The 125,260-nt window shown below is 43.3% G+C and overlaps 1 protein-coding gene, 2 long non-coding RNA genes and 1 other non-coding gene across 14 annotated transcripts; 1 reads left to right on the top strand and 3 right to left on the bottom strand.

Annotated features, from left to right (window-relative positions):
* Positions 1 to 24,067: 24,067 nt before the first annotated feature.
* NOL10 (nucleolar protein 10) lies at positions 24,068 to 107,544 on the top strand. Its single transcript, XM_038560769.1, has 21 exons — positions 24,068 to 24,237; positions 27,045 to 27,090; positions 29,251 to 29,349; positions 31,928 to 32,005; positions 33,185 to 33,222; positions 34,302 to 34,438; positions 35,554 to 35,619; positions 37,432 to 37,492; positions 39,859 to 39,944; positions 42,453 to 42,531; positions 44,116 to 44,265; positions 47,151 to 47,217; positions 54,175 to 54,227; positions 81,971 to 82,097; positions 84,291 to 84,370; positions 84,556 to 84,654; positions 86,347 to 86,436; positions 93,612 to 93,785; positions 94,043 to 94,290; positions 103,316 to 103,418; positions 106,743 to 107,544. The coding sequence occupies exons 1-21, from the start codon at positions 24,172 to 24,174 to the stop codon at positions 106,860 to 106,862; spliced, it is 2,067 nt and encodes a 688-aa protein (XP_038416697.1). The 5' UTR covers positions 24,068 to 24,171; the 3' UTR covers positions 106,863 to 107,544.
* LOC119864040 lies at positions 27,850 to 27,996 on the bottom strand. The gene has a single exon (XR_005372836.1). It is a non-coding gene; the product is annotated as a U12 minor spliceosomal RNA (small nuclear RNA).
* Positions 62,322 to 95,664, bottom strand: LOC102154232. 10 transcript variants are annotated; one of them, XR_005372081.1, is made up of 11 exons: positions 95,479 to 95,664; positions 94,737 to 94,835; positions 82,716 to 82,840; positions 81,952 to 82,084; positions 80,253 to 80,323; positions 76,506 to 76,671; positions 75,718 to 76,066; positions 67,880 to 68,016; positions 66,458 to 66,579; positions 63,885 to 63,971; positions 62,322 to 63,400 (listed from the first exon to the last, which is right to left on the bottom strand). It is a non-coding gene; the product is annotated as an uncharacterized LOC102154232 (long non-coding RNA). The 10 variants fall into 10 exon arrangements; XR_005372072.1 differs by lacking the exon at positions 66,458 to 66,579; XR_005372074.1 differs by lacking the exon at positions 66,458 to 66,579 and having other exon boundaries at positions 76,516 to 76,671; positions 95,479 to 95,663.
* An 8,725-nt stretch (positions 107,545 to 116,269) lies between the features above and the next one.
* On the bottom strand, positions 116,270 to 118,848 carry LOC111090487. 2 transcript variants are annotated; one of them, XR_005371796.1, is made up of 2 exons: positions 118,539 to 118,848; positions 116,270 to 118,056 (listed from the first exon to the last, which is right to left on the bottom strand). It is a non-coding gene; the product is annotated as an uncharacterized LOC111090487 (long non-coding RNA). The 2 variants fall into 2 exon arrangements; XR_005371795.1 differs by lacking the exon at positions 118,539 to 118,848 and adding an exon at positions 118,208 to 118,468.
* Positions 118,849 to 125,260: the final 6,412 nt, after the last annotated feature.

The following is a 125,260-nucleotide window of genomic DNA, read 5'->3' as shown; positions in this document are numbered from 1 at the left end:
TTGACTTTTTTCAACTCACTTTTTTCTGCTTATAAACATCACTTTCTGCTGCTTATAGAGAATTTGGAAAACATGGAAAGTATAAACAAGAAAGTTTAAAAAATCACCTGTATTTCCACGGTCTGAAAATAGCCCCTCTTAACATTTTTCTTAGCTACCTTTTAATGCATATTCATATATATAGACTAAGACTTTTGGCCATGATTGAGATTAGATATTATACATAAGGTTTGACATCCTTCTGTGGATTGTTTTTTAAAGATCAAAAAATTATCAAGCCAATCTTATCAATGAAGAATAATCCAATGGCATCAACAATTTACCACAGATCGGGACTTGAATCAGATCTATTTGATTTCAAAGGCAAATGAAGAGATCTTGTTGGACAACTTACATCTTAAATAAAAGGATTTTAAAAAAACAGAGAGAGAAGAAGAGAGAGAGATGAAAACAGCACTGTCTTGCCCCAGGGGTCTTTTGATTTGCAGCTTTCAAAGGCAACATCTGTACTCATCAGTTCTGAACGGACTTGTTTTATTTTGTCACGTTTCCCTATAGTCAATCAATCTTTAACACAGAGAAATTGGGAGAAATTCACCAAAAGTTGTGGAACCTGGTCCCTTGGTATATCTAAAGAATATAAAACAGCATTCCCACCCCATAAGGAAAGTGATTCCTTTCCATGTATCAGCCTGAAGCAGCCCTTATGAACCCATGTGCAGTTCCTCCAACTGTCCCCACACTCCCAACTTCTCTGAAATCTACAGCTAAATAACTCCAAGCTTATGTGCCTTGACCACTGCTTTGAAAACACCCGCAGGTTAGGGAAAGTGCCTCATAGACACAACCCTGTAAGAACCCAGGTTGTAAAGAATATTATCTCTTCCTGGGAATAAAGGCCAGGAAGGAAATGCTATCAGCTTGGAATTATCCTGAGATTATTATGAATTTAGCTTTGGCTACATAGTCCAGGAATATTTCCACAGTTGGCACTGGTTATGTATTGAGCCAGCTGAAGTCTGTGCAAGATGAAACAGTCCCATCAAGTTTGGGAACCAGAAGGACCAGGCTGGCCTAGTTGGTCTGTTGTTCCCTGGCCTCTCCCAGATGCTGCCCTTTGGATCTCTTTGTTACTTTGTGGAGAGAGCCGTCATAGGATGCTCCTTACGATGAGCACGGACACGTAATTCCACCTGCAGGTGGCTTAGGTGGATTTTTCTAGGCTTTCCTGATAAGAACCCAGGGAAGTTATTCTATAAGGACAGCTCTCTGGTGGAGATAAATGTTAAGTGGAGCTGTCTGCTGAGTCAGGATGGTGTTGGAGAAACAGATTAGGCTTTGGAATCGGGCAATTGGATGAGCTACTTAGCCTTGCTGAGCTGTGGGTTTCCCATCTGAAAACAGGGGCACAATTATGCCCACGTTTCAGGCTTGTCCTGCGGGTGAGAGAGAATAGCATTGGAGGCACCAAAGACGTGGTGTGCTCTGTGAACGCTCCCTTCACTTCCTGATCCCTCTCTTTCCTTAGATATCCAGTTGGGTTTTGTATCTTAAATATGGGCCATGCCAGGCATCTTTCTCCATGAGCCTAAAGTACTTTGACTTACGTTTTCCCATTCAGCCAATACCCTTGTGATTTAAGGACAGTCATGATGGCTTTCGCTCTTTGGTTGGACAAAGCGAGGCCATGAATTCTCATGATTTATTTGCCCAACCTGGACAGGGTTATGGAGAATACTGCTCTTCTTCTGCTCATTTAACAGCTTGTTACTATTCTTTCCAGTGTCTGCAAGGCAGTGGGGAGGATGCAAAAGCGAATCAGAGTTTTCAGCCTAGCGATGGAGAGAAGCAAGTGCGGTAAACAGAATCTTAAGAAGTCCTAACTCACAAAGGTATGAATACAACCCCCCGAGCAGGATGTGATACATGCATAGAAATGAGATGTAAGCGCTCAAGAATGCCATGATCCTTGTTTCACAGATGAAGAAACAGGCCAAGGAGATTAAGTGATCTGATCGGGAGCACAGTTACTGGTAGACCTGGAACTTGAACTTCATTCTTCCACCCCTGAGAGCATATTGCTCAACCAGATCTAAGCTCCCTCCACTGCCCTGTCCAAAGATGAGTTACTAGCACTCCGTCCATGATTACCTTCCTGACTCTTCCACTCTTAGCTGAGTGAACTTGCACAAGTTACTTGATTTGGGTGAGCTGGGACACAGAGATAGTAGACGTACCTGTCTTCTAAGGTTTTTCTGGGGATTCCATGATATGGCCCATGGACCGGCCCATATCAAGTCCTTGGTGAAGGCGTGCTAGGAGCATTAGCCACCTCAAACACTCTGCTCCTTTTCCTTCGTCTTTCCTTTCCTTATCCCTCACAGGGTTCTTTTGGAAGACACTGATTCTGCCCTGTTGTAAACTTGTGGCTCATTTGTCACTCATGCATTCAGTCACTTCAAACGTGTCTTTGATGTTGTTCGCCTTAGAGGAAGTAGAGCACAGCTAGTGCTCTGCTTGGGGAAGAAGGCAAAGCAAAGAGTCTCTCAGGGGTTTGGGTTCTAGCTTTGGAATTAAGAGGATCTGACCTCACATCCCATTTCTGGTGCTTATTAACTGTGCCCTTGCCACATACCCAACCTCCTTGCACTCCACTTTCCTCACCTGTAAAATGGGGACTTCAAGGTCTAGCTAGAGAGTTATGATAAAAACGGAAAGAAACGGAATGTGTGCAAATGTCCAAGTGTGCCTAACCCCACTGTGCTCCTCTCTTTAGATCAGAGGCTTATGCTTCACTCACTGTCACGTTCTTGGTGCTGAGTAGATGCTCAGGGAATATTTTTTGGGTCACCTAAAGCAAAGAGCTTAAATGCCCGCCACTGCTTGGAGAATCAGGGCAAGCCTGGTGAGAATTTTCTTGCTCTTCTTAAATCGATTCTGTTTTAGAACTTGTAAATGGTTTGACAGGGTCATGAAGATAGAACACTGTGTGTGAGTAGTGGCTCGGAGTGTTCAACAGGAGTGGCTTTCACAGTCATTTGAATTATATTTACAAGACTGAAAATTGGAGGTGGCGTAGATGCCCAACCAAGAGGGTTTGAGCAAATCAATAATGGCATAACCATGGTGCCATTGAAAATGTTTTAGAGGAATAGTAAGTGTCGTCATTAAGATTCCAATGGCAGCCCGGGTGGCTCAGCAGTTTAGTGCCACCTTCAGCCCAGGGTGTGATCCTGGAGACCTGGGATCGAGTCCCGCGTTGGCTCCCTGTATGGAGCCTGTTTCTCCCTCTGCCTGTGTCTCTGCCTCTCTCTGTCTCTTTCTGTGTCTCTCATGAATAAATAAATAATTTTTAAAAGATTCCAACTTTGTAAGAAATGATAATGTAAATATAAGAAATGCAATACATGCATCTATATTCATCTTAAAAGGAAATAAATTAAGATGTTAGAAGAAGTTATTGCTGGAAAGTGGGATCATAGGTGTTTTTTCTCCTTTGACCTTTGTATTTTCAACTTTTTTATAATAAACAAGTCTTTTTGGGGGTGCCTGGGTGGCTCAGTCGGTGAGGCGACTGCCTTTGGCTCAGGCCATGATCTCAGGGTCCTGAGATTGAGCCCATGTTGGGCTCCCTGCACAGTGGAGATTCTGCTTCTCCCTCTGCCTCTGCTGCTCCACCTGCTTGTGCTCTCTCATGCTCTCCCTCTCAAACAAATAAATAAAATCTTTAAAAGACAATAAGCAAGTCATTTTAAAAAAGATTTTATTCGTCTATCTGTTTATTTAGAGAGAGTGCATGTGCAGCAGAGGCAGGGCAGAGGGAGAGGGAAAATCTTCAGCAGACTCTCCACTGAGCACAGAGCCCAACTCAGAGCTCAATCTCATGAACCTGAATCATGACCTGAGGCAAAACCAAGAGTCAGATGCTTAACTGACTGAGCCACCCAGGCGCCCCTGTAGTAAACAAGTCATTTTTAAACTCAAGAAAAATAAGGAATCATAGTAAAATTAACAGCCATCCAGACCACCAGACACCAATCACTAAGGTGCAATAATGTCTACACGCTCCACCTCCTGTTCCAAGCTCTGAAATCTACCATCTTCCATCATTCCTGCCCTGCCCAACTCTTAAGCTCAAAGAAGCCAAGGAGAGACTGCCTTCTTTTTCTCTTTCTTTTTCCTTATCCTCATATTAGTTTGTACCTCTGAATACTCCCATCCTCTGTCCCTAAAAAGGCAGAGCATGATCAACACTTCCTTCCAAGAGGCCAAGTATTTAAGGCCATTAGAGAACTTTTCATCAGCTACATAGTCTTGCTTTTTATTATTGTATCATGATTAGTTATTTGTTTCTTTATAGCTAAATTTTAAGTGTCCTGAATTACCTTTCTCTGATGACTCATTTCATTTTTTTTGTCTTTTACTTCTCTGAGGAACTTAGAACACACCTAGCAAACATTCAAAGGTTGTTAAGTAAATATTTGTTACCACCAAAAAAAAAAAAAAGGCTCTCCTAGCTTTATTACAATCTTTTAAAAACATGAGGTAGAAAGTTTCCACGTGTTCTGTTCTTCAACCTTTCCTCTAAGGAGCTTCCTAAGAGCCAGTCCCAAGCGTGCCCTACAGATTCCAGAGTACAACTTGAACTTGCCCACTCTTCTTCATTTCTCTGTTCTGGGCCATCATCACCTCTGCTCCCGTCTCCTGCAGTGATTGAATCATGCTCCTCTCCCAAATTCATGTTCACCCAGAACCTCAGAGTGGATCTGATTTGGAAAACAGGTCTTTGCAGATGTAACTAGTTAAGAATATCAAAATGAAATCATATTGGATTTAGGGTCAGCTCTAAATCCAGTGACCAGGATCCTACAAAAAGAGGAAATAGATACACGTGGGGAAGAAGACCAGGTAAAGACAGAGGCAGAGGTTGGAGGGATACCAGCCAAGGAAGACTGAGGGTGCTGGGGCCACCAGAAGGCAGGCGGAAGCAAGGAAACCTCCCTCCCCCCCTGAGACTCCAGAGGGAGCATGGTACTGCTAACACCTTGATTTAGAGCTTCTAGTTTTCAGAACTTGAGAGAACAGATCTCTCTTGTTTTAAGCCACCTAGTTTGTGTCACTTTGCTAAGGTAGCCCTGGGAAACTAATACATCTCCCTACAGCCCAGAGTTGTGGTTTATTTTTTTTTAAAGATTTTATTCATTTATTCATGAGAGACAGAGAGAGACAGAGACAGAGGGAGAAGCAGGCTCCACGCAGGGAGCTCAACGCGGGATCTGATCCAGGGTCTCCAGGATCACGCCCTGGGCTGGAGGCGGCGCCAAACCACTAAGCCACCAGGGCTGCCCCAGAGTTGTGGTTTATAACACATATCAGATCACATCATGCCTCTGCTCAAAATCCTCCAATCATTTCCCATTGCTCTTAAAATAAACTCCAAAGCCCCATTTCTCACATAGAGGAAAGAAGTTACAAATACGGAAAAGGGGGGAAACTGGAACAAACCTTGTGTAGCTGGATGGGGATTAGAGGTGTGAGTAAAGAATTTCTAGATTTTCAGGTGGATGTGTGGATGCTGCACGGATAGTTGGATGGACAGATAGATATTTTCCTAGCTCTGTTCATTGAGAGAGCCTAGATGCAATGATTTATCAGTTATCAGCACCGAAAACATTGGTAGTTTACATCTTGATTTCTAAATACCATAGTCCCCTGAAAGGAAGCAGGGAACCAGGGAGAAATGTGTAGTTCCAGAGCTGGAATAGAGGACAGTAAAGGGACATAATGTCTTCAACTTACTCTCAAACTGTCCCAAATAATAATAACATATATTACATAGAGAGATATGTGTATCTCTCTCTTTTTACACACAGTCTCATCATATACCTACCATATACCATAGATATATCTATGGGTATCCCTTGTGCTATTTTTTTTAAAGTATTTATTTATTCATGAGAGACACAGAGAGAGAGGCAGAGACACAGACAGAGGGAGAAGCAGGCTCCCTGCGGGGAGCCCGATGTGAGACTCGTTCCCAGTACCCCGGGATCACGCCCTGAGTTGAAGGCAGATGCTCAACCACTGAGCCACCCATGCGTCCCCCTTGTGCTGTTCTTGTTACTTTTCTGTCATTTTGAAATTATGTTAAAATAAAAAGAAAATCTCCCTTTGCAGGCCTGCGGGAAGTGGAAGGGAAGAGAGGGGTCCCGTTCCCCCACCTCCGCTCACAGCCTGGCCCCTCTGTGGGCCTCGAGGCCACTAGGCCTCTATACTTCCATTCCGCCACCACAGGAAGCCAGCCCCCCGGCCAGGTCACCATTCCCATCTCACTCCTACTTCTGTCCCTCTTCCTATTCCTCCTCAAGCCCTCAGCCCCTGTACCTGTGCCCTCTGTAAGTCACACCCCCATCAGCAAACCCATGCTGTTCCACCTTCCTTGAGCCTCCCTCACCATCTTGTGCTGACCTCAACCTGGCTCCCCCTGAGGCCATGATTTTCTTCAGATCTCTCTCAAGCAGCAGCTGCTTTTCACTCTCGTACCTCCTAGCATTGGGTCTCCAGTGGGAAGCACCCTCCTTGCTCCTTCCTGCCACTTCCAGGTTCTTCTTCCTCCACCCCCACCCCCAACACCTCTCCCCAGCTTTGAATCTGCTGCTTGGCTCGTCCACTGGAACTTCTCTGCCTCCAATGGAAAGGAAACATTTTCTAACTGTGCTCCCTTCCCTGCATGGTAGCCACTAGCCTTGTGTCTATTGGGCACTTGAGATGTGGCTAATGACCCTAAGGAATGGAGTTTTAGATTTTATTTAATTTGTATTAATTTAGGGGCACCTGGGTGACTCAGTGGTTGAGAATCAGCTTTGGCTCCGGTCATGATCCCCGGTCTTGGGATCGAGTCCCTCATTGGGCTCCCCACAGGGAGCCTATTTCTCCCTCTGCCTGTGTCTCTGCCTCTCTCTGTGTGTCTCTCATGAATAAATAAATAAATTTTAAAAAAAATTTTGTATTAATTTAGATGTGAGAAGTCACACATGGAGGGTGGCTACCATATTAGACATACCACCCACTTCCACTCAGGATGGTGCTCTATACACCCCCAAGGCACTCCATCTTCTTCCTCAAAGAGTTTAGTTCCTCACACATTCTTTCTCTTAATGCTTGGTGGTGGCACCACATATGGAACTGATCCTGGCCACATTCTGGCTCATTTCTCTGAACTCTTCTCCTTCAGTGATGGTGACCATCTGTCTTTTACTCCCATGGTCTTAGCCTTTGTCATTACTGCCTGGAACCCTTTGCTGGTCTCCATACCATGCGTCTCACTCTCCAACCACTGTCAAATCCACTAAGAATGGTACTGATGTTCCCCTATTGCCCAAAGAGGAAGTGATTTTCTCTGCCTCGCTTTTTATTAGAGCATTTGCCAGAGAAAGGTATGTTTGTAAACCGTAAGTCTATCCTTTTACATGTATATCAATCTTTTTTAAAGCTACAGAAGCCTCTGGCCAACAAGACAACCCAGGGAGGTTTTGCTTAAGGCCCCTCTTTGAAATGTAGACATCAAGGACCTAAGCTTCCTGTTACCACTTGTTATAGAAATATGAGAAATTTTCTTTTTTGCCTTTGGATAAAGGCAGTTGGCCAACACAGACAGCTACTCAATTACCAGGTGGATTATGTGCCCCCAACCCAACACCACCACCTTATTTTCCTAGTACCCTATGGTCCTTGTCCATCCCACTGAGACCAAAATCCATGGGTCCTGCCATTGGCTGTCACCCTGCCATGCCCTCACATCCCTCTTTAAACCTCACTGTCTGTATTATATTTACTCCCTTGCCTACCCTCTCAGCATTCTTGACACTTACTTGCTTTGTTTTACTTGATGGCCAAAAAATCCAACCTTGGGAAAATCCACCTCTTCGCCCACACTGTGCTGCATCACGCAGCAGTCACGGCTGGAAGAAAACACAGGGCTTGAAGGAAACATAGAATATGTCCCTTGATTGGTCTTGAAGGAAACATAGAATATGTCCTGCCAAGATATGCCATTGGTCTTAAATGTCAAGTGAAACTGTAGAGGAGGAAAAATTCTCCTCCACCCTATTTGGATCTCTGGCTGGACCTAAGGATTAAACTGGAACAAAACAGATTAATGGGGAAAAGCATGGCAATTTTATTAGATTTTTACAGGTACGTGGAAACCCTCATAAGACAATGAAGCCCAGAAGACCAGACCAGAGCAGGAAGCTTTTATTCTCTTAGGTAGAAGATTAATCAATTTATGAATTGATCAGACAAAGGAGTTTAGACTAGATGTAGTAGGAAGTGAAGAAGTAACTAGGAAGATAAAGGGTAGTTTAAGTAGGTTGCTTGTGCACATTTCTTGGCTCCACATTCCCCTACAGTCTCCCTTGACCTTTACCACCAGGATCCTAGATCGTGTTCTTGGTACAATCCAGTAATATACTACATTTCCCTGATCCATTTTGTCCCCGCTCTTCTATTTCAAACTCTCCTCTCTCCTTGTATGTTCAATTTCTCTTCACCCATTCCCACCCCCAGCAGGGAACTTTGCTAATTCCCTGAAAAAGGAAAACAATCTCCCCCACAAGCTCCCACCACGTCTACACCAATTAAGTCAAAATGGATCACAAACTTAAAATGAATGAGCTGAAGCTATAAATCCTTAGAAGAAAACAGAGCAATCTTTGTAATCTTGGGTTTAAGAAAAAAAATTTCTTAGATATGACACCAAGATCGCAAGTAATGAAAGAAAAAGAAATTGAATAAATAAAAACAAAAATAAAAAATAAATAACTTCTGTGCTTCAAAAGGACATCATTAGAAAATGGAAAGGCAACTCACAGAATGACAAAAAATATTTGCAAATTATATATCTGATAGGGAACTTGTATCTAGAATGTATAAAGAACTCTTACGAACTCAATAATAAAAAGACAATTCAATTGAAATGGGCAATGGATTTTTAAAAAAAGATCTTATTTATTTATTCATGAGAGACACAGAGAGAGAGGTGGAGACATAGGCAGAGGGAGAAGCAGGCTCCCTGTGGGGACCCTGATGTGGGACTCCATCCCGGGACACTGGGATCACGACAAAAAAGAAATCACTATGAGATACCACTTCATACACACAAGTTGGCTATTATTGAAAGAAAGAAAGAAAGAAAAAGAAAACAATGGAGCATCTGAGTGACTTAGTCGGTTAAGCATCTACTTCTTGATTTCAGCTCAGGTCATGATCTCAGGATCTGAAGATGGAGCCCTGTGTAGGGCCCTGCGGTGAGTGTGGATCCTGCTTGGGATTTTCTGTCTCTCTCTCCCTTTGCCTCTCTCCCCATCAAAATAAACAAACAAACAAATAAATAAAATTTTAAAGAAAGAAAAAAAACAAGTGTTGACAAGGGTGTAGATGGATTGGAACACTCAAACGCTGGGGGTGGAAATATAAATGCTGCAACCACTTTGGAAAACAGTTTGGCAATTCCTTAAATGCTACCCCAGATGGCTCAGCAATACCAGTCCTAGGTACATACTAAAGAAATGAAAACACTGTCCACACAAAAAACTTGGACATGTGTGTTAATAACAGTATTATTCGTAATAGCCAAAAAGTAGAAACAACCCAACTGTCCATCAGCCGGTGAAGAGACAAATAACCTGTGTTACGTCCATACAATAGAATATTACTCGGCAGTGACAAGGGATGGGGTGTAGACACAGGCTTCGCTGTGGATGAACCTTGAAAACATGATGCTAGGTCACAAAAGACCATGTATTATATGATTTCCTTTATATAAAATGTCTAGAATGGGCCAGTCCATTGAGGCAGAAGGTAGATGAGTAGTTGCCTAGAGCTGAGGGGTGGGAAGGGTTGGGAAAAAATGGAATATGACTATTAATGGATATAGAGTTTCCTTGTGGGGTCATGAACAGGTAAACTAATTGCAGTGATGATAGCACAACTCTATGAATATACTGAAAATTATATGGTATGTGAATTATATTTCAATAAAGCTACTTTAAAAAAGGAAAGCAGCTGCAAATACCACGTACAAAAAAAAAAGGCAGCCTAAAAGCAAACAGGTCTGCTCAAGCACGACCGGCCTGTGAAACCCTTCCAGGTCCTTGATTGGATTTCTGTACCAACTGGCATCTCCTATCCCTCTCTTCATGGCTTGCAGGGCATCAGGCTGTGGTCGTGGGTCACTCATCAGGCCCATGGCTGGGCCGTGAGCCAGTAGAGGCCAGGAAAGACACCTCACTCTTCTCTGCGTCGTCAACACCCAGCACGGCGCCTGGCACAGAGTAGGTTGCCGGGAAATGTTTAATAAGTGGATACTCATAATTCTCTTGAAAAAAGATTACATTTAATGAGTATACCACTCAGATATTTAATTATTTCATAAGCATATATTCATTGCCATGAATAATATATCCTTGATTCATACACTGCTGATAAACATTGCCAGAACTATGAACCTAAGACCCACGCTGCGCCCAATAACTTCAGAGGTCAGGAATGTCAGTCTCTGAATGCTCGAGCTCTGTCTTGATCTCAACACTGCACTGCCAACGTTTTTGGGGAGCAAGCCACTGTGTAGGTGGTTGGAGGGACAAGCCTTGCCCCAAACCCCGCTGCAGTCAGCTTTGGGGACAATCCAGGTCCTCTTGATCCGAATCATGTCTGTGCCCCTGGTCTGGACACAGTGTTCCACATGGAGTGGGGCCCCAGGAAGGCTTGTGCTCTGGTTATCCCACATGGCTTATTGAAGAGATTTATGCTTAGCCAGAGGCCGGTGGAGGTGGGGTGTGGATTTTACAGGCAGATGAGCAGATGACAACAGTAGAGGAGGTAGCCCATCCCTTCATCCTTGTCCCTTCACCCCAGCACCTTGGGAGGACATTGTGGGAGGTTCCCTAGGGTGCAGATGAGACTGCTACCCAACACTTAAAGAGGTTGTAAAGATCTGTTTTAGAACTACTACACGCACCTGTGAACATTTGTGCTGAAATGCACGACCTCCTCTCCCCCGTGGATTTACCTGGCAGGAGTGGCACACTGACACCGAGATGAAATAACATAGAACGAGCTAAATAACATGCCATCTTTTTAAAGCACATCATTGTTTTCAAGGCCTGTTCATTTGAAAAAACCAGCAGCACAATCATAGGTAATTTTGAACCAGGATGTTACAGAGGAGCAATGGTTCTCCACCAGCATGGAAGAGCAGCACAAAACTCCCACAAGTCTCTGCTTTATGGAAGTCTGCTGAACCTGTGGACAAAGTGAAGCAGTTCACACACACCAACTTATAAAGCAGGGATTTTGAGGTGTTGGTAAGGCCAAGAGTGAAATCTCTAGGCAGAGTCCAGGCTGGGTATGAGCCTGAGCCCCGTATCCATGGGTTTGGAGAGGCCCTTGGGAACCCTCATTTCTTGGGCGAGCGCGTCCTGGCCTGCCAACCTCCTGGTCATCCCCACTTCTCCCCACCCTGCTCTCCTCTCTCTGTTCTTCCCGGAGTACTCAGGATCCTCCTTCTGGTCCTAAAGGCTCAGGGATCCTGGGAGCCAACATCCCCAGCAAGCAGACAATCTGCATGTCAGCCTTCCTCTGCCTCCCACCACGACCCTCCCCTGAGGACACCTGTGGGGAGACCCCCAGATGCCTCCGAGATAGTGACTGTGCAGAAGCCCCTCCCTGCTGAGGCTCCTGACCCCCAGCTGCCCACCGCCCTCTGCCCCTCCTAGGAAGGGACAAGAGAAAGCAGAGACGTGTGTCCGTGATGATACGTCCTTAGACATGACGACACCCATCAGGGAAAGACCGGTATCTGCCTGCTTCACTGCAGGGTGAAGCTAATCAGCAGTATTTCCTGAATGAATGAATGAATGAATGAATGAATGAATGAAATGTGATGAGTGAGTGAAATGTCATCATCTGGTCACTCCCCCTTCCTCAGTGAAATTTCTCTGCAGCCCAGGATGCATGGCTCGAGTGTCCCCATGGACACCCCCCCCCACCTCTGAGCACCTGGAGCTCTTCCCCTCCAAGGACCTTCCCTTTCTGTCCCTCAGCTCCCACTCCTGTGGCCACGCCCTGCACCTTGCCCCCCACCCCGGAAGCTCCTCCACATCTGAATGCTTAGATACTGCCAGCCCCTCAGCACAGCCGGCTGTCCTCCTTGTCCCCTGCCCGACTCCCACTGCATGGCCCACAGCGCACGCTCACACACGTACTCACATGCACACACACATGCATGCACATGCTCACAGTGCTCATGTGCTTGCACACACGCACATGCACACGCAGGCACTCACACCTGCTCTTGTGCATGCGCACACGTAAGCACGCCTGTCACCGGCCCTTGGAGGACCGACTGCCTGAACTTCCATCTCACCTGCACCCTTGTTCTCTCGTCCCCGGCTCTTGCCGCGGATCGCGGATCGCCCCACCTTGCTCAGCAAACCCCAGGCCCCTCCACTCTGTAAGGTTGCCACCATCCCCACGCGGCAGCTGAGCAGGGCTGGAGGGAGCCCCACTGAAGTCTGACCCCCACTGCTCTTGGCACTTGACACCCCCCATCCCCCAGCGGTCCCTTTCTTTGGGTCACTCGCTTGTTCACTCATTCCACAGCTATGCCCTGAGCACCTCCCACGGGTCAGGATAGTCATCAACAGGACAGGCAGGGTCCCCGCTCTCAGGGACCTTACCCACCATGGGGAGACAGTAAAGGGATCATAACCGTCAAAGGGATTTAGCGAGCTTCCCATTGCCCTTCTGCTGGGGTCCCTCCCCTGGGCTTTGCAGCCTTCATTCTGTAGATGACTTTGCCTCTTACTTCAAGGAAAGTGACCCCCTCAGGTGTCATATGCCTTCCAGTCTATGAATGTTTCACCCTCTGCACCCCCTGCTGCCACTGCCACCTTTTTTAAAAATTGTCTCAGAGGATGTGACAGGTCCCTGCTCACCCGGAGCCCCGTCTCTCCCATCAGTTGTTCCCTTTTATCTTCACATGGTCACCCTACAGATCCTTCCCTCAGCTTGCAAACAAGCTCAATCACCTCCTGTCCTGAAACCGTCCTCCTTGGTCCCCGAATCCCCTGTGGCCACCACCCAACCTCTCTTCTCTTCCTGTCAGGAAGCTTTACTTCCTCAGGCCTGGCTTTTGCTTCCTTACCACCCTGCACACGTACTGTTGCCTGCAAGGGAAAGTGTGTGTAGGGGAGCAGAGCCCTCCTGGTCCGCTGCAGTAAACTCTACCCTTACCATTTCCTTGGCAACCATCCCACATGATGCTTCTGAGAGTTTGTGTTCTTGGGTGGAGCAATGGTTCATTCATTCTTTTTTTTTTTTAAGATTTTATTTATTTATTCATGAGACTCACACACACACACACACACACACACACACACACACACAGAGAGAGAGGCAGAGACATAGGCAGAGGGAGAAGCAGGCTCCATGCAGGAAGCCCAATATGGGACTCGATCCTGGTACTCTGGGATCATGCCCTGAGCTACAGGCAGACACTCAACCGCTGAGCCACCCCCGGCGTCCCTGGTTCATTCATTCTTAATTGACAGTGTTCATTGTTGGTCATTGCACTTTGTATTTTGGTGAACTTCTGTTTCAAGTTTGGGGTTACTAGGAAGAAAGCATTTGTGAACATTCTGGTAAGTGTCTTTTGGTGCACATGTTGTTCGCATTGCATTTGAAGACGTGTCTGGGAGTGAAATCAGTGGGTCTTGGTTTACATAGGTTCAACTTATGTAGATAATTCTAAATGGTTTTCTGAAGTGAAAATTTAATTTTAATGATATCTCATTGTGGTTTTAACTAGCATTTCTCTGATGACTAAATATGTAGAAGACACATGCATGTGCTTTTTGGTCATTACTCTATTAATACATTTTTATTAGATTTTTTTTCATTATTGAGTTGTAGGAGCTCTTTATATATGCTAGATACCAGTCCTTTTTGGCATATATGTTATGATTGTTTTCTCCCAGCTTGTATTTTGCTTATTCATTTTAACCATGTCTCTTGATGGTCAGAAATTTCTAATTTTTGATGACGTCTAACTCGTCAATTTTTCTTTTATGATTACAGATTCTTTTTGTGACTGAAGCAGCTCTGCCTATCCCAAGTCACAAGATACTCTCCTGTGTTTCCTTTTAAAATCTTAATGGTTCAACTTTGATGTTGAGATTTATGATCACTTTTGAATTCTTTTTTTTTTTTGGTATGGTACGAAGTAGGACTCAAGGTAAGCTTTTCCCCACCTGGAGATCCAGTTACCCCAGCACCATTTGTTGCAAAAAATTTCCTCTCCTCATTGGACTGCTTTGGTGCCACTGTTGAAAAATCAGATGATTACATAAACTAGGGTTTATTAGTGGGCTTTTTATTCTCGTCTGTGATCTGTTTGCTGATTCTTATTCTAGAAGCTCAACTATCTTGATTACCGTAGTTTTACAGTATATCTTAAAATCAGGTAGTGTAAGTTTTCTAACTCTTTTTTTCCCCAAAAGTGTTTTGAAAGAAAACTTTGTATTTCTACACATTTTAGGATCAGCTTGTCAATTTCTACCAAAAGAAAAGAAAAGCCCCCTGGGCTTTTGATGAGGAATGCATTGAATCCATAGATTAATGTGATGAGAGTGGACATTTTAACAATAAATCTCATCTTGAATTATTTATGTATCTCTCCCACCCCTCCCCAACCTGCTCTTATACTGTGTGATATCATGCCTGCCCCTGAAACTGGGAGGTGCCCTGAATTTGGCCCTCTCTCTTAGCCTCAGCAATAATCACTGAGGCCTGCTTATTTTTCTCCCTAAATATATGCTGGATCCATTCTTACCTTTCCCCACTACTGTGAGAATGTAGTAGAACATGCAGAATGCAGGCTTTCCCCCTTACTCAGCTAGAGAATTGCAATCACTGCTTACCTAGCTGCACTCTGCAAAGCCAGCTTGCACAGCAGCCTCAGAGAGAATCCTTTGCAGATCTGACCATGCCACTCTGGCTCAAAGCTCATTAGCTCCAGAATGTGGTCCCAACCACCTTAACTTGAAATGCACCATGTGCACGATCTGGCTCTTTGCCACCTTGTCAGCAGCATTTCCTGATATCCCCTGTGCCTTCCTCTATCTGAGAGCCTCCCCATGCCCACCAAATGAGTTAGGAGGCCTTCCTTGATATGCTCATTATGCCCTGTACACAGGATAAGGTATCTAATGTAGGGGGCCCTTGTTCAAAACTTATTAAGGATTTCAAGATGGTGACAGCAGAGTGTTAAGCCAAGAATAAGGCTTTTCTGAGTGCAGGGCCCTGTGTGACTGCACGGGTCCTTTGCACATCTCACACTTGTAACTGTTTCTGTTTCTATAGCGCAGGAAGCCGTAGAGCTTTAGAGGGCCCAGGCAAATCATCCAGAAAATGAGTTGCTTTTTCCTAAAATCAATGGCTTTTGTCCTTTGGTATAATCTCATCATTTTAAATGGTCTCAGAAGACAGAACATTGTATTGTAGTATTGTAGTCCAGTTACTTAGTCTTGGAAAGTAAGTCAACAAACAGCTATGCGTAAGGCCCGCTGAGATCAGAACATTGTGAGCTCTGACGAAATGAATTTGCCTGTGCCCACAGTGTCAGCCAGCAACTCCGTCATAAGGAGAGGTCATGATAAGCTTTCAGGCACAGAAGTCACCTGTTTGTATTCTGTATGCTATACTCACCCTGTGCTCATTTTCAGTAAGCATCTGTTCTTATTTAAAGGAGCTCATACGTTAAATACTCCAAATATCCCCTTCCAAATAAGCTGGAAATGCATGAACATTCATATTTGGTATTCTTTTTTTAAAAAAGTTTTTTTTATTTATTCATGAGAGACACAGAGAGAGAGGCAGAGACACAGGCAGAGGGAGAAGCAGGCTCCCTTCGGGGACCCCGATGCAGGATTCGATCCCAGGACCCTGGGATCACGACCTGAGCTGAAGGCAGACGCTCAACCACTGAGCCACCCAGGCACCCCCCATATTTGGTATTCTTTATACAAAATGTAAGTGATTGAGGAGGAAATGTGTAGCGAAGTAGCATCTCACTGTCTGAGGGTGGGTGTGGGGTGATGATTGTGGTCTGGTTTGGGGCACAGGTCCCAGTGAGGGTATTTTTGATCAAGTGCAAGAAGTCTTCCTGTTTTACTGCTCAGCTTCCCTGGTTGGATTTCTCCCTCTCCAGGGTTCATTAGCAGTTTGGGCTATATCCTGTGCAGGCTTTTATTCCTAACGTGCACAAGGCCCGGCAGCAGGTCCAATAAATGTTTGGCTGATGAATGTATGAGAAGGGGGAGGGAGAAAGGAAAGAAAACAGAAGGAGACTTCAGGGCAGGATTCTATTATCTTATGGAAATAAGATAACTCCCTCCCTCTACCCCCCCCACCACATAAAGCTGACAAGCAAACAAAACGACCCGACTTAATCTGAAGTCCAGTTTAACTTTATCCTTAATGTAGGTACAGGTTCACTGAAGACCGTTAAATGCCCATGTTAATAATACTAATGAAGACAATAATAAATTTATATCAATAACGTTTATGAAATGTTATTTTCTTAATAACATGCATAGGGCTTTAACCATTTTTAATTTGGTTATTCGTTTATTTATGCACTCAACAGACAATGAGCACCTATTACGTGTCAAAACTAGGGAATACGTTTCTGTGGTCAAATGTTCTATAGTTTATTTTACCATTGGACATTTGTGGATTTAAACATAATAAAAAAAAAACTAGAACCCCAGGTAACTCAGTCAGCTAAGCCTCCGACTATTGGTTTCAGCTCAGGTTATGATCTCATGGGTTGTGGAATTGAGCCCTGTGTTGGGCTCCACACTCAGTGGGGAATCTGCTTGGGATTCTCTCTTCCTCTCCCTCTGCCCCTCTCCCTGCTTTCTCTCTCTCTCTCTCTCTCTCTCTCTCTCTCTCTCTCTCTCTCCTGTATGCCAGGACTCCTTTGCATGGAAGAAGTGACTGTCTTCTCCCTCAGCAGGAAAGACAACTTGCCCTGGATGCTGGCATTGGTGGCAGTGGCGATGACTATCCAGGTGTGGTCAGCAGTAATCTAAAATGACCCATTGACCTTCACTTTTCCATGATTCCTTCCCCTGTGCATGTGATAGGATATTGTTATGTAGCAAAAGAGATTTTTGCAGGTGTAATTAAGGTTACTAATCAGTTGATCTTGCAGTAGGACCTCACTAACTCACACAAGCCCTTTAGAAGAATTTTCTCTGTTGGGCACAGAGGAAGACATCAGAGGGACCACACTGAGTGGCCTGAAAGAATGCAAGCATCCAGATTGTGAGGTGCCTCTGGGGGTCATGGAGGAGGGATCTGAGATCAGCCTCTGGGAGCCAAGAGTGGCCCCCAGATGACAGCCAGCAAGAAAAACAAGGGATCTCAACTGCAAGGGAACGAATTCGGCTGACAAGAATGATCTTGGAAGCTGATTTTTCCCCAGAGCCTCCTGACCAGAACTCAGCCTGGCTGCCACCTTTGTTTCTGCCTTGTGGTGCCTTGAACCAGGAAACGCAGCCATTCCATGCCAGATCTGACCTATACATAGCTGTTTAGTCGATATGTTGTTTTAAGCCACTCAGTTTGTGGTAGTTTCTTAGAGAGCAAGAGAAAACTAATGGCATTTTTAAGATATGGAAAATTGTTCCATGGTTTATGGGCAAACCTAAGTGATGATGCCGAGAAGCAGGGAGACGGGCAGACGTGGAATCCTGGGCGGGGAAGGGCTCAGCTAGGAGGGGGAGGGCGAGGTCCACAGTCACTCAGGCAGGGTGCATCCCATCTCTCTTATGCAACCTGGGACAAGTTTGTTTTTCTTTTAAAACTTTCAAACCTACAGAAAAGTTGAGAAAGCGGTATTTTCAACATCTCACATACTCCTTTACATAAATTGAACAATTATTAACATCTTTTGTAATATGAGACAATTAATACTGCCTCCTCCATAGGTTTTGGTGAAGATTAAGAGAGGAGACTTGTATAAAGCATTAAATTAGAAAGCTTACTGTCCTCGCAGTGAAGTTGGTGATTTTATTCTTATTAATTCTTGCAACATACACTTAGCAGCATCTACATGGGGTGAGACACTTTCAATTCATCACAGATCTCATGCTGAAATTGCAGTTTAGGAATCTATGGAGATATGGTTAAGTAGATAAAAAATTACAAATTCTTCAACCTTAAGTAATGATCATTCAGGTAAGGGGAAAAGAAATCTCACTCTCAATATTGGCTTGGCTTATTTAAAAAAACATATTTATTTTGAAATAATTTTAGATGTATGGAAAGGTTGTAAATACACCACAGAGAGTTCCCATATGCACTTCTTTTAGGTGCCCTACTCTTACTGTCTTACACAACCATGGCATGTTTATCAAAACTAAGAAGTTAATACTGGTGCAATACTATTTTTTTAAAAAAATGTTTATTTATTTACTCATGAGAGACACAGAGAGAGGCAGAGACACAGGCAGGGGGAGAAGGCAGGCTCCCTGCGTGGAGCCTGATGCAGGACTCGATCTCAGGTTCCCGGGATCATGACCTTAGCCGAAGGCAGACGCTCAACCACTGAGCCACCCAGGTGCCCCTGATGCAATACTATTAACTAAACTACAGATTTTATTCAAATTTTCCTAATTCTTCCATTAATGTGCTCCTTCTGTTCCAGGGTCCAATGCAGAACACTGCATTGCAATTAGGACTTTTTTTTTTAATGTTTGACTTGAAGATGTGTAAATATAAAGCCAGCTATAAGTTTATTGTGGTTTTAGCTCTTGCATTACTATACAACAGAATAAACCTATACGTTATTTTCAAGCAAAATGTTAAAAGTTCAAACCATTTGCCACTTTGTTAAAGGAATATATAGCATTGCATGAATTTTTTTTTCATTGCATGAATTCTTTTGCATTCCCTGCCCCTACCTGACCAAGTTGATTTGATTCTTCCCATCATTGTTCTCTATTTGACGAACTGTAAAACCTTCTTTCACACAGCAGGCCATGACATCACTGGACTTTTACTTGGCTCAAACTTGTCCCTATCATATTACTTCATACCATCCTCCTCTCCTAATCACTGAGCCAAGACAATGAAAGTAGTGACACGTGGCATCAGTGAACTGTAAACGAAATGCAAACCTGGCACTGACACTGAACTTCTTTCAGAAGATGGCCAACCAGATAATCAGATACGCTTAAATCAATTATTAAAAAGACTATCATTGAAATTTTTTTTAAATCCTAAAGTTTTTTCTTTTAAAAGAAGGGGCTGGATGAGAGAGGATGAAGCTTTGAACTCTTATGGCACGATGGCAACAGAGAAGAATGAATCTGACATCTGAAAAGTAGAATCAAAAGGATTTGGAGACCAATTGGCAATGGAGGTAGAGAATTAAAGAGGAATCTTGGAGATTGCTTGAAAGTTTCTGAAATGGCAACTAATAAAACAGAACATTTAAGTTAGGCTTCATGGCTCCAAATATGGAGCCTACATTTAGCTCTTTTTCTCTTAAATAGTTTTAAATATTTTGGTTTCCAGGACTAGATAATAGCAAGTAATGCATAGTTTTCACCATGTCAGGTGCTGTTTTTTCACCATGTCAGGTGCTGTTTGGAGTGCTCCAACTGTACTGTATTTTATTGAATCTCAAAGCCCAAGGGGGCGCCTGGCTGGATCAGTTGGTAGATCTCAGGGTTGTGAGTTCGAGGCCCACATAGGGCATGGAATCTATGAAAGAAAAGAAAAAAAAGAAAAGAAAAGGAAAGAAAAGAAAAGAAAAGAAAAGAAAAGAAAGAAAGAAAGAAAGAAAAAGAAGAAAGATGGATGCCTGGGTGGCTCAGCGGTTGGGCGTCTGCCTTTGGCTCAGGGTGTGATCCAGGAGTACCTAGATTGAGGCCCGTATCAGGCTCCCTGTATGGAGTCTGTTTCTCCCTCTGCCTATGTCTCTGCCTCTCTTTGTGTCTCTCATGAATAAATAAATAAAATCTTAAAAAAAGAAGAAATAAAGAAATAAAAGCCCATTAACTGTAAGACACACCATTAGCTAAAGTACCACTACAGGAAAAAACACCGTCAACTAAACATGCATGACACAGAAGACAGACCTTCACTTCAGGAATGTTAAGAATATATATCCTGGACTCCATGATTTATGGCATCTGCTCATTTAAAAAAAAAAATTACATGGGGGTCCCTGGGTGGCTCAGCAGTTTGTGCCTGCCTTCGGCCCAGGGCGTGATCCTGGAGACCCGGGATCAAGTCCCACATCGGGCTCCCTGTGTGGAGCCGCTTCTCTCTCTCTCTCTCTCTCTCTCATGAATAAATAAATTCTAAAAAAAATTACAACAGCCCTCTGAAGTAGGTCCTAATATTATCTTTATTTTTCAAATGCGGAAACAGAGGCAGGGAGAGATTAGGTTCGCTCACTGTAGCTCTAGGCTCTCTCTGGGTAGCCAGTGGGAGAATCAGGATCTGGCTCCAATCTGGCTCTACAGTCTATGCTCTTAGCTCCAAGCACAGGCATCTAGTAAGCATTACATTCACAGTTCATTATATCCTCAGAAGCGTTTGTGTTATAGATGATACTAGAAACACTGGAGAAACACCTGCTTTGCAGTTCTGTCCTCAGTGGAAAGCAACCTAGAGTGCAGTCATAGTCAGTAAGCCCCTCAGGCTAGTGACGGTGGGGAGGGAGCTGTGTTGGCTTTGAGGAACCAAGAACACCTTGTTTTATCTTGCAGGAAACACTGTGTTCCCTCCTGTGTGGTTTCTGACTCTGACATTTCTTGTTGGAGACACAAGAAATAGAAATGGACGTATCTGAAACAGTAATCATCTGGCATAGAGATACACTGTTTTTAATAAGGCCGCAATGTACAGATGAAAGAATTAGGACTTTGGGTCAGGATGAGCAGTGATAAATTAGTTGATTCATTTCAATGAAGAGATATCTACTGAAAGTGTGCTACACACTAGGCACTGGGTTGGCCCAGGGAACCCAGAGATGAATTAAGGCCCAGTGCTGCCACCGAGTCTAGATGGATGGGGTGGTCAGACACGTACAATACAACCCTCAAAGATAATTGCTGTGGATTTACACAAAATCATTCAAACTAACCCAAGAAGAGGGAGTGTGAGGGTACAATGGAAGCATGCTGGGTCACATGTGAGCTGTTGAAGCTGGTATGGTATTATACTTTCAAATATATTAACATTTTCCTATGGTAATAAAAATGAGAGAGGGAGAAGATAAAAGAATGAAGGACATGTTCTAAAGGAGACTGTCCCAAGTTTAATAAAGGAAGATGCTTTATGGGCTCTTGAAAAATGCCATTTTAGTTAGCCTCGAGAAGTCATGGTGATTTAAGGAAACCAGAGCACTTGAAGGAAATCTCCAAGCCTAGGCTTTGAGGACAGCATTACATCCAGGTTCATTATTATTGTCCTTACAGGGTGTGTTAAATTACCGTGTTTATTGCTAACAAAAATCTACCAAAAAGATATAGTTGCCATAAAGGTACTTATACAGTACAGTGAGCATAAGAGAAAGAACAAGATATTCAAGAGGTGAGTTTTGAGGAGGCGGTGGAAACTGGATATAAGGTGAAAAAGAGAGCATTCCAGAATTCAGATTAGCATGAACGAAGATTCAGAAACAGAATGAAACCAGTGCTAATGAATGAGGAGGCAAATTTAGGCATCCATGGGAAATAGGACCCTATAAAGCAAAGCGAAATGGCCTATGGCCCTTAATTACCAAAATTAGTAGGATAGGAGTGCCTGGGTGGCTCAGTCAATTAAGTGTCTGACTTTGGCTCAGTTTGTGATGTCAGGGTCCTGGGATCCAGCCCCGCCTCAGGCTCCCTGCTCCGCAGGCAGTCTGCTTGTCCCTCTGCCACTCCTCTTGCTCATGCTGTCTCTCTCAAATAAATAAAATCTTTTTAAAAATTAGGGGACGCCTGGGTGGCTCAGCGGTTGAGCGCCTGCCTTCGGCCCAGGGCGTGATCCCAGAGTCTTGGGATCGAGTCCTACATCAGGCTCCTTGCATGGAGCCTGCTTCTCCCTCCTCCTGTGTCTCTGCCTCTCTCTCTGTGTCTCTTGTGGATTAAATAAATGTTTTAAAAAAATTAGTAGGACAGGTCTACATATCTTCTAACGCATAGTACTTCATAAGTGACAGATACTATCATGTTTTACAATCAATGGACTTTTACAAGACATTCGTGGAAATAATAAAATATCCTTTTCGTATAAAATTATTCTAGATTTCTTGGAAATCATCTTGCATATTTTGGAAAATAAGCGTCTTCTATTTTTATGACTTGCTTGCAAGGCTTATTACTGCTATGGAGCCGATGACCTAACTGTAGCACGATGCCTCCCCACCGGGGATGACAGTCCTGCGCATTTCCTCCAAATAAACGCTCAAGCAGAAGGTAGAACCTGGACTGGAACTTTGAGGATAGTTACAACAAAACCAAAATTGCTAAGCCCAGAAGCCTTCCCCCTGGGGTAAACTAATACAGCCTGTGCTCGAAATGACCCACCTCGGTTACATGCAAGGGACGCAGTACTGTTAGATTTCACAAGGCCCCGTGTGACTGCTTGGAACTACACTTTCCCATTAACTTTGCATCTAAGCTGAAAATGCTCCAGTCCCCGGATCTGGGCAACAGTTTCGGAGGCCTTCTCCCTCACCAAACAACCAACAGAGTTCGTCAACTTTCTGAAAACGCTGTAGCGAGGGGCTGTATTTGTCCTTCCGGTCACACACCCCTCTCCAAAGACATCAGTTTCAAAAGCACTTCATCCTTGATCTTCACCCCTTGCTTTTACAATTTTCCTTAGTATGCTTTTTTTTTCTTTCCCTTCTTAGTGGATGAATGTCAAACAAATCTAGATGCAAGTAACATTTTTACTACACCGGCTTTTTAAAAAATAGATTTACAAAATATTTATTTATTCATGAGAGAGAGGGAGAGAGAGAGAGAGAGAGAGAGAGAGAGAGAGAGAGGCAGAGACACAGGCAGAGGGAGAAGCAGGCTCCCTGCAGGGAGCCCGACGTGGGACTCGATCTTGGGACTCCAGGGTCAGGCCCTGGGCTGAAGGTGATGCTAAACTGCGGAGCCACCGGGCTGCCCTTTTTAAAATATTTCATTTCTTTATTTATGAGAGACACAGAGAGAGGCAGAGACACAGGCAGAGGGGAGCCTGTCGGGGGGACTCGATCCCAGGACTGTGCGATCAGGACCCGCGCCGAAGGCAGGCGCTCAACCTTTGGCCTTTGGCTCCGGTCGGGATCCTAGGGTCCCGCGGGGCCGGGACTTGATCCCAGGATCACAACCGGAGCCAAAGGCAGAGGCTCACCCACTGAGCCACCCAGGTGCCCCTACACCTGCTTTATTCATTGTTTTAAAGATTGTATTTATTAGAGACACACACACTCACACAGAGGCAGAGACACAGGCAGAGGGAGAAGCAGGCTCCATGCACCGGGAGCCCGACGTGGGACTCGATTCCGGGTCTCCAGGATCACGCCCTGGGCCGAAGGCGGCGCTAAACCGCTGAGCCACCCAGGGATCCCCCGACACCAGCTGTAAAGCGCACTCAGATGCGATGTATTATAGCTAAACGGGGGGAAGAAAAGAAAACGAGTCCACCGGTTCGCGGCCGCCTTCTCCCGCTGGGGTCCCTTGACCCAGCCTCCAAGACCTCCGGTCGCCCGGCAGCACCGCGACACTCGGCCAGGACGGCGGCTCCAGGGGCTTCCTAACGGCCAGGGGTGTGGAGGGGCGAGAGAGCGACCCTCCTGCCCCGCGCCGGGGTCGCCCCGCCAGAGCCCCACTCGTTGTCCACCCAGCCGCTCCGCTCCCCGCCGCCCGCCACTTCCTTCTTCCGGAGACTGGCGCTGTTCCGGCGCGGGGACTGCGTCATCAGCCGGCGCCTGCGCCTGCGCCTGCGCCGCCCAGGCGCGCGGGGCCCACGCTCAGAGCCGGATGCTCGCGTGCGGCGCGGGGCCCCGGGCGCTGGGAGGAACGCGGGGCGCCGCGGCTCTGCCCCACCATGCAGGTGTCCAGCCTCAACGAGGTGAAGGTTTACAGCCTCAGCTGCGGCAAGTCGCTGCCCGAGGTGAGGCGCTTCGGGGTCCCCCTCCTGGCGACGCGGCCGCCCCTGGCCTCGCCCCTGGCCTCGGCCCTGGCCTCGGCCCTGGCCTCTGTCAGGCTCCCCCCGGGCCGGCCCCTGACTCGGGGGTGGGGGCGGTCGGTGCGGGGAGACGGGGACCTTGCTGTGCCGAGGGTGGGTGATGGGCGCCGGACAGCTTCGCTGCACCTTCTGTCGGGTTCTCTGGAACAGAGGACGCGTCCCTTTGGGCTTCGAGGGATGCTCCCAGTCTCGGCCGCACGGAGGACGGAACAGATCGGTTACAGAATTTAGGGTGTAGAGGGCAGTATCTCTGAGCCTTGCTGACCTTAGCTTGATGTCATCGAGTCTTGGGACCTTAGGACCTCGGAATTGGAAGGAGCTGGGAAAACAGTGATTCCTTTACAGTCTTATATTTAAAATGTGCAACAGATCCAGTGATGGGAAGGGTGACTACTTATCCAAGCTCACACACCTGTGCCCTGAGGCTTGGTGTTTTTTTGTTTTGTTTTGTTTTGTTTACTTCTTTTTTTATTTTTTTTTTTAAATTTTTTTTTAATTTTTATTTATTTATGATAGTCACAGAGAGAGAGAGAGAGAGAGAGGCAGAGACAGAAGCAGGCTCCATGCACCGGGAGCCCGATGTGGGATTCGATCCCGGGTCTCCAGGATCGCGACCTGGGCCAAAGGCAGGCGCCAAACCGCTGCGCCACCCAGGGATCCCTTGTTTTGTTTACTTCTTAAAAGTTTCAGTCAAGGGATCCCTGGGTGGCGCAGCGGTTTGGCGCCTGCCTTTGGCCCAGGGCGCGATCCTGGAGACCCTGGATCGAATCCCACGTCAGGCTCCCGGTGCATGGAGCCTGCTTCTCCCTCTGCCTGTGTCTCTGCCTCTCTCTCTCTCTCTCTCTCTCTCTCTCTGTGACTATCATAAATAAATAAAAAAAAATTAAAAAAAAAAAAGTTTCAGTCAAGCCTCTGTCCAACTGCTTCCAGCTAGAGGAAACTTGTAGCAGAGGCTGATTTCCGTTTTTAGATCACTGATTAGATACTGGTTTTATTTACTTATCTATCTATTTGTTTAAAGATTTTATTTATTCATGAGAGACACACAGAGAGAGGCAGAGACACAGGCAGAGGGAGAAGCAGGCTCCCTGCAGGGAGCCCAACGTCGGACTGGGTCCTGGGACTCCAGGATCACGCCCTGGGCTGAAGGCGGCGCTAAACCGCTGAGCCACCCAGGGATCCCCTAGATAGTGGTTTTAAAACTTGTCGTTTAACAGCATGCTGGTGTGGGTTTGACTCTTGCCCTTAGAAATCAGAATACAGGGCAGCCCAGGTGGCTGAGTGGTTTAGCACTGCCTTCAGCCCAGGGTGTGATCTTGGGGTCCCGGGATCAAGTCCCACATCAGGCTCCCTGCATGGAGCCTGCTTCTCCCTCTGCCTGTGTCTCTGCCTCTCTCTTTCTCTGTGTGTGTCTCTCATGAATAAATAAATTAAACCTTTAAAAACAAACAAAAAAAAGAAGTCAGAATACATGTAGCTCTTTGCGGGGTCTGCCCCTGAAAGACCTGAAGTCAGGGATTCGATTTGTCCTCTCTTTTCAGAACTCAGGCTAGGTAATTCCTCATCTTCCAGTTTTATTCTTCACACACAGTATGATCTTTTCTCGTTTTGTTCATTCCCCACATTTGTTGAGAGGTCACTGCACGCGGGCAGCCCTGTTGTGAGTGTTGGGATGCACGGAGAACACATCAGATCAAAGTTCCCTGTTGGGATAAAGGATGAGTGAACAAACGAGGAGTCAACTGCAGATAATGATTAAGTGTTTTGAGGGACGTGTGAGTAGAGGAAAGCGTCGTGGCGAATGTGGTCAGAGAAAGTATTTTGGGTAAAGCCTTTGTGGAAGGCCTCTCCACCAGAAGTATAGGAGCAGAAGCTTGGATAAGGAAAAGGAGCCAGTCGTGTGAAGCTGGGGAAAGAGTTTTCAGTGCTGGGAGAACAGAAAGTCTAAGTGTTTCCAGATTGGAATGCTCTTGGCATGTTGGAGAAACAGAAGAAGCACAGGTGTAGGTGTGGCTGTGTTTGGCCAGTGGGGAGAGCAGAGGTGGATAAGGCTGGAGAGGTGGGCCCTGAAGGTGGAGGTAGGGAGTTGGGGTGTTGTCCTTAGTGCTGCTGGAAGCCATCGTTGGGCTTTAGTATGGGCTGCTGTGTACAAATGACTGTCACTGGGAGAAGCTGAGTGGGGATGAGGTTGATGGGCCACCTGAGAGACTTGGGCTTTGGAATTACACTGCCTGCTGCGCTGAGCTCCATTAATTTCAGAATGAAATGTGCCATCAATGAATTTGACTTAAAAATGTCATTTCTTCATTATCAGGTATCAGCTGTTTGGTTAGTTGATGATCTACTTTTCTTCTTTGTAAAAAAAAAAAAAAAAAAAAGTGTCCGTAAGAAACTTTCTCCTTTTAATGTTTTACTGATTAATATTTCACGTGAATAAAGTTATCCCATATGTTAGTTGTAATCCCTAATATTTGAGGCTTATTGCCTTCCGGATGAATTCATTTTCTGTGGTGTCAAACATAGTAGTTCTAGAATTTATTATCAAATGTGTCTAAATATGTAGTAGAAAAAAAATCCAGAGGATATAGTAACAAGGTTGGGAGCAGAGAATATTTTCACTTCCTATGTGAATATATTCCTGTAATGTTTTGATTTTTTTTTAATATGAGCATTTTTGTAAGCAGAAAAGCAAAGTAGTTATGTTTTGAAACTGTCTCTTCATTTTCTTTAAGTGGCTTTCTGACAGGAAGAAGAGAGCACTACAGAAGAAGGATGTCGGTAAGTATTATTTTTTCCCACTTTGGCTATATTCATGATCCATGTTATAATGCTTTCACACATTTGTTGTTACATTTAAGTGGAGGTTCGCAAAAATATGGCTCAAAATACGCTTTTTTGCCCTTTTCCATCTAGAAAACCTTATGCTGTAATTGATATGTTCCGGTGGGTGTGGGGTTTAATTCTACCTATGTATAACCAAATAAGTTAGCCTGTTACTATTTCATGGATAATAGCAGAGGATGCAAGACTCCTGGGTCAGAGATGAGGACTCTGTTACTCAGTGTGGCATGGCAGGTAGCAGACATGTCAGCATATTGCTGTCAGTTCTCTTTGCCCTGAGTCCCCCAGGGGCACTTAGATAGCCCGCAGCTGCTGGCCACACAGGGGGCTTGTGTTGAAGCTGAGGGACTCTGAGCTTGGGGAGTCCACTGCTTTTATAGCAATTAAGAAGCAAGCCTGCTTTGTCCAGAGGAGACGTGTTACCTGTCCAGGTTCTTAGCTGTATAGTTAACCCAGAGAACTGGCTCAGGTGAAGGCATGGCTGGGGCATTGTGGCCTTATCATACCTAGCAAGATGTATAGGAATGTAAGAGGCCCAAGGAGGACAGTCTGTCCTAGCAGTGCCATAATTGCCTTGTTCTGCATTGTATCAATTTTCTTTATTAAAAGATCATTGCAGAAGATTTTGATTCTTTAATTGATGGTGGTTGGGAAGAATATAAGATCAGTTGTTTGTTTGTTTGTTTTAAAGGGGGACTGGCAGATTGTGACTCCCAGGCATCCCACAAAGTAGGCCGGTCACCTTAGGGGCAACCTTTACCCACTTAAAAATTCATCTCACATTAACAGTGAGGATTCATGTGTCACACTGAATTATTTTCCTTACTCATAACTTTGAGGCATTGAGGCATTGATCGAGTTTTTTTTTTTTTTTTAACAAATTTTCACTAAATTTTCTCCATCACAACTTGTCATATAAGAAAGATGATTTACTTTCCATATATATTGTTTAAATTTGTCTCTAAAAATCAAAGACTAAGATGTTGAAGGGGTTTCTTCTGGGTGTGAGATAAATACCCCAAGGCAAGCATCTTGGAAGAGATAGCTTTGTATAGCTGGGACTGAAGTTAGATGAGAAAACTTTGAGTCAAAGGAAAATGAGAATGCTGCCCTAGTAATGTTCACTGATTTGGATTTCTTCTGATTCCCCCATCTACTCCAGCACCCAAGTGTGTAGGAAAACAGATTTAGATGACTTAGAGGAAAAAACTGTTCATGGACTCTTTCAGCCCATCTCAAAACTATTGTGTATCTTCCATATCGAGTGGGCCATTCCTACTCAGCTGGTTTGAATCTTATATTTGGGTTTAGTTTAATAAACAAGGCAGTAATGTGCCATAGAGTCATAAACAGTCCTTGCAGTAGACCCATTGTTACTATAGCAACCCGCAAGAATCCACACATTTTTATAGAAAAGGGAACCAGGTGTGAGAATCCATGTTTGTGTTTTGATCCAGAGAGATTGCTCTAAATCTTTACCCTGGGTCCTCTCAGCTCAGCTGTGTGCCAGTTTCTTGGTAGCAGTTTCTTACATTAACTTAAGATTTGAAAGGTTTAAACTTATTATTATTTAGAAGGAAAAAAAGATTTTTGTCTTACCTATGACTGAGTAATAATAGTGGTATGATGTTTGTTGTTTCCCCTTTATCCAGATTTTGAAACTGGATGATTGTTTCACACCATTATGGATATTTTTCTTTTCAAGTAGTGATGATACTTCTTCTGTTTAAAAAGTAAAAATAAGAGGTGCCTGGGGGGCTGAGTGGGTTACCCATCTGCTTTCAGCTCAGGTCATTATCTCAGGTCCTTGGAATGTTGGGCTCCCTGCTCAGCGGGGAGCCTGTTTCTCCTTCTGCCCCTCCCCCCTGCTCATGCAGGCTTAGTACACTAAGTACTAAGCTTAGAAAACTAATGTATGAGCTAAGAAAAAACCTCCCCATGTGATAGGTGGGTCTGTACTGATGTGCTTTCCCAAGGCTCGGAAGTACGGGGACGTTGATGACCTGTTCATAGTGATTGTTCTAAGTGTTTAGTCTTTTTATGAAATAAAATAAGCACTTGGTAGTTAAACCCATTACTTACTTCCTCTCTTTGTAGATGTCCGCAGGAGAATTGAACTTATTCAGGATTTTGAAATGCCTACTGTTTGCACCACTATCAAAGTGTCAAAAGATGGACAGTATATCTTAGCAACTGGTAAGTATCATTACATACATGATTTACATACATTTTATAGTAGGAAATGCTAGGGTGGGAAAGGGCACTTTTTTATTTAACATTTTATTATAAACCATTTCAAACATACAGAAATACTGAAAAAATTGTATAGTAAACATCTCTTTACCCATCACCTAGGTTCTCATTAGTGTTTTGCATGACCATATCTCTCCATCTCTGTGCATCCATCCATTCATTCTGTTTCTTAATGCATTTCAGAGCAGGTTGCAGATATGAGTGTCCTTTTCTGCCACATTTTTTGAGGAGTTTTGACAGAGGCATACACCTGTGTAAGCCAAATCCCAGTCAAGATCCAGAACATTCCTTTTACCCAGAAATGTCTTTCATGCCCCTCATCATCTTCCTCCCACCCATGCAGAGGCAATGCTCTGTGGTTTGTGTGTTGTTGTGTTGTTGTTTTGGTACTGGTGACAAGTGCAGCCTGTTTTGGAACCTTACATAAATGGAGTCATACATTGTGGATTATTTTTATGTGGGACTTATTTTCTTAGGACTTTAAGATTCATACGTGTTATGTGTGTCAGTAGTTTTTTCTTATTACCAAATAGTATTTCCTTATAAAAATAGAGTTTATTTATCTATTCTCCATTTAATGGACACCTGGACTGTTCTAATTTTTTGGCTGTTATTGATAAAGCCCTGTGAACAACCCTATACAGGCTTGTTTTGAGAACATTGCTGGGTCATAAGGTCTTTTTAGTTTTAGAGGGAGCTGCCAGACTTTTTCCAAAGTGGTCAGATCATTTTACATTCCTACCAACAATGATTGAGAGTTTCAGGAAGGGTTACTTTTAACATAACTTACTGTATAATGGACTAATATTTTTTATGCCACTAAGCGTTTATATTAGTAATATTCATCAGTTTCAAGTGATATGAGTGTCACTCGTATAAAATACAGGGAACTTTTAATGTGTTATAATTTAGAAGAGTATTACCCAGGGTGTGGTTTGGCTGTGCTTTTGGTACAATATCCTGTGTATTGGCCATACACTTTTTTTTACTTCGCTGGCTTAACATGCATCTGTATCCCTTTTCTAAACACTTTCTTATTTGACAGAACTTTTATACATCAACATGCCAGTCTCTCTTACTCTGTAATGGTTGTCTCAGTACTAATACTATGCACATTTCTTAGCCTCCAGTTCATATGTAAGAACTATGTATGCCATATGTAGTTTTATATACATAAACTTATGGAATATATTATATATAGTAATGGTGTTTTTGTGTGTGTATGTGTGTGTGTGTGTGTGTATATATATATATATATATATATTTTTTTTTTTTTTTTTTTTTTTTTTTTTTTTTTTTACACTTTTTAAAAATGAGCCGAAGGCAGATGCTTAACCACTGAGTCACCCAGGCGACCCTATTATACTATTTTTAAGTGAGGTCTTAGGAACTCAAAGATTACCTTATTTCCTTTTTAAAAAATATTGGCTTTAAAAATCAGTCTTTTTCTTTTCTTAATAATGCAAACATGATAAACTTACAAAAAATGAAGACATTACAGAAATATAAAAGATAAAATGTGAAAGGCCCTAAAATTGGGCTTCACAGAAATGAACAATCACTGTGCAGAGTACTTACATCATCAGTGTTGAGTCTTATAAACATGGGGTCATAGGCACCACTCTGCAGCACTCACCTGGTCCCTCTGTCCTCTCCCTTTACTTGGTAGTGTGTTTTGGCAGCTTTCCTTGTCAGTACAGGTCTTCATCCTCCACTTTATGAGGTGTATGATGATTTGCCATCATTTATTTAATGATTTTTCTATCAGTGGACATTTTACTTCCTTTCAGCTTTGGGCCATTTGTAAACAGTGCTGCAGTGAACCCTCTTCATGTCTTGCTATATGTTTCTCTAGGACAAATTTGTATAAGTTGAAATAAGGATTCCAGGTATATAAACATCACATATTGTACAGATTTTGCCAGGTTGTCCTTCAAAGTTATAACAATTTATACTAATCACCAAGTGTGTGAGAGTACTTCTTTTTTTAACACCCTCATCTACACAGATGTTAACTGTCTTTTAATCTTTACCATTCTGATAAACAATAACTATTTCATTGTTTTAATCTACTTTGTTAGATTGTTTGTGAAGTTTATTAGTTTTTTGTATTTCATTTTCTGTGACTTGCTTGTTTGTATTCTCTGCTGATTTTTTTGTTTTTGAAAGATTTATTTATTTATTTATGATAGACATAGAGAGAAAGAGAGGCAGAGATACAGGAGGAGGGAGAAGCAGGCTCCATACCGGGAGCCCGACGCGGGACTCGATCCCAGGACTCCAGGATCACACCCTGGGCCAAAGGCAGGCGCCAAACCGCTGAGCCACCCAGGGATCCCCCTCTGCTGATTTTCTTCTTGGGTTGTTGAAGAGGGCTGCTTTTAGATTCTTTTTCTTTCATGAGATTATAATGAATCCTATTCATCTCAGAACAGAAGGTATACTTAATACACCTGCAAGGTATTGACAATGAAAAGCATGTCCTTTAGGTTTTACATCACATTAATTTTTTTTTTTATAGGAACATATAAACCTCGGGTTCGATGTTATGACACCTATCAGTTATCCTTGAAGTTTGAAAGGTGTTTAGATTCAGAAGGTAAGTAAGAGATAAAATTTGAGTTCACGAAAATAACTTTTTTATATGTGGCTACTCTTCTGCTTTTTAAAAATGGAGACGGGCCATGTATAAGTTTTCTTTGCTGTGTAATGGATTGGCATGAATGTGGCAGCTTAAAACATCCATTTATTAGCTGATTGCTCTGTAGGTGAAGTTTATCTAGGCTCTGCTGTGTCCTGTTTTCAGGGCTGACCCAAGCTGTCAGCCAGGCACATCTGGCTCTTACTCAGGAACTTTGGGTGAGAATCTGCTTCAAAGCTTCCCGGGTGTTGGCAGAATGCGGTTTGTTATGCATGTGGGGCTGGGGTTCCCGTTTCCTGCTGGCTGTCAGCCTGGGGCCACTCTCAGCTCCTGGAGGCTGCCTGCATTCCTTGTCACCTGGTCTTCTCCACCTTTAAACCAGCACCTACTTGTTGGGTCCTTCTCCTGGTTTGATTCTCTTACTTCCCCTTCTGCCATCAACAGGAGAAAACTGATTTTAAAGAGCTCTTGTGATTATAAATCTCCCCATTCACCATCCAATGCAATATAGTCATGGGTGGCCCACCACACTCATAGGCTTCACCCTCTCTGCAGGGAAGGTGACTGTACCAGAAGGGCAGGGAAAGTGGACGGATTTCTGTCAGGTGCCTGGTTTTGAGGCATTTGAGAGAAAAGCAGTTAATGGACTAAGTCTTCTCCAACTGGTTTTACTCTTTCCTTTTTCAAAACAAGATGAACTTCCGCATGCTACTAATAGCAACTGTTTTCACTCTTCATTTATGTTTAGCAGATATACAACAAAAGGGTAAAAAGCTGCTGTTCTCTTTTTTAAGTAAATCATTAAAGAATTTTTGAATGTTCTTTAATGTCTATTTGTATTTTGAACTCAGAAAAACTGGGAAAGTCTAGAAGTCATTATGTTTTGTGAGTTTAATTCGCTTCAGTTCTGCAGAAAATCTGATCTATCTGTATTGAGAAATTAAAAAGCTTTTAATTTTCCACTTGTTTTAGGGCCAATATAATATGGCAACTTTATTATTTTATGAAAGGACAAAAAGGGGGAGAACCCAGTATTTGCATATAATTTTTGTGTTGAATTAGAATCTGCATCAAGTTTGCATTTGTATGAAAGTGGATTGATAATTGTAATTTTTCTTACTCTTTCCTTTTTTTCAGTTGTCACCTTTGAAACTTTGTCTGATGACTACTCAAAGGTATGCTTGATAGTGCTGGTCAGAACTGATCATGATAGATATTTCTATGATGTTCCCATTGTTACGTTAGGAATGGCTCTGTAGTAAAATAAAACCTATAATTTCTATTAATATATTTTTAGTTTGACCACAGGTGTGATACATAAAGTATCTTTTAAGACAACAGTGATGGCCTTTGGCCAGTCTAATTAAGTTTTCTATATAACATATGGAACTTTGTCTACATCGTCAAGAATTGGTAGCAGCCATCTCTTTTTAGGCCATGTTAGATTGTAGATTTGTGATTTTTAAGTATTTCCTTTAAACTAGTATTATTTACCAAGTTGCTTTCATATGTGAGAAGTAAGATAGTATTGTATGACTAATTTTTTTTACCCTGCAAACAGATGGTCATGGAACAGTTCGAAACACAGTTAAATTCATCTATTTTTTCTTGTCTGTTTTTGGTGCCATTAGTCCATCTTTCAACTTATGTCATTTTCAGTAGTTATAAAATTGTCAGAGTACCGTATTCAATTTAAGGTACGTTAAAAAATAAAAAAAAAAATTTTAGTCATGTCAGATATCACTGTGAAGGAAAATGGAATTTCTGAGCTGACCTGGCTTTATGTATTGTCTTCAGTTCTGGAAACTGTGGAATGTAGTCTATTCTTTTGCCTAATAGTGGTCATTAATTGTGTTTTTGGGAACATATAATTCCCTGAGTGGCAATTGTGAGATTATTAAAATGTGTTAAGTAAAATAGGGAATTACTTGAGGTTGCTGAGCAGTGTTCCACGTTGTAAAGTGCTGGAGCCAGGTAAATGAAGGGCGTTTGTTTTAAGTCTCTGTCAGAGGCAAGAAAAACTATCTTGGGTTCAGGAAAGCAATAAGAAAGCATGGGAGAAAAAAAAAAGAAAGCATGGGAGAGGTTTGATTCTTAGTCATGATAGAGAGTTAGTTGTGTGTGCACACGTACGTGTTACAGAGAGGGAGGGTGGGAGGGATCAGAGTTCTCTAGCTCCATCGGTTCTAGTGGTGATGAAGTAAATGCTTTACCTAGAAACCTCAGCAAACTCATGTTCTTGTTTCATTTTCAGATTGTTTTCTTACATAATGATAGATACATCGAATTTCATTCACAATCAGGTTTTTACTACAAAACCAGAATACCAAAGTTCGGGAGAGATTTCTCCTACCACTATCCATCCTGTGACTTGTACTTTGTTGGCGCAAGGTATTGGGTCGGATTCTTTGTTTTCTCCACCCCACCCCCCACCCCCCAGCTTCTGTTGTTGAAATCAAGAAGAGGGATTCAAAGAGGAATAAGAGGGATCCCTGGGTGGCACAGCGGTTTGGCGCCTGCCTTTGGCCCAGGGCCCGATCCTGGAGACCCGGGATCGAATCCCACATCGGGCTCCCGGTGCATGGAGCCTGCTTCTCCCTCTGCCTGTGTCTCTGCCTCTCTCTCTCTCTGTGACTATCATAAATAAATAAATAAATAAAATTAAAAAAAAAACAAACAAAAAAACAAAGAGGAATAAGACATGATCCCTGCCTTTCAGTTGCTTGAAGGATGTAGTTCCAGAGTAACTGCTCATTTGGGAATTACATCAGTGGCTTTCATTAGCATGGTGCTCTGAACCTAGCGCCATGTGGGCACCTCATAGGGTCATATTGGTGGTGAAGGTGATTTCCTAGTCCCATTGCGCAATGTTTTAAAATCTCATTTTTTAAAGCTACCTTCTATATGATGATAAAAATAATACATATCCATTTTAGAAATTGGGAAAATATAAAAAAGTATTAAAAAAATCACCCATCATCATGCCTTCTAGAGGAAATCCTTTTAAGTATTTAGTTGTATTTCCTTAAAGTCTTTTCTGCTATATACATACGGATCCATTTTGGATCTTGTATTTTCTGTGTTATTTGTAAATAACATTCCACCTGATAAATTCTTTTTTTTTTTAACCCTTTGATTTTTTTGTTGGAGTTCAATTTGCCATCATTTAGCATAACACCCAGTGCTCATTCCGCCAAGTGCCCCCTCGGTGCCCATCACCCAGTCACCCCAACCCCCGCCCACCTCCCTTTCCACTACCCCTTGTTTGTTTCCCAGAGTTACCACCTGATAAATTCATAATATTTTATTTTGTACATGAACAAACTCACAAAAAAAGGTGATTATTTTTTAGGTTTAAAATACATTTTGGTTTAAGTTTTACATGGGGAAGTAATGCCCTGTAAGCAAAAGATATATGTACATACTTCTAAAATTTATATTTACTTGAAGTGAAGTTCATTGCAATTTACCAGATTTCTAACTTAATTCAATTCATTACTTTGCAGCTCTGAAGTTTATAGATTAAACTTAGAACAAGGACGGTACTTGAATCCTCTACAGACCGATGCCGCGTGAGTGTTCTGTTGTCGGAATACTGCTGTATTTCTCTTGGCCAGGAGATGGAGCCAGATGCTCAAGTTATCAGATGGCATGTTGCATTTAAAGGAGCATGGGGCAACTTAGTTATTTAAAAAAGTATCATTGAGTTTTTTCTTAAATATAAAATTCACTGAAAGACCTGGTGATTTCTTTAAAATTTTAATTTTTTAATATACTCGAAAATTTTATAACTCTACAAAGTTCAGTTTATTATTTTTTGGAGTGTTCTTTAACTTTTCATTTATGATTTTGTTCTGTGATATCTCTTATGGAGAAATTTTGGATTATTTGCAATATGACTTTTTAAATTTTATTTTTTATGTTTTTGCTGGCAGACATTTAAGGTTTTTTTTTTCAAGTTTTCCTTCCCCCCCCCCCCCTCACATTATAGTCTGTATTTTTATTTTATTCAGAGAGAAATCCTTTAGGGATTAATTTATCATAATAATAATACTGAGTAATAATGACAATGGTAACAGTGAAAGCGCTTACTCTGTGCCAGATATTCAGTATTTTATACATATTAGCTCATTTTAAACTTAGAACAATTTTACTATCATCATTTCCATTTTAAAGATAGGACAGCTGAGGCACAGAGAGCGTGAGTCCATAGTCACACAGCTAGTACGGATTGGAAGCTAGGTTACTTTTCATCTAAGTCTATAAAGCACTTTTTGGATTTTCCTTATTTTTTTTTAATATTTTAATTTATTTATTCATGAGAGACATAGAGGCAGAGACACAGGCAGAGGGAGAAGCAGGCTTCATGCAGGGAGCCTGACATGGGACTCGATCCCAGAATCCCGGGGATTATGCCCTGAGCCAAAGGCAGACACTTAACTGCTGAGCCACCCAGGTGTCCCTGGATTTTCCTTATTGCTTTGAGAGGGTTTTTAAAGGTTGGAAGAACGTGTAGTGATAAAGACCAGATAAACTCTTCAGTATTTCTTTTCATATGGCTTGAAATGCTCTTATTTTCTTTTAAAAAAAACTAGAGTAACTTCATGATGCATTGTTGAATAATAAATGCTTTATGGCTGGATACTTTCCTGTTGGTAATAGCTATTATTTATTGAGTATCTTGTGAGTTCGGATGCCGTGCTGAACATTTTATCATTTTTTCATTTAGTGAAGTATCCATTTTACAGAAAATGAGGCTTAGGGATCCCTGGGTGGCTCAGCGGTTTGGCACCTGCCTTTGGCCCAGGGCATGATCCTGGAGTCCTGGGATCAAGTCCCACGTCAGGCTCCCGGCATGAAGCCTGCTTCTCCCTCCTCCTGTGTCTCTGCCTCTCTCTCTCCCTCTCTATGTCTATCATAAATAAATAAATAAATAAATAAATAAATAAATAATCTTGAGAAATGGGTAAAATGTTATAAAAATAAAAAAAGAAAGAAAGAAAGAAAATGAGGCTTGGATTAGTACACCCAACTCAAGCTAGTCCGGTCTCAGGACTCACTATCTTAGTGATAGCCTGTGTTCTTTCTGCCGTGGGGAGAAGGTATACTGAGAAAATAGAATGAACCTTTATTGTCAAGGTGGTAGGATAGTATTTTAGAAGGAATCCCTTCATTGTCTCATCCCCTGGCAGATTGAGGGTTGAGTGTCATTCTGGGGAATTCTTTCCTTTCTGGGATTTTTTTGTACGCAGATGAATAAGGAAGAACCTACCTGTCTTCTTTTTCCACAGGATTGAGTTGGCTATTTAGAAAGTTCATGGAGTATCTCTCCCACCTAAAATAAATATAATAATACTTTCTCCCTTCCTGCTTTACTGATTCAGGGAGAATAACGTGTGTGACATCAACTCAGTGCATGGCTTGTTTGCCACAGGAACGATAGAGGTAAGCAGACATGGTGTTTATTTTTTTAACTTGTTTTGCATTTGATACTGAGTGGAGTGTTACTTGAAGATGGAGTGGCTTGTTCTAAGAGCAGAGTGCTAATGGAGCAGCAGGCTACTGGTTTACTTTTTGCAGGGACATTGGTAACGCTGCACACCCAGACAGGGCCCTTCTGTTGCTGCAGATTGGCCCTGGTGTGTCTGCTCTGGCACACTTTGACATGGATCATCTCTGACATTGATCATCAGGAGCTAGATGAGCATTGCCAGCCTCAGGGGAGCAGTGGTAGCATGACAGCCAGTCCTGTTCCTAGCAGGAGGCAATATGTCATGCAGTCCCAGCTCTGATACTTCCTGGCTTTACAACTGAATTACTTTCCCTGAGGCTGTTTCCTCATCAGTGACATGGAGATAATGATAGCTTGCTTGCCAGCTTTATAGAGGCGCTGGTGAGAGCCACTCCGAACACCCTGTGTGGAAACATTGTCGGCTATAAAGGCATACAAGATCATGATCTGTACATCCTGGAGAGTAGGATTCAGTAAATACACAACACTTCCCTTTTAAACTGTAGTACTTTGGAGTCTATGTTCTTCGTACTTGTTGAGAATATTCCTAGATTTGCAGTTTTTTGTTTCTTTTTTAAAGATTTTATTTATTTATTCATGATAGAGAGAGAGAGAGAGAGAGGCAGAGACAGAGGCAGAGGCAGAGGGAGAAGCAGGCTCCATGTCGGGAGCCTGACACGGGACTTGATCCCAGGACTCCAGGATCATGCCCTGGCCCAAAGGCAGGTGCTAAACTGCTAAGCTACCCAGGGATCTCCAGATTTGCAGTTTTTAATTAAAATAAGTACTCATAGTTTTAAAAAAAAAGTGAGAAATGTATTATTGAAAAAGTGTTCTCTTGTGCCTTCCAGTCATCAAATCCTACAGCCTGGAGTTAATTCTTTAATGTTTTTTCCCTAGGTATATGCAAATATGCATATGTTAGTCATATATTTTTTTAAAGCTTTTTACAAAAGTAAAATTATATTTCTTGACTTGCTTTTAACATGATAGTATATAATATACATCTTTATACATCTCTACTTATAATGCTAAATTAATTTTTAAATTTTATTTTATTTTTTAAAGATTTTATTTATTTATTCCTGAGAGAGACAGAGAGAGAGAGAGGGAGACAGAAACAGGCTCCATGCAGGGAGCCCGATGTGGGACTTGATCCTGAGATTCCAGGAGCATGTCCTGGGCCAAAGGCAGGTGCTAAACCGCTGAGCCACCCAGGCATCCCAAAATTAAATTTTTTAAACTGATGGATAGGATTCCATTGTTTAAAGGTACTATAGTTGATTAAACCAATCTCAGATGGATGAAATTTAGGGCTCTACTCAAATTATTTTTATGCATTTTTCTTTTAGTGATTGCATAGTATTCTTTTTTTTTTTTTTTTTAAAGGTTTTATTTATTTAAGAGAGAATGAGCAGGGAGGAGGGACAGAGGGGGAGAGAGAGAGAAAGGGGGGGCAGACTCCCTGCTCAGCAGGGAGCTGATAAGGGTCTCGATCCCAGGACCCTGGGATCATGACCTGACGCCACCCAGGCGCCTCAGCATAGTGTTCTTCTTAAATGGATTGTGCCAGTCACTCTCTTGCTCTATTGCTTGCAGTTCTTTTTTTGTTATTGTTTTTTCATTTTTTGTTTTATTTTTCCCTAGCTATGTATTTTTTTAAAATTCTGAAAAGTTGGAAACTGCACTTTCAAAAAAAAAAAAAAGAAAACCGCACTTTCTGAGAAATTGAAAACACAGTTCACTCATTACATACATTTTGCACATTTGCTTTCTTTTCCATAAAAATATGAGTGTATATATAAAATGTTTTTTGCACCATTTGAAAGCAAATTGCAGACATTGTGACATTTTAGCCCTAAATACTTCTGAATGTTTTTCTTAAAAGCAAGGACTTTCTTGTATAAAATCATAGTACTGTTATCCCTAAGAAATTTAGCATTGATACAATAAAATTATGTATTAAATACTTAACATTGATACAGTAAATATTTAAATAGTTTCAGTTCTACCACAATGTCTTTCACAGCTCCTGCTCCACTCTACCACCCAAACCAAGGTCCAGTCAGGGATCAGACATTGCATTTCAGACTTTTCTTAACCAATTTTTTTTTCCTTTTAAAAACAAATTCAGCTCATTGTAAAATATTTGACAGTACCAAAAAGGGTGGAAGAAAAAATTAAATTCTTAGCCCCATGAGATAATCAGTGTTAGTAAAGCCCTTTTCAGTATTTGTCTAAGAATTTTCTGGCAGCAGCTATTTTGTAAAATTACCACGTTTTGTTTTTTTTTTTTTAGGGTCGAGTAGAGTGCTGGGACCCAAGAACTCGCGGTAGAGTGGGCCTGCTAGACTGTGCATTAAGTAGTGTCACAGCAGATTCAGAGTAAGTGGAAATGAACGTGGTTTAAGTACCCATCTGCTTATGATTTAAACACGGGTATCAATATTGCATTAAAATTAATTGCTGAAGGTATCTGAGGTAGTAGTTTTGTGAGTGTTTTATGTAAAAACCCTTTTCTGGAAAAGTTCAATAAGAGGGAAAGCCGGACAGAATTCCTTTCTAAGGTGCTACATAGAATGTCTTTTTTGTTAGTTGCTGTTGAATTTTATTTAAATAGGTACACTGCAGGAATGTGTAGTTCCAATTCTGTAGGATCTAGTGATAGAACCATGTGTTCACCACTGCAGTTAATAAGCAACAAGGTGTACTTTAAATTCTAAGGTAGAGGAAGGCAAGTGTTTCAGATATCTTCTTGTTCTTGTTTGCCAATTCCTACTCTAAAACAATCAGAAAAGTAACACACACTTGGGGGATGAAAACTTCTATCTGCCTGAATTTTAGTAAGATGTATAGGCCTCTGTTTTCCCTCCACTCACCAGAGTGGTTACTGTTGCACTGTTTGGTACATATGTTTTCAAACATTTTTCTGTGCTCATATTAATACATATGCAATCTTACACTTTCTTGGTCAGATTCACGATTTGGGATTATTTGTTGTAATCATTTCAGAAACATCTTTTCTCTGGGATCTTGATATTTGTAGTATTGAGACTTTACTCATCATTTCGGTTGGCCAGACATATACCTGTAGTTGTGTTGTGTGGGAGGTAGAGTGTTTGATGGGGGGGCTGCAGAGAGAATGTGAACCCTCTAAATTATTTCTGATATTTGTGTGATTTGCATTTTTCTGGGAGAGAAAAGAATTTATGTAGTTCTTTCTTTTGAAAAATTAGCCTATTTAAAGCATCCTTGACTTAGAGAAAAGGTATAAATTGCTTACTTGGAAAGACATCTTTTTCTAATGTATACATTTTCCCCTATATGATAAGTAAAGATTTAATCTTTTTCATCTTTTAATTATGACATTTAAAGGGAGTGTAGGTAGTGGGGGGTGGGGTAACTGGGTGACAGGCATTACGGAGGGCACATGATGTAATGAGCGCTGGGTGTTATATACAACTGATGAATCACTGACTACCTCTGAAACTGGTAATACACTGTATGTTAACTAATTGAATGTAAATTAAATAAAAAAAATAAAGGGAGTGTAGGGAATTTTTTTCCTTATTAATGAGTAATACTAAAGTAATACTAATGAACAATTTCATTAATCATGGTATGGAGTATAGATAGTAGACAATCTTAAAGTGGAAAATTTACTTATTCTACATTCGTTTGTTTTTAGAATTAGACATTTCTATTGTGAAATACCATATACATACACAATCTCAAAACATTAATGTACAGATTACCAAATTATTTTAAAGCTCTATGTTTGTCAATAGAAGAAACCAATAGAGAAATGATTCTCATAGAAGCCTGAGAAAACAGGCCAGCAGCAGTTCTATGTATTGTGTCTTAACACTTATTTTTACTGTAATTTTTATGACTGTAATAGAAGTAACATTATAGAAAATTTAAGGAAGGGATGTGAAAAGATAATCTTTAATGTGGTCTTTAGAAATATGGGAGTATTTATTGTTTTTTTTTTCTTTACATAAAATATTGATTTACAAACACTTCCTATGACCACTTTTGTTCTTGTGAGTTGAGTGTTTTTAGCTATGATGACAGTTATTTTGTTTGCTTGTTTATTATTTTTCAAAGATATTTATTTAAGAGAGAACATGAGCAAGGATAGAGGGGCAGAGAGGGAGGGAGAAGCAGGCTCTCTGCTGATCAGGGAGCCCAACGCAGTACTCAGTCCCAGGACTCTGGCATCATGACTTGAGCTAAAGGTAGATGCTTAACTGACTGAGCCACCTAGGTGCCCCCAAAGAAGAGATGTTTATGTAAATACCTTATCCTGGCTTAATCAAAGGGAAGATATTGTCATACTGATCTTTTTCAGGTTTTATAAATTTTTATTTTTGCTTGTAGATACTTTGACAGTATTTTTTACAGTTTTGAAGAAGTTAATCTACAGATATTTAAAAGCAGATTACATTTACATATAAAGCTTATTTTTTATTTTGATTAAGAAAGTCTGGATATAAGTACCTTTTTATTATTATTATTTTTATTTTAAAGATTTATTTTACAGAGAGGGAGAGAGAGAGAGAATGTGTGTGGGGGGAGAGGCAGAGGAGTAGAATCTTTTTTTTTTTTAAGATTTTATTTACTCGTGAGACAGAGAGAGGCAGAGACATAGGCAGAGGGAGAAGTAGGTTCCTCGTGGGGAGCCTGATGTGGGACTCGATCCCCAGGTCTGGAATCATGCCCTGAGCCAAAGGCAGATGCTCAACCGCTGAGCCACCCAGGCGTCCCTGTAAGTACCTTTTAAATATTATGCTAGAAATAGGATTTTCTCCATTAGAATTAAAGATTAATGCATTTGTTATTTGAAAGGTTTGGCCATAATACATGGAACACAAATATTTTGCCTTTCAGAATAAACAGTTTACCAACAATCTCTGCTTTGAAATTTAATGGTGCCTTGACCATGGCAGTTGGAACATCCACAGGGCAGGTGAGTATGTTTAAGATGGAAACTTCATACTTAAGTTAGTATCTCAGAGGCATGTATATATTGTGGGAAACATCCACTTTATTTGTTCTGTTTGGCAACAGAAAATGAAGCATTATTGTTTTGACCAGAGTGGAGGGGGTACTCTGGAATGCTATACTCTTTTAGCACCTTGAGAAAAAAAAAATTTTTTTTTAAAGATTTTATTTATTTATTCACGAGAGACACACAGAGAGAAGCAGAGACATAGGCAGAGGGAGAAGCAGGCTCCCTGTGGGGAGTCCCATGCGAGACTCAATCCCAGGACCCTGGGATCACGACCTGAGCTAAAGGCAGACGCTCAACTGCTGAGCCACCCAGGCATCCCCACCTTGAGAAATTTTGATTGTGGCCTTCATGGTTGACCTGAGAGGTTTTTTTTTTTTTTTTTAATAAGATTTTATTTATTTATTCATGAGAGACACAGAGAGAGAGGCAGAGACACAGGCAGAGGGAGAAGCAGGCTCCATGCAGGGAGCCTGATGTGGGATGTGATCCTGGGACTCCAAGATCACACTCTGGGCTGAAGGCGGTGCTAAACTGCTGAGCCACCTGGGCTGCCCAATCTGAGAGGTTCTTAAGCTGGAGCTACAATGGAGCTATTTATTATGCCTCAGGCATTCTCTTTTTTTTTTTTTTTTTTTTTTTTTTTTTTTCTCAGGCATTCTCTTAAATGTGATTTAGAATAATATTTTCCAGAGTGTGTGGGTCAGCAAAGCTTGGAATTTCAGCAGATTCCTACTCTTGCAGGATCACAGTGCATTTGCGTACATATTGAAGCTCTGAAAAATTCATCTAGACAAGAAATGTGCTTAACAAGTATTTCCAAAATTTATGTATCCCAGGAAGCTTTTTTTCACCAAGCACCATTGACCCCATGCCATGCAGTAATGTACGTTCGCAGTGCTCGTCTGACAAGTATGGGTTGAGTAGCCACTGTGACCTATTCTTTCTTCCCTTCTTTCCTTCAAGGCAGAGCCCACACACTTGCAGGTTTGCTCTTCTCTGAAACAGATTCAAGACCCTATTTCCAGTGGAGATACTGCCTGTGTTGTCATGGTCTGCAGAACTCGGGCCCCCCCCCCCCCCCCCCCCCGCAACAGTCATAGCTTTGCCATCACTGTCCGCTCAGATCTGCTGTGATTATGTTCAGCCCGCCTTTTTTTCTTATTTCTGTCAGCAACTCTGACAGTGCGTGGTACATGTAGGTCCTCGGTATATATATTTGTTTTAGTTCACAAATGACACAGACTCTTACAAATTTTTCTTTCTGTTCCTTTCTTAGTATAGCCCAGTTATTCTCAATCTTAGTGTGCCCAAAAATTATTCTCTGGTGAAATTCATAAAACTGTGTTACTCTAAGGGTGATTTAATAGATTTTTCTAGAATGTTTTTGTTGTCAGATTTTAGAATCATTGTGCCCTGAGTAAGGTGTTCATTATACTCGTAAAAAGGCAGTAAAACAAATGGCATCCATTATCCTAAGTTTTCAAAGTTGTTTTTAACATACAATTTGTTTAAACAAATCATTTGTTTTCTTTCTCTTAGGTTTTATTATATGACCTTCGATCGGATAAGCCACTGTTGGTTAAGGATCACCAGTATGGGCTGCCCATTAAGTCAGTTCATTTCCAGGATTCATTAGATTTGATTTTGTCTGCAGACTCGCGCATCATCAAAATGTGGAATAAGAACTCAGTATGTACTTACTAGATTATTTTCCTAATATTTCTTTTCTTTCTGTTGTCTTTTTGAGTTATGTGGGCTTTTGAGAAAGAGATGCTAAGTACCCATCTGAGAGTTTAGTTGGGAGTCAGTTACTTTAGCAGAGATAATATTCATACATAAATAAAGTAGTGAAGACTGCTTTCTTACTGCTGAGAAGTTGTCCTGGTTTGCTAGAACTGGCATGCCTTTCTGCATGTTCAGTTAGGTAGAGAGTAAATCCCTTTTTAAAAACATCGCTCCATGAGAACCTCCTAGATCCTGAGGCTCTTTCACAGCTTGGGAAAGTTTTTATGAGCTACTAATTATCTTTCCATGTCAACGTTATTATGTATCTCAATTTCATACCTTTTAAAACCTATCTCAAATAATTGCCTTCTGGAAATGACCCCTTTTCAATAATTTCTTAAAGTGTTTTTCTTAAAAACATTATTAAGAATATTTGATGTGGGGACACCTGAGTGGCTCAGTTAACAGCTCTGATTCTTGATTTCGGCTCAAGACACAATCTCAAGAGTTGTAAGATTGAGCCCTGCAGTGGGCACTGTGCTTGGTGGGGAGTCTGCTTGAGATTGTCTCTCTCCTTCTGCCTCTCCCTGCTTGTGTGTTCTCTCCTTCTTTAAAAAAAAAAAAAAGAGTATTTGATGTTCTTTCTTCTCACTTCCAAGTGTCATTTAAAATGTAAAAGTAACAAGCCTACATTTCTGGTTTTCACCTGCCTTATGCTTTTCATTTTTTGTTTTAAAACTTTAAATATTTTGAGAGTTGGGACACCTGGGTGGCTCAGAAGTTGGGTGTCTGCCTTCGCCTCAGGGCCTGATCCAGGGTCTGGGGATCAGGTCCCATGTCAGGCTCCCTGCGGGGAGCCTGCTTCTCCCTCTACCTATGTCTCTGCCTCTCTCTGTGTCTCTCATGAGTAAATAAATAAAATCTTTAAAATTTTTTTTGAAAGTAGAGGAAGATTGGTTTGTTAATAAAATGGGAAAAAATTCAGTATAGCAATTTTTTTTTTAAAGATTTTATTTGTTTAGAGGGAGAAAGAGCACAAGTGGGGTGAGGGGCAGAGGGAGAGAGAAGCTCAAGCAGACTCCCCGCTGAGTGCAGAGCCAACACAGGGCTCAATCCCAGGACCCTGAGATCGTGACCGAAAGCAAAATCAAGAGTTGGATGCTCAACCGACTAAGCCACTCAGACATCTCAATATAGCAATGGCTTTTAAGAGTTCTTTGTATTTGGGGGTCCCTGGGTGGCTCAGCGGTTTAGCGCCTGCCTTTGGCCCAGGGCGTTATCTTGGAGTCCCGGAATTGAGTCCGACATTGGGCTCCCTGCATGGAGCCTGCTTCTCCCTCTGCCTGTGTCTCTGTCTCTCTGTCTCTCTCTCTCTCTCTCTCTCTGTGTGTGTGTGTCTCTTATGAATAAATAAAATCTTTAAAAAAAAAAGAATTTTTTGTATTTAATTAATTACAAACTTCAGTGTCTTTAGTAAAAAGTGTTACTTTTTTTTTTTTTTTTAATTCATTTTTGAGGTGAAGGGGGTGGAAAGTCCAGCAGCCTCAGCAGTAGTTGCCAGAGTTGCACATGTCCAGGACAGAAGTGCTACTGCCATCCCATCGTACTTCAGCTACGTCCCCAGCTCCTGGGACCATAACTTTTGTTTTTAATTTTCTTTTGGTTAACTCCCGGAGTATTGGCCTTTGTCATCATGTCTTGAATTAGAATTTGGCTGCAGCTTCTCACTGCGTGTGCAGTGGGTATCTTCCCCATGCTATAACTAAACCCCCACTCCTTCTCATGGGAGCCTCTGATGATACATTAATAAATGCAAGAGCTAGCAGACATTTTCAACATCAGTTCTTGAAATTATTCCACCGCGGTTGCTGCAATGCATTTTCTTTTGGTGTTGTTATGACTAAATACGCCCTCTTGACCAACACCCAGATTGCTTGGTTTTGCTTCACTCGTTTTCCTTATTTACCTTTCTCATCACCTTTTTCCCTTTCCCATCTTCTTATCTTTTGCCTCTTGTTTCTTTTACTGTCCTCCTCTTAATTTTTTAAAATATAACACCTTTCTCCCTCTGCCCCCATATTGAATATAAAAGTCTGTTAGCCTTTCCTGCATAACTAACACATTACATGTTTATAGGATCACATTTTGTAGGTTATTTTCTGCCCATGTCTTACTCGATCCTCCTCAGAGCTTTGTGATCCAGGTGTTGCAGATATGCTCTCCTCTGACCCTGCTGACCATCTCCCATTCTTTGCTTTCTCTGAGTACAAGCTTAACTGAGGCCTGTCTTCCAGATGAGAAGTATATCTCTAAGTTGATGCACAACCATAGCTTAAACTTTATGTAACCGCTGCTGGTGTATGGACCTTATCTGTGAAACTGTATTTCCTTGGATAAATCACCTTCCCCCCAGGCCTCAACTTCTCCATCTCTAAAGTGAACGCATTTCATAAGTTGATAAAATGAATGCCCTACTATTTTTGAGACTTAAATTCTGTGCTTTCAACTAGGTAATGTTATTTCTTTACATAGTAGTTTGTGGTTAGGTTAGATCTCTGGTTTATTTTTTTACTCAACATTGCTAAAAGTTGTCTTCCGGGATCCCTGGGTGGCGCAGTGGTTTGGCGCCTGCCTTTGGCCCAGGGCGCGATCCTGGAGACCCGAGATCGAATCCCACATCGGGCTCCCGGTGTATGGAGCCTGCTTCTCTCTCTGCCTGTGTCTCTGCCTCTCTCTCTCTCTCTCTGTGTGACTATCATAAATAAAGAAAAAAAAATAATTAAAAAAAAAAGTTGAAAAGTTGTCTTCCTTTAACTGTTTTAATAATTCCTTTTTGCTTATTCTTCTAGGGAAAAATATTTACTTCCTTGGAGCCAGAACATGACATTAATGATGTCTGCCTCTACCCCAACTCAGGTATGCAGTAGCCATTCAGTGGGATAAATCTAGGCTGTATGTTATAGGGTTTTAAATTGATTTCATTTCTTCAGACAGGGTTTGGCTTGGTTAGGACAATTCTTGGATATTATATTTACTGGAAGAATCAAGAGCAGGAAGTGGTGTGAATGATTCAGAGAATGGCACTTGGTGACTCAGTCCTTAGCTGGCCTAGCTATTAGTAGAAACTAACAATATATAGGCAGGTGGCAGGTGAGATGCTATTTTAGTGTGCTCTTCACTCTTTTATGTGATTAGTAATGGTGTGTGGAAATTGAGGTCAGGGATTTGGAGAAGGCTGGGATTGCCTGATAATCCACAGGGCTTCCGCAGTTGTGGGTTTTGATGTCTTCTGTGTTGTATGCTGTTCAGCACGCATCATGGATTTCAAGACTTATGATACCTTCAAGACAAATCATTGAAGAATTTTGGGTTACAAAAGTAAAGAACAGTCCCCACTCTCAAGCAGTGTTGTATTCTAAGGACAGGTGTTCACAGATCATTTTGATGGAGGGATACAAAGCAAAGTAGGAAAAATTCTGTGATGTACAAACAGCATTTTGATAGCATGTTAGAGTGAGGGGTTTCAGCCATAGCAACTGGGGAGATTGCAGAGGAGATGTTGGTTTGCATATATTTGGTAGGTGGGGTGGGGAGATGGGACGTTCCACGTGAGGGAGCAGTGTAGGAAGGGCAAGAAGGAGAGGGTACAGCAGGTACTATAGGGTATCATTCGTGGGGCTTAGTTGGGAAAGGGGTGGAGCCTTTATGCGGGAGCCCTGGTGGCTCTCCCAGGAATGAAGGTGGCAGAGGTCCAGGAGTGATGTGCTGAATGGTTTGGGCTCAGTCTGTAGTCAGGACCTGTTCAGACCATGGTTTCAGAAGATGGTTCTGTCCATCGTGTAAAGGATAGATTGGTGTGGAACTAAAAAGAGTAGGAGGGGATATTCTGAGCTAAGGAGAACACAAGAGACCAAGCCAGTTTAGACAGATTGTTTTCTTTTTTAAACATTCAAATATCAAGAGGCGGTAGGTTAGTGACAGTGTCTGGCAGAGGGTCTCACACCTGCTGCTTGTCAGTATCATATTGGGAGCCTTTTTAAAAACTACACATCTCTGGGCCCAGTCCCCGATGGACTGACTGGAGTGTCCCGAGGAGGGCCCAGAAGCATGTGTTTGTAATGTGTTTGCCAAATACTCCGGAGGCCCTGGCTGTACCCATAGCCTTGTGGTGGGAGCCAGGTCTAGTGGCCTATAGAAAGTGTGGTCTCAAGAGAAGCAGGTCTGTGGTTACGAAGTTTGGAGACATGTAAGTAGAGGTGATTTCAGAAGAAGTTAGAGTATGTGAGATCACTGTAGGAAAGTGTAGAGGTCAGGACCTGAGTCCATTTAGAGAGGCTGTGGGGAGAAGGAAGACCCAGCTGAGAAACTTCACAGGAACAGATAGAGGCCAGAGAAGGGACCGAATTTGAAGTAGGTGATTGGGTAAGGCATGGACGATCGGGTGAGCACTGCTGGGCAGGTCTGAGGATGGTCAAAGTTGAGGTAGGAGGAAAAGCGAGTTCTCAGCACTCCTGTGCTACTGTGCTCGGCAATACCCATGCATCATTCATTTGTTCAGAACCCTGTGTCGTTGGTGTTGCACACAGTTGTTACTTTTTTCCTGTTTGTTTTGCATCTTAGGAGGGGAGGATGGTTGGGTAATCGGGCCAGAATTGGTCACCCCGCTGGTGTGTGGCAGGGCCTCAGCTAGAGCCAATCTTTCCTGATTCTGGAGCCCTTGCCCTTTCTAGTTCCATGCTGCTCTCCCTGGAGAGCTGAGAAGCTTCAGTTTTGTAATCAACTATATATTTATGATTTCATAGCAGAAGTCGGGGTGAAGTCAGATTCTGATGGGTTGAGGAATAAACTGCAGTGAGGATGGTGGAGTCCGAGTTAGAGAGAGTAGACAGTCTGAGAGGGGGTCTTAGACAGGAAGATGAGTAAGACCAGGTGAAAGTGACGTTGGAACAAGGGTGGTGAGCAGGTTTCGCCAGATTGAGGGGAGAGTTTGAAGGGGGCAGCTGGTGTTGGGAGCAGGAGGCTGCATGGCCACTTACGATCCTTGAACACTGGCAGGGCGACTCATTGAACAGAGGTGTGCTTTATGTGTAAAATAACAGGTTTCAAAGACGTTATACAGATAAAAAATAATGTGAAATAGAGGAGCCTGGGCACTCAGTTGGTTAAGCCTCTGACTCTTGATTTCGGCTCACATCATGATCTCAGGGTCATGAAATCGAGCCCTGTATCCAGCTTGATGCTGGGTGTGGAGCTTGCTGAGAATTCTCTCTCCCTCGCCCTCTGCCCCTCCCCCTGCTTGCATGCACACGCGCACACACACATGTGGGCACGCTCTCTTTAATTTTTCATGTGAAAAGATTTTGGACATATTAAAATCATTTTCCCTGTTTTAAAAAAATTTTTTGTTTAAATGTATCTACCAGAAAACGTGAAATCACGTGTGTGGCTTGCATTATATTTCTGTCTTGCAGTACCGGCCAGACACGGGGATCTTTCCCAGGGTAGGATGCTGCCAAGATGCAAGGTGTTGAAGTCGGGCAAGGACGAGCAGCATTAATCTTGTTGGAGTAGGGATGTTCCTCTAGGAGTCCGATCCCATCTGATGATTCTGGTTCCCCAGCATTACATCCTGTCCATTCTCACATTCCCCATTGTCTCCCAGATGCCTTTCGTAGCCCATTGTTTGGAACCAGGCTGTAGTCAGTTGTGTGTTACATCGATGTGTGGCCATGTTTAGTTTCTTTCAACCATAATAGCGTGTCCTTCCCCCCCCCCCCCCCGCCCACACACACACATCCCCCATGGGTTTTTTTGTTTGTTTGTTGGTTTGTTTGTTTTTGCCTTCTCCATGATGTTGACTTTTCCAGGATCAGTCAGTAGTCTCAGAGAATGCCCCTCACCCTGGGTCTCGGTTGGTTTTCATAATGTCGTTTACCTTGTGCCTCCAGCCTGTATTATTTTTTCCCAAATAGAAGTTTGGCCTAACTGTGGTGGACTTTAGGTTAAGTATTCTGGACAAGAGAAATGGTGGTTTCTCCATGTCAGACCCCATCCCATAGCCCTCTAGGGCCAGTGAGGGGCAGTGTGACCCAGGTTAAGGTGACCACCAGGTCTCTTCATTGCAAAGTACACTTTTCTGAGAGGTAAAAATGTTAAGAGTAATGTTTTGGATAGAAGAACAAGGTGACTGACAGATATCTTATAAGAAGTGAATCAAACACCAAAAAATAGCCAAGTAATGTATTTCCTGAGCCGGCAAGCACATTAGGACAAGTACCTCAGATGCCGCCTTGGGGTTTGGATGTGAGCAGGCTTGATTTCACGCGTCTCGCTGCTTTCCCTCGCTCTGCTCCTTTCCCTTTAATACCACTCTTGCTACTTCGTGCTTAATCATCACAAGCTTAATCATATTTTAGAAAAGCTAAAACGTTCTTCTTTCTTTATCTTCTTGCTTACTCATTTTGAAGTAATTAAAGCCGAATCACAATTATTGTTTTGTCATGTTTTTCTAATATAGAGATGGCTCAGAATATTGAGAAATGTTCCCGCCTTCCTGGCTCCTTTCTGGTCCTTCTCGTGTTGCTCATTCAGCCCGGCTCCAGCGTCTCTGTGTCTGGCAGCTGCATGCAGGTTGGCCCGGAAGGGGTGGTGCGCAGCACGTGTGGCTGAGCCCCGCCGCAGCTGGGAGTCAGGATGGCTGGGTTCAGGTCACTGGGAGAGAGAAGATGGGCTTTCCACCCAGAAAGCTTGAGGTGAGGCTGAGTAGTCCTATAAAGTACACTGTGTGGGTCTCCCCAGCTGCCTTCCAGGCTCCTGGAGACTGCCTGCCCTGGTAGATGGGAGGAAACCTTGCCTTCTCCCAGCATCGAAAAGAGTGGCTCAGGACACCTGTAAATACTCTCGGTGCCCTCTTTGGGAAAACCCCACGCTCACAGCAGGAGTTGAGTACATGGAAAGAGGTGTCCTGGCCTCTCCTCTCTGGCACAGTTCTATACTCAGACTGTACACTCTGTGTTGTTCATGGCAATGACTGCTGCTGGCCGCCTAGCACAAACGTGTCTGAAGGACTGAGATTTTGCTTTTCCTTTGTTTTTAAATTTTCAATTCATGGCAGGCTGCTACTTTCGTAAAATGTAATAAAAATGAATTACAAGGAAAAGGCAATGTGGCATGGCTCCACTGGTTTCTAGATTCTTCCCTTCCATTCCTCCACTTTCCCTGGGCCTGGGCCCACTTTGCAGATTGGCCCTGGGAGCTGGCCAAGTAGAATTGGCAGAGAGCATGGTTTCAGATTTTGAACATTGTGCTTCAGTGAATCCTTGAGCCCCTGAAGCACATGCAGGTGAGAATTGATGTGTGCTTGCTTCCTGGGAGGGCCCTGCTGTTCCATCCAGGTTTTTGTGACTGCACCGTGAAGCTGCACAGCACACGGGATAGCACATGGTATAGCAGATACCAGACTTGAGGTGTTTTTTTTGTTTGTTTTTTTTTGTTTTTTTTTTAAGATTTTATTTATTTGGGGCAGCCCAGGTGGCTCAGGGGTTTAGTGCTGCCTTTGGCCCAGGGTCTGATCCTGGAGACCTAGGATCGAGTCCCACGTCAGGTTCCCTGCATGGAGCCTGCTTCTCCCTCTGTCTGTGTTTCTGCCTCTCTCTCTCTCTCTGTCTCTTTCTGTCTCTCATGAATAAATAAATAAAATCTTAAAAAAAAAAAAGATTTTATTTATTCATGAGAGGGAAAGAGGCAGAGACATAAACAGAGGGAGAAGCAGGCTCCCTACAGGGAACCTGATGTGGAACCTGATCCCAGGACCCCAGGATTACACCCTGAGGGGAAGGCAGACGCTTAACCACTGAGTCACCCAGGCGCCCCAAGGCGGGCTCTTAGACTCTAGGCGCTCCTGAGCTTCTCCCTCTCTTTTATAGTTAATATTGTCATTGTTGACACTAATAAGCATCACTACAAAGGACATGGGGGAGGAAAAACCATTCATTATTCCACCCTCTCCTCCCGAGTACTGTTACAGTTTCCATGAAAGAAATTCTTGTATTTATCTTGTGTTCATAGGTTTTCAGTTGTTGTCCTCACACTGTATGTATAGTTGTCTTTTGCTTTCCAGTTGACATACTAGTTTTTTTTCCCTTTGCTGTATGGCATTTATATTTGAACTTCTGAAATTTTTAGTATTTGACCATGTAAGAAGTCTTTCATTTTATCTTAGCTGTGGTTGTGGTTTGAGAGTCCTGTTCCATGGGCTTTGGAGTTGATAGAACATCCGCTTCTCTCCTTCCTAGCCGTGTGGTGACCTTGAGCAAACCATCTAACTTTCTGAGGCCGTGTTATCTGGAAGTCAAGTTCCTGGCACAGGGCCTTACACTCTTCTCCTCTCTTGAGTGTGATCATCTTAATTTCTACTGAATTTCTTTTGCTGATTTTATGTACTTCTTTTGGCTTCTTGTTCTTGGGCTTTGCCAGGTTGCCTGGTTTTTTTCATTCATAATTGGTTTCAGTCCTGACCTTCCCCACTTTAGTTTGGTAGTAGGTCAGCTTGTATCATTGTCCATATATGGCCAAGTGAGATCCTATTCCATTGTGGAAAACAATCTGCTTTTTCTAGTCTGAGTTCTTTTGTGCAGTTAGATTAGAGCCTTCTCACTGGTTTATTGGGTAGATGTGATTGTGTTTCCTTGTGGAATGCAGTTTTTTGAATGATCCGTGTTCACAGTCGAGCCATTGAAGCCAGACTTAGGGAATCTCTTTCGCAAGAACTTTCATTTTGGTTGTAATCTGTCTCCTCAGTCCCCAGAACGACTTCTTTTTATCGTGTCTAAAAGGTATAGGGAAAGGTTTGGCTCTAAAATTCTCTAGCTTGTGGCAGGGCACTTGGTCCCTTTGAGCTTTTTTTTTTCCCCCTATCTGTAAAAATGGATGCTATTATTTCTTATTTCAGAGACTTGTTGCATGTTCACCAAGTTAATATCTGTGAAGGCTCTTTGTCATTCTGGAACAGGGGCTATGAGGACTGGCACTGCTTTGGAGGCTTGTGGGGAGGAGTAGGTTGCAAATGTGGCAGAGAGCAGAGACCAAAACCGGGACATGGACACACTGGTACTGTGCTGCAGAATCATGGGGGTCACTGGGTGCTGCTGCTCCTGGGGCTTGGGGGGATGCCTGCACCAAATGCTGGGAACTTTTCCCATACTTCAGTTCTGCTTTCTCAAAATGCGGATCTGTTAGTTGAGTCTCATCAAATTCCCTTGGGAGTGAATGAACTGGGGTAGAGTAAGGGCTGTTAGATGCTCTTTAGATCTTTCCTGGTATGGCCACACAGAGCATTCCCCTTAAGTCAGTGGTTTTGTTTTCAGTTCAGGAGTGAAATTTAATGCAAACCTGAGGAACTACGTTGCTGTGACATTCTGTGGAAGATGCTTTGCCTTGGTTCTTTGATTCCTGATAACAGAAGCCTTTCTTCTTCATTGTTGTCATCATCATTATTATTTTAACTAGTGCACCAGAAGTATATTTTATGTATCTACGTGTCTAAAGCATCAAACTCTCTCCCCCTTAAGAACAATGGCAAACTTTATGTAGACCTGAGCACCTAATGGTAGAAACTGCTTACTTACTTGGCTAGTTCAGCTTGAGCATTTTGCAGGTAGGGAAGCTGGTCTTCATGATACTGAAGGCTCCCCATCTAGGAGGATCAGAGACTGAAGCCTGTGACCTGATTCCTGGGGTGCCTGGCCTCTAGGCCCTGCTCTTCTGCGGCATGTGTCTTCTGAGCACCTGGAGCATTTCAAAGTGTAAAACAAATAGAAAAAGGCACCTTTCTCTTACCCGTGTGTTTACCTTTTTCATTGTGTTTATTTTTAGGAATGCTTCTTACTGCCAATGAAACCCCCAAGATGGGCATCTATTACATTCCGGTAAGTAATTTGAATAGTAGTTACGGTAAATGTAGGACAAGCAAAGACAGTTTATTTTTAAACTGGTTGTATTGAAGGCGTTTGGGTCTGCATGCGGTTGCATAAATTAAACATAGCGAACTCACTTGTAGTTTCACTTTGCTTCCTGGAGCCAGTAAAATAATGCTTAACTATTCTTTTATGGGAAACTGCTTACTCTCACATTAAAATAGGGATTAGGAAGTGTTTGTTTTTCACATTGACATTTGGTTTTTGTTTCCGAAGTATTGCAGAATCTTAAGCTTTAAGCTGTTAGTGATCAGGAGGTCTGATTCTAAACCAACAGCCTGGTGCTCTTTAGTCATTTCATTGTTTCTCTTATAAATAAGTTCCGCCTAAGGAAACGGTCAGACGGATCTGGTCAGTGATGGCATACAGTCACAGTCTCGGCCTTTTATTCTTCTTTAAGAAATTCTCTTGCATGTGACAGAAGCTTCCCTACCTTTACCATTAGATTACAATAAGAAAGAGACATAGGGGAATAAGATCTCCTGAATAGAAAACCACGTAGTGCAGCATTGGCACTAGATTACTTTATGGCTGGCAACCAGCTCCTTTTCTGAGATTTGGGGAGAAGAGGGTGAGAAGTGTTGCAGAGCAGGACTTTAGGAAGGTCAACTCCGTAACTACTGTCAGCCTCCAGTTGGGAAAGTTCTTCATATTTACAATTGTCCTTTTAAAATAGCTTAATGGTGTGTATATTTCCCAAAAGAAGTATTCTGGTTGATGTCAACTTTCTGTGGTTTCAGGAAACTCCTGAGTTGTTAAAAGTACTTTGAGATAATTCTTTTGGTTGCTAGTGAAACGAAGGCCATTCAAGCAGCAAACTTTGATGCTTTTCTGAGTTGTTATTTGTTCCATTTTCCCCAGCCTCTCCAATACTGCTTCTGTATTCCTATCCATTTTTCTGTCTTTCCTCATGTTTGTTTGTTTGGTGAATACATTTATTAATTGCATCAATGGTGTGTCAGGCTGGATGCTAGATGCCAGAAGAGTAATGGTGTATAGAGCATTGCCCCTTTCCTCACAGAGTTGGCTGACAGGGAACGAAGAAAGGAGCAGTTCGAGTCCAGTGTGAAGAATGCTGTCATGGGAGTAAGGAGGGTGCTCTGGAGCACTTGGGAGAGCAGATGCGCCACCCAGTGTGGAGCTGGGACCTGGTGGCTGGTGCAGAGGGTACTCAGAAACCTGCCCATGGAGATGGACTTCCAAGGAGAGACTGGAGGGTGGTTATATATATCAGATGGAGAGGGTGGGGTTCAGAGTGGGAGAGAGATCTTAGAAGTAGAGGGAGCAGTGTGCAGATGTCAGGGAGAAAGTAGCCAACATGGCTGGGGCACAGAGAAGGATGGGGGTCAAGAGCCAGATGGTGGAGGTCTTATAAATCAGGGTGGCTTGCGGGCAGGGAGGCCTGGATAGGCTTCAGGCAGGGGAGTGATATAATCAGATTTGCACTTGGGAAGGATTATTTTGGCTTTCCAAGGAGAATGGCTTAGACAGGATCTAATATGAATACGCCAAAGCCACATACAGGAGATGATGGTACCAGTGCTACCTCTGCTGGGCTTCCATTTTTAATGGTTGTAGCCTTTTGAGTTCTGGAATAATTTGAAGCAAGATCGAACCAGCAGGCAGTAATTTCAGAGGTTTGTTATCCTTGCATTGCCAGATGGCATGTCCCAAAGGTGTTTAATGATGAAGGCTTGTACAGATCATGAGAAATGCCTTGCCCCGGTCCAGTATGACAGTCTTCAAGAGAAACAGAATAAATCAGCTTACCTCCTACACATTACTGCTCATCTTGAGAGAAGTCTCTTCATTTTCCTCTGCGGAGTGCTTATTATGTTTTGGTCTTACCACTTGCGCATAAGGTGTTAATGTCCTGGGTGGTGCTTTCCTAGGTCAAACTTAGGAGAATCAACCAGTGGATGGGGGTGGAGGTCTAAGATGGAGCATGAAGGGCTGCATCAAGAGGCTCCCTAAGTGGATAAGGAACCACAGGCCTCAGCCCCAGAGCTGCTTGGTGGGGAGGCAGGAAGGGCTGTCCTGAGTGCTTGTGCACTAAAGCCACCTCACCCGTTTGTGCTCTGCTGACAGCAGTGGGGATAGGATTGAAAGATAGACTTGGCTACTGATGGGACTTCGGGAGTAAGAGAGAGGGAGAGAGCAGAGACAGCAGCTCTGTTTCTGCTCAGGGGGAATGGGTGGAAGAGGAAAAAGAGGGCGGGGATAGTAAAAATCAATCTCCCATTGGTATCCTTGTCTGCATTTTATAAAATGATCTTTAAAAGGAACAAGCACACAGTTTTTTTGATTAGACAATGTATGCATGTTTCTAATTATTCCAAGTGTTGTACAAGGTATGAGGAAATAAAAACCACCCATTATCCCTTGATACTCTTAAAAACACTCTTTTGGGATGTGGTATTTTTCAGTTATGATGTCATTGGTGTGAAGTTATATTTTATATAAAAGTTTGTATCCTGGGCTCTTCAGATTAACTTCAGAAATATTAATTCCAAGGCATTAAAATCACCTAAAACATTTTTAGTTGTCTGTTGTTTTTTCTTTCATTATAATTCCAGTGTAGTTAGCATACAGTGTGACAATAATTGTGGGTTTACAGTGGCCAGCACTTCTGTAAGTACTTCGCCGGTGCTCATCACAGGGCACTCTCGGTCCTCTGCACCTATTTCACCCATCTTCTCCCTCCCCGTCCTGCTATCTGTATTAGTGTTCATTGCCTGGCTCATGACATTTATCTAATCTTAGGACTATAGGAGACCCATGACTTAGTTCTCACTTTCTGTCTATTTGTTGGGGTGGATATTTTTGTTCCAAGTAATATGGACTTTAAAGAGCATGAATGATAAGGGTCAATGCCAGCCAGATGGTGAGTAACTGCTTTCTTGACAAATGGTAGCTTGTCTTCTTAGACCTTTTTAGTTTGTGCTTTGTGACTTAGAATTAACAGAGGCTGTGCAAAAAAGCCCACAGGGACCGCTCCCAGGTGACTGCGTGTGGTAACAGTGGGAGCATGTCGTTCTTTCCCAGCTAAGCACTGTGCTGGGACTTGTATTCAATGCTCCTTCCTGACTGCCTTTTTACCCTGCACTGCATGATGTTTTAGAGTGCCCTTGTCTTTCTTTGGAACCTCTTCTTTTGTAAGCGTCCTTCAGAGCAAGGAGAGAGCCCAGGGCTCTGAAAGCCTGCCATTTTTCTAAAGATTTTATCAAACTTACCAAGCTGATATTTGACACAATGATTTCTTTGAGGCCTATAAAACCGGGAAGTATGTTTTTAATATATGATTCATGCCAAATTTAGGAGATTTGCATTGTGATGTATTGGAACATAAATCAGGTATGAGGCCCCCATCCTCCACTTTGGGCCTGTACTAAAAAGGAAGACAGCTTAATGTTCTTTTAGCTTAAATTTGGCAACTCTGTCTCTTACCATTTTTCTTGAATACTTGAAATCTTTATAGATTAAGTGCAATTCCTGATGTACACACTTTGCCACATACAGAACCCATAACTGACGAGTCTTTTATGGCCAAGTGGGTTTTTTCAAGCCCTTTCTCTATTTTCTCGGTATGCTCTTTTCCCCCACTCCTCTCAGAGACCAAGAGGTGTTATTTTGCTTGTTTGTTTGCATTTTAAATTCTAGGGTCTAACTCAACTGCAGCTCCTGAGACGAAAGTCAGGAATAGTTTTTTAGGTTTGGTTTTCTTCTGCAATGTAATTTAATCTTAGGGTAGTTCTTTATACTTAAACCTTTGGCAACTGAGTAGTTTTTAGAGGGAGTCCAAATGTCCTATAGCACCCAACCTTAAACCCAGCCAGGGTGGTTAATGCTCTCTGTTGGAGATGACCCTAAGTTCCAAGCCCCCCAGTGTGTCAGGAGCTCCCGAAACCCCTCATGACTGGATAGTTGATCGCTTGCACGCTTAATAATATGTATGGATGTGTAACCTTGAGGAAAAATGTAAAAGGAAAAAGCATCATTATTTGTTTAGGAAGCTGTTTAATTTAGAAGAATAAAAGGCAATTGAAGATATATTTTTAAAACATGTAGGGGCACCTGAATGGCTCTATCAATTAAGTGTCTATCTCTTGATTTTGGTTCAGTTCATGATCCTAAGGTCAGGAGATCCAAGCCCTACATTGGGCTCTGCACTGGGCATGGAGCCTGCTTGAAATTCTCTCTCTACCTTTCTCTCTCCCCCTCCAACCCCCTCAAAAAAAAGCCAGACCAACTCCCCCTAAAAAAACACAAAAAATTAAAAAAATAATAAAACGTGTAAATATAAGCCACTATGAAGAATTATATGCAACATCATCAAACCCAACAATCAATATTGGCAGTTAAGCATTTTATTTTAAAACAATTTTTTAAGGAAAAAGAATAAATACATTGTTTTTATTGAAGTGTTTTTATTATTTGTAAAAAATCAAGTATTAACTATTTTAACATTCACTATTTAAAAGTATGTTTTAAGTTTGGAAAGTACTTTTGAATCCAAAGCATCTGGAATTGGGCAGGATTTCAAAATTATAAATCCAGGATTTCAAATATTACAAATAAAAACAATATTCAAATAAAAAAGGATTATATTTAACTTGCACTAGCACTTCTGTTTCTGTTGGGAAATAGCACTGGAACTCAGCCAGCATAATGCATAAAACCCACAAAACTTTGTCTTTGCAAATAAAAGTAACTAGGTATTAAGCATACATGCTCAAGAATACTTCATTTAATGATAAAACACACACACACACCCTCATAAACGCATGTAAAGCCAAAGGAAATGCAAACATTTTTTAGTTGTGCAATGTAATAAAAGCCTCATAGTAAAGAATGAGTGTAAGTCTCTTCACTTCAGTGAGTTCTCACAAATCTGGAAAGGTCTGTGGTAGAGCCAAGGGCTTCTGATACCATCACTGGGTTCATGTGCTCCTGTCTTCGTAGGGGTTTAGTCACTGGTTTGGGTTAAACGTCCGTGCTGTGGTTCTCAGGGAGACACACTGTCAGTAAGTACTTTCTGGTTGAGGGGGGTGGGAGTCCGCGCTTTTGAAATTACTGAGTTGTAGCCTTTGGAAGTCAGTTTTAAGAAGTGGAGTGAAAACTTTGTAGTCTCTGTATGGATGCTTGCATTTGGGCGCATTGGGTTGTTGCTCCAGCAAAGGATAAAAAATGGGTACCATAATTTTCTCCTCAGTATTTTTTGTTCGATAGGCAGGCAAAGAGAAATTTGTGACCAAAACAAAGAAATTTCAGTACAAGTGATTTTTCTTGCTCTGTATGTGGCAGATTGAATTTGTTCATCTAGTTCTGAACTCAGCCACTCTGTCGTGTTGGTACAGAGATATTTCTGGATATTTGTTCACCTCCGTGTAGCCACTCTGAGGTATGGCATCTATTTTTTAAGTCCAGCATTTCAAAATATTACTGCTCTGAGGGGCTTTGGCATAATTTTCCAGAAGACTTAAGAGCATAGCCGTAGAATACTTTCTAACAATTACTCCATACCTTCACCTCTTAAGGCAACATATTTTTTTTATCACCCATGCAAATTGTAAATAACTTATTTTATGTTAGATTTGACAGTATCTGAAAACTAAGTGCTAATTAAAATTCTTAGGGGGGGTGACCCCTTTGCTCTTTTGCCTGTTGGCCGTTTTGTCTTTTCCTGTATTATAAAAGCAATTGGAGGAGACCGACTGATACTTGTATTCATTTGGCAAGAATATACTGAGCATGTGCCTGGACCCGGGAATGTGTTGGTGAATGCAGCCATTTTCCTACCCTGCCTCTGTGAGTTCATGATCTAGGGGAGGGTGATGGTAAATAAGTGTGTACCTAAGTGCTGTGGGGAAAAGGACCAGGTGCAGTGACAGAGGAGTACACTGGGGGCAGGGAGGGGGATTAGGCCCTGTTAGCATTCTCCATTTTGTGAGATATTTTAGGTTTCCTTTCTATATAGATGTTATCCTCCCTGTTTTAATCATAAAGCTTAGGGGTAAAAACTTGGTCTTCTTTCTGTCTTATGATCGCAGCACATACCTCGGGGCTAAATGGTGAATGACAGATTTGTTCCATAATCTCTAGAAACAAAACACCCGCAGAGAGAATTTTGGCCAACGAAGAAAGTGTTGCTTTTCCTGGAGAGTCAGTGGTACAATCAATCAAGTGCCCTTCCTTCCTTAATGTGGATCTCACATGCAGATCATTTAGATTTATCTCTAAATAGCACATAACATGGCCGATCAGACCGCTTTGAAACACTGCCTTGACTTCTAGAACACCATATTCTTGTGGTCTTCCTCTTATCATCCAGTTGGCTCTTCTCAGTCTTCATTGGTTAGTTCTTCTGTGTGTGGCTCAGGGCTTGGGTCTCACCCTTCTCCCCTTGACCTTCGTGAACCCAGCAGTTTAGTCCTTGTCACTTCTCTTTCTATTCTTCCCCTCAGGAGCTCTTCTGTCCCTAGGCTTTCTATGATACATGTGTGCTGATAACTCCCAAATTTCCATCTCTGGTCTTTCCTTCTCTGAGCTACGGTTATGTATCCACTAATCTTCTTGGGCTCTCCATTTGGAGATCGAATAGGCACATTATATTGAATAGGTCCACAGTGGAGTTCTCGATCTCAGCTCTCTACCCTTACCCCACACCTGCCAGGTGTTCCCATTTCAGCAGAGGACTCATCATGCACGTAGTTACCTAGGCCCGGGGCACAGGAGCCACCCTTATTCCCCTCCCCTTTCCACTTCGTGCCTCCTTCTCCGTCTGTCAGAAAATCAATATCGATTCTGTTTCCAGTTTGGTTCAGATCCTGCCGTGTTCCCGTGCTTTGGCTCCTGCCCCTCATCTTGATTGCCAGACTGGCCTCTTAGCTGCTCTTTCTTCTTTTTCTGTTAGCTGTCTTGCAGTCTATTTTCCATATACCAGCACGAGTGATATAAAATATAAAAATAAAAATGAAACAAATATAAATTGAATTATATCACTCTACTGCTTAAAACCTTTCAGAGGCTTATCACTTTGCTTAGTATAACTCCTTTTCTAACTTAAAATGCCCTATAAGCAGAAAAAGATCCCAAATCTGGAGTCTCCATTTTCTCTCCCACGTTGGAGAATAGATCTCTGTAACCCATTAATCCATTTATAGAGTTGACCAAATAGAGTATAAAGCCAAATCCACAGCCATTGCTGCCATCAAGGGGAAATAACCTAAATGAACCAAAATCAACACATGAAATTAGTAGAGAGGAAAATAAAAATTAGAAGAACAATCAGCAGAGTTCTGCTCTCCCCCTTCCTTCACCTCTGGGAGCCAAGGGGAAAGCTGTACTCGAGCCTACACAGCCTGTGTGAGATGAATGTCTCAGGCAACGGAGTTTACCTGGCTGTCAGGTGAGTCGGTTGTGTATCTAGGTGAGACCTTCAAAATGTAAAAGATCATTGCAGAAAAAGGTTAAATCGTGACTCTCACATAGATATCAAATAAATGTGTTAAAATTACTTATTTTAAACAGATTGAGAGTGTGACTGGGGGTGGGAGGAGCTGAGAGGGAGAGAGAGAATCTCAAGCAGGCTTCATGTCCAGCATGGAGCCTGACACAGGGTTTGATCTCAGGACCCTGAGATCATGACCTGAGTCAAAATCAAGAGTTGGATGCTCAACCGACTGAGCTAACCAGGCACCCTGAACATGTTGAAATTTTTATTTAGCCTGTTTATTAACTGAGGGAACCAGGCACATAAATCAAAGGAGAAGTCTAAAAAAGCACAAATTTGCGTGCCATAAAGTTATGTTGAATTGGGTGTGTGCAAATGGACACATAAATCAGCTTTTTCAAAGGTGTGGAGGGTTATTTGTGCAAGACAATTCATGTGCGTGTCTACAGACAGTATTTTGCACTGCTACCAGTTCCCTACATTTAGAGTTGTAAAATGAATTCCATGAAATCAGAATCCAATCATCTTGAAGGGTGTGCTCTAGATCAGGGGTTTGGCAAACTAAAACACCAGCACTTGTTTTTGTAAATAGTTTTATTGGAACACAGCAAACCCATTTGTGTCTGTATTGTCCTTGGCAGTGTTGAGTATTTGTAACAGAGACCGTATGGCTCACAAACCCTGTAATATGTACCTGGCCCTTTAAGAAAAAATTTCCCGACCCCTGCTCTAGACTATGCATAGTTTTCCATGAAAGCACAGTATTTTTCCTATGCTAATTAATCTACTTAAAAGTTTATGTATTTCTTCATCATAATATACAGAATATAAAAATAAAATATAAAACAGGGATTCAGGATTTTGGCTTTTCTACCATTAAACTTCTAGCACCTAAAGCAGTGCCTGTTACACTGTAGGCATTCAATTAGTGTGTATTGAAAAATCAATAAATATGTGTGAGAGTAATCTGATGACTGATTTGGAGAATCTTTGTGATTGTCAGCTTCCACAGTGGCTGGTTGGCAGTGTTAATTTTTAGCTATTATGTCAAATTCGAATTTTGCATGGGCCTTTTTCTGCTACCACTCCTGAATCACAAAAGTGGAGAACATGCCTCTTAAGTGCCAGAGTATAATTTTCATACGGTGGGATAAGGATCAGTTCCTTTGCTCTGACAGTACATTCTAATCAGCTAGATCAGAACATCTTAGAGTGATGCAATCTCTGTATTTGGGAGTGCTGACAGATTTATAAAAGTAATACCTTGTCCAGAAGATTTACTAGTGATACTGTTAAGAGGATAAACCCTTTCCTAGAAGAATACAAAAGGAAAATATGAGAATATAGGTATTTAGCTTTTGTTGGACCCTTTTTGAAATTTGTGCAAAAGTTGGCTTTTCATCTGAGTAGAGCAGACCTATATGTTTTAAAGAGTGGAAGTAATGCCTTTGTTTTTCTCCCTGTGTGTCCTGTGCTTTTAAGCAGGAGTTGCTGGAAGTACTGTGCATGTTCTTGTCTAAGATGTGGGTTTGAATCTAAACAATGATGATTCCAGTTGATCCGTTTCAATTCAAAGTCAGTACTGAAAGCCCTTTGGTGTCCACTAATCAGATATTTGATGATTCCCCAGATATGAGATCTCTCTGGCCAACTGGTGTGTCCATGTACAGTCCTGAAAGTGACAAACCAAAGGAGAGAGCTATTAGACACAGTGATAGAAGTAATTTTGTTAGAAATTCCTGCTTCATGATGCCAGTGGCAACGTATTCTCTTGGTTCTAGGGAGGTAATGCCAGACACAAAGAAAACTATCCCCCTGGGGAATTTGCTAGCATACAAAGGATGTACAAGACAGAACATAAACTGGACAAGTAGTTGCTGAATTGTTTCCTCACTAAAGGAATTTCCATGTGCTGTAGACAAATGGGGGAAGCTTTTGGAGCATAGAACAGTAGAGCAGGAAGGGAACTTAAGGTCATCTTGCCCGACTCCTTAATTTATAGCTGAGGCGTCAGACTATTTGTTCAAGGTCAAATGACAAGATGGTGGGCAGAGCTGGCCCTAGAAGGCATTTCTTCAGTCTGTATTGCAGAGCGGAAACGGCTGAAATTTTCTAACTAGTCGAACCTGAGTTTGAATACTAGCTTTGTCACTTACAAATTTTGAGGCCTTGAGTGGGTTATTTACCCTGGCTGATTCTTCGTTTCTTGAGCTATGGAAGAGGAGTGATATCTTAAGGCGGTTCTGTGGAGCAGATGGATTTATTCAATCATTTATCTGGTGCCAGGCACATATATGGAGGTTTTGCTGATTATGACTGTTACACTTTCTTACAATAGCAAAACTATTTGCTACTATCCCCGTTGTCCGGGGATAGGGAGTATTTGGCATTATGTGGAAATGGGCCTTTATGTAGGGCTTAGAAGGAATGTACTTTGAGCAAAATGGAGACATATTGAAAAGTTTGTGATAAAATCATAAATATGAACTAGGAAAATGATTTCAGAAATATACCTTGGTATTGTTGAGCCTGTGATAGTGGATTATATAGAATGTGGGTTGGGAAAGAGCAGTCCAGTGCCATTAGTTTTGCTGTTCATTATTGAAACAGAAGTGATGAGAATCTGGTTGCTAAAATAAGAAATCTGATTTATTTATTTTTTTAAGATTTTATTGACTTCTTCATGAGAGACACAGAGAGAGAGGCAGGGACACAGGCAGAGGGAGAAGCAGGCTCCTGCGGGGGGCCTGATGGGGGACTTGATCCCAGGACCCCGGGATCACAACCTGAGCCAAAGGCAGACACTCAACTAAGTCATCCAGGTGACCCAAGAAATCTGATTTTTAAAACTGAAGTACTTTCCCCCCTATTATATCATCGAAGCATGCTTTTTATAGAAAATGGCAAATAAAGAGAAGCAGGAGAAAACTTGAGCACCCTCCACTTCCGAAAGACATACTAACATTCTGCTGTATTTTTTCCATTGTTTTAATCTGAAACATTGTTTATGTGGTTTCATATCTTGCTTTTTCCCAGTTAATTAATATTTCCTGGTGTTTTATAGACTCTTGGAGATTAGTTTAAAAGCAGGTTTTGTGTGTAACATAAAAGTAATATATATTTGGGCACCTGGGCGACTCAGTCGAATGGGTGTCTGACTCTTGGTTTTGGCTCAGGTCATGATCTCAGGGTCGTGGGATGGAGCCCTGCATTGGGCTTCATGCTCAGCAGGGAGTTGGTTTGTCCCTCTTCCTCTACTTGAGTGCTTTCTCTCCTCTCTCTCTCTCTCAAATAAATAAAATCTTTTGTAGAAAAGTAATATGTAGCTATTTTTAAAAACATTTATCAGAAAAAAAGAAACTCCCAGGGGTTGGGCCTCTGGGTAGCTCAGCGATTGAGTATCTATCTGCCTTTGGCTCAGGTTGTGATCCTGGGGTCCTGGGATCAAGTCTTACATCAGGCTCCTCTCAGGGATCCTGCTTCTCCCTCTGCCTGTGTCTCTGCCTCTCCCTCTCTCTGAGTCCTTCATAAATAAATAAATAAATAAATAAATAAATAAATAAATAAATAAATAAATAAAATCTTTAAAAAAGAAAAGAAACAAAACCAACCATAGTCTCAGTAGTCAAGAGACATTCTTATTTATATTTTGTTACATTTTCTTTGCATTTGGGAATATCTTAGTGGCCACTGATTAGATTTACAGCACAATCCCATAATTAAATTCACTTAGCTTATATAAATATAAACAGAAGTCCTTCAAGGTGCTGGGGGCTACAGTGACAAGAGCACATGGTGGCAGTTATGTGGTGGCCCATTCCACATGCTGGGAATGTGTCCTGGACCAAACTGTGGCAGAGAGAGCCTTTCTCAACTAAGAGAATTCAGTCCTAATTCCTAAAGGGTCTACTGTATGTGATTAGCTACCTTCTCTCTGGTGCATGGAGGGAGGTGCTAGTTACATGTCTGTCATTCTTAGGAAAATAGAGAAAGTAGTTATTTTTTGTTTATGTGGTAGAGATGAGGAATGCCATTAGAAAAAGGCTGCTTGGATCAGTTGTTTTCTTCAGAAGATATTTCCCCTAGTATCTCTCAGAGTGTTGCCACACTGAGTGCAATTCTGATCATTTAAGAGATGGTTTCTCTTTTGGCATGACAACCAACCACTAGATGCAAGTCATCCATTGTATCTGCCCTGTCCCAACACTGAGGAAAATGTGCTTTTCATTTACTGAGGGATATCCCAAAGGGATATTGTCAGATTTAATTTTGTTTCTACTCCATTTGGTGTTACCTGCTTGATATCAGAGCCTGATCTCTACATGAGGTCAAACCAATGAAATTGAATTTTAGAAATATTACATGTTATGGACGGAGTAGGAGAAGGGAAAAGATTTAAAAAATATAGTTAGCAAGTTCAGAATGGGCAAGAGGGTTTAGCCACGGCCTTGGTGAAAAAGAGATCTGAGAGTTCTCCAGCTGTAAGTCAAAGGGGTGAATGTCAAGCAGAATGTTGGCAGTGATGCCGCGTGTGAAGGTGGAGGACAAGGTGAACCAGTGAAAGGGACATCTGCGGGCTTTTAATGTGGGAATGTTCATTGAGAAATATTTTACAGGCTGAGGGTCAGAGCCAGTTTGGAAGAGAGTTCAGGAGTTGTTTGTCATGCACAGCTAGAGAAGGCATGTTTTTAGGATGTAGGGAAAGAGTAAGATTATGGGAGAAAGGTACCTGCGTGAGCCAGAGGAAATGGTGGGGTGTCGGGCTGTAGGGGACAATGTCTGTGACTAGGAATACGGGAAAAGCTGGTGGAATGTGGGGCGGAGCGGGGAAGGATGGAACTTCCAGAGCTGCTGCAAGGAAGAAAAAGATAAATTTGAGGAAAAAAACCAGTTCATTGTAAACTGAGTTCAGTTTTCAGACCAAAGATGCATATTTTTCAGATGTCTTGGTCCATAATAATGCAAATGGGCCATATGCTTAATTTTGTTCTCCAAGAAAAGCATTTCAAAGAGAAAAAAACTAAACCTTGATATAGAAGGATGTTATCTTACGAAAAGTAAAAGACCTGATATGGAGAAAAAAATGGGAGGCACTTATGAGTTAGTGGAAGAGTTAGACTCAAAGCCTGTGTGTTTTCCTGATGAACAAAAGGAGAGGGATACAGAGCAGGTGCCTTTTGGGGGGGGTTCCTTTCCAACCCAAGCTCGCAGGAAACTTGTGATTGAATTTTATCTTATGCATGAAATGGCATGCTGTTTGTAATGTGTCAGTTACATGTTCCTCACTATGAAATGGGAAGTAAAGGCAAAAGTCAGGTGGCTCATAAAGTGTTCTGTTCTAATACACATAAGTTGTTTGCATCTTGACCAAGGGGAAACGTGGGCTTCCTATTTTAATCTAAACACTTACAGGCAGCAGCAGAGCATGTGAAACATTTTTCCCAATAATGGAAATACTTTCCATTGCCATTTCTGATGACAACTTATTAGGTCTTCAGAATTTCAGACCTATAGAAAACATTGATGTGCGACACTCAGGAAGTAACTTCCCAAGCATCCTGTCACATTTTCAGAAGTTAATTTGAGTTCTGGCTAGGTAAAATGCATCATTTTCATATGGAAATATTTGATACACATGTGACATATGCTTTATTATGTTAATACGTCAGATGGTATTTATTTTGCTTAAACGGTTATGTGTCAGGCATGCCCATTTTCTTGAAAATAAATGACAACTTCCTATTTGGGTGCTAGTTACTCAGTTTGAATCAGATATTGACCAGAAGACTTGTCTCCTAGCTCTCTGTTAGTCATCTTGGTGTTTATCAGTTTGATCTCTTTACTTCTTCTGGACAAGATAGAGTTGGAAGTAAATCGAGTATTCCCATTTCCTGTTGCTATGGTCATGTAGGTGGTGTTGATACAACAGAGTGTCCACAACTAGGGATTGGTTTTAGCTTCTGAAAATGCTTGACCACTCAAATCATGGGGCAGTCTTTGGTTAATATGCCTGTTACCTACTCTGATTTTTTTGGCCTGTTTTCTCCTTAAAAATAGAAGGGAGGTTATACAAATAGGCAAGAATTTGGGGCTACATTCTTTTAAAAGGCTTAACATATACAGAAAACAATAAGAAGGTTCTCGGACTCACACAGTCTTTACTTTGACTCTCTTCTCCAATTCCAAGAAAGTTTGTCCATCTTCTGATGTCGTGGTCTCAGGTGTCAGCTCCTCAAGGGCAGGGCCTCTGTGTATTTTACTTTTTTTGTGGCTTTCACAGAATACATGCTGATATGAAGGAATAGATAGTATTGACACTTCATGTTGAAATTTTTATCATGGAAAAATTTCAAATATGCATGAAAGAGAAAAAGAATGAACTCCATCTACTTATCTCTTAGCTTCAGTATTTGCATTTATAGAGGGAAGCAGAGGAAGGATTGGTTCATATTTCTAGCACTTTAAATTGCTCCAGAAAGTGGTTGTTAAAAATTGTTAAATGGAAATGAATATTTCATTTTCACATTGGCTCATATCTTTAATTAGGTTGTGTATTTGACCTGCTTGAAGAACAGGACATTATTCTCAATTAGAAACAGATCATATATAAATGATAGTGAGGCATATTGAGAGAAAGGTTAGATCTACCTGTCTGTGTTTCTTGTGTATTTGCATGTGGTTGTCATTCAGTTATGACTGACTTTACTTTTCAGAGCAGTTTTAAGTTCCCAGACAAATTGAGTGGAAAGTACAGAGAGTTCCCACATACTCCATACACGCATTCACACACAATGCGCTCTCCACCATTGTCAACATCCTGTACCAGACTGGTACATTTGTTACAGTGGATAAGTCTACACTGACACATCATTATTATCTGAAGTCCTTAGCGTTCACTCTTGGTGTGTACATTCTGTGGGTTTTGACAAACATATAATGACGTGTATCCACCATTATGTTTCATACAGAATAATTCACTGCCCAAAAAGTGCTCTTGTACTCTACCTGTTTATCCTTCTCCTCCCTCCAAGCCCCTGGCAACCTCTGGTCTTTTTACTGTCCACTTAGTTTTGTCTTTTCTAGAATGTCATAAAGCTGAAGTCGTATGGTATGTGACCTTTTCAGATTGGCTTCTTTCACTTAGTAATATGCCCTTATGATCCCTCCATGTGTTTTTGTGGCTTGATTGCTCATTTCTTTTCGTTGCTGAATACTATTCCGTTGTATGAATGTACCACATTCATTTATTCATTCATTCATCTCTGGAAGGACATCTTGTTGCTTCAAGTTTTGGCATTTATACATAAAGCTGTTCTTAACATTCTGGTGCATGTTTTTGTGTAGATGTAAGCTTTTGACTCCTTTGTGTAAAGAACAAGGAGCGTGATTGCTGTATCCTCCATTAGCGTCTGTAATTAGTTTTATAAGAAAACAATTTTATCTCAGAGTGGTTGTACTGTTTTACGTTCCCACCACCAGTGGGTGAGAATCCCTGTTGCTCACATCCTCACCAGCATTTGGTTATCAGCATTTTGGGTGTTAGCATCCTAATAGGTGTATAGTGGTATTTCATTGTTTCAATTTGCAAATACCATTTATTTTTACATTGATCACTGAAAAAGACACCATGGGCTTGACTACAGTGTCTGTGTTGGCTAGTTTTTAGTTTTAGTATTTTGAGGGGACTGGATTATTATTAAACAAATATTCAGTAGGCATTTTTCATGTGCCTGCATTAAAGCCTGAGGTACTGAAGACATTTTCAGACTTGGACATTACTACTTCTGAGCTTCCTGTTATGTAAAGAGCAGACAATACAGTTGCTAAGGGACTTGTATACAAGATCTTAAAGGAGCACATAGAGAAGTCACTTTTCCATAGTGAGAGGCTCAGAGGGAGTACTGATATTGGAGTTGAATTTTGAAGGACTTGTAGGATTTAGCCAGTAAAAAGGTAGAAGGGAAGGGTGATGGTATCAGGGAGCTCTTTCTACATGCAGTGAATTGAGAAGAGCCTAGGTTTTCTGGGTAAGAGATAAATAAAACTGGGGAGGTATTGGGGCTTAAATCTAAACCTTTTATATCATGTTAAAGTCTTTGCTTTTGATTTTAAGTAGAGTGGCATGCCTTTAAAGGGTTTTATTCAAGGGAATGGGATCAATCATTTGTGTATCAGATTATTTGCTTTTAAGGAGGGGAGTGGCTTTGAAAACAGAGGCTAGGACAGTTTGTAATTAGGAAAAGTCATGAGGGCTCCATCTAAGACAGTGACAGTGGGTGGTGAAAGAGGTGACAGATACACATTAAAGAGGTATATCCCTAGAGCTCAGTGATTGTTGGGAGTGGAGGCTACGTAAGGAAGGTAGGGGAACCAAATGAACAGTGGTACCAATTACAAAGACAAGAGCTATGGAATGTCGGGTGAATGCTAACTTCAGTTTTAGAAATGTCTAATTGTCTTGATGGGATCCCTGGGTGGCGCAGCGGTTTGGCGAAGTTCTATCTCCCAGGTATGAATTAAAACTCTGGAGCTTCAGGTAATATTGTGTTAAAATGCTTCCTGGGAAGGAGTTTTGATCTTTTGGTTTTTTGGTTCATCTCCTTGGAAGGGGTCAAAGGTGGTAAGGAAGTTAGGTTCTTGAATTTTCTAGTGCTAAAAAATCATCTTTCCTAAAGATCTTACCTTAGTCAATATCACAAATACCAGTCCAAGTGTTGACGAAGGACCTCAGTCCCAAATTAAAAGCTGGGCTTCTGATCCTTTAGAAAGATTATCTGAATCAGTTGGTGTTTCAGTTTGTTAAGGGGACTTGTTAACCCTTGGTGTCTGTGCCCTTTGTCTTTTGGAGGATGTTTGTTTTACTTTAGAAAATATGTCCTAATTAAAAAACAAATCAAACAGTGTAAAACTCTATACTTAGAAAGGAAGAGTTCTTCCTAACCACCCCTCCAACTACCATTTAGAACAAAGATGGTGCACGTTCTTTGCAGAGTCCAGTCAATTCTCTGCCTTCTTCCCCTCCCAGACAGTAGTACACACACACATTAGCATACGTTTTTTTGCAAAACTGGGATCTCATTATGCATATCATTGTGAGAGGGTTTTTGGTGCTTTAACAATATATCATTCTGATCAACACGTAAGTCTAACCTGTTCTTTTTGATCGTTGCTTAGTATATCATTTATAGAGAATGGCAGTGATTTATTTACCAACTTTCCTATTCATGGATATTTGCCACCCATTTCTTTCAGTTCTCTAAACCAGCACTATTCAGTAGGACATTTTGTAATGAGGGAAATGTTCTAGATTTGCTCAGTCCAGTATGGTAACCGCTAAGCACATGTGGCTTTTGAGCATTTGAAATGTGCTTTGTGTGCTTAAGGAACTGAATTTAAGATTTTATTCCATTTTATTTTTTTTTAAGATTGTATTTATTTATTCATCAGAGACACAGAGAGAGAGGCAAAGACATAGGTAGAGGGAGAAGCAGCTGGGATCATGACCTGAGCTAAAGGCAGATGCTCAACCACTGAGCCATCCATGTGCCCATTTTATTCCATTTTAATTTAAATTTAAATAGCCACATGTAGCTAGTGGCTACTATGTAGGACAGCGTAGCTCTGAGCTGTTTTACAGTCAAGTTATGTCATCACGCCATTTGCTTGGATCACATTCCTTTAGCCTTCATACATTACAATTTAATGGTATTTGATGTTTAACAATCTTGTGAAGTTTATTTTGTGAACCTCTTTTAAAGAAATACTGTTCAGAATCAGAGTCTCTTAAAGATCTTTGATATACTTTTTGAATTTAGTTCCAATAGAGAGTTGATAATTCCAGACATATCAGTATGCTTCCCTTTATCAAGTAAATGATATCTTTTCACCTTACTGTGCAAGTCCTTTTGCCTTAGGTTGCCGGGGAGCCCAAAGCAAAAGTTTTGGTCAGCGATAGCAGGTGGTATTTTACCTCTGCTACTCCCCTACCTAACTACATAGTTTTCCTTTCATTCTGAGTTTAAAGATCTCATTATGTAAATGGTTTTTCTTATAAAGCTCTCTTCTTTTTTGCACGTAGTTAGATTTTACATGAACTTTTTAGAATCTGTTCTGGCCTCACTAAAAAAAGATTAATCTGTATACACACTGCTTCCCTCACCATAGCGTAGGTCTTGATAGGACCTTTAATATCGTCGTATGTATGGGACTCCTGTTTATCTTCTCAGTGGGAAATAGACATTCTATCTGGGTTGTAGGAGGTTACTTAAATACTTAATGGCTGGTCACTTATTCAATTATGAGTCCATGTTGGGTTCTTTCACTCTCCTCTTTTGTTCTGCCAGTATAATGCTCTCTGTTGGTTTTTTTGAGGGGTAAATGAGAAATCTTACTTTACTTGAATTGAAAATGTCTTCAGGATTTCCTAGTTTCATGTGTGGCACTCTGTAGATAAACAGTAACTGCTGAATGGTGGCAAAATATTTTTTGATCCTCGTGGAATAGCACTATTGAGGTGTATAACCTTGAGAAAAAGTACACATAAAATTTTAAGACATTTACTCTTCCTTTGTTTCTGCCAAGTTTCCATCCATGGCTATTTTAAAATATTAATATACTATTAGTTTTTATGTAGACTTCAGATTAAGAATTGGAAAGAATAAGAATATGCTAAAAAATTAAAAATACTTTTGCCTGCAAGGAAGTGGGATGGAACCAGGAAACTACTGATGTGGTAACCAGGATAACACACGACAACCATCTGTGTAACCCTTGGCAGGAATCAAGTGACAAAACAAGATCTGGGAGAGTGCTCATTACCAGGTGTGTGATCCAAAAGATAAATACATTCTCATATGATAAAATTGGCCTCATGCCTTCAGCACCCATGGGGCATGTGCGTGTGCATGTGCGTGCAGACATAGCCATCAAGGTTGAGCATTTTTAGCATGGTTAGGAAATTGGGAGAGGAAGAGGCTGGAAGTGCAGTACATTGATACTGTTTGCACTCATTGTCGCTGCACGCTCTGGACGTGAGCTCCAGAAAACTGACTGAGGATTTCAAGTGTAGCATGATAGTAAACATAAAATGGTGACATGGGTGCAAGGCCAGGCTGTCCAGGACAGAAGCAGCGGGGGGCCCTAGAAGAAACAGGTTCTCCTATTTATTTATTTTTAAAGATTTTATTTATTTGAGAGAGAGCAAGAGTGAGAGAGAGAAGCAGATTCCCTGCTGAGCGGGGAGCCCAAATGTAGTGCTCAATCCCAGGACCCCAGGATCATGACCTGAGTAGAAGGCAGATGTTCAGCCTACTGAGTCACCCAGGCACCCCAGGTGTTCCTATTTAACTAGCAGTGGACTTTGAAGAAGTCAGGGACCATATTAAGATATTCTTTCCTTTCTCTTGAGAATTTAGGGCATTGTTTGTCATTTCATGAAAAAGCAGAAAGAAAGCTATTCATTCTACCCTAAATTAGAATTGCTCAGATTAAATGTAATGTAGTTTTGAATGCTTAAGTGAGAAATTGAAGAGATTTGCTTTATGAAGGAGTTTTACATGTTCGAATAAAATTTTTGCTCTCTTAAATTGCGGCGGTTCATTTGAATGTAATTCTGTTCTCAAATTTAGCAGAAATATTTGGTTTTCAGTAAGCTTAAATGTTCTGAATGATACTAAGCTCAAAGTCAGTACAGCTCCAGGGGATACATGTGTCTGGGTTTCAAAAAATCATGGCTTTGGTGTCCCAGAAGCTTTCTTGACATTCCAGCACCTCAAATAAATGTTAAAAGTTTAGGAAAGAAGAGGAGTGGAATGCTTTTGTATATCTTTTCATTTGATAAGATCAGGAGACAGGAGAGTCTCTATCTGCTGGCACGATCTTTTCGCCTAAGTTTGCCAAAGGGTAATTTCACGATACCAGTTCCTTGTGAAAAGAGGTGAAGTGTGTGTCCCTGTCTTCAGTTTTGCTCATCTCTCTAGTTTTTTTTCTGTCTGTGTGGTGGGGAAGGAGGGCAAGGGAGTCTAACAAGTATTCCATGTATTTTTCTGGCCTCTCCTTCTGGCTCCCGGGATATGGTACTCAGACAAACTCTTATTGGGCCCCCTTTCCTGGAAACTCATTTTCTATCCCAAATCCAAAAAACAAAGAAAGGGAAGTGTAAAAATACATGAAAATAAATTCTGTAAGCATGTGACATTACAAATATGAATCATATGAAGTCAAATCTTGTTGTAGAAATAGGATTAAGAGTTGTTTGGGGGGTACGTGGTTGGCTTAGCTGATTAAGCATCTGACCCTCGATTTCGGTTCAGTTCATGCTCTCAGGGTCGTGAGATCGAGCACTTTGGGTTCCATCCTGGGTGTGGGGCCTACTTGAGATTCTTTCTCTCCTTCTGTCCCTCCCCACACACCCTCTCTCCTTCTCTTAAAAAAAAATTGTTTTGGCACACATTACCTGTGTATTCTTGTTAGAAATGTTTAAATGAATCTAATTCTGAGAAACAGACTGTAAAGGTGTTGAGACCTCTACATATCAGCTGGCCTGAACTCAGAGTGTAAACATCCTTAGAGGTAGAGGAACTCTTTTAGATTAAAGGAAACTAGAGAGGCATTATAACCTAGTGCAATGTGTGATCCCTCATTAGATTTTTTTAAATAACAGCTTTTTCAAGATATAATTCAGAAGCTGTAAAGTTATAACCCTTTTAGAGTACACGATTCAGTAGTTTTTAGCATATTCAGAATTTTGTGTAAGTAAGCATCACTATGTTTTATCAAACCCAAAGGAAGCCCCATACCAGTACTCCCCAACCTCTCTTTCCCCCATCCTCATCCCTTGGCAGCCACTAGTCTACTTCTGTTTCTCTGAATTTGCTTGCCTATTCTGAACATTTCACAAAAATGGAGTTGTTTAATATGTGACCTTCTGTGTTTGGCTTCTTTCACTTAAAAGTTTTCAAGGTTTATCCATGTTGTGTTATGAATCAGTACTTCATTCCTTTCTGTTGCTGAGTGACATTCCCTTGTATGGTTATACCACATCTTGTTAATTCATTCATCAGTTGATGTACTTTGGGGTTGCTTTCACTTTTAAAATGAATATTGCTGCTGTAAGCATTTTGTATGGACATGTGTTTTCAGTTCTCTTGGGTATATATATATATATATACACACACACACATACACTTAGGATTAGAATTGCTAGATCATATGACAACTCTATGCTTAACTGTATGCAGAAGTGCCAAACTGTTTCCCACAGTGGCTGCCCCATTTTACATTCCCACCAGCAATATATGGGGTTTCCAGTTTCTTCAGATTCTCAGCATTCTTTGTTGCTTTCCATTTTCCTGAGTATAGCTATTCAAGTAAGTGTGGTGTGTTAACCTTATTTTGGGTTAGATTAGCATTTCCTGGTGACTGATGATGTGGAACATCTTCTCATATGCTTGTTGGCTGTTTTTATATCTTTGGAGAAATTATTCAAATCCTTTGCCAAGTTTTAAATTAGAGTACTTAACATTTTTATTGTTGTGTTGTAAGACTTTATAAATTCTGTCTTTCCTTTATTGTTTTCCTTTCTGGAATGGAAGCCTTTTAAAAGCAGAGATTCTTGTTTTATTCTCTGCTGTATCTATGTCTGACAGGAACTATTTGTTGGATAAATGAATGGTGATCTTTAGCAATCTATTCTTATTTAAGAATGAGGCACTAAGGTGCCAGGTGAAAGTTCTTTATACACGGTGGTCTAGTCCATGGTAGTTTTCATGCTGACTGTTCAGCTCATGACTGTTGGGGGATTCCCAGAGACCAGCATTTGCCCTTTGGGGGATCTTTCATTTCCTGCAGAGAAGAACCCTCAGTTCATTATGGGAACACGGGGAGGGGGGTTAGGATAGCAAGAGTGGAAACACAGCAACACATCTGTAGTTTTTGGAAGATGAGAAAAGGAGCCGGGGGCGGGGGCGGGGGTAGGGGTCAGTGCGGTACCTGCTGCTGGACACACAGATTGGCATTCATTGTGCTAATTTCAGCCTCACAGTGCAAATCTCTTGTGCTGGCATCCTCTCTCCTGTCCTATTCACTTTCTCCGAAGAATTATCCTCTGGTCTCCTCCTGGGTGGTGAGAACTTAGGCTTTCATCATCTCCATCACCTCCCCTCCGTCAGGCTTGGTACCCCAGATGAATGGAGCCTGGAAGTCCTGGGTCTCAAGGGCTCCAGGGAAGAATCTGCTCTTCTTTTTCTGTTAGGTTCACCATGCTAAATTCCTCAACTGCTGCATTTTCTTCTTTTGTTCTTTTTGTCCTTGAAAGTTAATACCTTTTTATATTGATGGACTGAATTTTGAGTAGGTTTGGGAGAGAGAGATGAAAACATATAGTCAGTGTGCTGTTATTAACTGAAATCTCTGATGTTGTTATTATCAGTTTTAATTTTGTATTTAGATGTTTGCTTGGGGTGTCCTGTCTTCCCCAGCCCTTGAGTACAGGCATTCTATCTTCTGCTTATCTGTGCACAGAGCCTTGCATACATTGACCACTGATTTGATTGGCTAATAGTGAGACAGTAGCATGAGCACTTTTTTCGCTTAGACTTCTTTTCTTATTTCAGTTTCTAAACAGCTTCAAAAACCAAATCGAAATTGAAATCATGGCTGACAATTTCTCTCTTTTGAAATATACTTTTGAAAATGTTGAAATTAAATTGCTCTTTTTGCTTAATCTGATATTTAGGAATGAGAGAACAAAGTGCTAAGAGTACCTTTAAATGACTCACAATTACTCACGCAAATGCATGTGAACTTGGGTGTGCAGTTAGGCAGCTCATCGTGTTGCAGATGCAATTACACGCCTAAGTGCGTGGCCACTCCCTCGGCTCACCCTCGGCTCACCCAGCTGCCTCTCTGGTTTCAGGCTTGTGATCGGTGATTATTAAGCCCCAGCTGTCAGAATTTGAAAGTACATGCTGGGGCTCGTGGTGCCTCTCAACCAATAATGGAGGAAAAGTCCGAAAGGAAATTTGCCTCAGGGTGTATGTATTGAACAGTTGGTCTTACTTGGCAAAATCCCATTCAGCCACTAGAGATAAAGGCTACACAGTGAGAAAAATTAATAATCATAATAGTAGTCAGTGATGTTTACAGTATAACTACCTCTGATCTGCAATGAAATCGAAAAAGCCTTGAAGTTTTTAAAATAATTCATTGGTGGGAAAACCTGACTTGACTTGCTTCATTGAGATGGAAAACCTGCCCATTTTAGTTGTTATTTATTGTCTGTTGATAATTTTTTTTTAAAGATTTTATTTATTCAAGAGAGACAGAGAGAGAAAGGCAGAGCCACAGGCAGAGGGAGAAGCAGGCTCCATGCAGGGAGCTCAATGCAGGACTCTATCCCGGGACTCCAGGATCACACCTGAGGAAGGCAGGCGCTTGACCGCTGAGCCATCCAGGCATCCCTGTTGATAGAGTTCTACCAAACGGAATAACAAAGAATTTTCTTAGTTGCTTAAGTTTTTTAAGTTATTAAAAATTCAAGATAATAATTGTAGGGAAATACAAATCAAAACTACAATGAGATAGTACCTCACACCTGTCAGAATGGCTAAAATTAACAGCACAGGAAACAACAGGTGTTGGCAAGGATGTGAAGAAAGGACAATCCTCTTACACTGTTGGTGGGAATGCAAACTGGGTGCAGCCACTGTGGAGAACAGTATGGAGGGTCCTTAGAATGTTAAAAATAGAGCTACCGTGGGATCCAGCAATTGCACTACTAGGTATTTACCCAAAGGATACAAAAATAGTGATTTGAAAGGGACATGTGTACCTCGATATTTATAGCAGCATTATCAACAATAGCCAATTATGGAAAGAGCCCAAGTGTCTGTTGACTGATGAATGGGTAAAGAAGGTAAGGGGTGTGTGTGTGTGTATATATATAAAATAACATATATATATATGTATATATATATATAATGCCATTATTATTACTCCACTATCAAAAAAGAATGAAATCTTGCCATTTGCAGTGATGTAAATGAGCTAGACTGTATTATGCAAAACAAAATGTCAGTCAGAAAAAGACCATATGATTTCACTCCTATGTGGAATTTAAGACACAAAACAGGGGAGTCGGGGGAAGAGGCAAACCAAAGAAACCAACTCTTAACTACAGAGAACAAACTGATGGTTACAGTTGAGGTGGGGTGGGCTAGATAGGTGATGGGGATGAAGGAGAGTGCTTGTAATGAACACCAGATGATGTATGGAAGTGTTAAATCACTATATTGTACACCTGAAATTGATATTACACTGTATGTTAACTAAGTGGAATTTATTTATTTATTTATTTAAGATTTTATTTATTTATTCATATGAGATACACACACACAGAGAAGCAGGGACATAAGCAGAGGGAGAAGCAGGCTCCATGCAGGAAGCCTGATGTGGGACTTGATCCCAGGACACTGGGATCATGCCCTGAGCCAAAGGCAGACTCTCAACCACTGAGCCACCCAGGGGTCCCCAACTAAGTGGAATTTAAATAAAAACTCAAGAAGGATAATATAAAATTTAATTGCTGTTCTATGTTATCAGTTATTTTCTTATCATTGATAGGAAGATAATGAGATTATTTGATTGTGTTCAGTAGCATTATGAGTAAATGAAAGAAATGATGAGATTTATACTGACATAGTAGTTTGGTTCTTTGTTTCTAATAATATGAATAATACTTCGTTGTTATTTTAATTGTACTTGATTTGTTAAAACCATCCCTTTAGTAAATCCTCATTCTTTATTTCTACCCCAGCCCAGCTCAGGCTGCAGCACAGTGATGTTTTAAAAGTAGAGTAGTGGGAGGGCCACCCTCTTCTGTGGACTCCAAAAGGATTTTAATATTCATCCTCTTTTCTCCCCACTCTGTCATTTCTGTCCACTACCTGAATATATAAGAACTTTGGGTTTTATTTTTTACAACTTGTTTTTGCTTTTTTAAAGACTTGACTCATTTTATGAATTAGAGCAAGCAAATATTTGGCTGCATTGTTGTTGAGGCGTTCCTGGGAATGTTGATAAAGGTTCTTTCCCATGTGGTAGAACCATGTATTTCCACCCAGATTGGTTGGTATGGTGGTCATTAAAGTTGCCAAGAGGCCCACAGTATCCCTTCATTAGCAGTTGGTTGAATCCGTTTCCAATTCACTGCTGTGCTGACTGACTTTAGGAAATTCTTATAAATTAAAAGTAGTTCATGAATAGGTAATAGAAGTTTAAAATAGAACAGTCTCCACTAATTTTCTGAAACAAACAAAACCTTAAGGTAAATAAAAATGTAGATAAAGGAGCAATAAGCAGTTGTGGCTGAAATACAGAATAAGCAATGTGATGACAATACAGAAAACCTAGAAGCTTTTGATAGACTAGTTATAGTACACCAGTAGTTAGAAAGGATGTTTCCTTCAAGTTGTAAAGCCTGAAATTTAGGAAGTAAATTAACATATTTTTAGGATTAATTGAAGGTTTAACATATTTTATGAGTGAGGACAAGAACTTTTTATACATTAATTAATATTGTGGTCATTATAGTTACCTCAGAGAGCTGTGTGAGGGGCTGTGCCCTCCTTATTGGTTAAGCTGACCACTGCTTTTGCAACCTAATGCTAGGCCTTTGGGGAAATCTGGAATGTAGATAAAACCTGCAGTTTAATGCCAGTTAAATCAGTAATTTCAACTTTGTTATGGTTGTTCTGTTGTTTCTTTTTTTTTTCCTGAAGAGGAACTAGGGAAATGTGATTAATAAAATCAACCCACTAGATTTAATTTTGTTTTTGATGGAAATATTTCCTCCTGTAAAATTTAATGGCCATGAGTTTGATTGCAGAGTTTATTTACCGTAACCAGACCTGTCCCCTGAGAGGCAGTTTAAAACAATACCACTAGAATCCAGTTAACTAATCAAGATGAGTGTTGTGGAACATTATAAAAAAGGACTTTTGTGAAAGTCAGTTCAGATCTGGCCTGATATTTTGATACTCCTGCTCTTCACCCCCAAGAAAAGTCAGTAAACACAATATAATCTTGTCTTGGAAGCCAGTGACTTATCACTGATGGAAGGTTTTTAAAAATGAAACTGTCTTATTATGAGGTCTTTTGGTCACCATTGCCCCCTCGCCTGCAAGGCAAAAATGGTCTGACCAAATGTTCTTTATATCCAGTAGTTTTATGGTGAGATACTTGAGTGTTTTTATCTGAATAAGGAAAATTAAACAATGTAGAAAAATACTTTTGCCAAGTAGGACCCTTTAAAGTCTTGGTACTTTGTGCTATGTGGAATTCACGAATGCATCCATACATTATGTACCAATCAAGGTATTTGTGAAATAGTATTGAAAACATGCTACTTGGCAGGCAGTGTTCTAGATACTGGAGATTCAGCATTTAGAACAGAGGAAGTTCCTGCCCTCCCACGAGGACAGTATTTTGGATATTATATTCTAGAAAAGTGACCATAGTGTACTTACTTTTTGTCTGAAAGAGGAGGAAGCTGCCGTCTTAGCACTACTTCAGTGTATGGCAGAGCTTTGCGTTTGCCCTGTGATGGATGAGAAGCAGATACCCTGTGACTGCCCGAGCTGTCACTCTCAGAAGGGACCCTGTGATTTTTTCCCTGCTTGCTCATGAGTTCACTCCAACCCAAATACCCTCCAGACGTGCTTTTCGATGTTCCTGCCATTTGTTCCAGCTCTCACCTGTCTTCCCTAGAGACTCAGGGCATCTGTTTGTTGCTTTACATGATTCGTTGGGTGTGCACATGTGCTCCACTCAATATTCTCTTCCAGCTATATTTTAAACTCCTTCAGAGAGATCATGGGCAGTGACTTTGGTTTAGTGTAGTGCTTCCTGTGTAGTAGACTTATTAGTGTTTGTGACATCCAGCCACTGTCCTAAAATTGCTTAAAAACATAGCAATTTCTTTAAAAAGTGTTCTACATTGAATCTTTAATGCCTTGCATTTCTTGAAGGTTTGTCTTTTAGTTAGAGTCAAACCACTTAGTACATCAAAACATTTACTTTAAAAAATTCTATAAGTCATGCTAGTATGAAACTTCTTGTTAGGGTTCCTTTTATGCTCATTAAGCACTGTTTTTCATGTTCAAGAGTGCCATACCCTTTGGGGTCTGGGGGATCACCCTTTCTAATCAGGCACAATAATTAATACTACATTAGTATGGCCATGTCGAACATTTATAGTTTTTTGATTGGAGATGTTATTAGGCACTGTTTTTCTTTGTTATAATTCTCTTCCTCCCCCCCTTCCCTTCTCTAAAAAATTTAAGCTAGATTTAATAATTTCCATTATGATTTTTGTTTTCCTCACGTTTAATTGATTACTATCACAGTACACAGGGAAGTAGTCATGGGAAGTTCCATTTTGTCAGAGCCCAGGGTTGGTCCTTCGGAAACCTCCAGTTCAGTGAGGCTTTCAGCAACATGGCCTTCCCGCTGAGCAGCATTGCTTCCTTTGGGGTAAGCTTTGACCCCAGTGGATGAGGCATTGTGCTGGGAGAGATTTGTATCAATAGCAAAAAAGTAAAAAGCAGCCATTGAGTTTTATGAACTTAATATTTTCTTAGTTAGCTATAAATTCTGTTCAACTTTTATTCCTCAGCCTATTGTTGGGACTAACAATGGGTGAGTGACCCATTTTAGGTTAAGTCTAAAGGAGTCTATATACAGAATTTAATTTTTAATGAATTAAATGAAGTGGACCACACAGAAACAAATATAATTATCAAATAATTAGTTGAAAACCCCTAAAAAAGGAGATAATTCTCATTTTAGACTTCATTTGTCATGAACAGCAATCTTAAAAAAAATATATTTTATGCCAAATATGTTTTTGTAGATTTTAGTACTCTTTTGAATGAAAGAAGTGATAGATAAAATGATGGATGTTATTTTTAAGTACCTGATTTATTTGTATTTTGGTAGCGCTAATATAAGAGCATTCATTAATATCTTTGTATTCTAGACTGATATTTTTCCCTTACAAGCCTAAATTTTTCCTACTTTATTCTCTTCCATTATACACATGTTGGTTATGCATATTATAGTTATTTTTCAATACTTCTGATAGAAACAAGGATTTTTAAGTTATTGTAAGAAAATCTGGTGGTAAAATTACTCTTAGTTGAGGTGGTGAGAATGTACATATCTAACCTGTTGATCAACACGGTAGGTTTTGGGTCCTGCTCCCAGGTGGTGTTCCTTCCTAGACAACTTGACAGAAGAATTAGAAGAGAATCCGGAAAGCACAGTCTACGATGATTACAAATTTGTCACCAAGAAAGACCTTGAAAATTTAGGTAAAAAAATTATGATAAAAATTTTTTAAATTTTTTAAATTTTTTGTGGGGGAGGGTGAATTTTGAACATTAGCTAGAGTCACATTTTTCTGATTTTCCAAATCTTCTCTCTCTGCCAGATGAGATATTAAACATACTATTTATTTTGCCAGGTTTGTAATCTCTGCTTAGAGAAAGGTTCAGATAAATCCAACCTACTGAAGCTTTTTTGTATCCTAAGTGAGGAATAATTTTCTTTAGCCTATTAGCTATGTATAGAAAAAAATCGCTGATTTTTTGCAAGAAAGCAGCGACTTTTTTCAAGTACTATTTGAGTATAAGGTTTTGAAGATATCTCAGAAACTACACATAAATGATTTTTGGCTCCCTTTTACGTTTGCTTATAGAAGACCCCATCTAAAACTTAGAAACTTGATCGAATCCTCAGTTATGTAGAACCTTAAAGACCAAGCAATGCCTTTTACCAATAGCCAACACTTGTGGGGCTTATCATGTGCCACGTAATATTCTGAATGTTTACATACAACTCTTAAACCTCACCACTCCATGGAGTGGATATGGTTATGATGCCATTTTATAGATAAGGAAACTGAGGCCCTAAAAGTGAAACTAACTTACCAAAGACTTCAGTCGTCATGGACACAGGGGTTGGGGTTTACACCTAGAATGCCTGTGCTTCACCTAGCCTTGCTGACCGGGCGGAAGAGAGCGTGTGTCTCAGGTGATGGGTACTACTTCGGCACCTGGGAGAAGATGGATAAGGAGAGGAGATTTTGCTGATCTAGTTCTGTTGTTTGAGAACGGCTGCAGCACAGGAAATGTTGGACAGTGGGCAAAGCCCAAGGACCCCTTCTCCAGGAGTCGACGCAGCTTAGTTGTCTGTGGCACAGATAGATGTACAGCAACAGTTCAGTGTTGAAAGAAAATAAAGTTTAAGAGCCTCTCAGTGTATTTATGACACAATTCTGTTTCATAGCACAATTAATTTTCCACCAGTTCCGCCAAAACAGCTCTTTACATTTTAATGTTTAAAGAGAAAAGACATGTAGTCAGCCTTTTAAAAATGCTGATTTGAAATATGGTCAGGTGGGATCTTCCTACTGACATGCCTTCCTGAATATCTCGAGTGTGACTTTTATACTATGCTGTGTCACACTCACCATTCTTAAATTGGAGGGGAAAAGTCACTGCTATCTTGCAGAGTTTTAAAAAATATTATGTTTAGTTCATTGGGGCACTTGTTTAATCTCTTTTACTATGTTCATCTTGGGTGAAGAAGGCAGTTACAAAGTATAGTGTTTCCCAAAGCATGTTTCGTGGAGTATTTCTTGTGCTGGAATGCTGGATGGAGCATGCAGTGGCTAGCACTATGGGCATTAGAGGGAGACTGGTATGCGTCCCATGTCTCTGCTTAACATCTGCATGACTTGGCCAGTTACTTAACCTCCTTAAGCCTTGGTTTTCTCATCTATAAAACAAGAATAATAATGGGAAAGAGCATGCCCTTCCTACCTTACAGTGATAGGATACTTTGGTCTGGAAATTATGGGAGATTATGCCCCCGACTCCCTGCCACCACTACCTGGTGGTACAAAGTTGGCAAATCACTGTTGATGCCAATATTTTTTAAATTAAACTGGTGCACAGAATCTAAAAATCTGATAAACAATAGTATAAAGAAATCTTCTTTGCCAGTCTTTCATAGTTCATTAAGACTTTTTCATCATTTTTATGCTTAATAAGACCTTTAAAATAAACAAGGGTGGGCAGCCTGGGTGGCTCAGCGGTTTAGCACCGCCTTCAGCCCAGGGCCTGATCCTGGAGACCCGGGGTTGAGTCCCACATCAGGCTCCCTGCATGGAACCTGCTTCTCCCTCTGCCTGTGTCTCTGCCTCTCTCTTTCTCTCTCTCTGTGTGTCTCTCATGAATAAATAAATAAAAATCTTAAAAAAAAAAAAAAATTCCCATTCCTTCAAAAAAAAAAACAAGGGTGACACTGCTTAAGGTGAATTAATTTTTCTCCATGGTTTGTGAAGATTAGTGGTTCCAGTCCTTGGAGTTTTACTCCAAAGTGAAATCTTACAGTCAAATCAGAAGTGAAATCTTAGTATAATGCAAGAAAAACTGTTTAATTTTAATCAAGATTTCATAAGGATTATGATTTACTTCCCTCTTTTGATTAACTTCCTCCAGGGCTCACACATCTCATCGGGTCACCTTTTCTCCGGGCATATATGCATGGATTTTTCATGGACATAAGACTCTATCACAAGGTAAGTAGAAGACTACACTTATTTTAGGTGATTAATGAGCCATTTCTTCTCTATTTACTTGGATTTTGTAGAACATATTTATGATTTGTAAGATACTTCTGTCCTTTAGCAGAATAGTCATGGTGTAGATGAAACATGCTATTAAATATGCCTTTATTTTTTAACTTGTTTTTCCTCTTTGAAAGGTGAAATTGATGGTAAATCCATTTGCTTATGAAGAATACAGGAAAGATAAGATCCGCCAGAAGATAGAAGAAACCCGCGCACAGAGAGTCCAATTAAAGGTAGATGTTGTGCTCACTACAGAGTTGACCAGAAAAGTACTACATTTTCATTTTGTATGTTACTCCAGAGAAACCAGCCATCTATTTCTTTGTTTTCCCATTTTTAGTTTACATCTTTTCCTAATAGTTTGGTATATTTTATTGGTCATGAGGGCAGATACTCTTTACAGCTTGGACATTATGGATTCTATGGTAACGATATTGGGAAATAATATCAGAGGGACTGACATTATCAGCCCTTCTAAGAAAATGTGATGGAATTTTCACACAGGTTTTCAGTGTTTGGAGTGTTGAGGCTTCGATAATCCCCATTTCTTTCTGACATTTGGCAGTATCTGAGGCCATCTGGACTTGGATCATGGTCATTAGACTATGTCAGGATCCAGATAGGAATCAGATCACCTAGTTCTAGAAGATAATTTAATGTAAGGGATTGTTAGCCAAGTGTTAGAGAACTAAGGCGAAAAACATAAGGACAGCTATAAGAGACGAGGCTGTAGGAAGCAGCTAGTGCCTCAGGGCTGGGCAGTGGGGAGGAGGCAGCCCTGGTGGAGCTGGGCTATGGCCACTGCTGGGACCCAGCCTCTGAGGAGGCTGCAGCCTGTGCTGGCATCCTGGGGTTAGAGCAAGTCTGCTCCTGGGAGTGTCAGAAGACGGCACACTGAAACCCCACGCTGCTGGAACCACCTGCTTGCTGCCAGAGTGAAGAGCTGCTGACTTGTGTCAGCCCAACAGCAGGCCGACAGGGAAGCCAGGTCCCCTCTGCATCCCGATCTTTCTGGCACCCCTCCTTGGTTACATTCACCACGAGGTGACACACTCATTTCTAACTAAATGTTGGCAATAAATAAATACACATGTACATAAGTACATACATGTGCACATAAATATACATATATATGCAACACTCAGTACCCTCTTTGTAGATTGTTTTCTAGGAGTGCTGAATGTGTGTGTGTTGGCAAGGGGGATACTGGGCTGTGGGGTACTCGTGTCCCATTCTTTGCATTACTTGTCAGAGTTGTATTCTACAATGGAACAGAAACCCTAAGGTGGAAAAGGACAAAAAAGAACTCACAACTTGATCCTGAGAGTCGTCAAGACACCCACTGAGAATTCCTCTTAGAAATGTGCTATTTCAAGAGCAGCAGAGTGCACGTAGCATTATTAGTAACATCTCAAGGGTTCCCTAAGCCCCAGCCAGGGGCTGCCATAGCAGGCCTGCTGGTTTCCAGCCCCCAGTGAGGGGCGTGGCCCCTGTGACACTGCCTCCAGCCAAACCGCCCCCTAAGCAGGTGCATGTTTCTCCATGCACCAGGGAGAGGCCAGGTGAGGGCAGGTATTCCTGGCTGAACTTTGTGTCTCCTTGTGCCCGCCTGATAACATCGCATGTGTCCACGTTATTTCCTACTCTGGGGATTGTGAAATTTTAAAAGTAAGAATCAGAGGGCGCCTGGGTGACTCAGTCAATTATGCATCTGACTCTTGATCCTAGCATGAGTCCTGATCTCGGGGTCGTGAGTTTGGGCCCACATTGGGCTCCACGCTGGGAGTGGAACCTACTTTAAAAATAGATAAATAAGAAAGAGAAAGAAAGAAATCTCTTGTTTGTGAAACTGTACTCCTTATAGAACTATTAACTTTTAAAGCTAAAATCTAGGTACTTAGTACACCTTTTTTTTCTTCTGCTAGAAACTGCCAAAAGTTAACAAAGAACTGGCACTTAAATTAATTGAGGAAGAGGAGGAGAAGCAAAAATCTACCTGGAAAAAGAAAGTTAAGGTAAGATTTTATAAGGTAGTGAAGATACTGCTAAGTTGTTTCTGTATTTTCTTAGTAACTTATAATTATCTTTTTTCTTTCTTCTCGGAATATTTTCCGAGATGTAGCTTTTTCCCCCCTGCTTGTCGAATGGTATATGCTCAATAGGGGAAGTTTGGAAAACAGAAAAGAATATAAAGAGTGTCGCTTACATAATTCTACCCAGAAAAAGACATCACTAATATGTTAGTGAATTTCATTCCTGTCTTATTGCTCTTAAAATTATAAGCTATAATACTGAGATAATATTGTATATTTATCCTGACTGTATAAAATAACAAGTGGTTTTGAGAGCTGCATATAATATATACTCTTAAGGATGTATAATTTATTTAATCCTTTTATTGTTAAATATTTAAATTGTTTATTGTTTTTCTTTGTTCTGACTAGATCTGTTTATAATTCGAGAAGTAATTTTTATTTAGACTTGGCATTATCAGGAGTATGCACACTTGTGTGTAACTGCTGTTTATGTTCCTTAGTTACTAATGGGAAAATGGAATGAAATAAGTAAGGGTTAGTGTTTCATGTTGTTGATATGGTCAAGGTGGGGAGATTTTTCTAACTTTCCCACATATATGAAGACTTCCTCATCATCTGCTTAGACTAGCTGGCAGGTAGGCAGATCACTCAAGTTTGGCTCTTTGCTGGAATGAGTTCTAAAGATCCAAGCTCCCAGGAGCCTGTGGACTTCGACTCTGAGTAAAGGGCCTGACCTTGGAACTTTGGGCTAGCTGTGTTATGCTCTCAGGTTTTTGTTTGCTTGTTTATTCTTTCTCTGTTCTCTTGCTGATTTCTAACCAGGTAAATAAACATGAGATAAGCCAGTTCTTTCTGTGTTTATTTTTGTTCCACTCTCTTATAATGCCAGCAGACTTCGGCTGATGAGTCTTATAGTTTCTTGCTCACTAGTTGGGTCATCCTCGGTGACCTTGGGCTTTACTGGAGCATAGTGTTTTCTTCTATAACATGCAAAGATAGAACCAGGAAGGGGATGTTTTTGCAGTGCTGTGATTTCTAAGTGGAGCACACACTCACTACTTAACCTCTGTCTCCTCATCCTGGTTGCATCTTCCCATCCTGGTCTATTACGTTTTTTTAATATATTATTTAAACTCTGATTTTAAGAGCCTCCCTTATGTAAATCCATAGATGACTTTTGTGCTTCCATTTTCCTTATGTGAATAATATACCAACATTGAAATAATCACTTAAACTTATTATATACATTTATATCCACATGCTATGTCTATGCCTCCTCCTAATTAATTCACATCAGAGCGTTTAAGTGTGTGTGTGGATCTTAAAGTGCTTGAAGTGCAAGTGCCTCCTGCTGTGTTGACTCTCTCCTCAGAGTATTCATCTTGATTTTCTTGTAAGCCCAGCCTGAGGATGACTAGAGAGGTAACTTTTTAACTTCAAAATGTCTTTTTGCAAGCTAAATGGGAGTGATCTTTGGATTACTGAAGCCCTAAAGCTTCAGGAGGAAGAACGTGGGGCTGATATAGAATGCACACGTATACATTCCTATCTATGTTTTATGCTGACGAATCCTTATCTATAATGATACGTATCTTAATATTACAGAGAGTAAGACACTTCAATTGTGATTTCAATACTTGTGAAGGGTGGTATACTCAGTTCAGGAGCTTTTTAAAAAGGCCCTGATGATCATGAAGATGTGGGGAAAGTATCCTGTCCTTGCCTCCCACCCCCTTTGTTTTAAAGACTTGCATTGCAGTTGAGGGACAGCCAGAGGTTTATAACACAGATGGTTCTCACTGTGCACAGGGTGCAGGCTGGTAAAATGACTATGTGAACTGAAAACCTGCAAAGTGATCTTAATAGTTAGTGGGAAAAATTGTGATTGTGCATTTACAGGTCTTTGTCAAAACATTGATAGAGTCATCCTGTAAAGAATCCTCCATCAGGCTGTGTACTACTTCTCTTGCAGCATAAGGAAGGACAACCTTCAAAATTCTTACCTTCCTTCATCAAACACCATTATCTCTCTGGCTGCTGGAAGCTGGATGTGCTGTCTTTGTAAAAGCAATGTCACCTATAAAATTCTGCTAGAAAGTGCTATTTGTAAAATGTGCCCCTGATTTGCTTTTCAGTTGCTTGCCAACCCAGCTCTGGACCTTATCATCAGAGCTCACTTTCTTTCTAGAAATACTTGTGTATAGTTTTCTAGAAATCTGAGGCTATTATTAGACAAAGTTTATATGACTTGTTGTTTAACGTTGTTATCTAATTAAAAACGAAGACCTTAAAGACCACTTGCAAGTTAAGGGAAGAAGCCTTCATAATGCAAAGAATACTTGAAAGAATTGTTCCGACTCTCAGCAGTTTGTTAGTTTTGCCTTTGAACTAAGTTCTTCAAACCCTCAAGATTTGTAATAGCTCTGATGACTTCTGATTTGAAAGCCAGTATGCTTTAATTCTGCTTTGGCCCCAACTGGAATTTCTTGGAGGCAGACACCAATATCTGCTCCCAAATATTGCTGCCACTGATAACATCGTTAGAGTGTAATAAGATGTGTACTGCAGACCTTATTGATGCTGGGCCTGCAGTGCAAAGGGACCCATTATCTAGTGTCAGGAAGCATTATCTGGACCTTATCCAAACTTAAACACTTGGTGATATTAATTCTAATTAAGACTTGATTCATTCATTTCTTTCAACAAATCCGTATTGAACTCCCCATGTACACAGGTTTGGCACCTGGTGATTCATTGGATTTGAAAGGATTTGAGCCATTTTTCTTATAAGTGTCATTTCCTGGCCGTTGGCCTTTTCTACCAGTTTTTCACTGTTGCCTTGGAGTCTTGTATGAATGTCCTTCTCTTGGGTTCTGCAGCAGCTCAGTTGTGTGTGGTCTTGCACGACGTCTCTAGGTCAAGTGTACTCTCACCTGGGCCGTTCACAGGAGAGGTGTCTTAGCCCGCAGGTTGATTCGATACTGTGAAGGGTATACTTTAAAGTAATAATTCATCTCTCTAGGGAGAAGATAGAGCCATGCAATGACACTGGGTTGGATCAGATCAGCTTTAACATTCCAAATACTCTTTTTAATGTTTTTTAGTACCAACTAAAGATTGTTTTTGGATTTATTAGTTTTAAACCACATGGTCTTAAAAACTAAGTATTTCTCCATGCTTTGTTAGGAATGTCGGCTCTCTCTCCCTTCTCCCCCATTTTCACCTGTCCTAAGGTAAGCACTTTTGCCCTTTTAGCAGACTATTTTGGTGTAAAGCAGATTACAGTTGCCCACAGTGCTCCTTTGTGACTTTTAAATGTCAGGCCAGGGATGCCTGGGTGTGGCTCAGCAGTTGAGTATCTGCCTCCGGCTCAGGGTATGATCCTGGGGTCCAGGGATCAATTCCCTATTGGGCTCCCTGCGGGGATCCTGCTTCTCTGTCCTCCTGTGTCTCTGTTTCTCTCTCTGTGTATCTCTCATGAATGAATGAATGAATGAATGAATGTCAGGCCAACCATCTTTCATCTTTTGATGACCTTCCCTCCTGGTAAGTTCTGTTGCAGTTTGGGACTGTCAGCACCAGCATTTACCTCATCGGGTCTGTGCACGTGCTCTTCCTGTTCCAGATGGAGTCAGGTGGCCATCTGTGATTACCGTCCCTTCAGCCTCTGTCTTCTATGGATTTAGTGGTTGGCCTTTTGTTGGTCTTATATACAGTGATCACTAGTTAGCGTTCAGTCCTTTGCTGGTTGTCTAAATCTCATGTCAAGATATTTATGTGAATATCAGTTGTTACATGAACTTTTCTTTTCCTGATGGAGTCTCTTCTACATGTGTCGACCCTGCTCCATCTGGACTGGTCACCTCTGAGTGTTGGTCCATGGTCAACATCCTGGGGATTCACTCCACCTCCTCCCCATCTTGGATACAGAATTAAAAGGACCTTTATTTCCTGAAGGCATATTCTTTCCAACCCAGACGAGCAGGCAGGCAGTGAGGGTATAGGGAAGAGATTTTCACATGTGCGGGTTCTCAGCAACAACCACACATTATATTGGAAGGAGAAAATGCTAGGTAATTTCCTGAGGAAAATAAACACATAAATGTAATAATATGTGGTTGTGCTACGCCAAGGGGTTGTCCTCCTTCCATTAACCCCGCCTGTAGTGCTGGCCACTGAGTAGGCCCCTTCAGTCCAGAAACTTAGGCTCTTCAGTGCTGGGGGATTTTCTTGGGGAAAAGAAATTTTAAGTACTTTGCTCCTACTATGATCTTAGGTCATTTGTTTATATTTAAGAGTGAAGGACCTAAAAAAAAGCTGAATGAAGACTCTGAGGTGGGGAGATAGGACTCAGCAGTCACTGTATGGTGACCCAGCCAAACTGTTTATTTGGGGAAGCTTCAAAAAGCAATGTCTTTTTGGTTTTTCTCTTGGCTGGTCTATTCTCCTGTTTGGAGGGTAGTGGCCTGGCTCCCAGCGTTCTGAAAGCTACAGTCACAAGGGCGTGGGGTGTGGGGCAGGGTGTCATCGCAGCCCATGGTGTGCAGCCCCTTTGTGCCACGTGCTTCCCTTGTCCTCAGGGTGCTGCTGCCACAGCAGGCACCTCTCTCTCTCCAGGGAAGAAGCCTCTCCTGGGACAGGGTGGGTTTGAGGCCTGCCTTGCTTCTTTTTAGAATCTTACCGCTCCTATTTTTCTGTCTTTTCCTCCTTCTTCTTAAGGCTCGTGTCTTTAAGCCTATATTCTGTTGCTTTAGTGGGGTTTTAGCAGAGGTTAGAAGGAGATGCTTGTGTGCAGACTAGCATCTTTACCCAGAAGCCTGCACCCAAGACATCATAGCATTCATTTCATAGATATCGTAGCCTTGAAGGAATTGACTTGTTTCAAATGTTAAGCATTCCTCGTATATTACTCTCTTGGGACAGAATATTCATGGTAAGCATCCTACTCAAATCTATAGATAATACTTCTTTGAAGTAGAGCTGTGATAGGAACAATGCTTTGAGAGATGTTTTTCAGATTTGCCTGGCAGGTGTTTAACGTGTGCATGTGTATTTCTAGGGTAGATAGCTAGCCAGACACATATAAACTACTGTAGAACATCACTAACTACATCTTATCATACTCCTTTTTTTAAATTGGTTGTAAAAATAAACAATTAGACCAGGAGAAATCTCCAAGGGAAATATTTTTATAGCTAGGTCAGAAGAGTTATTATTTTATAGTTGTTCTTCCAAAACATACTTGTCCATGGCAATATAATTTATTTGTTTAAAATTCAGAAAAAACGTAAGAATACTAGCAGCATATTCTTTTGTAACGTGTTTCTGTATTACTCAATGTGATTATTTAATAAATACAGTAAGAATTAATACAATTTAGTCTCCTCCTCTCACTTGAGACCTAGCATGGTGTTCCCAGGCAGTTAATGGTGTTCCTCAGAATCCAGAGGACATTCTCCTTAAAGACTTAATTTTGGGGATCCCTGGGTGGCTCAGTGGTTGAGCGTCTGCCTTCAGCTCAGGTTGTGATCCTGGGGTCCTGGGATCAAGTCCTGCATAGGGCTCCCTGCAATGGAGCCTACTTCTCCCTCTGCCTGTGTCTCTCCCTCTCTCTCTGTGTATCTCTCATGAATAAATAAAAATCTTTGAAAAAAAACTTCATTTTTTTTAGAGTAATTTTAGGTTCACAGCAGAACTTAGGGGCAAGTCTGGCCTGATCAAAGAATGCTTTTTTCAGATTTTGTCATTATCCTTGTGTCGTCAGACTTCACCAGTCCATAGTGGGCTGGAAATGCTCTTCAACTCTGTGTCTGTTTAAACCCATTCATCTGTCCTCAGATACTGCATCCCCCAGTGAGCCCTTTTGACATGTCTTTTGTTGGAGTTACTTTTTCCCTCTACCCTTAGAGCACTTTCAGCTCTGCTTAGCATCCTTCATACGGTGCCTTGGATCTTCTAGGCTTTTGTTTGTGTTTTTATTGTTTTCCTTCTCATTAGATCTGAGCTAGCACCTTGGAATCAGGAACTGGATTCTTACCTATCTTTCTGTCTTCCTTGAACCTAAATCTATCTTAGATATGATATTTAATCAGGGAACGCTTGATCAATGTATCTTAAATATATATCCAGTATGTCTTAGAATTTTAGGTTAAGGGTTTGTCAGACATTAGGGACATGCGAATAATAAATAGCATAAGTTCCTTAATGTCTTGTGCCTTATCAAATCTATTCCAAGTACCACACTCAGAAATCCACTGCTTACAAACAACCACAGACAGGTTAGCTTTTCCAGCCTGTGTTCAGGCTGTTTAATTTACAAACCCTGTGAAGTAGTTTGATTTTTCTGGTTTCCAAGCCTGTAGTAGATAAACATTAGAACTCTGAATGTAAAAGATTGTCATCTGTTTATGTGAACAGCTAAGTTTACAATACATTCTAGAAAACTTTCTATTCAAAATGGTACAACTAAAAAGGAATTTAGTTAGCGTCAGCCCTGACCTATTCAGATCGGTCTCAATAGCAATTTTATTGTGTCAGAAGGTTTACACTGTATCCTTCATGAACAGTTAAATGGCCTACAGGAAAAAATTGATGAGGCCATTGCGTAAGAGATGGAAGCTTCCCTTAGGTTTCCAAATAGCTCCCTGAGAGCCAGGAAGTATACACCAGCATCTCCTCACCGTGTTAATGGTTGCCTTATTATTACTATGTATTTTCTTTCCCAGTTTTGGAATATGAACTTGGAAGACTCACTAATTTTATTTCAGTATAGTAGCTATGCTTAAAAAACTGTGTTTCAGAACTATATGTTTCCTTGAAAAGTATTTTTTCATGAGAAATGCTAATTGAAGAAAATTCTTTCCAACATATTAGGCATAGAGTTAAGCCAGAAAAGTTCATTCTTAGCTCATTATGTGTAATGGCCACGTAATACATGTAGTCTGTGAAATAGATTAATAGAATCTGTGAGTAGGAGGTAAAACCCAAAGGCAGATAGAAAGTTCTGGAAACTAGTACTAAAGAATTTTCCTAATGATTTAATGTTATGCCTTATGCAGCCTATTCATTTATAATTGACTGAAATGTTTTTAGGCCGTCTTTCTGGTCAGATTTTGTTCATACTGACTTGAAATTCTGCATTCTTTTTGTCATAGAGCCTTCCTAATATTCTCACCGATGATCGATTTAAAGTTATGTTTGAGAACCCTGACTTCCAAGTAGATGAAGAGAGTGAAGAATTTAGGCTTTTGAATCCACTTGTCTCCAAAATAAGTGAAAAAAGGAAGAAGAAACTAAGACTCTTAGAACAACAAGAACTCCGTGAAAAAGTAATGTACTCCTTATCATTTTGTATCTGCTGTTGTTTCCTTAATGTAAAGTTTTCTATGTAAGTTAGAAAAACCTTTGGGACACTGGAGATATAATTCATTTGACCTTCCGCTCAGAAGTAGATCTTACCTAATTAAGAGCATTTTGCCCCGATGCGTGTGATGTCACGTACTCTGGACAATGACTCTTTCCAAGAGAACAGCAAGTCAGTGTTTGGTGGGGGATAGGAGCTGCTGCTTACTATTTTTATTTTCAGGAAGAGGAGGAAGAGCCGGAAGGAAAACCAAGTGATGCGGAAAGTTCTGAGAGTTCAGATGATGAGAAAGACTGGGTTGAAGAGGTCAGGAAACAGCGCAGACTGCTCCACCAGGAGGAAAAGATGAAGCGGCAGGAGCAGCTCAGGGAGGACCAGCAGACTGTCCTCAAGCCCCAGTTTTATGAGATCAAAGCCGGTGAGGAATTCAGGAGCTTCAAAGATTCTGCCGCCAAGCAGAAGCTGCTGAAGTGAGTAACCCCCCTCTCTGATGCCTCCCGGGTTGCCGGGGCCTTGCTCTTCCTCACGGCCGTGTGACCCTGAGGAGGACATCTTGGTCTTTGAACTTAACATGAGGGAAGCACCACAAGGTTTGAGGGGAAATATACTGGCCTTCCTTACGATGACTTTTAACAACTTTCTGAGGTGGAGTTCACATAGGGGAAGGCCCAGGGTGTGAGTGTTGGCTGGTAGAGGTAAGAACACTTTGACACTGCACAGGTCATGATCTTGTGTTGTCCTTGTTTCTTTCCCTCTGTTTCCCTCACCTACAGATACCTGTTTTGTTCTGTGCCCCTATGATTGATGGTTTTCGGTATAGTGGTAACTGAGAACAGCAACAGATTCTTTGCCTCTTAACAAAAAGTTATTTTTCCTAATTAGAATTTCCACTATGTTTATCTGTATCTCAGCTTACCTGATGACTGAAAAGATCACTTGGGAAATTTGCCAGAAATGTTAAGCCTTTTGCAAGAACACTGAGGGATAAGAGTGGTATTCTGGAATAGTCAAAAACCTAGAAACAGAAAATGGAATGGGGGTTACCCAGGCTGGAGGAGGGGGAATGGGGAGATGCTACTTAACTAGGTACATGGGCAGCCCGGGTGGCTTGGGTAGCCTGGGTGGCTCAGTGGTTTAGCGCCGCCTTGAGCCCAGGGTGTGATCCTGGGGACCTGGGATCGAGTCCCACATCAGGCTCCCTGCATGGAGCCTGCGTCTCCCTCTGCCTGTGTCTCTGCCTCTCTCTCTGCGTGTGTCTCTCATGAATAAATAAATAAAATATTAAAAAAAAATAACTAGGTACAGAGTTTCAGTTTGGAAGATGAAAAATTCTTGTAATGGATGGTGATTGTTGCACAGCAAGGTGAATATATTTTATCACCATAAAAAAGTCAACTTAAAAAAAAAACAGTATTACTTGGATAGTTTCAATTGTAGGTGTCTAAGTAAGGAACAGGCTAGGCTAGGTCCTCAGTTCCAGATTGTGTACAAGCCATAAGTTAGGTAAGTCTCTGTTAAGAGAGCTCCTGGGCTGAATGTTGATGTTCAAGATGAGAATGTGATAGATGGTAGATAATCTCAAAAGAAGAGCGCGAGTGTCTGGAGGAGCTGGGCGGAATGGATGAGGTGTGAGGTCCGGGGCAGTACCAGTTCTGTACCTGTACTTCTCCAGCTCCTTGCTTCCCATTTAGAAAATCTGGTTTTTCAGATGTAGGAAGTGGGAAAAGGGTGGAGAGGACATTGATGGACAGGCTAAACTGTCTCTGGAATGGAAGAAATATGACTGGTCCTCATGATCTCACTGCTTCTAGCAAGTATCTGGGACACCAAATAATAAGTAAATCCTTCAACTTAGAATCCAGGAGATCTCAAAATTCTGGTTCTAAAGAACCAAAGGTCTGCTGGTGAATGAAGAATCTAGTAATTGGGTTGGTATCTTTACCAGCCTTACTTTTCTTTCAGTAATAACAACTGCCTTGAGATACAATTCACATAACGTACAGTTCACCTACTTAAAGTGTAAGTTTCTAGTATATTAACAGAGTTGTGCAACTATTACCACAGTTAACTTTGAAACATTTTCATCTTCCAAATGAAGCCCCATTATCATTTGCTCCCACCTGCCCCCAGCCCATCCTGTCCCCAGACAACCACAAATCATCTTCTATCTCTATGGGTTTGCCTGTTCTGCCATTTCATATAAATGGAACTACACACCGTGTGGCATTTGTCCGGCTTCTGTTACTTAGCGTAATGCCTTCAATGTTCGTCCGTGCTATAGCATCTGTTAGTACTTCATTCATTTTTATTGCCAAATAGTATTCTGGTGTGTGGATAAACCATGTTCCCTTCATCTGTTCACCAGTTGATGGACATTTGGGTTGCTCCACATTTTGGTTATTATGAATAATGTTGTTACGAACATTTGTGTATAAGATTTTACGTGGACGTGTTTTCATTTCTCCTGGCTATGTACTTAGGAGTGGAATGGCTGGTCATATGGTAGCATTATGCCTAACCTTTTGAGAAACTGCCAAACTTTTTCAAAGAGGCTGCTCCGTTTTACTTTCCCACCAGCAGTGTGTGCAAGCCTCAATTTTCATGTTCCTGCTGGTCTTGGAAATTTAACTTGGAGTCCCACTCAGAAACAGAGGGAAGACTAGTTGTTTGTAGTATTCTGATTTGTAGTATTCTGATTCTGTGGAGTGAGATTCTTTGTTAGATTATCTGCTGGTTTTGTCTGGCTTTATTTACTTGACAACTGGCTCCTGAATCGGTACTGGGTAGACCCAAGTAGGCACATGATACATTTTTGTGGAACTGTGAATCTCCAGTGCCTTGGCTACATGACAGGCAACTCAGGAAGTTACCCTTTCAAGGGTAACTTGAAAGAAAAATGAGAAAGAACCCATTTACTCCCAACCCATTGGCCAGGAAAACTTAGGAACAGTTGTCTTTAGTGTAAGCATGGTAACACGGTGATTTGGGAGGAGGAGGCATGACTAAACTTTCTGACATTTTTGTTCTGCCTGTGGGTTTTAGTAGGACGTTAATAAGAGAAACAAAAGGGATAGAAATTTAGTACTTAATGGATAAATAATAGCCATGTTAATACACTACAATTAAACATTTTTACTAAGTTAAACTTTTTTTTTTTTTTTGAAAAGGAACTATATAAGTGATAATACTTCATGAGCTTAAAAGAAGAGTCCTGGTTCTTGAAGTAATAACCCTTTGGTATGAACAGCCTGCAGTTTGCTGGCGTTTTGGCACAAACTGCTCATTGAGTTCTAGTCTTGACTGGATTATTTTGGCAGATCCTGAACTTGCAATATTTTTATATTATTTGATGAAGCATTGAAGCATTATCCTTCAGAGAACCAAAGTGACACCTTCTGCTTATTCTGTGAGTTACCACAAGGCAATCAATAAAACACAGCATCAAAACTGAGTGTATCACATTTTAAATGTTTACTTGGACTTGCCCAACTTTAAGACTTTTTCTGTAAAGGGTAAAGTGAATTATGAATCCTAACTCAGTACTTGAGTGAGTCCTCTTCTTTGCTTGGCATGCCAACATGAATTCAGACAAAAACGTATGTCTGTCGACACATAGTTATAGACCTTATAGTATGTTGTGCTTTGTGAGTTTATTCACCCACCTGTCAGCCTCTCCAGCCACCCATTCGTCAGTGAGACATTGGTTGAGTGTCTGCCTAGTGTGAACAAAGTGCTGTCCAGAGCCAGGGGTTGGAAAGAGAAGGCACAGCCCACAGGCCTGTAGCCTTCACATTCTAGCTAATAGTCTAGAGCTAAAAAGGGCCATGTAGAAAGTGCATAAGAAAGGGAGAGATTTAAGGAAGTCCTTAGAAGAGGTCATACTGAAACTGGCTGTAGACAAAAGACAAAAAGATGAGCACCCAAGGCAGGGTGGGAAGATGGCATGCCAGGCAGAGTGACATGTGAACAAAGGAGCACTGTGTGAAAGCCGAGGGAAGCATGGTTTGGTGTAGGAGGGCATAGAATAACCAGAGAGCAGTGGGCAGGCCCTGGCCCAAGCATTGCTAAGCCAGGGAAGGTTGTCACACTGAGGTTCCCGTGAGCAAATCTGTTTCCAGCTCCTTCCCCAAATCATAAAATCATTTGTGAATAAAAGGAGTTCATATTGGTTATGGAAGATAAAAATAAAAACTTGTAGGTACAAAAAGTCCCTCTTTCCCAGAAACTCATAATGAAATATCTCAGTTTTAGAGAGAAAGCACAGGGAGGGGCTCCTGAGGTCAGCTAACAGACTATTCAGTAGTCCCAGTCAAAAGTGATAAAAGCCTGCACTGTGGGATAGAGATGACCAGGCCATCCTGAGCCCAAATTATCCACAAGACTGTCTAAGAATAGGAAAGGAAAATGGACATACATCACAACATTGTTCAGTTACTAATGTAATAGCGAAGGAAAAAGAGGTAGTTGGATGATATTGAACTGTCTGGCAGTGTTGCCATCAAGAGCAAGAATACAGAATGAAAACCAGGTTTAAGGCCACAAGTACTAAGCTGGCTATCAGCACATTAAGTGTCTTCTTGGTGATGTTCAGTAGAGAAACGGAGACCCAGGGGCTGGACTAGAGATACAGCGCTGAGAAAGCAGCTTTCCCTGTGTGATTGAGACCACAGGGTGAGGAAGATCGACTCAGTGTGTAGGATGCATTGAGGGTGAAGAGTGGAGCCCCTTGGGAGCAACAGGTATTTTTTTCTTGAGTCTGTGATAAAAACCACATGCCTCTCTTTAGGAAAATAAACAGCACACAAAGTACTACAGGTAGTTTTAGAGCTGTCACTGATAATACTGACAGCCACATGCTAACAATCCCAACTTGGACAAGCAGAGGGGAAGGTAGCTAGTAAAGATCACTGAGGAGTTTTCAGAGATGTAAGCTGGAAGGAGCCAAGCAGGAAGAAAATGGCACAGAGGGTGTGGCACAAATGTGCAGTGGGGCTGGGAGTTCCCTGAACAGAGGAAAGCCATTAGGAAGATTGTCTTGCTGGGACCAGCTTCTCAGGCACCAGCCCAAATGTCGGATTGCCATGGACTGATGAATGAATAGAGATAATAAATATTGTGAGTAATTAATGTAGATGATTCTTCCAAGAAGTTTGGCAGAAAAAGGAAGGAGTCCAAGCCAATAACTTGATGGGGAAAGTTTTTTCGGCTATTAGAGATAGAATGTGTTTGTGGGCAGAGCAGGATTACCCGTGGCAGCAGACAGTGACTTGAGACACCAAAGTCAGTTGGCAGAGCTGAGTTCAGTAAGCAGTCAGGAGGGGATGGGCCAGGGCACAGGCCAAGGAGACAGCCTCAGAAGGACAGGGGTTACCTCCTCAGAGACCAAGGGGAGGCTGTCAGGATGGGTGGGAATAATTACGTTTGCAGGTGGAAAGCAGGGAAGTTCATGCTGCCGGCCTGTCAGGATTCCAGGCACATTGGCCTGTCCAGTTATGGGAGTGGAGGCAGGCAGGTCCGCAGGGCCTAATGGAGGTGCTGGCCGGGTTGTGCCGGTAAGCCTGGAGAAGAGGTCTAGAACACAGCTTCCTGCACCTCAGAGTGGGGGTGCCTCTTCTCCTCTCCCTGCCAGGCGGCCCGTCAGTGGGAAGGCATTCTTGGAAGCACCTAGTCTGTGGCCTGTCTTGGAAATGCAGAGATTTCAGAGACATTTCCTACCTTGGAGGAATTCGCCTTCTTCATCAGGTGGTTTTAGTAGCTCATGGGAGGCCGCTTATCACGCCCACAGTTTTATCTGCTTGTGGATGAACCATGGCCAGTTTTTACTCTTCAGCTAATTTTCCTCACTGCCAGTGGATGAGAGCTGAAGGAACACAGTCTTATTTTAATAGAAGCATTTTTAATTTAATCTTGAAAGCAGTTTAATTCCAAAGTTGCACTTAGAAAAAAAATAATCTCTTATCACTCAAGTTAATATGCACTCAGGTGATGTATAAGCATATTTTCATTGTAATACTTAAGAATATGGAATAAAACGTGAAAGTCTCCCTTTTACCCCCTCACTCCCTCCCTGAGGTCTCTGCTGTGTGTGCCTTTCTAGAACCAAGTCACTCCTGTGGGCGCATGTTTGCACGTGTACAGATTAGCTATTCTGTTCTAGACGTGAAGGGGCCTTACTGATCCTATTACTGATGAACTTCTCTTCATGTAGCAATGAGTTGGAACATTTATCCTTCTAGTACGTGTAGGCCTCTCAATAACACATAAAACTCCCAGTAATGCCTAAAATGGCTCATAAGGTGGTTGGGCCATAACATACGTAACATTCTCTGATTTGAGATATTTACATTGTTTCTTGTTTTCCTCTTACCCCTTTCCACAATGATAAATGTGTGCTCATGTGCAGGGATTCCTATAGACTGAACTACCCTAGGCATGGAACTTGCTGGATCAAAAGGGTCTGTGATATGGCCGCATCGCCCTGGAGAAAGGCTTTGAGCTCTGACTTGCAACAACAGTGGATGTTACGAATCTTTAAATATGAACAGAGCTGCTAGATGAGGTATCCAGGTATCCTGGTTGCTTCAGTTCACATCACCTGAGATGGGCTTTGAGGAACTCATGTAAACAGAAAGCATGAAGATGGAGTTTTCAGTGATCTGTAAATATTTTTCAAAGTTAGTTGGCTCTAAACAGAGTATTTAACATTTTCCATTTATCTGTAGATTCCGTTTCTCTACCGCCTGCCTATTCCCCTTCAGAGTATAGACTGTGAAGGAGCGAGTCCTTTCTTTTGAGTTAAGTCCTATGAATGCTGTACTAACGCACATGCCTCCACAGAGAGTGATTTTTAAAAACTCAAGTTGAGCATTACTTCCTGAGGCATATAATAAGTATCTATCTAATTTGATGTTTCTCCTTGTATTTGCTGCCCACCTTCGTTTAAAGGTCGCCTAGCTGAGAATTCCTATTCCCTCCGCCAAAGCCCTGTCCGTAGTCCTGTGCTAAATCATTCCATCCTTTCAGCCTTTAGAAGGTTGACAAAGGTTGGAAGCCCACGTCTGTCTTCTTGGCCATCTCCACAGATTGGTGAGGGGCTGTTCATCATGTGACAGTGGCATTTTTTTTCCCCTAAAATTCTTCACCTTATTTAGGGATTTCTGCATTTTGTTCCTCTGTTGCAGTAGACAGTTTTCAGGTATTTGCATCTTAAATCACCTCCGACTGAATTCATTCTCAAATAGCTGGCTTAGAACTGCTGGTTAGCAGCCACATACCGTAAACTGACTTTCAAAGGGCGGGAAGTGGAACTTGCTTTAATGTAGAAATCTCCACGCTCAGTGCCTGTGTCTGATCTTTTGCCATGGCTCGTTCTAAAACTCAGCTTGTCTTTCCAAGTAGTCCAGACAGAACAAGTTTTTACAAGTACACATCGAAAGTACATTGAGAGAAAACCAGAATTTATGTACCCTGTCATGGAGGAAATAAGGTCATTCTTAAAAGCATAGTAATTGCCCACAATTTACTTGAAAAGTGACTTTCTTCCCAAATTAGTGTTTGCTGTGTGCCACCCTTCAGCAGCCATGAAGGGAAAGAACAGAAATGGCACGAACAGGCTGAGGAATTTGCTTAGGCTGACACAATCACATCCACACCGGAGTCCCTTTACACTTCATTTTTGAGTTCTTGTTTTAAAAAAAAAAAAAAACTAAACTAGATCTTTGTTTCATTCAGTCTGTCATGTAGAAGCTTGTCACTTGGAAGACTTTGTGGAACATTTCCTACACAAAACTTTATAAATCAGGTTTGGTCTGACACACTCCTGGAAACCAGAAATTCTTAAATCGGAATTCTGGTTTTAGACTTGAGTCCTCCTATGGCCTGGGGCGAGTCATTTAGCGCCTCACCTCCCTTCTTGCCATCTATAAAGGATAAATACTTGTGTCTCAGGGATGTTGAAAGGATTAATTAGTTCGTCTGTAAAGCACTTTGAAGATGAAAAGTACTTTAAAAGTGCTTCTTAATAACATTATTGCTTAGAAAAGAGTGCCACTTTTATGCTAACCACTTCACGTCTCAAGTTATATAAAGAAGGCATGTTCAGTACGTTACTACTAGTCATAAACTGGAGATAAATCTCTCATGGTGCGAACATCAAACATTTCCTGCGGAATTTCAAAGGAGCATCACTTTATCTTGCGGGCCATTTAGAAGCAGCGTTCTGCTCAGTAATTAGTTACGATGATCGTATTTCAGGCAAAAGAAAACCCTTCGCCCAATTCAGCTACTTTTTAAAATCAGTCCAGTTTTTTACTATTAACTCAAAAGGGGTACATTCAACTTAGGTTGGTACAAGGAGGACTGGAAAGGGAAGCACGTTGACTTTTTTGGAAGAGGGAACAGGAAAGAAAAGAGAACCGTATTCCTTCCCTCTTGCTTCCTCTACCCTCTCCTCCTGTTTTCCTCACGGGTGCCGGTGGGGGGATTGCTGCTTTGGCTGCATCTCTGAGCATTAGAGCCAAAGTGAAAACTTACTGCAAGTCTTTGTCTTGAAGCTTAATTCCAGTTTTTCCCTCCAAACTCAGTTCACAGAAGGGACCACTGTTTCGATTTTATAGTAAAACAATATTATTGCAACATGCCACGAAGTGTTATACGTACGAGACAGAGTGAACATCTCGATTATAAAGCCGAGGTAGGGTGGCAGTAATGGTGCCGAGGACAGGATTGCAGGACACAGATTATACAGAGAGACCCTAGAAAAGTCTGGGAGACATGAGCAAGGAACGAAATGAAACAGTCGGGGTAAAGTATATGGAAATACTAATTCAGGGAAAAATTTGGAAGGAAAAGGCACCTAGTAGCAGTGAGTGAGCAGACCGAACTGGATAGAATTTACCCGCCGTGCTTTTGCTCACTGTCTATAGGCAGACGGACTCATGTTTCAAATTGTTCATGCTGTGGGTGGTGAGGGTAGCTAAGGGATCCACTGGACTCGCATGGCACTTCTCCATGGCTTCACCTGGAAGAGGATCTGTGTTCGCTCCCTTGGAGACGTGCCTGAGGTGCAAAAGCATGAAGCACTCCGCCGCCTGCCTCGTGTGTGGTTTAAGTATGAAATGCTTCAGAAGCGTATGTGCCACTGACCATTACAGTAAATTATAGGCTTCAGAAATACCGCTCCTTGCGTGTTGGCTTCAGAAATGTGATTTAGTAAGATAAGTAGCAACCATTGAAAATATATTTGGAACCACCACTTAAAATGCTAAATTAGCGGGTGTTTTGGCAGCTGCTCTTTTTGCTTGTATCTATTGAGCATGAGCAATGACTGTCTGCCCCTGATTCTTTCCTCGATTATGTTAAGTGAATGCCATGTTCTGTCTTTCCCACAAGTGTAACAGATTTCCTTCGTGTGATCCATTCTAATTAAAACTTGTTTCAAATGCTAAATCAAAACATGATGCTAATTAATGTGTCATTCTCTTCATTCTCCTATAGTAAAACCCTTGAAGATCGTTTGAAACTTGAAGCAAAAAATGGCACATTGAGCGTATCAGACACCACAGTTGGCAGCAAACAGTTGACATTCACGTTAAAGAGGGTAAGTTTTTTAATGTGATTTTGTTAATTCAAGGAAGGAAAATAGGCTTCCAGTAGTGCCGTATAGTGTGTCTGACTTCAGCACAGCCTTCCCAAGCTTTTCCCCTATTGAGGAAGCCATGTTCCTGTTCTAGCACTTTTTCTGCAGCCAGAGCTCTTCCTGGGTTGGGAGTGAGCGCACAGCTCGGCCGTGGCAGAGCCAGAGCCCGAGGCAGAGCCAGAGCCTGAGCCTGAGCCCAAGGCAGGGGCGGAGCCCGAGCCCAAGCCTGAGGCAGGGGCAGAGCCAGAGCCAGAGCCTGAGCTTGAGGCAGGGGCAGAGCTCGAGCCCGAGGCAGAGCCAGGCTGGCTTCTGGTGTCCTGAGGGAGGCGGGACCTTAGTGATTAGGAGTTGGCGCTGTTGGTGTGAAGCTAGCAGTCAGTGTGGTTTCTGCGTCATTGGGCCACCTGAGGTGCGGCCTTGTAAAGTGAAAGTCCTATCTAGGGCTTATATAATTTGTGGTAAAATGAAAATAAGATGCCTCTGAAATTATTATTTTTTGCTAAAAACCAAAGAAGTACTAAGGGTTGAGTCAAGCAGAGGCTATGAAACAATTTGGGGAAATTTATCAATTAATGTTTGATTTTGCCTGTTTGTATCATTAGAGTAACAAAATTTTAACTATTAAATCTCACTTTTACCTAGGAATAATTAGGACTTTATGTAGTAGTAAGTCTTCTTTGATATTAGATGTGTGATATATTTAGGTAAACTCTTAAGTTTCCCCAGGATTTTCATATATACTTTCCTTTTTTAAGTAAACTCTGTACCCAATGTGGGGCTTAAACTCAAAACACCATGGTCAAGGGTCACATGCCCCACCGACTGAACCAGCCAGGCACCCCTCACACATACTTTCTAATACATGAATAAAATATAAGGGGAAAGCTTGTGCTTTAGTATTATTTCCAGTTGTGTAGTGGCAAAACTAGGATTAGGTCCCAGGTCCAATTTTCAGATTTCCTGTACTGCAGTTTGTCATCAGACTGTTGACCAGGCTGCTGCTAATAAGGCATGGGGGCTTGCACATGTCTGCATCCCTTACTTCTCTGGGCCAGCCTGCTGGTGATAGTGAGCCAGCAGCCACAGCAGGACTCAGAAGCAGAAGGAAAGGAAACTTGGAAGATGAGCATCTGGCCCACCGGTCGTGCGGGATTGGGCAGGTGGTGCTGACATCATCCAAAACAGCCTTCCAGAGAGAGACAGGCGAGTGTTCCTTTCTGAGTGGGGCTTTGCGGGACAGTCGCTGCTGCTTACAGGCTCCTCTGGAGGCTCCTACCATTGTGGGGAAGGCCTGGCAGGGAGGGCTCTGCAAAAACATGGTGCTGGAGAGGGAGCAGTGCTCCCGGGAGATTGCTCTGCACCAGACCGGTGGGGAAATGCCTAGGACTGATGTCCACGCTGAAGGTGCAGAGGAGCTCCCAACCTAGAAGCGCCTGCGCACCCTGTTTTATCTTTATTTGGTATATCATGTTCTGAGATCATTTGGACAAGAAATGCTTCTGGGGATACTTTTTAACATGAAGAAACAAAATATGGAGTAACCAGTGTTTGTTGATCTTACAAGGGTCTTGTTACCATTGTATGATGTGCCGGTATGTGGGTTCGGTATGTGGGTTCCTCCAGGTTTGTCGAGTAGTCCATTAACAAGTGCGTGTCAGATATCTGCTCTGTGGTGTGTGCTGAGGACACACAAAACAAGGCCGATGGGGTCCTTGCTGCCACAATTCTCAGTCTGTTGAAAGGAGGACACACCCAGTTATGTCAGTGGAGTGGTGGCAGGTGCTCCAGCAGGGGACAGGGTGCCGTGAGAGTGTCAGGTGGGGCCTGGCCTGGACAGAGGGGCTAGGGAAGGGTAGGTGATGTGTGGGTTGCGTCTTTAAGTCGAGCGAATCTCTGAGGGGTCAAGCAGGGTGCCAGGCACAGGGTACCACCAAGGCGAAGTTCTTGCTTGAGGAGGGAGGAAGCCAGGCACACTCGAGGATCTGAATAAGAGCCTCTGTGTGTAAAACGAGATCAGAGGGAAAGAGTGGCATCAGAGCAGAAACTATGCGGAGCTCAGTCCTGGAGGGCCTTGTGAGTGGGCCACAGCCAGTGTTTATCCTTCATTCTCAGTAGAACCGTGGAAAGCTGTTGAAGAGTTTTACTTAGCAGAAGACTGACCCTTTATATTTCTAAAAACTCACTGTGGATGTTGCCTGAGGAATGGGCTGAAGGGGCCCAGAGCGACAGTGCAGCAGGAGCAGAGGTGGAGCCAAGCAGAGGAAGGGGCGTTGTGCTGGGGAGGGATGTACAGGGCAGGATTTAGTGGGGCTCTTGAAGAGTAATAGTCATCAGAAAAAGAACTTAAGGATTTATTTGTTCTCATTTTCAGAGCTCCTGGATTAGGGGACTCGTTGGTTCTGGGTCTTACAGATTGCTCTCCTTCCCCACTACTCCCTTACCTCTCAACTCTTTGATTTTAAAATATTGAGTAATACCCCCTGGCGACAAATACAGACTTCTCCTTCAAGAGCAAAATAACAAAGGAATATTTTTAGGTGCACAGAATAATGCAGACCGGTGTGAAGCAAGCCTCATAGGTGTCTATAAGGCATTGCTTTTCAACTTTTAAAACTTATGCCCCAACAGTGCTCTCTTGGTTTACCTTTTGTGCCATTCCACTGGCTAAGGATATTTTTTTGAGTTTTGCATTCAAGGGTTGGTACCCTCAGAGCCATCAAACGTGATTTTAAAATCATACGGCTCTGACCTCCATCGTGGGTTCTGCATTGGCTCTCTTCTCTCCAAGAACTGCTGCTGGCAGCCACGGGCCTAATTGGGGGGGAGGGGGCCCCTCCACTCTGCCAGCACGGGTGTCACCCCAGGCGACATGCCCTTGGAGCCGTCAGCCTGTAAACCTGTGTGCTCACTCCAGCCAGGGACTTGCAGGCCACTTGTCTGCTGAGCCCTTGTCAGTGGTTAATGGCAGCAGATCTCTGCCTTCTGAGGGGAGTTGGACTTTTTGGAAACAGCCAAAAATTCTTTGGGACCAGTCCTGGTGAATGATACTTAATCGTGGTGGGTTATAGTACACCTTTAGTACGTGTTCAATATTTGTCTTGCGTTTGGGGCAGTGTAAGTAGACGAATGGCTCTGGCTTGTGAACAGGACAGCATTGTGGGAGCAGAGTCCAGGGCCGGCCGGCGTGGCCCCTGCAACTGGGCTGTGCCGTGGGATTCTGATGCTTACAACAGGGGACGTTGGGGTTTTCTTTCTCTTTCTCTCTCATGTAATTTTCTCCTTTAGTCCGAACAGCAGAAGAAGCAGCAGGAGGCTGAGAAGCTGCACCGACAAGAAAGGAAAACACTCCGTCGCTCAGCCGGTCACCTCAAGTCCCGACACAGACGCGGACGGCCGTTTCATTGAATCTGGAAACAATCCTGCGTGCAATTCGGGAGGTCATTGTTGGAGCACGTTAAACACACAGGAACGCACTTTAAAAGTACACATAAATTCTTGGTCTCTGTGTGAGGTAACATTCGGCAGCTCGTCCTGGTGCCTTCTGTGTTGGGCTTGGATGCTGCCCCCTTCCCTGCACTGGGCAGTGCACCACCCCCGGGGCGCTTCTCGTAAGTTGTTCCGCATAAACACTGTCTGCTTTCCTGTGGTTTCAATCATGTAGAACAGATTGTTGTTTGTCAATATTGTGAAACGTGTACCACCAAATGGCAGGTTGTCCTGAGCTGCAAGTTAAGATTGACCGTGTCCTGGGGACTTTTTTCCTTGTGGCATCTACTGCTTCTTAACCGTTGACCCCCCAGAAACCTCTTTCCTGTTTCAACATCTGTCGGTGTTGGCCGTGTTCACAGTTACACGTGGGTAGTAGGTTTGTGGCTTGTTGACATGTTTGGGACTTTTTGAAAAATATTTTTATACCAAGAGAATATAATTTAATGGTAATAACCTAAAACCAGAAATGGAAGCTACTGGTTTTTCTTTTAACTTTTCACAGGATTCATTACAGATTTTTTTTTCTGTTTCTTAAGTGCAATTTGAGATAAACTGGCTGGAGAAAAACATTTATAAAAATAAATACTTTTCATTTGAATAGTTTCGTTGAGAAAGATCCATTCTTTGAATTAATTTGACAACTGAATTTAGTTTCTCTGGATTTTCAGGTATTAATGTGTGTTTTCTTTATGTACAACTGGAACAGGGGCTCTTTAGCCTTTACATGATGGAATCTGACTGAGAATGCATAAGCACAAAGGCAGAATGTGCTAGCAGAACCAGGCTGCAGGATGTCTAACTGGCCTCAGGGACACCTGGGTCCAGGGCCCCAGACTTAGGCAGGTCTGTCTCCCCCTCTTCTTGTCCTATGGCAACGTTGTTCCTTAGCCCTTGGTCTCTCCTCTCTTTCCTTCCTGTCCTGTCCCCGTCATATCTCTGTAGCTTCTGTACAGACATATGTCCACTTCTGAGGCCTAAGAAGTGCAGTCTGCTTCTAGAAAAAAGGTGTGTGTGTTTGACGTGTGTGTGTGGACAGATACCGTCACAGGAAGGAGTGTTGTTACCTGGGCCACCTATTTCCCACCTGTTTCCATGCCTGGTACCACCTGCTCTGCTCTTTCGGCTTCCTACCCCTTGAGGACACTCCTTTGATGAGCTCCCTCTTCCCAAAGGAGGGGCCTCAGCTTCTCTGCTATTCCTCTTCCTTGTTTCCCACCTTGATGGGTTCCTAGAGAGGGGAACTTCAGAAGTCACGGAAGGCCACCGCCTGCTGCAGTTTTTTCCCAGGGGTGAGTGGTTGCGCTGCAGACCTGTAGCTGGAGGCCAGGGTCTGCCCCACCTCCTCCTGACCTTCCCTGCCTCTCTTTTCCTTTCCCTCCTCCTGGGGGGGTCCTCACTGCAGAGTGGAGAGCCTGTATGCCATGGTATTAACCCCCAGACGCAGTGCCATGGGCTAGTGGGGCGCGATCGTGTGCTCGGTGAGCCAGGGTGTTTCGAAGACGGGCGTCAGCATCATCGGGCCAAGGGCAGTGGAACCAGCCCAGCCCAGTGTTCAGCCCCAGCCCTGCTGCCCACCCCTTCAGAGCCTTGACTGTTTACCCTCCCTGAGTCTCAGCTCCTCCTCTGGCGTGAGCCCAGTACTTCATTTTCGTGAGGATGAGATGAGGTACTTGTGTTGGGTACTCATTGAGAACAGCATGAGGCTCACAAGTACTCGGTACAGCTTGTCTCTCAGCTGCCACCCTTCCCTCACCTTGGCACACACCCCTCTGAACCGAACAGATATCTTAATACTGCTTAGTACTGAGGTTCTTCTAGGGTAGTGGTGCCCCCCAGCTTTTGTTCTGGGGGATTCCTGAAAGGGAGGTGGAGGATCTGAGCTGAATCTGTGATGGACGGTCAGGGAAACTTTACAAACAGAGTTGCAGATAACCTGCTCCAGGCACCCAGGCTCCGTCCTCAGTGCCTTGTAGCAGCCCCATCTCTGCAGGGTTGAGATTCTTTAAGTACATGCTACAATCCTCACCTTCCTCCGAAACACAGGTTTCATATTCGGTAGTTTTTGTTTGTAATGGTACATGCAGAAGGTACACACAGGCGGTCATGGGCCAGGCCCAGCCTAAAGAGTAGGGGCTTGGCTTTCACAACAGGACCATCCTGGGGGCTGCTGAATGAATAATGGCTTCTCCCCCAGTCGTGCTCCAGATCTCTCTCATTCTCTAATATCCCTGGCCTGATGCCTAAATATATTTTTTACCAACTATTTAAAAGAAAATTGTGGGGGCATCTGGGTGGCTCGGTTGGTCAAGCATCTGCCTTCAGCTAAGGTCATGATCCTGGGGGTCCCAGGATCAAGCCCCACATTGGGCTCCCCACTCAATGGGGAGTGTGCTTCTCCTTCTCTCTCTGCCTTTCTATTCTCTCTCTCGAATAAATAAATAAAATCTTTTTTAAAATGAAAATAAAATGTCCAAGTGTTTAATAAATAAATAAAAGGAAGTTGTTTTCAAAGCAGTCAGGGTGGTGAGCAGGGAAAGTAGCTGAGGGCACAGTAGGACATCTGGGCTCTGGTTGGTTCTGCACCTTACCCTGTATGGCAAGCTGCTCTCATGGCTTCCATACCTCTCTGTATGCATGTTATACTTCAATTAAAAACTCTTATTAGAAAATAATTATTTTATCAAAGTCACCTGTACCCATTGTAATAAATTACCCCATCTAATCCCGCTGAAATAACTCCTGATAGTGTAAGCTATATTTATTTAAATATTTTTCTGTTTTTATAAACAACTATATACCCATTTGTTTTAGTAATGCAGTGGGACCATACTATTTATGCTGTTCTTCATCTTGGTTTTTATAACTAATTTTCTCAAGTATGGACATACAGAGAGATGTACTTCATTCTTGTGTATAAACCTCAGAGTATTTTATTACATGGCTGATCCATAAGCTAACTCTTCCTCTATTGATGGTTATGCCAAAAAAAGACATCTTTTTTCTTCTTTTTTTTAAAGATTAATTTATTGGGGAGGCAAGATGGTGGAAAAGTAGGGGGTTCTTGAATCATCTGGTCCCCCAAACTTACCTAGGTAACTTTCAAAGACTCTGGAAACCTATGAATGCAACCTGAGATGTAAAGAGAGAACAACTGGAATGCTACAGAGAGAAAAGTGATCGCTTCTGACAAAATATTTATTTTAGAGAGATAGCGTGTGTGAGTGGGAGGAGGGGTGGGGGAAAGGGGAGAGAATACTCGAGCAGACTCCTTACTGAGTGCAGAGCCCAAGACGGCTCGATCCCAGGACCCTGAGATCATGATCTGAGCCGAAATCAAGTCAGACGCTTAACCGACTGAGCCACCTAGGCACCCTGTAACCCAACTTATTTTTTTAAATGGACATAGTAATTGTATGAAACACCCATTTTAGCAAAGCAATCTAAATTTCATTTCAGTTATTTGTTCCCCTTTTTTGCATATGGAATTTGAGAGAATTTCAGTGTTCTAGTTAGAATATAGTTTTGGCTTTATCTGTAGGATCCACCATTTTGTCAAAAGAAGCAAATATTTTGTAACATAGTTGGGCTGTTCTTAATGATGTACTTTTCAGTACCATTTATGGAGTGTGTTATTATGCCTGCAACTATAATTATTAAAAAGTTCCTAAGACAAATGTATGGGTTTTCATCTCATGGAAGACCCACAGCAAGTACTCTCCAGCGGCCATGAGCAGAGCAGCCTCTACCAGGTCATGGGCAGGGGAACCATGGCACTTCGGGTGAGGAATCTGCTGCTGGCCTGGCTGTGGAGGATGAAGGAGAGGAGCTGGACATGGCCTTGAGGCATTTGGCCTCAGTAAAGGCAGGGATAGAGTTATCACTGGCTGATAGGGCTGACCCCAGCAAAGCGAGTGTAGGGTGAGGAAGTAATGATCCCATCTGACCAGAGGAAGCTTATTTAAAATCTAATTCAGATCAGCTCCCTTTCTTAGAAACCCTCTAGTGGCTTAGTCTCTCCATAAAAGCCAAAGCCCTCCCAGCCTCCAAGGCACAGTGTGACCTGACCCCTTCTGCAGTGTCCTCCACTCACTCATCATCATTGCACTGACCTTGCGGCTTCTAGAACACCAGTCATTCTCTTTAGCTGGAGCCTTTGCAGATACATTTCCTCTGCTTGGCGTGCTCTTCCTCGGCGGGCCATTGGCATGTCTGTCACACTTCAGGGCACAGCTACCCTATGTAAAACAGTCATGCCCCTGCCCCCCACGCTACCCATGCCTTTACTGCAGCAGATACCCAGTACAGTGTGCTTGTAAAAGACTCTTTATTATGGAAAATTTCAAACGTACACCAAAGTAGAAAACAGCTTAATGAGCTTCCATGTACCCATCACCTGCTTCAGCGATTAACAATAAAACTTCTCTTGTTTTGTGGTTACTCCTATCCATTGGCCCCATTACTTTGAAATATATTGATCCCAGATATCATATTATTTTATCCATAAATACCCATAGTGCTTTTTTTGTTTGTTTATTGTTTGCCCTCCATCCCATACCAGAATGCAACTCTGTAAAAATAGGGATATTTTTTATTTTTGGTCTGCTTCATTTTGTTCACTGCTGTACATACAGCATGTGCCACCGTGCCTGGCACCTAGTCGCTATCTAATAAATTTGTATTAAATGAATAGTTAGGTGGAACTTTGGATTTAATACCAAGGGGCTATTCTCCGTTGGCAAGAGCTGTTTCAGGGCTGGAAGGTCTCACTGGAGTAGCTGAGGACAGGACTAGGGAAAGGGAATTGGAAAGAGGGATGGTAGACTGCACTTGGTAGGAGTTTTTGGATATAAGGGAACAGAAAATAGGACATGTGAGATCAAGAGATGGTTTTGTTTAGGAGAAATCCCAGCATGTCTGCATGTTACTGGAAATCATCCAGAAAAAGGAAAGAGTGTTGATGTCAGAGAGAGGACAGTTCCCGGAGTGATACCATAAGTGTGGGGTTATCTATTGCTGTGTGACAGATTGCCTGGAAACAGCAGCTTGAAATAACAGAGTTATGTAACTGTTTCAGTGGGTCCAGAATTCAGGAGCAGGCTAGCTGGGTGGTTCAGATGCAGGACCTCCTGAGGGTACAGCCAAGGCTACCGCCATCCACAGCTGTGACCTGGGCTAGAGGATGCCCTTCCTCGCCCAGACTCTCAGCTGCAGGCAAGAGGACGCCTTCTCAGATGCATGGCTGCAGGCAGGAGGTCTCCGTTTGTTGCTACATGGACCTCTCCATGGGTTGATGGGGTGTTATGACACAGTAGCTAACTTCCCCCAAAGGTATCCAGAATTCCAACCAAGTTGGAAGCCACAGTGCTTCTTATCACCTGGTATCAGAGGGCATACATCATCACTTACTTACCTTTTCTTCCATCAGTTAGAAGGGAGTCACTGAATAGAGCACACACTTAGAGAGGAATTAGATGCCATCTTCCTAGTGGAAGGAGCGTCAAGAAGGGTGGCCAGGTGAAATAAATACAGGACACCTAGTGAGAGTTGAATTTCAGATAAATAGGGCAGCCCGGGTGGCCTCAGCGGTTTAGCGCCGCCTTCAGCCCAGGGCCTGATCCTGGAGTCCGGGGATCGAGTCCCATGTCGGGCTCCCTGCATGGAGCCTGCTTTTCCCTCTGCCTATGTCTCTGCCTCTCTCTCTCTCTCTCTCTCTCTCTCTGTATTTCTCATGAATAAATAAATAAGATATTTAAAAAGTTTTTTTTCAGATAAACAAGTGACTTACCAGAGTGTGCACCACATGTTGCATGGGCCATACTTCCATTAGAAATTTTTTTATTTATTCAGAATTCAAATTTAATGGATGACCTGTATTTTTGTTAGATCGGGCAACCCTAGAGAGAATTTGTTGATGCAATTTAGAATGAACATGGTAGCAAAGGAGGGTGTGGTACACAGAGATGGTGACCACCTCAGTGGTTTTCAGATGTCTCTTTGTTCCACAGTAAGAAATACATTTGACATTGTGACTCAGAACACGCATACATCAGGTGTTATAGAGCATGGTCGATAAAGCACGCTGAGATTTCTCTATCCTATGCTATTGCAGTTCTTCATTCTCCCCCCCCGCCCCGCAGCGCCACCCATGTAATAAGTTTTACACCCATTGAATTGACTTCACAACTCACTAATGATGGATCCAGCTCCAAGCTGAAAATTAGTGGATGGTTTTTTTGAACTCCAGGAGCGTGGTGCAGAGCAGGGTATGGTTTGTCTCCCAGGTTTGTGCTTGTTGCTACAATGTGTGATTGTGACACATTGTGGAGTGAGCTGGATCTTCCATGAGAATTTTTTTTTTCTACTAAATGCACAAGATGAGTAACTCGTTTTCAAAGCTCTATCGTCAGCATCATTTAAATGCAAAACAGATTTTTTTAAAGGTTTATTTGAGAGAGTGCCCCCACATGTGAGCATGGGGGTGGGGGGAGAATCTCGAGCAGACTCCCTCTGAGCGCACAGCCAGCCGCAGGGCTTCGTCTCAGGACCCTGAGATCATGACCTGAGCTGGAACCAAGAGTTGGAGGCTCACCCGACCAAGCCACCGAGGCGCCCCCATAAATGCAAAACAGATTTTATAGAAGAAAAGTTTTTGTGGTTTTATAAGATAATGTGAAAGAATTTATAGTTCTTAGGTAAATTTTCAATGCATTAAGAAGTTGGGGGTTTTACTTGATTGCTTTTGGCTTTGAAATGATTTTCAAACTTCACTTCACCTGTGTAGCCATGAGGCTGAAGCAAAATCCTGGAGTTGACGCTCTCACTTTGAGCGAATATAGATGATGGGGCTCACCCAACCATGTAACTCTTTTTAACAGAGATCAGCTTCCATGTCACATACTCAGTAGGAAACTTGTCTTTGAGAATATCAAAAGTAATGTATTTTAGTCCAATAAAAGTCCACAGTAAATTAATATGTTGGGTCTTGGAATGACTGAATTTTATGGATATCTTGAAAGAGGAGAATAAAGCATTAGCAAAGTGTGTGTGTGTGTGTGTGTGTGTGTGTGTGTGAATACTATAAGTAGATACTTGATTTTTTTTTATCAGTATCCCTAAAAAGTTTATATAACCAAGTTGGCATAATTATTTTTTCCTCCTCCTTGGGGAAAATGTAGAATTGTCTTGTAGTTGGAATTTCCTTCTATTTAGGCATGTATAATAACTTAGGATTCTTGCACATCTTGAATATGCACGGGAAATTCCAGTCCTAGTAATTTTTATTCTTGAAAATCAGTTTCTATCCCCATGTAAATTTTCCTAAATTAATTAGTGCAATACAGAAGCCTAACAGTTATATCTGAATGAACTATTTTGGAAATTAGGGTGCTGTCTCCTCAAAACATGTCCCCTTCATCACGAATGAGCACATACTGGGTGGAGAAATTGACTGGAAACTATGCCTCTGCGCGGCTCTCCTGGTGGGGAGTGGGAACCCCTGATGTGGTGGGTGCCAGGAGTGGAACTTCAGAGTTGGAGGGCCAGATGCCTTCTTGGAGGAGAGGGAGGTTGGCTGTATTTTTCTAGTAGCCTTGGGTTTCTTTGAGACGAGGACAGAATCATGAGCCCCAGACTCCATATTTGAAGGAAGCTTCGCGTTCAGTCACAGCACCTGCCTGCTTGGGATTCCACTACCATATCCCTGTGCACTCACTGTCGAGTTAGTTTCTGCTTACACACCCCATTGACGAGAGGTCTCCTTCCCAGTTCAGCTGCTCCAATTGTGAGTTCAAAACGGGGGGCTTGAAACCTTCCTCTCCACCCACCCCTCCTCTCCCTTCCTCCCGCCCCTGCTGGTTCTGCACAGCAAGTGAGTGTCTCCTCTATCCTCCTCGAGGCCCCATGCCTTGTCTCCATCACCCCACAGTCCTTCCCTCCTGCTAGAGCCACCTTCTGGCCTCCACTCGAGGACCGAGGACCATAGCTTTTGGGCCAGAAGCTTGTTTCCCAATTTTGCTAGATCTGAGACCAGACTTCCCTGATCCTGCTTGACTCCTTTGTCACAGTGGCCACTGTCAGGCGCTTGGCCTCTTCGGTGTCACTGCTGGTGCCTCGTCCTCACCACCCACACAGGTGCTGACATGCTCCAGGATTTCTTCTTTGAATCTTTCATTCCCCCTCCTCAATATCACCTTCTCTGGGTGTTCCTGAGCCACCCACGAAACTGTGGGCCACTGGCCAAAGCCAGACTTCTCGGCCCCGTGCCCCACCCACCCAAATACGTGTTCCTCGTCCTCACCCCTCCTCTTGTAACTTGGGTCACAAATCGAGGCTCGTGTGGATATTGACTGACTACTCAGTGCCGGTGACCAAGCAGAGGGCCCTGTTCTGGAACCCGCGGGGCCAGCTGGGGGAGACTGGTGGTGCCTGCCGGGCATACTGAAGGTGAGGCAGGGTGACGAGGGCCGGGCGGGGGGCCTGCTGCTGTGTTAACAAGGCCACGTCAGGACAGGCCCATGAAGAAGTGAGATTGGGAAACAGGCGTGAAGGACACCTCGGGGAGGAACATTGCAGGGAGAGATCCTGGAGAACAGTTTCCGATTCTGCAGGTTTGGAGCATGGCAGCCGCTGCTCACCTGGGCCCTGCTCTGAGAGCCACTGAGCCACAGCAGAGGCCCCCGGGGGGTGGCATGGAGGGGCAGACTCCGGTGACCGAGGCAAGAGCGGCTTGGCATCAGCTTGCACCTCTGCGTCCGCACCGCCCGGCAAACGTCAGGCCACCAAGGCCGGTCCCTGGCTCTGCCACTGGAGCAGCACCCCCTGGGCGCCCACCTTCCGGCGGCCTTGCCTCCCTCCCCCGTGCTCCCTGTCCTCCCTCAGCCCTTCCGCCTCCCCGCCAAGGCCCCTTCTGCACACGGATGGCAGCAGACCGCGCTGTGGGAAACTGAGCCTTTCGTGGAGAACAGCTTTCAAACCTCAGAATGGAGTCTGAGCAGAAGGAAACCAGAGGAGGCCTGGGTCGGGTCCAGACTTGCTCGCGGCTCAGCTGCCAGTCAGTGGCCAAGTCACTTAACCCGTCTGTGCCTTGGTGTCTGTGTCTGTAAAATGGGTTTAATAGTAGCTGTCCCCTAAAGACTTCAGAGGATGTTTGTGAAGCTTAATGAGTGAGGTCCATTAAACCCCTCAGAAGAAAGGTGTAACTAAATACAAAGCACTATTGTAATTAGCTCTCAGGCTCTTTAAACCAGGTCGCATCTTGTTTTAAGAGAGTTACCATGACGACGGGTTTGTTTGAAAAACACATAAAAAAGGTGTGGCCATAAATCTCACAATAATAAGTAAATTTATTTTGCTGGTTTCTATTGTAATAAAGAACCGTCTAGCTCCTGACCAAGAGTCTCGCGCTGACGGCCAGCCTCGACTGGTAACGTCTGCGTCTCGTCCACCGCGGCACGGATGGTCTTCGCGGCCCTCTTGGGCACACAACAGGCACTTAATAAATGATTTTGGGTTAATGAACTCATGGTGCCTGATGCTCCGTAGGCTCCGGGTGGTTGTTGGCTGCATGGCGTGGAGATGCAGTGGTGGCCCTGGTCACGCCGATGACGTATTAGGGTTCTCCAGAGATCAGAGCCAGTAGGCGAGAATAGATGCGTACAGAGATTTACTATGAGGAACTGGCTAACGTGGTGATGGAGGCTGACAAGTCCCAAGACCCGCCGTCCGCCAGCTGGAGCCCCCGGAGAGCCAGTGCGCTTCCCTCCAAGGCCAGAGGCCTGCAAACCAGAAGAGGCCATAGCTCCAGTCAGAAAGCCAGCAGGCTGGAGACCCAAGAAGAGCCAGTTTTTCCATCCAAATCTGAAGGCCAGAGAAGACCCAGCTCCCAGCCGTGCAGTCGGGCTGGACGAGTTCCCTCTTGCTCTGCCTTTTTGTTCTATTCAGGTCTTCAGCTGTTTGGATGAGGCCCACCCACATCAGGGAGGGCCATCTGCTTTACTCAGTCTACCAACTAAAATGTTAATCTCATCCAGAGACACCCTCACGGGCACACCCAGGATGATGTTTGACCAAATGTCTGGGCATCCAGGGGCCCAGTCACGTTGACGCATGAAATTAGCCAGCGTGGTGGCATTTGCTGTGCCCTCCCCATGCGCCAGGCATGGAATTCGGTGCACGGTCCAACCTCATTCAATGGATCCGTGGACAGATGGGTGTGGGGAAGCCGCTGGATTCAGTCTAGTGCTACACAGACACTGGACGGTATTTCGGGGGCACCAGCGAAAGTTTGGGAACAGATGGTAATAAACTCCTGAAGTTTCAGGTGGGAAGACGAGGCTGAGCAGATTAAGGGGGACAGCAGACAACACAGCTCTTACAATGCAACAACAGTGGGGAGAGTGAGGAGGTCCGGGTTTGAGTCAACTGGAAGGATCGTGCTCCAAGTCCACTGGGTGGTTCTTCCCTCCTGGGACAGCGCCCCCTGTTCCAGGCCCGAAGGCCTCCCTGGCCAGCCCGCAGTCCAGTGCGTGCTTCTGGAACTACCAGGCTTGCAGGTCAGCGTGCATGGCCACTAAGCCTCCTCCCTCATGCTCGCTGGCTGGGGAGATCCAGAGTCCCCAGCACGGCCCGGCTTGAGGCAGAACCTGGCTACCTGGCCAGGGCTTGCAGGGGGTGGGAGGCGGCCCTGGGGGTCGGGCCCTGGGGCTGGGATGGAGGGGCAAGGGCCCAGACCCGGCTGAGGGCCCCGGCCACCTGACCACCTTCCAGCAGAGGCTTCTTACAGCAGAGGCTGAAGACAGGGAGGAGGGGGAGAGTGGGAGTCCCCAGGGGGAGAGGGAGGGACGCCTCCTCCCCGTCGGCAGGGCCCTGTTGACGTCGACGGCAGGCTCTTCCAGGCCTGTGGGCCGCTCTGCGCCCCCGAGGGCTGCTCCTCTCGGCGCAGGGGCGACGGAGAGTGGATCTTTGAAGAATCGTTCAAGAAATGTCTGCTGGAAAATCACTCTTGCCCCTCAGGTTGGCCTGGCAAGCGGGGTCACTCCCCGCATGTAGTCAGGTGCAGCCCCACATGAAGAAACGCAGTGCGTCCTTTCCTCAGGGAGAGTGGAGGCAGGTGCTGCACCCAAGTCCATGAACAGACTCGGGCTGGGGGTGAGAACGCGCCAGCTCGCCCTGGGCCTGGGGAGCCCTCAACCTCCCCCCTCCCCCGGTTCTGTCCCTCCCTCCTGGCTCTGCTCTCCCTCGGGTCTTACTACTGCTTTTTAAACCTTAGCTGTTCGTCCAGGAGGCCTGTCGTCCCCTTCACCCCTTCCCTGCAGATTAGCCACCTGCAGCCCCAGCAGGTCCCGGGAGGCCGGCTGTGTCCCCTGGTTCTGAGTCGACCCAGCCAAAGGGGCAGGGTGCTGGGGTGGGTTCCCCTGTGTGCCTCTGGCCGCTCCTGGCTCCTGGCCGGAGCCTGGTGACAGAGGTGACATGGGGCAAGGCCGGGGACAGCTCTCCTTCCAACAAGGCCTGACTGGTCGCCCCTTGGTGAGTGGACAGAGTTCCTGGAGTTCCTGGTAACCATGGCAACCTCCTGCCTGCCACCGGGCCTCCTACCTGCACTCAGCGGCCACGACTGCATCTCCCCCGTGCCAGAGCTGCAAACTTGGAAACGTTGCTAGAACTCCGTGGATTTCTTCATCTGTAAAATGGGTGTGATTATTTCTACCCCACAAGGCTGTGAGAGGCATTTAACGAGGTAAAGTGTGCAAAGACTCTGGCAGCGCCTAGAAAACGGTAGGTTCCTGGGGGGTGTTGGACATCACCCCCTCTGGCCCCAGCATGGACCAGCTTAGCCACAAGTGTGGCACCGCAGGTACCATGGAGTCAGGCAGTGGGGAGGGGCACCCAGGCCCCAGGCCCCGTGTCAGGGAAGTGGGCTCCGTGACCACGGAAGCAGGGTTCTTAGAGTCCTGGGTGCCCCTCCCCACTGCCTGACTCCCGTGGTACCACCACCGGTTCATCAGTGGGAGCCAAAATCTCCAATAGATTGTCCCTCCCTCCTCCTGATACAACCTGCCAGACACATTCCATCTTTCAGGAGTCATCTCTTTGGATCAAGAACAGAGGAGACGTACTTTCGGGATGTGCTTCTCCTTCCTGGCTCATGCTGCCCGGTGGGCTGCCGTCACCTCCCTTCCCTCCGCTCAGGAGATGACCAAGGCCCCACGTGGAAAAATCTCTTCTCGTTTCCCTGCAGTTTTCTAGATGAGAATAAACCCCCAACTTTGGATGAATTCTGAGCAATTCACAGCCTCCATCCTCCCCATCCTTTCCCTTTCTCCCTTTGGTTTCAGAATCCCTGTCTCTTCGGTTTCAAATACTTGCTTTTTTTTTTTCCAAAAGCACATCTGCAGGTAAAATCACAACAGACAATACATAAACCTGACCTGGAACTTGGGAGTTTTTATGAAATATTTCTGCACTTCCAGGCTGCAAAATCTCTGGTGGCAAAATGTCACAGTGAGAGCCCCTGCAGTTCTGTGGGGCTGCTGTGTGTCTGGAGGATCGGCGTGTCCCGTGGCTCCCAGAAGACCTGCCAGGTGGCCACCAGCGTGATCTAAAGGCAGGAGCCAGACGGGCCAGGAGTGACTGGGGTGGAGGGAGGGAAGTGACTCAGAGGAAGCCCCCAGGCCACCACCTTCAGCTCCCGAGGGCGCTCAGGCCCTGGAGACCTTGACTTGGTTCACCTGACCGCATCCCCAGCTTCCTTCATTAGGACATGATCTCTAAAGAGGACTTGGGGCTCCGGAAAGTGATGTCAGTCATACTTGAAAATACTCGTCGGTCAGATGGCTCCCCAGCCTACAAGGAAGCCGGGCCCTGCGCACCCTGAGGGCCCTTTGCGCCCTCTGCCTCCCAGCCAGTGGATGGGGTGGGGAGGGGCGTGGGACGGCAATGACAGGGTGGGGTGGCTCTGAAACCCCAAGCACAGGGGCCAGCCCAGGGAGGCAGCAGCGGGGCCCCAGGAGCCCCGGGCACCCCGAGGGCCTGGGCCTCCATCCCGGGGCAGAGGCTCCATCCAGCAGCTCCTTGAGCCCAAGGATGACTTGGCCAATTTACGCCCCCCTGCTTCCCTGATTGCCTCACCACCCTGCCCTTCTCTGCAGGGTTGCTCATCCAACATCAGTTATTTTTCAGAGGCGGGGGCTGGGGCCCCGAAATGCTTGAGGAGGAAACCGGGGTGGATTGCATTTACACCAAAGGCTTTGAAGCCCTTGCCCTTTCCGACTCCTTGTGTGGGTGAGGACAGGAAGGAGCCAGTACCCCCGTGCTCTGGCCCATCTCATCGTCGTAGGTGGGCACCAGCCTCTTCCTGGGCCGGGAGGGAGGCCCCACGTCCCCCAGCAGCCAGAGGGCACGGGCAGCCCGGCAGGCTTCACCCCACGGCTGCATCTTATTTGATTGTCTCTAATCCGAAGAGAAATACACGCTGACTACTCACAAAGACCTGATTAAACGTCACAGAAATGTAACAAGGAAAACAAAATCCACCCCCACATCCCCCCCACCTCCCCGAGAGACAACGGCGTCGAATCACGACCTCCCGTGATTTCTTGGTGTTTCGACATCTGCCGACCCCCGAGCCCCCGGAGGGGCAGAGCGCTGCCCTGGGCGCTGTGACGAGCCCCGGTGCAAGGAGCCAGACCCAGTCCATGAGACACTGTCCCCGCCCGGGAGACGGGGAGACCGAACGTGACGTGTATCCTGGCTGGGGTCTCAGGACCGGTAAAGGACGGCGGGGAAAATCAAGGAAATCCCGGCAAAGGCCGGACTCGGCATCATCCTGTGGACTGTACCCCATGTTCCAAACCCACCTCGGATGTTGAGGACAGTGTGGACTGGGTGCCGCGAATATGGGAACTCCCTGTGCGGTACTCTCCAGTTTTCTGTAAATCGAAAGCTGTTGGGGAAAAAAAAATTAAGTCTACATTTTGAGAATTTAGTCGAATGAAAACAAAACCAAAAAAAAAAAAAACCAAAAAACAAAAAACAAAAAACTGAGATATGGCGAAATGGTGAGTGGCTCTGAGCATCCTCGTTGCTCGGGCTGGAAGCGGCGGGGCTCCCACGCCCGGGCCCTGCGGGGCGGCCTCCCCGTGGGCTCCTTGACAAGGAGCCGAGGCTGATATTTGAGGAGAGAGCAGTCAGGGGCTCCACCTGGACCCCTGTCCTCATCCCTCCCTGTCAGGGCCCCGTCAGGTAAGCAGCATCTTCTGCCCCGCGAATACCCCAAGCGGGGGTATTTGGAGGCCGGAGGCTGGGCCTCACTGCTCTGGATCTAGGGCTGCCGGCCACGTGGGAGGGCTCGCAGGTGCCCACTGAGCACGTAAGTGAAGGAGCCACGCGTTTGTTTCTCGGTCTTGCTGGAAGGGCTGCGTCGAGGCATGAAGCCAGAGAGCGCGCGGGTAGGGCCCCCCACCGTCCTTCACCCAGTGTCACTGGAGTCTGGATGCTGAGGCCCAGATGCCCAGTAGGCACCTTGATCCACATCCCATGGTCCTGGTCCTCAGTTCCTGGAGGGCAGAGCCGGGGTGCAGCCTCAGAGCCCCACCGCTTCCTGCCCCGCAGGTGGCCTCACGACTGCCTTCCTGCCCAACACCTGAGCAGGGGCGCGAGCCCGGGGAATTGAACGGCGGGTCCCGAGAAGCCCCACTCCTTCTGGTTCCTTCCCCTGGACGTGTGTTTATGAAGGTCTCTGCAAACACAACTGTTTGGAAAAGCCTTGAAATAGGAAACAGAGTCCCAGCTGAGTGTCTAGGTCACACGAGAGTCTGAAAAAAAAATTTTTTTTTTAACCATTTCCTTCGAGGTTGCCAAGTCTGGAGGTCCTGTCCGGATCTGCACATCCTGCAGATGAGTCAACTTGAATTTCCCTCCCCGTCCTCCACTGGCACCGTTCTCACCCGAAGCCAGCACCCTAGGGGGAGCGCGGGCCCGGTGGGGCTCCAGGCCGGCCTCCCGCTCTGCCGTCGTGACCGTTTCCGAGCCCGCGGTTCGGCGGATCCAGTAATTCACGTTGTTGTTCTGCCCTCACCACCACCCTGTTCATCCCCCAAACAGAAGCTCTGTGCCCCCGAAGACCCGCTGCCCGTGCCCCCTCCCATCAGCCCCTGGCCAACTCCAGTCCTCTCTCCATCCCTCCGCAGGTGACAGTCCTGCGTACCTCGTGTAAGGGGGGATCAGACAATACGTGTCCTTCTGTGTCTGGCTCTTCACTTGCCTAACGCTCTCTAGGTTTACCGGGACGGTGGTAGCACGTGCCAGAGCCCATCCTGGGGCTGACTAGTACTGCACTGCCTGCGGGGCCACCTCCTGCTTATCCATGCGTCCATTGACGGACACCCGAGTTGCTGCCGTGCTTTGGCTATCGTGGACGCCGACGCCGCGGACATGGGTGGACAAGTACCTGTTTGAGTCCCCGCTTTCAGTTTCATTGCAGTGAATCCGGGGCAGCTCCGGCCCCACCTGCCCGAGGACCACCTGTCACTGCCTTGCTCTGTGCGGCGCACTCACGTGTCAGGCTCCCCGCTCGCCAACGCCCCCAGCGCCCCTCCTGCACCCTCTGTGCTCCCCTGCGTGCTCGTCGGAACCCATCAGCTCTGGGGGCAGGGATTTTGTCTGTGATGGATCTCTGGGTGCAGTTTCATCATCCAGGGAAGCACTGAGCACGGATATTAAATACCAGTTATGAGAAAGGAGAGCAAAACCCACGCCGGTGATGTTACACAGGGTGTGATGCGCTGCAAGGACACGGTCGACTTACCCATCTGAGTCACCCCCGATTTATTTGTCAGGTTCCTCAAATTGTGCCAACGGCCCATTCCTCATCTAATGGGTGTTTGCCACCCACGGTCAGGCTCCGGGGATGCGTGCCTTCCTTGTCACTGCTTGGGTTTGAGCTCTTCTGGGAGTAAACCCCTTAGACTCTGGGGGAGGGGGTGGTGCTGGCGAGTGAGAGGTAGTGAGTAGCATGTCAGGGGGAAGATGCAAGCCAAATGTGACGGCCCCGTTCGGGACGGAAGTGCTTAACACAGCTCGAGGGTGTGATGGAGCCTTTGTGGCTGCGGGGATGAATGCCAGCTCTGTCCCCGTGCTCAGCCCTGCCCACTGAGCAGGACAGCTCTGGGCCAGCCTGAGCCACCAGGCATAGGTTCCAGGACCCTGTTCCCCCCACACTTCTGCTTGGTCCTGCTAGTTGCCCCTCGTCTGATGGCTGGTGAATCACGGTGCATAATGCCCCTCAGATCGACACTGTGATTTCATATCACAGCTGTTGGGGAGCTCACCTCCTTGGCATAGGAGAACTTGGGGGGCACTCGGGTGGCTCAGTGGTTGAGTGTCTGCCTTCGGCTCAGGCCATGATCCTGGGGTCCTGGGATCGAGCCCTGCGTTGGGCTCCACGCTAGGGGTGGGGGTGGGGGTCTGCTTCCCTCTTTCTCCCTCTGCCTCTACCCTTGCTTGTACACTCTCTTTCTCAAATAAATAAATAAATAAATAAATAAATAAATAAATAAGATCTTCAAAAAACAAACAAACAACAACTTTGGGATGCATTCTAACCTCATGTGATACCACGTGTTTGAACGACCCTCCTGCGTTATTCCCAGTGGGCTGTTAACCCCCCGAGGAAATCTGGATCTCCCAGAACACTGGCGCTCTCCGTGTCCCCTCCTGTCATGCCAGTAGACAAATCTCTGAGCACCTGCCTCTTCGTGGCTGTGAGCAGCTGGATGTGCGGGGAAGTCCAAGGTGGGGTCCAGGGTGCAGGCCAGGGTTGCTCGTGCGTGTTCCTGCTGAAGGAAGGCTCCGGCCTCCAGCCTTGCGTCAGACGGGCTGAGGTTCCCAGCTTCTCAGCTGAAGGAAGGAGGCGTGCACTTCCCCAAGGGGACCCACACCTGGGCTAGACTTGGGGGCTCTTTAGTACCCAACAGCCCTCATCCCTCCCTTACCTGCCCCGTGTCCCTTCAGGCCCTCCGTCCCCTTGCTGCACAGTTAGGCAGGCTTGCTCTTCCTCTTGCTCCAACTGCGAAACATCGGATGTCCCAGCTGTCCCAGGCTCGGAGGTGAAGCTGCCGCCCTGTGTGTGTGTGTGGGGGGGGGGGGGCGTGGGATAGGGAGTTGCCACAGAGTTGGGGGGACCAAGAGACAGGGAGGGACATGAGCAATCTGAGGCTCAGAGGGCAGGTGACCAGCTGGCCCGAGATAGTCCTGAGACCGGGCTTGGACCTGGGTCTCTCGCTTACCCCCTGGCTTGTCCCTGAGGTGCACACACACTTGGGAGTGCAAATCCAGCAGTCCCAGCCTCCGTTCCTCCCCCTAGAACTGCCCCTCCCTGTCCCGGCCCCAGATGTGGAACTGACGCCCGTCTGCCTGGCATGTGCAGGTACAGGTCCTCACTCCGACTGCCTCATGTCTCCACCAGAAAAAAGCATCCTCTTTAAAGCTTTTTAGAAGCATCCTATGATTAATCTTTTCATTAAAAGAAGAATCGGCCCACTTCCCTGTTGAGAACATCCGAATTTTTATCGGGGGCGGGGGGGGGTTTTGCTTAACGTTAGGGTTGCCAGTTGAAAGAAAGAAAGAAGGAAGGAAGGAAAGAGAGGAAGGAAGAACAGAGAGAGAAGTACAGATCGCTTGGTGAAATCCGAATTTCAGAAAAACAACAAATAATTTTGTAGTGTGTGTCCCAACTCCTGCACGGGACACGCTGAAATCCACATGCGACCCGGGACCTGTAGCTCATCTTCTGTTGAGGGTTGAGTGTGTCCCCTAAAATGCACATGTTGAGGTCCGACCCTCCAGCACCTATGAGTGTGGCCTTATTTGAAAAGGTCTTTTCAGAGGTAATCAAATTAAGATGAAGCCATTAGGATGGGAGCTAATCCAGTACGACTGGGTCTTGATAAATGGGGAGACTTGGACGCGGACATGTGCTCGGGGCAGCGCCATGTGAGGATGAAGGGAGACGTCCCCGTGATGCTTCTCCAAGCCGAGGACCACCAAGCATGGCCAGCAAACCACGAGCAGCTGCGGGGGCCTCGGAAGGCCCCAAAGTCACCCACACCTTGACCTTGGACTTCCGGCCTCCAGACCTGTGATGATGAATGTGTGTTGTTGGAGCCCCTCAGTGTGGGGTGCTTCGCTCTGGCAGCCCCCGCAAACCCACAAGGGGGGTGCGGCCCTCACTGGAGCCCCTGGGTCCGGAACACAGGGGCCTAGGCCCGGGCTGGGGGCGCCACGGTGACGCACCACAGGCTGGGTGACGCCTGCCTCCT

This window comes from Canis lupus, chromosome 17 (assembly GCF_011100685.1).
Source record: "Canis lupus familiaris isolate Mischka breed German Shepherd chromosome 17, alternate assembly UU_Cfam_GSD_1.0, whole genome shotgun sequence".
NCBI lineage: Eukaryota > Metazoa > Chordata > Mammalia > Carnivora > Canidae > Canis > Canis lupus.
The sequence above is the reverse complement of the archived record's forward strand: the minus strand, read 5'-3'. Positions and strand labels throughout refer to the sequence as shown.

What these genes read in the sequence shown, in the direction of transcription:
- NOL10 (XM_038560769.1), top strand. Translation starts at nt 24,172, where the DNA reads ATGCAGGTGTCCAGCCTCAACGAGGTGAAGGTTTACAGCCTCAGCTGC. An exon ending in CACAGAGAGTCCAATTAAAG is followed by an intron (nt 84,655 to 86,346) that starts GTAGATGTTGTG and finishes TTCTTCTGCTAG; the next exon opens with AAACTGCCAAAAGTTAACAA. An exon ending in AACAAGAACTCCGTGAAAAA is followed by an intron (nt 93,786 to 94,042) that starts GTAATGTACTCC and finishes TTTTATTTTCAG; the next exon opens with GAAGAGGAGGAAGAGCCGGA.